At 38.0% G+C, this 144,179-nt stretch overlaps 1 protein-coding gene and 2 long non-coding RNA genes across 9 annotated transcripts; 1 reads left to right on the top strand and 2 right to left on the bottom strand.

The window, feature by feature from the left end:
- Positions 1-24,901: 24,901 nt before the first annotated feature.
- On the bottom strand, positions 24,902-27,190 carry LOC142045530 (uncharacterized). Its single transcript, XR_012654638.1, has 2 exons — positions 25,607-27,190; positions 24,902-25,328 (listed from the first exon to the last, which is right to left on the bottom strand). It is a non-coding gene; the product is annotated as an uncharacterized LOC142045530 (long non-coding RNA).
- A 1,976-nt stretch (positions 27,191-29,166) lies between these two features.
- Positions 29,167-33,167, bottom strand: LOC142045529 (uncharacterized). Its single transcript, XR_012654637.1, has 3 exons — positions 32,988-33,167; positions 30,985-31,114; positions 29,167-29,811 (listed from the first exon to the last, which is right to left on the bottom strand). It is a non-coding gene; the product is annotated as an uncharacterized LOC142045529 (long non-coding RNA).
- On the top strand, positions 32,758-116,543 carry SLC16A7 (solute carrier family 16 member 7). 7 transcript variants are annotated; one of them, XR_012654636.1, is made up of 6 exons: positions 32,758-32,973; positions 81,294-81,533; positions 103,863-104,006; positions 105,481-106,293; positions 108,899-109,424; positions 114,035-116,543. XR_012654636.1 is itself a non-coding variant. In XM_075059125.1 (5 exons), exons 2-5 carry the CDS (start codon positions 81,323-81,325, stop codon positions 109,168-109,170), a joined length of 1,440 nt encoding a protein of 479 aa, XP_074915226.1. In that variant the 5' UTR covers positions 32,758-32,973; positions 81,294-81,322; the 3' UTR covers positions 109,171-116,543. The 7 variants fall into 7 exon arrangements, 6 of the variants coding, with proteins under 6 accessions (XP_074915226.1, XP_074915227.1, XP_074915228.1 ...); XM_075059125.1 differs by having other exon boundaries at positions 108,899-116,543; XM_075059126.1 differs by lacking the exon at positions 32,758-32,973 and adding an exon at positions 33,465-33,875 and having other exon boundaries at positions 108,899-116,543.
- The last annotated feature ends 27,636 nt before the right edge of the window (positions 116,544-144,179 follow it).

Here is a 144,179-nt window from a genome sequence, read left to right as displayed (position 1 = left end):
AAAGAAAATTAACTCTCTCCCAGCCAAAACCAGGATACACAGGAGGTTTTTTAAAGTGAAATAATTAACTGTGAATTAGAAACTCTCAAGTCATAAACTTTAATAAGGTTCCCCCCCAATTTATAATGTTGGATGATTCAGCAGAGATGCCATCAAAACCTCATTATTATTAAGCTAAGTTCTACCACCGAAGATCAAGGAATGTAAGCAGTTCACTTATTCCAGTTGGACGTACCGGGTTCAAAAGATCAAAAAGTTGGTCACCTCCTACAACTCCCATGATTCCCCAAATTTTAGGCCTATAGTCTTGTTTTCTGATTTGTTCGCTTGCCTCAGGTAAGGTGGTTGACTGTAAATGTTGGTTCATGAATGACTTACAACCACACCTTGAGTTTCTTGAGGGAATTTGTCAATTAAACCCCCCCAAAATTAGGGAAAATGTTACATAAAACTATTCCTCTATGTACCCTGTTATCCTGATAATCTTGATGGCCTACTAAAGGATCATTGCATAACTCAAATGTTTCCCTATTGTGCCATTCTTCTAGATACCACCTATAAACATGCCTGTTTTTCTACACGTACTGTATCTAATGAAGTCCCTGTAGTCTTCCATACTGTCAACAGGAGACCCTCACTTCACCTCACAGCCAGCCTCGAAATTCTCAGCTGACACACAGAGAAGTGTGTGGCTGAATCTGGTTACCCGGTCTGGAATCTAAATAAGATATCAAAATATATTACACTACGGTATTTACATGGAAAGGTTTTGTGGAGCCTGTCTGAGCCCTAAGATCTTTCTTATACTTTAAAAGGATACTGCGGTAATCCAAGAAGGAAACTCAGCGTTGGACTGTATTATATACTTTTGCCTGAGGACAGAAATTAAAAAGAAAGTAAGAAGGAAAGAAAGAAAGAAAGAAAGAAAGAAAGAAAGAAAGAAAGAAAGAAAGAAAGAAAGAAAGAAAGAAAGAAAGAAAGAAAGAAAGAAAGAAAGAAAGAAAGAAGAAAGAAAGAAAAAAGAAAGAAAGAAAGAAAGAAAGAAAGAAAGAAAAGATTCATTCTATGTCAAACCCTTGATTTAATTCTTAATTTTAAATTATTATCATAAAAAATGCATAGAATACATGATGGCATAGAATGTTTTGCTACTTCAAAGATGCCCCAGTCTTAAGTTATGAGAGTCTAATAATAATAATAATAATAAAAAATTAACAGAAATTATTTCAACAACAAAATTCCCAATGTGTTTGTCCTCCATCTCTCCTATGCAGCCCAGTGATATCTCCAACAGCTGAGGTTGCTTTTATTGCAAAGAGAATTTTGGGGAAGTCTGATATGTACTGGCTGTGACTGCTGTGTAGGTTCATTTCCTACTGGGCCCTTAGGAAACTCATGATGGAAACACACACTCTGACACCTCTTTATCATCTGTTGCCTGGGTACAAATCCTGATCAACATTAAAGTTTCCCTTTTTACTGCTAAGGTATTTTTGTGAGAAAAAAAACCAAACCAAACCAAAACAAAACAAAGCAAAAGCAAATCTACAAAACAATGGCTCTTTCTTCATATTTTAAAACATGCTTCTCTGGAGCCACTTTTTTCTCTGTACTTATGCTCTTAGTACGGTATATGGAGTTCTGTCAGAGAATACAGCTTTATCAGCAATAAACTGACACTATTACAACCCATTCTACTCAGCAGAGAAAGAGAATGCAACAAATGTATGAGAAAATCCAGCCTTTGGATTTATATTTCTCAAAACTTCTCAGCTCTGACGATGCTCTGCTGTATTCCCACTTTTTGTCAGGAAATTCCATTTCAATAGAGTTTGACATTAATGGCATCTTGCAGTATTATTTCCTAGAGGGGGAAAATATAGTTCTACCATGTCCTTACCTGTGGCTCCAAAAAGCAAAGCAAAGTCTCACTGACTCCTGCTTCCCTTTAGTATTCCATTATTTATCATTTTACTTTGAATCTCCTTCTGCTCTTCTGAAAACTTCTCAGCTTTACTCACTCAAATTAAAATTCCAATCCAGGAATAAATATCCTAACCTTCACCACCAAACAACAGCTCTCCACAGTCTACCAACAGTGCAAAGAAGTTTCTAAAAGCACATTCCAAGCAACCAGTTAAAAGATCTTCCACCCTTAGTGCCAGTGAAGTTAATGATGAATAAAACTCTTTTTGTCCATGTTACCTTAGTAGTCATCTTGGCTAGAAGAGGAAATAAAAACTTTCTTTTATCACCCAAGAAAATGTTCTTAAAAGAGATTATTGTCCCTCAAATGTTTTGAGTGCTGAGGTAATGAGGAATTTCAGTGGCATAGTCATAGTGCGATTGCTCTATAAGAAATAATATACATTTGTAAAGATTTTCAAGACAGTTGAAATGCTAAAACATATATTAAGCTTTGTGGTCTTCTTCTTCATCATGTACACTCCACTAATCTAAATCACTAGTGGTTCCAAAAGGACAGCCTTGGACATCTACAGTCAGGCACAACAATAACAGGTAGGTAACTAACACAAACATTTCTATCCTTTTTTTCAGAAATGCATTTTGGAATGGCTCTCATCTAGGATTCTTCAGGATATATTTGACTTGAAGGACTGGCTATCTCACTTGGTACTGACTATGATAATTCCTTACATGGGTGCCGAGAACTAGATCTGATCCAAAATATTCGTTAAAGCAAGATTCATGGGGAAATAGGATGGCAAATGTTGATTGTAGATTTGCAGATTCCTCAAGTAGGCAGAAGCATTTAGCCAGGGACCAATTCCTTAAAAACAGGGAGAAAAGTAGGGTGGAAAACAAGATGGGTAAAATAGTTCAACAACTAGAATCACCATATTATATTAAAATTATTGTGTTATAGACCTACTTACAGAAAGAGAGGCTGAGAAAAATTTGAACAAAACCATACAAATTCTAGAAATCCTGGAATTCCAGAGTTTTTGAGGTTTCTGCATAACTTGTGATTGTTATTACTGTTCATTCACCAGGCACACTCCTTCACTGTCTACAGTGCATATTACCTTAATGTAAGATGAATTTAAAACTAGTTAGAGAAACTTGAAACAAAATAGTGCAAGTTTGTGTTCAATTCTCAAAGTCCACTGAATAATGACAAAATATGGAATGATGTTCCCCACACATTATTTGCTGCAAGTGTTTCTCTTTGAAACTCCAATTTCACCAAGTGAACAGTAATGACAAATACTCTGCATGCTCCACTTACATCTGTTCTAGTGGTCACACAGTCTTCTTAGAATAATAGAATAGTTTGGGTTGCAAGTGACCTTTAAAGGTCATCTAGTCCAACCCCCCTGCAATGAGCAGGGACAGCTTCAACTGGATCAGGTTGCTCAGAGCCCCGTTCAACCTGACCTTGAATGTTTCCAGGGATGGGGCATCTACCACCTCTCTGGGCAACCTGTGCCAGTGTTTGACCACCCTCATTGTAAAAAAGTTCTTCCTCATATCTCATCTAAATCTACCCTCTTTCAGTTTAAAACCATTACCGCTCATCCCACCACTACAGTCCCTGTTAAAGAGTCCCTCCCCAGCTTTCCTGTAGGCCCCCTTTAAGTACTAGAAGGTCGCAATAAGGTCTCTCTGGAGCCTTCTCTTCTCCAGGCTGAACAACCCCAACTCTCTCAGCCTTTCTTCATAGGAGAGGTGTACCATTCCTCTGATCATTTTTGTGGCCCTCTTCTGGACCTGCTCCAACAGGTCCATGTCTTCCCTATGCTGAGGACCCCAGATCTGGATGCAGTACTGCAGGGGGGTGTCTCACCAGAGCAGAGCAGAGGGGCAGAATGCCCTCCCTCGACCTGCTGGTCACCCTTATTTTGATGCAGCCCAGGATACGGTTGGCTTTCTGGGCTGCGAGCGCACATTGCTGTCTCATGTGCAGCTTTTCATCCACCAGTACCCCCAAGTCCGTCTTGGCAGGGCTGCTCGCAATCCCTTCATCCCCCAGCCTGTATTGATAGCAGGGGTTGCCCTGACCCAGGTGCAGAACCTTGCACTTGTCCTTGTTGAACTTCATGAGGTTCCCATGGGCCCAATTCTTGAGATTGTCCGGGTCCTTCTGGATGGCATCCCATCCCTCAGCTTGGTGTCATCTGCAAACTTGCTGAGGGTGCACTGGACCTTACTGTTATTGATGAAGATATTGAACAGTACTGGTCTCAATACAGATGCCTGAGGGACACCACTTGTCACCGATCTGCATCTGGACATTGAGCCGTTGACAACTACCCTCTGGATGCGACTATCCAACCAATTCCTCATCCACCGAACACTCCATGCACCAAACCCATCTATCTCTAATTTAGAGAGACGGATGTTGTGAGGGACCATGTCGAAGGCCTTACAGAAGTCCACATAGACGACATCCATTGCTCTTCCCTCTTCCACTGATGTAGTCACTCCATCATAGAAGGCCACTAGGTTGGTCAGGCAGGACTTGCCCTTGGTGAAGCCATGCTTGTTGTCTTGAATCACCTCCCTGTCCTCCATGTGCCTTAGCGTAGCTTCTAGGAGGATCTGTTCTGTGATCTTTCCAGGCACAGAGGTGAGGCTGACAGGTCGGTAGTTCCCAGGGTCCTCCTTTCTACCCTTCTTAAAAATGGGGCAATACTTTCCTTTTTCCAGTCACCAGGGACTTCACCTGACTGCCATGACTTTTTGAATATCATGAAGAGTGGCCCGGCAACCACATCAGCCAATTCCCTCAGGACCCTGGGATGCATCTCATCAGGTCCCACAGACTTATGTTAGCTCATGTTCCTCAGGTGGTCACGAACTTGATCTTCTCTTACGGTGGGAGGGACTTTGCTTCCCCAGTCCATATCTCATGGTCCATCCACTCGAAAGGTGTGGGAAGAGAGGTTGCCAGTGAAGACTGAGGCAAAAAAGTTGTTGAGTACCTCAGCCTTCTCCTTGTCCATTGCTACCAGTTTGCCAGTCGTGTTCATCGGGGGGTACGCTTTCTTTGAGCTTCCTCTTCTGGCTGACTTACCTGTAGAAGCCCACATAAGCAATGGCCCCAAATATATTTTTAATCTGTTATTAGGGGTTTCTTGCATACAAAGATTCAAGAAATTGTGAGTGATTCTTGCTTAGTTGGATGATTTTTTTTTTTTTTTGTGGTAAGATGGACTGTTCTCCAAATTGTCATACTTTCATACAAACTATTTCTAATCAGACATGCAGCTTGAAAGATTTGCCTGGGAACAGAGAAGATAATACCGAGGAGTTATTGTACACTAAGGTAGTAGCTTGAATAGTACAATACTAGCCAGTAATCCAAAATATTATGAAGTTATCTGTCCTTTAAAAAAATATGGAAAATGCCCATAATAGCTTTCATTTTCTATAGAAAGCACTTTAAGAAGAGATGTGAGATAATTAGCAATCACAACAAAAAGGGACTGCTTTCCAATCCAGCTGCAATTTTGTATGTACTTTGTAGGTATTCAAACTTTGGAGATGTTCTTTACTGCCAAAAAAGTATCTCTTTTATTAATGACTTCTTCTGCAATTTCCACATGGGAATGCAGTGTTTAGTCAAAATATGTTTTTTCTACTTGAACTTACCTAGTATAGTTTGACTTCTTTTAGGCAACCATTATGCTCCACAGACTTGTTTCTCTGATTTAGCGCGTTGGGAAACATGGCATGGCTCCTGGCTTGGCCACACTTCCAGATTTCCTTTTATGTTAACTAGGTCACAAATGGAAAGGAGATAATGCACTCCTGGGTTTTTTGGACACAAACATGCATTTGTGTCCAAAGACCCAGACTGGATGTTCCCAGATTATATATTTTAAGCATAGTTGCAGGCAGGCATTAATTGCTTTCTCAGACCAAAACTTGATTTCATTTTATGTACTAGAGCAAGCTAAAAAACTGCAGACATAAGATTAATTTCAGTAAAAATGTCTTCCAACTATCCCAGAATATCTCAATGGAAAACTGATTAATGTTTTCCCTGTGAAATATTTATTCAACTGTGTAAACTTGTAATGTTTATCCTGTCAAATACAATGTTTTTCTGTGGAAAAGAAGGACAAAAAAAACCCCCAACAAACCTTTTTAGCTTTGGCACCCAGTGTACATATTCCTTCATAACAGCATTATAGAGACAAAACCCAGTTGCTTTGAAATTTTGCAATTACATGTGATCTCTATGAGAGTATGGCATTCAACATCTAGAACCAGAAAACAGAAGAAGGTACTTTCATGATGGCAGAAGACTAAATATTCTATGAGGCATAGTTGATCCTCTGAGATTATACTTGCAAGTTTAAACTGGTTGACTGTCTTCTCATTTCACAGAAATTCTGCTCATCTGCAGTAACTGTTCTGAAATAACATTAAATTGTCTAATCATTGCAGCTCTATTTGCTTATTCATTCAAACACGTGCTCCCTAGAGTCTCACATCTAGAAACAACATAAGGATTTCCTCTCTCTTTAACTTCTATAGCTCTCCTTTGATCTGTTTCTGAGCTCTAAACGTAGTGATTCCAGGGTTACCTAAAAATGTACTGCATTCATTTCTTTGACAGCATTTTCACATAAAAGTGAGATTCTGGAAGATTGAAGAAGTATATAAAGACACATTGCAAAGGTGATTTTGTCACTCTAACATCATATTTGAAATGTTAATGTTTTCACTGTCATAAAATTTTATTATAATCATCATAGTTTGTATATGGAGTCTTTTTTGATACAACAAGAATTGCTTGCTCTGTTTGCAGTAGTTATATGATTTCATAATTCAAACTGGCAGATTCAAAACTGTATAAAAATATACATGAACATATGTATGTCTATATATGTATGAATGTGTAGGTGAGTATCTAACAGAAAGAAACATTGTAACAAAAAAACTAGGTAATACTTGTAAATCACATTCTGATTGAATATTTCTAGTGAAAAATGAAAAAGCATTACTTGAAATGGAAATAGATCTCTTTATAATATGAACTATTTATTCATAGAAATGTCATAATAACCATAGCAGTAATACCAGCATGCTAAGAGCAAGTTAAATTCAGGAGCAAGTCCAACCTTATTTGTCACAGACTTATCTTTCATTTTCAATTTTGCTAATCATAGTTTTTCAGAAAAACAGAAGAAAAATTGTTGAATTGATATTGTAGCTTATCAAAAGCTAGGGAACTGAATTTCTGTAAGACAGCTACTATTTCTTATTGAGACTACCTCTGTGTCCAATTTAGGAAATATGTAATAGAAGCAAAGGTTTTCAAAACAGATGTTCTTCTTTTGGAGTAGACACACACACAAAAAGTTGACAGGCAGAGCTCTGGACTTCATGTCCCTCAGCGTAAATGGTTTCTTCGAGACTAAAGCTGTAAACTCCCTTCTGAAGAGGGTCATTACAAATAATCCTTCTCCCTTCTCCTTTCCCTTGGAAGGGGAAGAGAATATCTATAAGCCAGCTTTTGTTCACAGCCACGCTTGTGAAGTGTGTATTTTGCTATGTTGCAGGGATGGAGCAATCTGTCAAGGAGGGAAAGAAATTATTAGAGTTCAATTTGTAAGGCTAATTGTCTGTTTAAGACAGGACTTGGAAGAAAACTGGTTTTTTTTAACAGGGATATTAGGCCCATTTGCATGATAGGAAGTGGAAGAATGGAGACTGTACGTAGGTCACATGAGTAGGAAAGGAAATGCTTGGAAAATATGTGGGAATGTCACATGTTCAGAGAAAACTCCTGTTATTAAAAAAATAAGTTTAGAAAAATAAACCTGTAAAGATTCCAGATAAGGTTTAAGCACCCTGAACATAAAAGGTGAGGAAACGCAACATAAGCTAGGCCACCCTTCATGTTATGGTCAGTACAACAGGGTCTCTTGTTCAATCTTGGCTGACCAAATCTTATGAAATCTTCTAAAACTGTCTTTATAAGTTGTGTGCCAACTCTCAGTTAATTTGCACTTCTAAACAGAGCTAAACTACTACCTCCTCCTCAAACAGAACTAAACTACTACCTTCTCCTCAACCATTTCCAACATTTTTTAGTATCCAGTAACATGTTGTACATTGCTATATAGGTTACCTCTCCATGCTTTCAGCATAACTTTGGCTATACCCAGCCATGTTATGGCCTCTTGACAAAGTATTGAACTTCAGGAGATCATAGATAATCAGTCTGAAAGGGATCAGATAGATTTAAGAATGAGGCCAATATTTATTTCAAGTTTAGAGAGTTTCCTGAACTCACCTGCCCTTTGTACAGGCCAGGTGATTGTCTTAAACATTAACAGATCTATGCAGTTGCTTCTTTTCATATAAATGATTAAATATTCTTGGTTGAGAGAGGGAAACTAAGAAACTATTCTGAAACTAGAATTTACTCCTTTGAAACACCATGATAAGGCTGAAATGACTCTTCAGTTAATATATATATATGTGGAAAATGAAATGCAACAGGAGACATGGAGACAGACCTTTTCTGATACGCACTAGTCTCATGTTTTGGGTATTAATTTGAGAGAAAAGGCAGTGAGGTTCAAAAAATATTAGTTAATGGAGGATGGACAGGGACAGGTCTCACTTTGGAAAGGAAAAATATTTTAATGAGGAAAAATCTGGAATTGATATTGTTTTGAATTATGATTGATTTGAACTTTGCAATAAACTGTTCCCTCGGAAGGATCCTCTCCCGTTCCACTTACTGTCCAGAAGTTTAGTTCTGAATTCGTGAAAGTTTACTAACTCCTTGGAACAGAAAAGCATTTTTGCCTTTTTTTTTTTTCTTTCTCTCCCTAACTCCAGTGTTGATGTCCCATGTATATACTGACACCATACTAATAATATCACAAAAAATTACAAAAATACCAATAGCATTCTTTAATAACCTGAACACACAGAAGACTAGAAAAGAACTATGTTAAATAGGGCAGACTTTTACTGACAAAATTTACAACTAAATTTTCTGTGGAAGGTGTTTTTTCTCATTAGCAAGTAAAAGAGCAAGGCATTTGTTAAGAGGAAAGATAATCTTTCTTACTTAATAAAAAACAAATATAATAGTTGTCATAACAAAACGGACACTCCAAGAATGAAATTACCATGTATTTAATATTTCTGATTCTAGCACAAACAAAACTTGTCTTCTTTATACTGCAAATCACTACACATTTTCCCCAGTTCTTACTGGATATAAAGAATAATAATGGCTGGGAATAAAATATCTTTTGTATTCACTGCTTAGGAACAAAAAGGATAATGTCAATTAATTCTACTGAATATTCTTCCATATCTAAATCTGTACTCACTCCTGATACTTTTATTTTCCTCTTTTAACATAACACTGTGCTTTCACTGGACCTGATGTCACTCCTGCATTTTTAAATTGGACTTTTCCTACTGAATGTAAAATGTTCAGGTTTGCAACCTTACCGTGTTGTGCATAAATGTACAAATATACAACAGAATGCATATTTATGCACCTCATTTCACATCAGCTTTGCAAATTCAGTTTAAGATACATGTTAATGCTAAGCTAAGAAAGGCAAGAAGCAAAAACATGTGATACGGGAATATGGGGAAAAAAATGCCTTTCTATCCAAATGTTGTAAGGTGATATTCATGGCTAGCAAACAGCTGACAGAGAAATACCTCACAATATTTCCATTAGGAATACGCAAATGGTTGATATAAAAAGGTTCCAGATCATTAAGCATGGTAAAGTCGACAATAATTTTATTAAATAATTTCAAAATCTGACAGGAAGGCTATGCAGGGTCTGAAGAAAAAATCTTATGTATTTACAATGGGTTAGTAGCATCATGAACAAACAATGCTGGAAACAGATTTCTCAGGTAACAATAAAAATGGAAATACTACAGACTTAAATAGATAAAACCATGCAGCAAAATCCTACCCACATATACAATGTGATATTTTGGCTATAACTGGCTCCTACTAGAACTGGCTTTGGACTTTAATTACAATCTTTGCAAGTAAGTCTTTGCACTCAGACTTTAACACTCTGATTTTTTTCAAAAGTAGGAAAAACCACCACAGTTTGCAAGGGAACTGAAAAACTATTTCATTAACCCATGACCTGTTAACCATTACTACTTCATGTCTTCATATTCCATTCAAATCATCACATTTCACTGAAAACATGTTTTCCCCTGGAATTAGTAACATCTCTTGAAACAGTAGAAGCTTCTTTGAAATAATCAGACATCGTACAGAGGTGAGCAGTAGATACAATATGCAGACTCTCCTCTCTCCATTGCTATTGCAAATGCGTGCTAGAAATAGTTTTGCATGCCCAATTGATACTTTTTTCCAGGCTTTTCTTGTATGAACTGCTGTCTAATTGATTTCTCCTCCATTAGAGGTTTGTATAGTAAAATAATGGCCAACAGTCGATGACAAGTTAGCCATCACAGAATTAAAGTGAAAACTGATCAACCTTTCATCTTTACAGAGGATTTCTGCTGGACAATGTTGGAGACTGTGCTGGTTTTGGCTGGGATAGAGTTAATTTTCTCCACAGTAGCTGGTATGGGGCTGTGTTTTGGATTTGTGCTGGAAACAGTGTCAACAACCCTGGGATGTTTCCGTCCCTGCTGAGCAGTGCTCACCCAGAGCCAAGGGCTGTTCTGCTTCTCCCCCCACCCCACCAGTGAGGAGCCTGGGGGGGCACAAGAGGTTGGGGGGGGACACAGCAGGGACAGCCGACCCCGACTGACCCAAGGGAGATCCCAGCCCGTAGGACGTTGTGCTCCCCATATAGAGCTGGGGGAAGGAGAAGGACGGGGGGACGTTGGGAGCGATGGCGTTTGTCATCCCCAGTCCCTGTTGGGCGTGATGGAGCCCTGCTGTCCTGGGGATGGCTGAACACCCGCCTGCCCGTGGGGAGGGGGGAACGGATTCCTTGGTTTGCTTTGCTTGTGTGTGTGGCTTTTGCTTTCCCTATTAAACTGTCTTCATCTCAAACCAGGAGTTTTCTCACTTTTACCCTTCCGATTCTCTCCCCCATCCCACTGGGGGGCAGTGAGTGAGCGGCTGCGTGGGGCCGAGCTGCCGACGGGGGTTAAACCACAACAGAGACCAAAGAGCTATCATCTCTATGCACACACCAAAACCAAAAACGTCCTTGAACTGTTATATTTATATATATAGATGTCATGTATATGCTATATGGATATGGGTGCTGTATATATAGTAAATAAGGAGGAGCACACATATATGGCAGAAACACCAGTAGCACATTACTGTAGCTGAGGTAGTCACTCTAAGCTGTCTTTAAAATGAATGGGTGGAAATAGACATCTCAAAGGCAATTAGTTGGAGCAATTTTGGATTGCTATGTTAAGGTGAGATTAAACTCTTCTGTAGTGTCTGTTTTCCCCTATTGATTAGATAGCATAGCTAAGGTGAATAGCTAAGAGAGGTGTCTAATTTTCAAACACTTAATTTAGAGCAAATACATACAATCTTAAAGAGCATCATGGATACTAAATTATTTCCTTTTGATAAAGAAACATGCCAAGCATGTAATCTAGAAATTATATATCTGAAGGGAAAGCAATCAGAATGGAAACCCCTATGTCTTTATTTCATTTTTCTCTTGTCCTAAGCAATTTCTTACCTCTTATCATGCCACACACCCTTCTCCATGCTCTTTACAGATTTGGAGTTTTTTACATGTTTGCATTTCCAGAAACTGATGAAATATTTACAATTTGCAAATTCCACTTCTACACATTGGTATAATTATGATTCCTGCTTTGCTTTACATTCCTTTGCTAATAAATCATGTTACTGTGATTGGTTTCTGACCATTACTGAGCATCAAGCTCAGACTGTCAAAGAACTATACCAAAAAGCTCCCAAAATCTCTTTCCAAGTGGAGTTACACTGATGCATGTCATTGTATCTATATCTAGGATTGTTTTTCTTTCCATGTGCATTTCTGTGCAATTATTGGTGTTGAATTTTGTCTGTATTTTTTAACAATCAGCCATCTAGATCATTCTGCAGCTGCTCAGAGTCAGCTTCAAAAACATTTTGGTACAATGCTTGCAAGTAGATCCACATCTTTGTCCTTTTCTTTATATGATGTTCTTCTGAGTTCTTAATGTGTGGAAATAAATCACAAACAGAATGAAAAAAATGGCTACAGAACTGTTTGTTTAAATTCAGTACTATGTAAGCAATTATTTCATAGATTTTTCTATCCAAATACCCGCCCCTTAGTTTTTATAATTGCTTTTATTACCCATCTGGCATAATGCTATTTTTACTATTACCAGACTCCATTATCATATTAGAAAATTTACTGATAAAAAGCTGTGTCCCTGCCCATGGGAGGGGGGGTTGGAACTAGATGACCTTTAAGGACCCTTCCAGCCCAAACCATTCTTTGATTCTATGATAAATTATGCTGGTGTTTAATATGAAGCTTCTCTTCACAGCTTTTACAATATACTAACATTGTGTTAATATAGCTTATAGTGATAGAAATGAAATCCTTAGCAATAGGAATTGTTAGCTTGTTAATCAGAAAAATCAGCCCTTTCTTGGGTATAAATTACTGTTTCTGTACTTTTCTCAATTTATTAAATAAATGTGGCTTCAACTGTTACTGATCCTGTACATTTTTTCCTTAAAGATGGAATTCAAATTCAAATTACAAAATAAGGAGGTTCTAGAAAATAATGGTAGATTTATTATCCAGGAGGAGAAAGGTCAAAGCTGTTTGTTGAATGTAGTTATCTTACAGAGGAAGCAAACAAAAGCTTTGCTTTACATTTCTGAAGTCAAGAGGGCCACTCCTTTGTTTACTGAGACATCCACTGAAATGCTTTCAGGTATAGCCATAACATGTAAAAAAACCTGTGATGTGTGATACTTCAGCTGATTTATTACCTAGCAAAAGAATGCTGTGGGTATACAGCCACATAAGCAGGAAAAAAGCCAGTAAGTTTACCACAACTGCTTGCAAATAAGGTATGAGACATTTATGCCATCAAGGAAAATATCTGCAGACAAATATTCATTCCCAGTTACTTGGAAATACGGCAGTTATTCAAATAAAATTCTGGGTCAAATTCAGCTACAGCATAACCAGGCTTATTTACACAATTACACATAAAAATTTCTCCTCGTCGCAGTTACTCAAAATGGTATTTCAGCTCTTGAAGGAGAATGAGACCAACATTTTAATTTCTGCTCTGAATCGCATGGAGCTGGATGCTGAATGTGGCTCTCTACCTCTCAGATAAACAACTCTGCTGTTGAGCTGTCCCTTTCCTGTTTATTAATCTGCTTTTTCTCTCTCCTCCCAAAAATGATTCACACTTGTCCTGACAAGGGATTCACAGAGTCTCCCAAACACCTTGAGTCAAGACATCTGTTGTGCGAAGTGTAGACTTTCCTTGATGAAGAGGATTAATACAAAGGCCATTTCATCACCAAGTCGCAGAGCAATCCCTCCCAGTCCTTGTGAGTGCATTTTCGCCTTCTCCCTTCACCCACAGTGAGATCTCTACACTTCATCTGAGCATGTTCCCTGCCTTTTAAGATGCAAGGACAGAGAAAGTTTTTCCCAGTTTCACTGTCAAATACCACCACCTGCGGAGAGAGCCTGATTACAGTACAAACCAGTCTCTCTCGCCGTCTGAAAATATCACATCAGCCCAGCAAAAAAGAGATTTGGCAGCAAGTTGTTCAGTTCCAAGATGGATTTTCTTTTATATAAGAACAAAAAAGATGCTTTTATAATCATGTAGGGCCAATATTTGTCTCTGTTGATTGAGGTGAAGAATGGCACATAGGTAAGGAAATTAATTCAAATTATGTTTCCTCACGTTTTAGGGTCTCCAAGGCCAGCAACTCACAAAGCAGTAGCAAGCAGAATCTGGATGCAAGCCATGCTCTTAATGAGTTACTTGACTGGGTGGCTAATGCTGATCATCATCACCTCATCTCTGCAGATCAGAGATCTTTTTAAGCAAGACAGCGTAAAAGCCTTTTAATACAGTATACACGCACTGCACTTAAGCCAAGTTTATTGAGTTTTGTGCTACTTACTCGCCATCGGAAGAAACAGTCCAGCACCTTTTCTCCTACTTACAAAGGAGACCTGGACTTCTGAGGTTCGTCAGTACGTGATTGCAGTCCTTTGGGCTACATTTCGAAAGAGAGGTCCTTATGGTACAAAGCCCTTACGAGAGATTTGTTCTCAGATCTTCGTCTTTAGATGTTAAATGCAGAACATAGAGCTGTCATTCAACGTTTTCCCCCTGTCATCTTTGTTAGTAAATAACGTACTTGAGTCAGTACCTTTGCAGCTTTATATGTCTGTCAGTGCACTAAAAAATAACAGGCTAGTGCCCCGCCAGAAGTAGATAGAGTTCTAGTGCAGGGATAATCAAAGGATTTAAATGTAGAATGTAGTTATCTTACAGAGGAAGCAAACAAAAGCTTCACTGTACATTTCTGAAGTCAAGAGGGCCACTCCTTTGTTTACTGAGAGACATCCACCGATGTCTTTACCTTCCCAACCTGGGCTCTTGATTTCTCAGCAAACATTTCTCACAGATTTGCTCATCCCCTTGAAAAATTAGAAAGAATATTTCTGAGAGTCGCACTATAAAGCCATGTCCACTCGATTTTAAAAACAGCGGGCTAATGATTTACTTTGCATTGACAAGAGGCTTGATGAGCACTTCTTCACTTCAGGCCATTATTCTGTGAAGTGCCTCTCACGCTAACTCTCAAAATTCATAACGGAACTGAAAGGTAAAAGCACTGCATGGAAAATGATCTCCCCGTTCAGTCCTTTACAGATCTGCATTTCTACTGTAGTCAATGTACCTGGTTGAGGGTGTAGTCTCAGTACTAAATTTGTCTTATTGAAGTAAATAGTATAAGCATGGAATTGATAATCACCTGTATTGTTTTTAAAAGTGATTTAATGTTCATTTAAATAAATACAGCACAAACCGAACAATGTGGAGTATTGTGAGGAAAATTACATGAAAAGAGGTTTTTTTCAAGGAGCAACAAGGATGTTCTGCATATTTAAAACACTATTAAAACTGAATTTTAATATAATTACAATTATTTTACTTTTCTTTAGGTATCACATCATACAATATTTATCATTACTTTGCTTTGTAAAGCTGCCAACTGCAAAGTCTCTTGTCATTTCTGTTGCCATTAGTGAACGGTCTACAACCATTTTCAACCAAAGATACACAAATAATAGTAAAAGTAAGAATACAAAGTAACTAAACTGCCATATTTCTTTGTTTATATTCTGAGTGGATCTGGATAGTTATTATTTTGTTTTGCTTTATGGACACATTGTCTTAAGACCTTTCAAAGAAACAGCATAAACATTATTTTCATAATTTTTAAGGCAAATAGATTTGAACACCAGGGTTGGCCAAAGATATATCAGTTAGTTTTTTAAAATCAAGACATTTTTGTGGTTTACTGTCATATCTCTAGACTCATTTATTACTTTGATCTTCTATTTAAAACACCTGAATAAAATGCAGTATCACAGTATTAACATCAATAGTCTTTCTTAAAGACCTATTGTGGGACTAGGATGAAGGTGTCATTGCAGTCTTTGTTGTATTTATGAAAGTCCTATTTAAGACTCCTCTTCACCCATTTCTGTAGTTCTGGATTTATAACACGTTCATTGTTCTTTCTTTGCACCTCTTCTCTTTTACTTTCTATTTCTGTTCTGGGATCCCTGCAGCATTCCCGTTCTAATAAAATCCACTAAACATGTATATGTAGCAGAGGGTAAAATCATAATTTACTTCAACTGTGAATAGGAAAAGCAAGTATTTTCTGCTACCCTTGTTCAGTCCTTGTTATTGAAACCAGCCTGATGTTATCTGCCTCTGTCTCCTTATCTAGTCATGTTTGAACATTTTTTTGGATTAGGAGAAAATGAGCCCAGCAGTAAAACCTTATCTCAATTGGCTATGTCTACAGTGCTGAATAAAATAGGACCAGAGAGCAAGCTCAAACCCTGAAACAAACCACTCATACTCCTTAATTATTAACATACTCTCTGGCATGGTTTTCACCTGTACCATCTAGCACTCTCCTAGAAAATGCTTGGGATTGCGTGAGCCAAGAGCCACTCCCGCACCCAGAGCTTTCTCCACCCTGCTGTCCCCTACTAACCACCCACCCATCCCTTCCACTGTCAGCAAGTCTCGTACCTTGAATACACCCCCAAGCCCTGTCGATGCCACCCCAGAACCTGTAACAGATGCCCTCAACTAACATGCTCTGAAAACGTTCTGGGTATGAACCAGTATGAACTCCATAAATTAATGAAGATGCTTGTATTACTATACTTCTTAGTGGACAGGTTGATCTAATTACATAGTGCAGTGAAGGAAAACATTTCACTCTCAAATTTACATCCTGACTTCTTTGAATGAATAAGTTTTATCCTTTCTTGAGTCAATAAGTAGCTAATAGGCCATTAATTATAGGCAGCAACCTGCAGCTTGAAAAAAAGAAAAAGAAGACATATCTTCAAAAAAGTAAGTCAGAGCTTAATTAAAAAAACCATTGTCAAAATAAGGTAAAGATAAATACGGGAATAAGGAGAAAGTGAACCTTGGATGTGGTTGATATTGTACCCCAGCTGAGCATAAAGAGAACATGACACTTATCAGAGAAGTTCTGAAATACATCCTTCTGAAGTGAGGAACTGTGGGAAGAAGATATTGAGGAACTCTGGGAAGAAAAGTCTATTTTAATATAGATGTCTAAATCTTAAAAATTATTGTAACAACATAGTCAACAATAGCAGGAGATTGAACTTGATTGCCAAAGTTATCCTTTGAAATCCAGTTTCTGAGGTCTACAAAACCCAAACCTCTGATGGTGCTCTATATGCACGCTTCCTCTCAACAAAATTTTAGGTTCTCAGTAAGACACTTTTATGACTTCCCTAGAAACCTTGAAACAGCATAATAAAGAGTTCCTTTAGTTTAAACAAATATAGTTTCCATCATTCATGTTCCTTCTTTCAAAAACAAGTTTATATAACATTATAGGTTAAAATGACCTCTTGCTTCCTCTTACTCATTTTGATTTAATCCAGGCTCTAATTCCATCTACAAAGTTTTAAACCATTGGGTTATGCAAAACCACCTATTCTTAATTTTCTGTGTGTATGTATACATGTGGGACAGAGAGAAGGAAAAGTTTTGTATTAAGTAGGTACTAATGTGGCAGGAAATAGGATCTGTTGTAATTCTTACATCCCTTTGCTCAGTCTATGAAATACACTGAGAGACGTGACAAAGAAAACAGTCTGTTAAAAACAGTCACTAAACCCCATAAGCAGAGGACTAGAGGGAGTGACTGCCGTGTTCCCAAATTGCCCTTGTTCATACAGTCATGTTCCAAATTTGCAATGCATCAGCATCTTAACAGTTTGCTGAATCTGCATTTATGCATTTCAATTCTTTACCTCAAACAATTCAATTCTGTAACACCAACATTTGGTGCATTTGAGAAACTAGAAGTAGTTCCTCTCTCCTTTTCTGTCACTGCAGTAATTTAGTAACATGATGCGAAAGGAAATCTACCCCCTATCAAACACCCCTATGTGCCAAGTGTTCCCAATGGTAGCCTTTAATTCTGCTCCATCCTAATCCATTGAAGGACTGTGGCTAAGGCTGTTGTGAGATGAGCAGAGATGAGTAGAGATGACGATGATGTTGATGATGATTTGACAAAGTATAAATTCCTCAAAAAATCCATTTTCAGTCACTTCAAAATGATGTGAGTGCAAGCCAAATGTGCTCATTACCAGAATTTTGAAAATTTCATTACACACAAATGTAGAACTATCATTACGCCTGCTTAATCTACTGCTCCTGACATTCATACAAAATTTGGCAGTCCCTGCTTAAATTCCCAGCTTTCTCCCAGACTCTAAGTTAGCATACTAACTTCAGAGGACAAAGCAGAAATAGAAGATCTTTTTTACCTTTTACTGTGCTATTTTGTATTAGTGCTTTTAAATCCAGTGGCTCTTGAAAGGTTTTCTGAACCCGATACTATCAAGCTCTCTCTGACTCAGTGATGGTGTCTTATACCAAATGAAGGACTTCCAGTATACAGATCTGTTATCCACAAATTTCCCAGCTTTCACATGCTCCACATCGCACCTGTTATGGTGCTTGTCTGAACTCAGATCTGTTCTCTTTCTGATTGAGGTTAGGAATCTGAAACAGTTTATTTCATAGGTTAAATTAATACCTTCTCCCAAGGCACTAGATATTCTGAGGGTAATGCAGAGAAGAGAGAAGATAAGACTTCTGTTACTTCTGCTAGAATTTTTCTTCTCTCTACAAAACCATTCGCAGCTCCGCAGTTAGGATTAGAGGAGTTTAGGATTTAATTCCCCTAAAGTGAACTGAAAACTAAACCTAGACTGCCCAACGCAGGTGGACGTTCTAACACTCCAACAGTAAGAAATATGTGGCTTTCTCCAGCAGCTTTGTCTGCATCTGGTCCATCTTCTCCTTTACTTTTTCTTACCTGTGGCCCAAGAAAACTGTTTGTACAAGGCCACACCATACTTCAATCTCAAACTAATTGATTTTTTTTTCTTATCAGTCTGGAACCTAAAGTAAAAAAAAAAAAGAAGAAACACAAAACACTGGCTTCTCAGAATAAAAATTATTTCTATTGCTTAATTCACAAGCTAAATTGAAAAACCAATTCTTTGCACAGCCTTAAAACATAATCAGTCTCATTGACATTAATGAGCTGAAGTACACAAGTGAATTGAAAACTATATTCCTCTATTATTGCTGAGATCTGTCACAAGTAATTTTAGAATCGCTTATTGATCTTTCATTATTAAGATTCAGAAAAGCACTCATTTGCTAATCTGGCCACTTCTGACATCATTCACAATAAAAACATCACCATACCACCACTAAAATGAAACACTCAGGCAAACATCAATAAATTACCCCAAATATTACCCCAATATAGAAAGAACTTTTCCTCATTGGAACTTTTGGTAGGTTTTTTGGGGTTGAGGGCTGTTGGGGATTTTTTTCTACTATTTTAAGCCACTCTATCTTCACCCCTTTTGTTCAGGATATTGACAGGAATGTATGACAAAGAACTAAACAAACACAGTTCTCTAAGATGCAAAATTAATTGTATAGTAATATATGCGTAACAAAACATGAGCGTTGGTTTATAAACAACACATCAGTCTCATTGTGCTTGCTGAAAACAAATGTCTATAATTTTTCCATCTTTCTCTCCTTCAAAAATTCTCACTGAGAAATAAGTGGAAATTGGATTCTTTATATATACACCCAATTTGGTCCGCTTTGAAAATCATGCCTTATTTTATTTGATAATTCTAAATGATCAGTAGCACTACAAGAAGACTGGCAGCTAGGGTTTTTTAATTAATATTGCTTCTTTTACTGCATTTTTGTAACGATGGTTAGCTAAGTATTTGATGAAGGCTATAAGAAACAGAGAATACAGTTTTCATATGCGGGAGAAAAAAACTCACCAAACACCAATATTTCCTATCAAAGCAGAAAACAGCTGAGCGTCAAATATTTCTACCTGTGCCAAGTCTGAATACACTTGGCAAAGAGATGTTGCATGCAGGAGAAAAATATCTTCTCCGTGAATATCACAGATCGGCTGCCAGCTACGGGCAGGTCTCGGGTAGGTGCATTGCTGGCCTGGGCTCATTAGCCGTAGCTTTGGGCTTGTCAATGCATAAAACCCTCCTGCTCCTGCAGAGCTTTATGGGGGTTCAAGCCATCTGTAAGTCGATTCTTTATACCTTACACAAAATACGAGTGCAGCAAAATTGTGCCGTTTTTTCGCTTCTGTTGGATATTACATCCACACTACAGGATCTATTCAAAGCACGTTTTTCAAGTAATCGTCCGTATGGAGTACATAAAAGTAGTAACATGCAGTTAAAGTGTAGTGAACTGACCGACAAAGTTTTAAGTCTTTATGTTTAGGGGCATACATTGACTGGCAGGCAGAATCAGGATGAAATTTCTCTTACTACATCTAAAGTAAAATCAGGAAAAGCAACACAATCCATGTCTTCTCCGTCCTTGTCACTGTTCAGTGCTGGAGAGTATAGGAGAAAGTCCATTACTCTGGAAATTCTTAAGTTCTCATGCATAACTTAAGGGCTTTTTGTTTTTATTTTCTTCAGCTTAGCTGATAATGTGCTTATCTAATGCAGAACTATCAGGCAAAATTGGAAGCCTGTGATAAGTCATTGTACTACAGGACACAAACAGAGTGGATATAATGAACTATTGAGCAGTCAAAAATCAGCTAAAGGCAGTATGATAAATCTGTTTTGAGCCCACTGATCAATTTTTCCCTGAAAAAGGATGGCAATATGCAAACAAGGGAAAAGTTAGAATGGAAGTCATTTCACTTCACTTTAGATTTTTAAGCTGCAGATATTTATACCTGTACTAACACCCTGGGTTGTCTTGTAGTCAGTAGAGACAAATGAGCAGTTCCAGAAACACAATTCCACTGCCTCATTTTAGACCTTTTTGATGAAATTAACTGTGTCCTTCAGGTTCCTACTTCTAACCACTGAGTGTAAGGATAGCCTAGATGCTTAGCTCTGATGTAACTGTTACATTGCAAAAGTTCCGTTTGGTCTTATAAATCTCACATAAAGTAACTGAAATTCAAAATGTACCTGGCAGACGCTCCCCTCCCCCCAGCTGAACTCTTTAAAGTGCAGTGTTTGGGACCTTGCTGACCTTTCCTACGACCTTGCTGCACACACAGAACTCTACAAGCCCTTTGGAAGGGACTGTTGTATTTCACTGTATCTGTCATCACAACTGATCCCTGTTTGAAAGATAAAGGATGAGAACAGTGGCTTGCAATCACAGATGACAGGTCATCTTACCCTTTCTTTTGCCCTCAGCCAAGATCAGGCATAGTTTCGATCAGATATATCAAAATATATTTTTACGTGAAAGTTGTTAAATGGTTTTATGAATTATTACTGAGCAAAAAATAACCATACTAGGAAACCTGATTGTGATGTTCAGCTACCTCAGATTTGTGAACTGGTAGGCTCCTGAGAAAGAATAAAAATCCTGACAAAGCGATATTCAAAGGCTTTGGCCATTCTAACTGCAGTAATTGTAAAATGTTCCTACATTCCATTTTATGGCCATGCTGATTTTATATAAAACCTATATCCATTGTTCCAGTGATTTGAATGGGACAGAAATATCTGTAGATCTATCTGGTTAATGTGCGGGCTAATGGGAGCTACAGGGTAATAGTCTGCCCTTAATTCACTGACTTCTTTCAAAGATCCAGCTCTCTGTGCAGCCTATTAATCTACTAATGAGTCAAACCATTTCTGAAGTATACAGCAAGTCTGGAGACTTGCTACAATTTGTTTGCATCTCCCTGGTTTTCGTCAATGTCAATGTGCTATTCACAGCATCAAGCTATTCTATTTTAAGGAGTACTTTGAGAAAGGATGTCCTTATCAGGAAAGATTTTAGATTTAATAGGAAAAAAAATAGACATAGTATACAGCACACATAACTTAAAACTTAATGAAAAGTAATTCTATTGACATTAAAAAGAATAGGTAAGAGGTTGCTTAATATCTGGTACCACAGCTCTGTAGCATATTTTCATAATGGAAAATGAAAAAGATTTTGAGGACTGGTTCTGACATCATCTGTAGCCATGGCTAATCCAAACTACCTGTGTACGTCCTACACAGAATAATGGGGAGGGTCACAGACAGCTACAGGTTCTCTGCAGAGATCTTTTTGTACTGCATTTCTTCTCCTTTTTGAGCTGTTTAATTGCCTGGTTTTCAATTGCCAGGATTTTGTGTCAGGGTCTGCAACTATTTTGTAAAGCATTAATATGCTTTATAAATAGGATAGCAACAGTAACCTTTTCAGCCAGTGGAGATGCTCACAATTTATAGATTATATCTGAAAAATGTACTTTCAGAGAGAAGCAGGGCTTTCATAGGTAGCTTTTGTTTGTTCAAAGAACAATTAAAGTACACAAGACACGGTATACCATCATGAAGAGTGGGCTAGTTGCGATACTAAATACAACACACCTGGGCTTACAAATCCTGATTCCCAACCTAAGAAGGGTAACTAGGATTATCTTTGTGTAAACTGAAATGTGCTTGTGAAGTCATGGCCTTTCTTTAATGACTCAGTAGATGACGTATTTGAGGGCAGATTGTTTATGATATACCTAGTGTACACAATTTTTAGAACTAAATATGTCTCAAAAGCTAATATTTTTAAAGTACTTCGGTCGTGAGAATTCCTATTTGCAAAGTTGCACAAGAAGCTTCACGGACTTTGTTTCCCACTAGCTGTTGTAATTCTTGTCGCGGTACGTAAGGTTCTTATATAGCCTGTTTGTTCTATATTAGAGCAGCTAATATCTGAGCTTTAAGTCCTCCTCCTTTTGGCCTCGTCTTCATCTGTTGAGGAACACTGGCTGGCTGCCACTGCTCTGCAGCTGTCTAGGCGCTGTCTCTGTAGCTGCCCTGGGTCAGTAGCCACCCTGTGTAACCTTAGTCCAACTCTAACTTGGATTGTGTCCTTTGCTATCGCTTTCCATTTTCATTTGACGCTTGGATTCCAACCTGCTCTCTGGTATATTGGCTGCTGATCTCCAGGTTAACCCAATGTGCTAAAAGAAAACAGGGCTTTGTGTAGCGTTCGCTACATATCAAGGTGCCACGCTTAGATCACTGGTCGGCCCGGACCACGGAAAGAGACAGATAACACACGCAGTGTGAGCGCCAACTTCTGCCTTTTATTGCGCAGTTAATTCCTTTTATACTAACAAGGGGAGGCGGGATTACAGGTACGTCACAAGGCTGCGACTAACCCTCTAACTTTCTGTCACATCGCGAGATCTTCCGAACGCTGAACCCTACAGGTTTGGTGCTATGAGAAGGAAAAATCTTTGGGTTAAGGGACAAATGACTTCCCTTCCCCCGATATGTACAATCACTACAAAGGAAACAAAAACCTGTCTTTACAGGAAAGTATTTTATTCACATGGAACAGGTAAGCAAGACACTCAGACAGCAAATTCAGAGTAACTTTCTGCAGTCTTCCATTATTACAGGCTACCGACTCAAATAATCCTCTTAATATCTTAAATATATTGAATAAGCCCGAGAGATTCAAGAACTGACATCATTACACTGATACACATTTTCAGGATAAAGGCACACAAAGATTACCCAAGATTGCTTTTACTTAGCCAAATACCTGTTACCAGTTTAGAGTATAGAAGTGCACAAGTCACAGCAAATGACAAGAGATGATTTGACAATTTCACGGTGTTTTGGGTTTGGGGGGTGGGGGTTGGTAGCAGGGGAGGGGCCGTAGGGCTGGCTCCTGTGAGAAGCTGCTCGAAGCTTCCCTGGCTCCAAGCTGGACCCACCACTGGCCCAGGCTGAGCCCATCAGTGACAGTGGTAACACCTGGGGGAGAACAGATTTCAGAAGGGGAACCTGCAGGGAGTAGGGGGATTGAAATGTGAGGGGAACCCCTCTGCAGATACCGAGGTCAGTGATGGAGGAGGAGGGGATGCCCCCGCAGCCCACGGGGAGGCGGCAGGCTGTCCCCCCCAGCCCATGGAGGGGAGCGGGGAAAGAGGAGCCCACGCTGGAGCAGGGGGATGCCCCCCAAGATGGCTGGGACTCCGTAGGAAAGCCCGCGCTGGAGCAGCCTGTGCCTGAAGGACTGCAGCCCGTGGAAGGGACTAGCGTTGGAGCAGTTCGTGAAGAACTGCAGCCTGTGGGAAGGACCCACGCCAGGGAAGCTCGTGAAGGACTGTCTCCCATGGGAGGGACCCCACGGCGGAGCAGGGGCCGAGTGAGGAGTCCTCCCCCTGAGGAGGAAGGAGCGGCAGAAACAAGGGGTGATGGACTGACCCCAACCCTCGTCCCCTGTTCCCCTGCGCCGCTGGGGGGAGGAGGGGGAGAAAATCGGGAGTGGAGTTGAGCCAGGAAGGAGGGAGGGGTGGGGGGAAGCTGTTTTAAGGTTTGGTTTTACTTCTCATTATCCTTGTTTTGATTTGATTGTTAACAAAGTAAATTGATTTTGTGTTTTTCCCCAAGTGAGTCTGTCTTTTGCCCATGAACATAAGCAGTGAGTGATCCCTCCCTGCCCTTGTCTTGACCCACGAGCGTTTCTTTGTATTTTCTCCTCCCCATCCCACCGGGGTCAGGGAGGGAGGAGTAAGCAAGCAGCCTCATGGTGCTTTGTTGCCAGCTGGGCTTAAACCATGACACATGGAATCCTAATATATCTTTCGGAGAAACTCAAGAAAGTTCTTTTTACCATTTCTGTCAGAAACCTAATGATTACAGTAGAATATTTTTCCAGTTTCTGGAAGTTGCGTCCTTTAGAGAACTGCAAGACACAGAAACTGACAGTACATTTTGCAAGATGCCATATTTTTTCTCTGTGTTCAGATGGAGGTGAGAGAACAACCCAGCTCACTCTGAAACATATCCAAAGCAGTTCATCAGCTAAGGCACTGAGTAGGCTTCACAGATTGCATTGACTCTGTTGCCTAGAACAGGAGTTTACACATACAGCTTACACTTGAGCACTTCCATATAGATGCCTAAGGCGTCTTAATCTCCACTAAAGTCTCACCCTAGACCACAATAAAGTGCTGCAGAATTCAAGCCATTTTTTCAGAAGTGGATATTTCAATACAAAACATCATACTTGTGTATCCAAAGACGTTACTGGCAATGAGGCAATGACTGCCAATAAAAGAGAAATGAAGAAAGAAATTTTTATTTTGTGGAATAAACAAAAGAGAACAGTGTGATCCCAAGGCACCAGCAGAAGCTCCAGCAGGCCTAATTGTTACAGAATAAGAGTCACCAAAAAGAAGTAAGAGCACATATGTGAACACCTGCAAACACATGGCTGCCATGCCACGTATCTGTTGGGGAAAACAGGGTTAGGATTAGCAGTCTGAGGCCTTCCCCGAAAGAATATTGACTTCTGCTTCCTCGTACTCTGCTGTAGAACTGCATACATAAGTATCGTGTGGTTTCTTCTTTAAAAGTCTCCTGGTGTTGATTTGTGTGTTGGGAGAAGGACCTGTTGGGTATGTAGCCCCCAAAACTTAAACGTATCACTACATCTGAAATCTTCTGTAGTACCTTTATCTTGCAAAACTACATTTTTGACCTAATCAGAAAGAAAGTAAATATATGATATACTGAGGATTTTTACAGTTTTGAGGCATGCAAAGCACTAGTAATCCAAACACACTTCCATTTCTTAGGTTTTACCCACTTTGGAAAAATGTGACTATCCTAGAGGAGAGTTGCAATGATTTTAATAAGTCATAAAGACATGAAGTAAAAGCTCTTCATGTATGATTTTGATCATGTAGTCCAGTGCTTTCAACACAATGAATAACAAATGAAAGTACTGAATATTAATTGCATATTCAATATACTCACAGTATTCAAGATGTTCATGATATTCTGTAAACCAAGTCAGGAGTTGCGTTTTCACGTTACTTTGAGTGCAGAATGTGATCCCATCAGAGTGTGCTCATTGACGCTTAATGTTTCTGCAAACAAATCTACTCTTAAGGGCCTTATTCAGACTATTATAGCTGCAGGATGATTCAGATGTAGTTCTTTAGGCATCCCAACTCTCACACAATCAGTGAGTGGGTTAAGTGCCTCCATGAGGAAGTTAAAAACCCTTAAGGAGGAAGCCTTTTCCTTTCCACTGATGGTACAGCAACTGTCTTCGGGAACACTCAACCATGATGTTTGTCTGAACAGTTATCTGACTCAGGTACCTACATAAAACAGACATCTTCATCCCCTGAGACTCAGAGCACTGAATTAATTTTTGAGCACAACCAGGTAATGAAGAATGCCTCCTTTTATGTACAATTATGGAACTTGACCAGATAAGATTTCCTTCTGTTTAGACCTCCTATAGCAGTACCTGAATCTTAGAGAGTTATGGAGCCTGAGACTGAGCTGAACTATTTATTCTCAATTTTTCCTGTTGAATCTGGATTATAGCATAGAAAAAGTCTGCAATATTCAAAGGATTCATGAGAGAGAAGTAAGAAGACCCATTTCTAACCTAATTATAAGGATGCTTCCCTGGGAGTGATGCTCTCTTACATCTTGCTCCTTATATTACCCTAAGTATTATTTGCACTGTTTAGGACAACATGTTGTCAACATCTTCTTAGCTGATAATTACTGATATACTGGAACATTATATAATGAATATTTAGGCACATTCTAGAATTTTATTTAATAAGCAATTTTTTAGCTATTTCTTTTTTATCTTCTTTTAAAAACAAATAAAAATACACAAATCAGAAAATCCTCCTGCTACCTAAAAAGTTTTGTTAATCTAATGAAGTTAGGCGTATCTTATAACACAATGCTAGTAATTTACAGTTGTATAACATCTAAACTGAGAAATTGATATGAAAAATAGATCTAGACTGGCCCAGAGTCTATCACTAGAATTATACTGGCACAATGGAAAAACAAATCAGGCCTCAAAATAGCAAATTGTCATTTTAAACTTTTGATGTATGTAAGCTTTAAAACTTTGACCTTTTCTTATTTCAGCAGTCATAGAATGAGATATGAAAGGAAAAACACCCTCAGCAATGACTACTTACAGGCAGAATTTACAGAGGCACACAAGTGATTCATGTCCAGTGGCATAATAAAACAAATATTAAAACAACACGTAAAAAATAAAAACATGTACATCAGTTACTTTTTAAGAATTACAGAGACTGTTCAAAGGACACAATTATTTATGCAACCAGCAACATGGACACACCTAAATTTTGTTAATGGGTTTTGTGAATATAATACATTGCTTTCCTGTTTAGGACTTTCTTTAACAGTGTTGACCAATACTCTAAAAATATTTGATGCATGTGTCTTGGTTTATGCGCTTTCAATATAATGCACAGAATGATTTATAACTCTTGTGGTACAGACAGATTTTTTTTAAGGCATCTTCCAAAGCAAATTGAGCAGCAGAAGTCTTTCTTTCCTCTCCTTTTCTTTTTTCTTTTTTTTTTTTTTTTTTTTTTGTTTAGCTCCACAAGAATTCACATTACACTGACATCAGCTACTTCCTGTGGTATACCTGAGTGGTTCAACAAAATAAAGACAGATGTCAGTGAAGTAATTTGAGCACTTCTTTGGTGGAAAGATGCCACTGACAGACTTTTCTTCTGTGCGCACACTCACAAAAATATCTCCTGATGCTATCTCCCTACCACCAATACAGTCCTACAAGATCTCAGAAGCCAGCAAGAAGAGTTATCAAATGGTATCAGTTTCCTTGCACATTCATGCAAGATTTCACACTTTCCATAGACAGGAATTTGAGAATTATAAGAGTGACTTGAAGAGAAAGATGTTTTGTACGACTGTTTTAATATACAGCTACTAAGAACAACACATTTTTTACTCATAGGCATGGGCCTTGCCCTCTCTTCTCTGTGCTCATGGTAGGGAAAACAGAATGGTTATTTTAAGGCAAGCAGAACTTACACAAAAAAAAAAAAATCACGTGCCCCACAGAGGACCACGATCAGTATGGCAGGAGTCCTACGTAACGGTTGTGCTGGCAGTATAGACACAGCAGCATGCAGGGTAAGAAGGGGGCGTAACTAGTTTTCTATTCTGGCAACTGTAATTTAATAGAGGGTCATGGTGTTCCTGGTATTTGGTCACCTGTCTTTCAGCAGTGTGATCCTTCCTCACTCTACTGCAGTAGTGGTTTCTATGACTGAATATGTCAAACTGCGTTTCCAACAACATCTTGAATACTACTTCACAGCTGACAGGCTTGAACTGCTACTGTATTTTCAGCAGTATTAGACACAGCACTGATCTGGGAGTTGAGTTCATCAGTGACCTACCTGAGTTGTTACCTCCCCTCTAGAAGAGAGGTTTATTATCTCTCCCAGGTTTCCAGATTGCTTTCCTATTATCTATTTATCTTCTACACTTCTACTGACTACCTGCTTCGGCTGATAACTGCCAACTGCCTCAAATTCTCTGTGATGCCTGATAGAGATCTTTTGCAGTCAAGTCTATCCCTGTAGTTACAATGTGCTGTGTTCTGTGTCCCCAGGAGCTGTAAAAGAAAAGGATTTTATTGGGTCTGGAATAGACATGGTCGATGCTTATAGAGAAAACTCACCTCCATAGAAAGACATGCTTTGGCTATATTTCATCATTAGAATTCTACAGTCTCATCATATTTATATGAATTTTATCACAAAAATGGAAGTATACGTATCTCTTTCACTATACAGAACTAGGATTAAAGTTTTATGCTAGCGACAGAGCTATCTGTGTGTATGAATGAGGGTGGAGCGAGACACAGGCTGACAATGATTAGTTGTTGATATAAAGCTTACAGAAGGTAGCTTAGGTGATTTACCAATATAATTTTAATGATAATATCCTGTGTATTTGTTGGAGATGAGGAGCATGCACACCACACCAGCCTGCATATGGACATGAGAGAAGTTTGAGTTGCATATTTGTGGAACAGAAATCCATCCAGAAGAAAAAAACATAATCAGAATGCAATCTTATGTAGGCCAGAATGACACACAATCATAAAGATGCACCCTTTAGATCCAGGCTCTGCGACTAGAAGACATAACCTGTGATGTAGCAGAAGAATCTAAGCTTAGCAGAGGACTTGTAAAATTTTGGGTTCAAATGAAACTCTGTGACAAGTGGGGGAAATGGAATCCTATTCCAGTAGGAGACTTACCCAAACAGTTAGTGGATAGGTTCACAGAAAATACCACCAGGTATTCAACATTTGCAGCATTTTCTTTTTCTCTGGTGAAAAATTATGCTTAAAACCTTTTCCAGTTAATATCACTAGAAAGACCTCAAGCTGTTACCAACTGAAACAGGAGAGTACGTAACATGCAACCTCCCAGAAGTCAATCTCACTATTGAATGGACACAGAATGAATAACCAGATGTGTGACTTCTTTTCACACACACGCTAGATAAGTTTGTTTAATTTCTTCTTTACAATTAGATCACTGAAAAATACAGAATGCCAGAACCCCATATATAGACACATGTACACACAGCTCTGAACCTTTCCTAGCTTCTTGAAATTCACATGGAAATTATTAGTTGCTACCACTAATACATTTTTAATTCTTACCCTTAGAGGGTAGCTATGAATATTTTTACTCCTAATAATGGGCTTCCTACATGGAAGGTGCTCCGAGACTGGAAAGATGTAGAATGACAACAGGTTTTTTTTTTTTTAATCTGCAACAGGAAACTGAATCACTTCAGAGCCTTCGTTCTGCAGCACTCACAAGGGAGTGCATTCACTTCACAAACCTGACGTCACTGCAGTCGAGGTCAGCATAAAAAAATAAAATCATACATCGACTTTTACTCTGAGGGCTCATCGAAATTTCTGTGACTTTAAGCAGGATGCAGACATTAAGCTGTATCTGAAATTGTGCAGACTAAAGGCCAGAATCGCACACTGTTATAACTGCAGCTAGCTCATGTTTAGACTCTGCCTTGAGAGTAGAAAACGCAAAATACGATGAAGCACACAGCAACAGTAAGTCAATTAAGATGCATACAGCTTTCCAAGAGATGGTGTTCTGAAAAGAGGTAGAGAAAGAAACTGCATGAGGCACATATGTATATACAGAAAATGTATATGTCTATGTAATGGTTAACATATGTTAATATAATCTACTATTTCTAGATAGATATGTTAATGTATGCAGTAGTAATATAAATACAAATTTATTATATATAAACACAGAATATATCCATTTGTGCTGTATGTAGCACTGTGCTATACACAGCATGCAGTATGTACTATGCAGTACAGCAAATACTGTGTATGTGATATACCTTATCACATCTATCACTGTGTAAAATTTATTGCCTATAGTATACAGCATACATTTATAAATAAAAAGTGTCTATATTTATATCTATATAAATACATATTTATTCTTGTTAATGTGCATCAGTGGAGGAAACAGAACTATGCAATGAAAAACAGTTACCGTTTCTGTCTTCATGTATTTATTTTTCAGCTCCCTTTGAAAATCACTTTCCTAACGTTCTACAAACCAGTAGGTAAACCGTAGTATTTCACTGTAAAAGACAATGTAGCCATGCTCGGCATTTTACAGGAACCATATGAGGTCCCATACAGCCTATGATTTTCTTCAGGGCATGCAAAGCGTTTGAATGTGGAAGAGAGCTTAACACCGCTGTAATGCCAAGTCTACAACTTTGATTTCGGCACTAGCAGCTTCTCTATGAAGGATCTTACATCAGATTTCATCCTAATTGGCACATTTTTAATCCCGTAATTGTGTGTGGGCCTGCCTGGAAGTGACAGTGAGTTTGCCCATGGTTGTCTGTACCCAAGGCTCCTGTGCTTGTATGCCCAAGAGTCGCTGCTTAGTGTTTGCTCGTCCCTCCGCTTGGCTCGGTGGGTCCCTCCTGGGTCTCCCAAAGCCCGTGGTCCAACCCTCTGCCGGGACAGACACCGTCACCGCGGGGATGCTGGGCACAGGCTCCTCTCACGCGCTTGCACAAGAGAGGGCTGGCACCGCTGCCCGAATTAACGCAACTGCGACTTCCACGAGCAGCCCTGGCAGTCGCCATGGATGTCTGCTCCTAAAAATGTCCCTGGACTCAGGTACCTAACTCAAGTGTTACTTGGGTTATGGGATGTCCCAAAATGACTCCAAACTGTTCCTTCCTACTCCAGGAATAAAAGCATTTGCTGTCTCTGCCAGTGAACTACTCACCGCTCCTTACGACTACTGTCCCAGAATCTGCCCAGAGACTGTAGTGACCTGGCTGCTTTACAAACAGGTGAAGCGAATCTGAAGAACTTGCAGTGGAAGCAGATGATACATAAATTGTAACAATAATATCCTCAAGAAAGAAGGAATGATAAAATGTTACATTACTGAGATTTCTGGGTCTGCATCTTCCCCTTTAATGATTGCAGTTTAAAACACAGAAGAATTCCTCACATAAAAGCAAACAGATTTATAAGCAATGGAGCCAAAGAAAATCTAATTTATATGAATTTGTGCATCAAGATGGCAGTCCTCTGTGAATGGATTCTTTGACATGTAAAAGGTATTGCCACTTATGCTGCAGCTTTTTTAAGGGGTGCCATGCTCCTCTCCAGATTATTTTTCAAAAATCTTTGTTCATTGTGGCTGATGCTAGCTAAGGGATTCAAATGTTATTGATGGAAAATAAACAGACAACCCTATTGAGTCCTCCCCTCCTTCGCTAGCAGCTTGGGAAATGGGAACGTCCCCAACCACAACGCAAGTTCTCTCTTCTCCTGTCCACACGCAAGCAGTCCCAGTTCCTAACACGTCTGTAGAGATCCGATTCATAAAGCTCTCACTAAACAAAGTACATGCAATAAAGTTAAAAAAAAAAATAAATCAGGATAACCACATTTACTTTTGTACATGTTTTGCAACATAATGTCAAAACTGTAATTACTCCGGCCTCCTCCCACTACTTTAAATGTTGCACATAATGTGCAACCTTTACCCATGAGAATAGGCATTGTGGTAAAGGCTTTAATTAGGCAACTGTATGATTATGTCCTATCTGTTTCCCTACAGGATTTTAGCCTTAAGGACAGAATTTGTGGATAATTTAGTGGCCGCTTTCATAAATATGGTCATGATATATACAAAACAGTTCTTGTGACTTTTTTTTTTTTTTTTTAAGGGAGAGAAAAAAGGGAGACTTTTGTTTTAAGGGAGAGGAAAAAGAGGGACTTTTTTTTTAAGGGAGAGGAAAAAGGGAGACTTTTTTTTTAAGGGAGAGGAAAAAGAGGGACCTTTTTTTTAAGGGAGAGGAAAAAGGGAGACTTTTTTTTTAAGGAGAGGAAAAAGGGGGACTTTTTTTTTTAAGGGAGAGGAAAAAGGGGGACTTTTTTTTTAAGGAGAGGAAAAAGGGAGACTTTTTTTTTTTTTTTTTAAGGGAGAGAAAAAAGGGGGCAAAGAAAGAGGCGACCAAGGTTTTAACCAACAACTCATCGCTGACTGGCCAAATTTCAGTTCCTGCTTCAGAGGACGAAGTTCCCGCGTTTAGCACAAAAAAGATCTCTGTTAATTCTTTTTTTTTTTCCCCTGACACGAGCAAACCGCCGCGCCTTTCCTTAACCTTTCCTTGAGAACAGAGAGCGCAAACAGCCTTATAACGTGAAGTACTTGGCGCCCTCGGTCCTGAGGAGGAGGAGGAGGAAGGGGGGGGCTCCGCGCTCGGCGGCAGGTAGGCGGGCAGGCGGGGGGGGCTGACAGGCGGGGTGGGGGGCCGGGGGAGGGCGAGAGGGGCCGGGACGCCCCCGGTGCTGCCGGCCGCCCCTCCCCGCCGCGTCTGGCCGCGTCCCACCTCCCTCTCGCCGGGCCGGTCGCCGCGCCCCCGCCGCGCCGGGTTGGGCAGCCCCGGGAGGCGGCTCCGCCGCAGCCCCCGCCCCCCCGCGCCGGTGCCGAAGACGCCTCGGCCGCTTTTCCCCGGCAGCTTCTCCCCCCCCCCCCGGGAGAGCGGAGCCCCTTCGGCTCCCAGCCCGCGGGCTTCCCCTTTTTCCCATCCGTCCCCCCCGCCGCCCGGCCCGGGCTCTCCATCCGCTGCTGAGGACACCTCATGGGGAAATAAATAAATTAATTACCACACTCATCCCCACCACCCCCTCCCCACCCCCCCCCCCGCGGCAGGGACCGGGAGCCGCGGGATTAGATCCGACCCGAGCTAGAGACCAGGTAACGTAACCTACCCGCCAGGAGGGAGGAGGAGGAGGAGGAGGAAGAGCAGCGAGGCCGCTGAGGTCGCCCCCGCCGGGGAGGGCTCCCGGGGGACGGAGGACGGGGCTGCCGCGGCCGTACCCCCCCCCCCCGCCCTGCTCTGCCTGAGGGAGCGCGGCCGTGGCCGCCGCGCTGTCAGTCACACACACCCCCACCAGCCGCACGCCCCCGCCGTGCCCCCCCCGGTTCTGACAGGGCGGCGGGGCCGAGGCCGCCGTTTCGGGGTCTGGGGGGGGGGCACGATCCCGCCTCCGCGCTTCTTACGCGCATCCCCGCGGGGCCGGCGGAGGGGAGAGAGGTTGGGAGGGGGAGCCGGGGGGGGGGGGGCGGCTGTGGAGGGGAGAGAAAAAGCGCGGTGCCGTCATCGGAAAGGGGCCTGCGAGAAGCGCCGATGTCATGGCGCTGGGGCCGGGGGTGACCTTGGGGGAGGTGGGTCTGGATGGAGGCTCTGGGGCACCGTGGGTTACCCCGCTGGCGTCGCCGTCTCCAAATATTGGTGGCTGTAGGTGGTGGCCGTGTGCTGGGGCTCCCGGCGTAACCGGTACCAGAGCCGGGGGGGACGCTCCTTCCCCATCGTTCTCTTTACTTGACCTCCGGTGGCACGCAGCCACCGGTCGGAAGAGCCTCCCTGGCGAGGGGCAGCCGTCCCAAGGGAAAAAAGGAGCTGCCGGTGCCCGCGGAGACCTCCGTGTCCCGGGCTGCTGAGGTGGCCGCTGCGAGGCGCCGCAGCGACCGTAGCAGAGGGCGAGGAGTCGCCCCGCTCACGTCTCGGGGACCGGAGCGCGCCCCGCTGCTCCCGGGAGGGCGCGTTAACCGCGGTCCCAGAACCGAGGCGGGCTCTCCGCTGCCTTCCCGGCCAGGTGGGTAGGAAAACAAAAAGGAATAACATTTAGAGAGAGCCGGCCTTTCAGATGCCAGCCTGAGCTTTCGGTAAAGGAGTCTTACCGAAAATACTGTTGAAAGCTGTTTTGGGAGAAAGAAAGAAACTGAAGGAAGCCGGTGCCTCGTGGACGTCCGTTCTCGTTTCATTGGTCTGTATGATAATAATTCGTGTTTCCATAGTGACATCCATCTGTGGCTCTCAAGTTACTTATCAAATAGTAATGAAATAGGTGCTTGCAGCTTCCGTTGCAGGAATGGGGCCATAAACTTAACAGCACACCAATCGAGCCAACAAAATACTGCCTCAGCTCTGCCTAGATGAATCATGATACGAAAGTTAGTCTTCAAGACAGAGGGATGTGGACTGATATTTAAAGGAAGCAGAAAACTGACAAATAGTTCAATAAAAGTGGTAAATGCTTTTATGTACAAGTATTAAATCTGGGAATAACGTGTAAGCGATTCCCTTCTTATTTTTAGACAACTCTCTCCTCTCTCCTTCCATTATTGTCTGCTAGCTTTGAATATCATACTTGAGAGTGAGTGGTGAATATCTACTCCTTCCACATGGTGGAATCAATTCAGAGAGGAAATTGTCCTCCAGATGTTTCTATTATTTGTGCAATTTGTTCTAAAACTGTAACTCCAGGTATCAGTAAGGGCCCAGCTAGCCTAGTTTGCAACATAGTGTTTGCAACGTAAGTGGCTTCAGAGCAAAGCAGCTGATCATTTTGAATAGGCAAAGGGTGGCTGGAGGTTACGGATTTTCTTTCTACAGCAGCAGTAAGTCATTTCGGTTAATGAAGTCGGCCTTATTTTATTTAGACGACGGAGATGTAGAGTAGCCTAAATATCAAGTGTGGTCTTCAGGGAAGGTCTTAATGGATGGCAGAAAACGAAATTCACACGCTTTATGGATAGGAAAACTCTTTGGATTTGTGTAGTGATACCACTGATCTGAGCAGGTATTTTACATGTAAAGGGGGAAACTTTGAAGTATTACAAAGGGAAATATCAAAGAATCAGTGTAGTTAAACATTGCGGCTTTGCAGTTGCAGTGGAGAGGTGGAATTCTGTTTCAGCAATTTTCAGTGTAAATGAATGCATCATTAACAGTATTATTAAAAAAGTCTCCTTCCAGCTCTTTAACCTAATTCCCTCTGTCACTCCTCTGGAGTATATACTGGATTTAAGCTCACTCAGCTCTTGCTATGGCAAAATCCTCATTCTAGAATCTGAGTTTTACGGACGAAGGCGATCCTTTGGGCAGCCTTAAAGGAGATACTGTCATTTACAGATAGGCAAGATAAGGGAGAGAAAAGAGCACTTCTCCTTGAATCAGAAGCTGATCTTTTTTAAAACGTTTTTCTTTCATTACTCTTCTTTCTTGGATTTGGTTCACTATGTTCTTGTTTATTTCTTTACATATATATATATATATATATTTCTGGCACCCATTGTTTTTCTTTTTTTTTTTTTTTTAGAAAAAGGTCCTCTCTGGTATCCTTTGTTTCTTAAGTAAATTATCTTGTCCTCTTTTTACAATGAGCAGGTGGTTTTGCTTCCAGTAACTCAGGTTATTACTGGACCCCTTCCAGTTCAAGAAAAGAGACTACAGCCTACCTGATTTTTTCTCCTATTGCAACATCACAGGATGCTCTTGAAGAGTTGCATTTTTCTTGAGAAGGTGTTTGCTTTAGCAAAGATGGTGTCTGGATATAATTCTCCATGAATTGTATCCCTTACGCCATTTGCCAGAGTTAAAGCTGTCCATTTTCTTATGCGAGGATCAAGAAAAGAAGAATGTTCTTGGGCTATGCTAATAATTTGCGCTGCTAAATGAATTTTATGTTTCGAGGTCGGTATGATTATGAAAATGTAATTCTCTTTTGATTTTTATTAAAAAAGAGTTAGGTCCATAGCTGTTAATCATTGTTAGAGAACATTACCAGTTTCTGTGTCTGTTCGTGTAATACATATGGCCTAATGTTTGCATAGCACCAAGGAGGAGGTTGGCTAGGAAAATAGGACCTCATTGACCAACTGTTTATGGGTCAAATGAAAGTGGGAAACGGGCTGTGTCCCACATAGGCATCTCAGTCCAAACCTGCATTCCTTGGCTTGCATGTATTTGTGAGCTCTAGTGCCAACTTTCATAATTTTATTGTGAATCTTGGAACATTTGAAGAAAAGTTTGTGGTATTCAGACAAAAGTAATTGGGATATAGGCGTAAGGAGATAATATTCCATGACTTGAGGAATAAGGATATCGGACAAACTGACTGGGGAACTGTATTTGGCTTTACAATCTATCACATATTTCCGATATTTCTTATAGCTCTTGGTGCTATAGTCAAGCAATCAAAATAATGTTAAGCTTTTATTGAAGAGCAAATGTCTGGCCAGGTCACGGTGGCTGACAAACTAGAAACAGACCCAGTTTGTTGGTTTTGGTTTTTTTTTTTCCTTGCAGTCTCAAGATTTTTATTTCATAATATTTGTGTCTGGGGGAGGAAGAATCATCATCATCAGCTTGTTCTTTTGTTGATTATATTTTTAATTTTAGTTTATGCAGTGTCTTTAAGTAGTTCCTTTATTTGTTATCTTCAAGGTCAGGCCCCCAGTTACATGCTAACATATTTTATTTTCAGGACCTGCTGCTTTCCTGTCTCATGACACTTGCAGTATTATGTAATCAGAGGTGTGCATTAAGAGCATTTGCTGATAAAAATTGAGTAAGCATTTCCAAAAGGATATTAACGTAACTAGGGCAATTAAAAAAGTTCCCCAAAAGGAAGGAGGAAAATTAATGGAAAAGAATGGAGTCTTTTCCTTTGTGGTTGTAAGACTTAAGATCTTAAGAAATAGAATTAATGTTAATTCACAAAATCAGGAAGCACTAGAAAACAAACTTAAGCCTGTTTTTTCTTTTTTAATTTAGCTGTTGATGGATTTTCTTTTAACTTGGTGTCATGGTTATTGAATGTGAGGTGTTGAATGTATTTCAGTTCCACCCAACAAAAAAGCAATGCTCTGAATAATAGTGTAAATAGTATAGAATTGGCTAATCACTTTAGACTGTAGGAAACTTGTACTTTTAAGTCAGCTATTGAAAAACTGATGAAAGCCCAAACAATGCAGAAGTTGGAATATTTCAGAATAGGTGGATTTGACATTCTTTTCATATGGTTACTCTGAAGGATAATGACAGCATCTGATTTTAATGGTCAAAGCATAAATCTCTGCAGACTGGAGTTGCCAGGATTGTTTAAACAGTGTTTGCTTTCTTCCTGCCTGAACATTTGTACCCCCCAAAAGAATATTTTCCAGTTGTTTTGACAGCAAGCTTCATAGTTATTTCACTTTTATCTCTCTTTAAGGTTTTCCAATGGAGGACTCAGCTGTAGGTGATGATTAAGGTGCTATGGGAACATTCAGAAAGCATGTTGTACAGAAGACAGCTCAGAACACCTCTTATATTTCATGGCTTTTCTTATCTTTATATATTTTTAAAAGTTCTGGTCCTTTAGAATAGCTCATCTTCCCACACCTGCTAGCAGTCTCCTGGTGCAGCTTCAGGCATGACCATTGTGTAGTGCCCTCCCATCATACGGCCTCAGTGACAGCAAACTGTTGGCAGCACTCCCAACTTGGGCGCTTCAGGACAGCACACATGACAAAGCGTAATGGTGTTCAAAATGTGAAAGAACACAAAAGAACACATCAAAGAACTTTAGCCGTTTGCTGTCACTACAGTGGTGGTAACGACAGTGCAATGGTGTACGTTGCCTTTTGCATGTGTTCCGTGCAATAGAAATTAGTAAAATCAGTCGCAAACCAATACACTACATCATCCCAAAAGGTAGAAATCATTTTTTTTCACAGAAATAGATTAATTAGGATTTTAGTATTCATGCTTGCCACTCATCACTTAGACACTCTTGCAGTCTATGGTAGAAGCAAAAAGGAGACAAAAAAAGGATGAAATCTCAGTTTCTCTTGTATTACTTTCAAACTCATAGTGTCAACTTCAGCCTTGTACTTCTCAGGGCTTGTTTTCTGAAATCAAGAAATACTGAGAACAGATATGAATTTTACAGTACTAAGAACATGTGAAGAAACAAACCAAAAAGAACAGCATTTCTGTGCTGACAAAAATGGCAAAAGCATACATGCAGAATGCATATTTGATTTTTTTTAAACAAAATCAGTTCCTACTGTAATATATTTGATTAGTTTTGCAGATAGAGAAATGCGCTCACTTTCAGCATGTGCTTTTGAAATCAGTTGTATTAGAGTGGGTTTTTTAACCTTAGAAATCAAGTGCTTTGTGCCATTTTTTTCAAATCTCTGGGATAATGACATAAATATTTGTCAGTGAAGGCTAGAATTTTTGAAGTGATGCAGGACTATGTTCAAAACACCATCTATAACAACTTGGCTTCTGAGAGACATAGCTGCTTTGTTGACCTTTGTGAGAAATTGGAAACCTTAAAATGTAGGACATCTCAACAGTTTGCCATGCTATTGAATTAAAATGCCATAACAGTTGGGATTACTATACTGAGCTCCTTTAGTTTGCATTTTTAATATGGCCCTCAGACAAGGTTCAAAAAAGAAAGGAAAAAGAACAACTTAATGATGCAAATAAGCTCCCCATGGGAATGTAGGTGTCTGATTTCTTAACAATTGGAATTTTAAGTGTTAAATTCCTTGAGAATTGTGCCTTTGCTTAGTACGCTCTCCACTGAACAAATCTTTTCTAGAAGTTAACTGGTTTTGCATGCTATGCCAGGGATGGATTTAAGTCTGAAACGGGGTACCGGACCCTGTGGTCTCAGCAATGCCTCCTGCTGATGTTACAAATGGGAATTGGTAAGCTATAAACTGCAAACTGGAACTGAAGACTGGTTTCAGAAGCAGCAAAAAATGTGCTTAGGACAGAGACTCAAGCTGGCTGACCAAGGGGGGTTGCATCTAGGAGGAGGTGGAGAGAACAGAATAGACTGTGGAGGGAAATCGGTGCTGCAAGCTGAAGAAGGCAATGGGCCTATCATCCCATTACCAAACCCTTTTAAAGACATACGTCTTTATAATGATTTGTACGTAGTGTTAAACTAAAGGCTTCCCTTCTGCCCTGAGGAATTTGTAAGATCTCTGCTCATTGTATCACGCAGGGGTCCTCACTCCCTGTCTTCCATTAGGCAGCCTCTTCCCTTCTCCTCACCAACACTACAAAAAGCACATCAGGAGACTCAATAGCCCATGATTAGAAGCCACAACACCAGATTTTAGCAAGGAGTGAAAAAAAACTTGTGTATTTTGAGACCTCTGGGTTGTATATTTAAGGAAAATAGGTAGAAAAGAATATGCCGTAATAGCGTGTACTTACAATGCATGAAGTATGCATTGTACTTGTGAAGAATAGGAAAAAAGGAGATCCTTTTTTCTTGTTCTTGTGCCGATATAATTATGTCGGCTAGAGGCATAAGGTAGGTTTTTTCCCTCATGTTTTTCTGATGTAGTTCTCAAAAAAAGAGATGTTTTGATGTAGTTATGCTGGATATGAGGGTGCTTTATTTCAATTTAGCTTATTTCCTCATTCATACATAACAGCACTAGAGCATTATAAGAGCTGTGCATGGCCTGCCTCAGTTTTAGCTGTATTATAATAGTGAACGAGGTTTATAAGCAAAGCTAATGAATGTAAGGGCCAAACTCACGAGGCATAGAAATCCAAGAAGGGCATTTAAAGCGGACCTAAACCCATTGTGGTATTTTCTCTCAGTCAAGGAATATGTCAGCGTTGCTTGATTGGCATTTCCTCTGCTCCTGTGACTCCAGGTCCGAACTTGATCTCCCTTCCTCTTGTGCAGTGCCACTGGGTTAAAAGGGGTTACTCATGGTTTACACCCAGTAACGGCTGACGAGACTCTTTTGACAGCTGCTCAAGGCTCTGTTAGTTAGTCTTTTGGATCACTTGCTTTGACTTGCCCAATTAGTTTAAATGGAAATTATTTCTCATAATGATTATCAAAATGATTTCTCTGTTTCCAAACAAATACTTTCGTGTGTCCATCTTCTCGGTCCTTCTCTTCCCCTCCTTCTTTCTGTGAGAGCATTTTCCTTCTCACCATTTATTAGAATAAAAAAACTCAAGGTAGAAGATCAAGTTACTATTCTGCTCTGCTCGTCCTACTGGCATACTGGGTTTTCCACACTAAAACTTGAAACTGTCTGAGACGTGCTTACTTTTAGGACAGCTTTTATATGGCACAGATGATGCTCCTCCATAGCAACCAGTATTTATGGTTTCTATAATGCTATTTTTACCTTCACAGTTACGAATGTTTACATTCTTTACCCTTCTGTTTTTTAATTCTGCCTTTCAGGTGTTATGATTAGGGTGAAGAAAAAATGTAGCCTTAGAAAAATTACAGATGTAGAAGGTGAAAACAGAGTAGAAGGGAAAGAGTCATTAACCTGAGGAAATACTATTATTTTGAGGAATTTCACAGAGGCAAGTATCATCAAGATAGCAGAAGTGGAGTAATGTGTCATATTTTCAGTCAGAGGGTTTTTTAGTTATCTTCAGATTTTTGTTTGTTTGTTTTTGAGAAAGGAGTAGAGAGAATGTTGACCTTTGCTTTATTATTTCTGTGTGCTAATTGTAGGCCATAGCAAGCTTTTTGTTGTTGATGAATAGTTGTGTTGTCTAATCACCAAATGGGTGTGCACTCTTGGCAGTGCTGTTGTGTATACCAGTATATTCATCAAACAATAAAGACATGAATATGTTAATAAAGGATTGAATATGAAATATGGTAAGAGGAAAAATTAACAAACAATTGAGCAACACAGTTCTCAAATATTAATACTGCAGCCTTGAAAAGAAAAGGTGAGTGTTGAGTTTTAGCCTGGTGGTTGAGAATATCTTGTCTTCCAGAAGTACTTTGCAAATACTGTAAAATACATTCAAAACCATTACACGTAACACTGTAAAATTAAATAAAGGGTAGAAATATCATTTAGATTTACTTGAGTAGGGGTGGCCTGTAACCTCAGTGGGAGCCGACGTGGACTCCGCAGTATGGATTTGTTCAGGTGCTTTAGTGGTGGGTGGGCAAAAAGGGGATTGTTCCTGACTTACGGCTTGTAGAGCACCGGGAAGCCCCGTGCCAGGCTGCAGTTTGCTAACGCATCCCACCGGGCCTGTTTGTGAAGTTGAGCTGCACGGGTGCCGGCGACTCCCTCTCACGTGTGCCGTGAAAAAGGAGCTCTGAAGTACGAAACGTGATGTGCCACGTGTACGTGGCTGCGTCCACTAGCACACACCTGCATAAGGGAGTGTTGAGCCAGTTGACGGTTTCTAGCTCAGAATTATTTTTGCGATTAAAAAAAATAATAGTGGCTTCCACTGTTATGCTTAATACTAAAGCCGATGGTTTCATGCAACCTGGAAAATACAGTCGTATTGTGTTCATAATGTAATAGGATACAAAAGCCTGTCCTTCCCACGATGAAAATAAGTTCTTCTGAATGTGATAGCATAGAAAGGTGTTAATGAAACAAGATGTTCTTGCTTAACTAGGTAATCAGCTTGCACTTCTGGATATACTTTAGCATTGCTGAAACATTATACACCTAAAATGGTGGCTTAAATCGTATTGTTCTCAATGCAAATATATTGCAGCTATGAGGCAATGATATATTTTTTTTCTTGTAGCTATTTCCTGAAAAATTAGCAAAGCTATTGTAGTTGCCATGTCCAAGCTTACTTTTAAATTATTATACTTAAATTGCTAGTCTAATAGAATAGGATTCTTACAGAATATTGAATGATATGTTTTACTGAGGATTCAGAATATGTTTTTAACCTTAATAAGGTAGTTACGATTTTTTTCTTTTTTTTTTCTTTTTGTTCTTTTCCTCCATTTACCAGTTTTATCCCAAGTGTATAAATACAACAGTTTTTGTATGCAGCACAACAATCTTGTGAAACCTAAATTAGCCACCTAAATTAGGATCTTTAATTTCAGTGTTACTAGATCCTTGGTAAGTAGGTTGTTATCTCTTAATAACTGAAGCTTAAATCCTACTTTTAAATCAATCCTCTCTTCTAACTAACACTCGTACAGGATGAAATCAGAAGTTATAACTGTATAGGCTGAACAGTTTATTTTATAAGTACTTTGAGCAGCAGATATAGTTGTTTTATAAAGCAGAGAATCTTGCATTCTGGTATAGTCTCAAAGAAGCATCTACTTGCTTCTCATTATGGCAACTAAATATAGGTAAGTGAGGAGATAGTTCTTCTAGCAGAAATAATTGTATGTATATATACAAGCACAGAAAGTGACACAAAAATAGGAAGAAATACACAAAATGCTGCATACTAGGAGCTGAAGGGGGGGAAAGAAGAAAGCACTGGAAAAAGAAGTGTGGGTAAATTGGTTTGGTGTTTCAGGGAGTTCTAGTCCTGCAGTATGGTATTTACAGCCCATATTGATCTGCCACGGGTACCATAGGTACATGTAGGTCTATTTTCCATACGAGCCTTTTGACTCCTTTGGAACACTTCTATGACGAGGTGCATAGAAGGAGTAGTGGATACTGATGGGTAAAAAAAGGAGATTGTTTTGTACAAGGGGAACAGTGTGAAAGCAAGCATGGGACGGAAGGAGGGGAACGTGCATGTTGGCAGTACAGGAGTGTGAAGAGTTGTAGAATCTGGACCCAGTAAGAAAACAAAGGGATCGAGTGCTTGGAGGAGGCATTTCGCTGCCATTGCTTTGACTTGGCACAGGAACTGTCCGAACCGAACAGATGACTCTTCAGTCAGCATTTAATAGTAAATTTAACCCTCTGAAGAATGAAGGACTCCTGTAATCAAGGAAGGTTTTACTCATCCAACCAAAGCAGAGCAGGTTCTGTTTTCCAGTGCCAAGTGGCTAAGGTTGTTTGCTTCATAGCTGTTCTCGCTGCTCCAAAGGGGAGTTTGAACTGTTTGGTCAATCCCTGCTGGGTTCATTAACTTTGTGTGTTTGTTTCTGTTACCCCATTGAGAAGGGAATGGTTTGTATTTGTGTTCCTAAAAGATTGGACCTGAATTATTTAACCAAACCCCACTGAGCACGGAACCTTTTGTATTTGGTTGAACTCGTGCTCCCAGGGTCATTTTCATCTGCTTCTCTGACCTTGCCAGAGGGAATCCCTGTTTATTTCTTCATTTGGTAGAACTGTTTATCTGGGCCCTGCTGAGGACAGAAATGGGCTGCCTACTTTCTGCTGCAAACGGGAACCATGAGAGACTATTGCTTGTTGTAAAGACAGAAGAGCTTATGTAAGACGGTTTTTGATTTCTTTTTTTTTTTTTTTTTTCCTTCGGAGATTAGGTAATTTCTTGTCTTGGAGGGTGTTGCAGTGATTCTTCAAGCAGGAGTGGGAAGGCTGGTGACAGCAGTGAGAAGATGCAAGGTCTTGAAGGTAGAGGAAGAAGGGAAGGTACATGATATAAGCTGTCAGGCTGCTGGGCTTTAATTCTCAGGTAGTCCAGCAATGCACCGACTCCTTTTCTGCCCTGCTTTTGAGGAAAACCATGGTAGCATGAGCTAACTAAAAAAACCTCTGTGCCTCAAAGTGGAGGGAATGCACAGTGCTGTCAGAGTGCTGGCTTTGATTTCAATCCTAAAATGGAGCAGCCTAAGTATTAGAGCAGATTGAGCAGTTCTGTTGTGGACCATGGGCTGAGTTTTGGGAGGTGGTTTGTGTTACTGCTAGGGATACTGCCTGTAAAAACACCACACATGTACAAAATAGCTGCTGCAGAGCTACAGTGAACTCGTACATTGATCTGAATCTTTTACCTGTGGTAGCTGAAAGTGTTGTATTTATCTCAAATAGACATACTGAGGGTGGCTTGAAAGAAGTTGATTAGTCCAGAGAGCGAAAAAGAAAAGTGAGCTGTAAGGGAAAGGTGCTGCTGTTGCAGTATTCAGGCCAGCTGGGAGTTGCATAAAAATTTATCTGTCTCCTGAGGAGCCTCAGTTGGCAGGATTTGTGTGGATTTCTGCCCATAAAAATAAACCTGCTTTACCCTGGTAGAAGCTACAGCCAAGAGTTGATCCCTCAGGGGTGAAAGCTTCTGCCAGCACAGCTGCCCCTCTAGGCAAAGTAGAAAGACATTATACTGCACCCTTTAATCACTGTGGGTTACATCTCCTTCTTGTCTTTAAACAAAATTACTTCATCAGTTCTGAATACTTCTATCACTATGCTTATATGTTAAAGTAATATATACCCAAGTACAACTGTCATGTTCTCACTATAGTGTACACCTACATTTATTGCTTACTTGTTTTAAATGCCTTCTTTAATCATGGCCCAAATCTGGCTGAAAAGCTGAGTTACAAATATAACATATATTTAGCAATTTATATATCTGTATGTAAATCATAAACTTTCAAGCTGGAGACCATCTTGCATTTTCTTACAGGCTGGAAACAAATATTTTTTGCTTAACATAATAATTATGCAGCTACAAAGATTTGCTACATTAAAGCTAAGAGTTATAGGCTTTCACAAGACGTATACCATTAAAAATTAAGATGCCAGTAAAGGCAGTAGTACCACTCCATTCAGGCTCATTTTCCTTTTCACTTATATTTTGCAATGTCCTCATAGCATCCTCTCCTCTGTGAAGAACACATTTTATAGTACTCAGTAAGTCTCATGTACACACTCAGTTGCACTGAATTAGGCTCACATACATTATCTGATTCGACTAGAAAAAGATATTTTTCTACTCTAAAAAATACACTTGCCCACAAATAATTCATGAAAGACAAAGGAAGGGATTTGGTATGATAATCTAAAGTGATCTGAGTAAAACAGAAAAATAGCAAACATATATTAGTGAGTTGAACATATTTTGTCTTCATGAGCTACTGCAATGTTTTAAAAAAGTAAGAGTGTTAGTGGCCAAGTTCATACTTCTTTAAGTCATTAGGAGATACTCAAATAATCGTAGCTTAACTGTTCCCTGATGGAGTAGCCTTAAAAATTATTTTGAAGCTATTGTGTTCTTTTCTTTTGTGTACAATTATCTGTATATTCATATAAATACATTTAAATACAAGATAGTGAGGATGACTGAGGGGAAATTGAGGCACCAGAGGAAACATGAAATATCAGTCTTGTGGTGAACAAGCCTTAAGTCAGTTACGGGGTGGTTTTTCCTTACCTTGGACTTTGTATGCTGGTATGTTTTTTCTGTTACTAGAGCTGTTAGAGCAAGGGGGGGTGGGAGCAGCAGCCTTTGGGGGATTAGGGAGGGAGGGCGGTGAGCGTCCCACGGAGCAGGCTGAAGCGGCGATCGCCGCTGGGGAGGGCTGGCAGACTAAGGGGCTGGTGGGGGAGCATGTGTTTTTGCCACAGTGCCATTGCAGTGAGCGCTGAAGTACAGGTGGTGAGAAGGAAACTACCGATACGTCCGTTTAGCGACTCATGCACAGGCAGTTTTTAACACACCGGTGTTTCTGGCTCATTCTGAAAGGTGGTGTACAAGAGGGGAGAGTTACTGCCATTTTGAGACAGGTGAGAAAATCTCTGTGTTTCACTGACCAGGTACATCAAGTCTGGTCCTGCTGTTGTCCATTCCTGGCTCTTTATGGTCTTCTCCATTCATTCCTTACTGTGCCTTGAGGCTAACCGCTGCAGAAGAGTGCTTGCAGGAGAATCAGGCAAGAACCACCCCAAAAGGCTGTGTGCTGGGCAATGTGATGTGCAACATACCTTTCAGATTTGCATTTTCTTCATACCTAACGCACTCAGACTTGTGCAGTGTCACACCCTATGGCATATCTTATTACTCAAGCTCTTGTGTATCTGCAGTTATCTAAGCCAACAAAACTACTTCAGGCCTGAACCACAATACTTTATAAATAATTCACAGGGAATAGTTTTAAATTAATATCCCCCTTTTTTTTCTGCAAACGGAGCTACTATGGAATTCTTGAGCTTATTCAAAAAGACTTGGCAGTATCTCTGGCAAACTGTTACTGTTTTTCTGGTCAGTTGTGAGCAGTCCCACATGCTATCTGCATCATCAGAGACAGCCCTAGCTATTTTGTGCCTTGAGTAAAATATATTCAGCTGCCTCTACTCCAACATTTGCAAGAAATTATATTTAATACCAGGATTTTTATAGAATTTCAGAATGCCACATATTCAGCTATTATGAAATACAGTCTCACAAAGTTCCAGAACGATATGAGACAAAGTATTTATGCATTATAAAAATTAATGTCTTATTAGCAATTTAATCAGTGCAGTCACAAATTGGCTCTAAAATTGCTGCCTCTCCAACTCTGCAGCTCTGGGCAACTGTCCAGTCTTTACATAAGGTAAGCTGGCCTCTACGTTGTTCTGTAAGGCATTGAACATTGTTTCAAGTTTTAATTGGATGGTTTATGCAGTGACTTAGTTGAGTAAATTGTGAATTAAAATTACACATACAAAATTTGTCACTCTTTTTTGTCTAACAAGGCAGAGGTTTGCTTTTGCTATGTAAGACTTGATGATTTACTTTCAAAAAGGATACCATCAGTTGTCTATGGTATGTACATAAAGCATGAGATAGTTTATCTGCACCTTCCATAAATTTTCTTCTATGCAGCCATGATAGCCACGAAAAAGTTCATAATGCAACATTCCCGAGTTGCACATTTTACAAACACAGCAACAAAATATGGCTATTGCAGCACGTGCTTTTCGGAGACTCATTACTCGGCCAAACTGAACGTATTTTTCTCAGCAATACAGAAAAGATTGCAAAATTTCAGATTTCAACACTTTACTGTTAAGCTGTGGATCTATTTCAAAGAAGATAGAAAGAACATTTTTAGAACCCAGAACATATATTTTTCACTTTCTTATTTTATAAGAGTTAAATAAACAAACAAGAAAACCCTCCTCCTACCTACCCCAAAACACCTAAGATTTAAAAACATTGGACTGGAAGAAGGAACTGCGTGATTATTGTCAGTCCCCTGCAATACCAAGAAAAGGTATTATGAACACAGAGGGCTGTGTCCATCCAAATGCAGAGTTCAGTAGCATAGGTATCTATAATTGAACAACTTATCTAGACTCACTTTATATAATGGAGAGATACAGGCACTTGTAGGCCACGTATCATTTCATTACAGCTTAGATGTCTAAAACAGGTCAGAGATATGTCCCAGAAGTTCATTTCTGCCCATCGACTGTAAGTGGAACCTAGGTATCCAGATCACATGCAGATGTCGGCACTGTCAGTGTCTAAATATGGCTGCGATGAACCCCTCCCTTAAATCAGAAAAAGTCACAAATCATGTGTAAGCCAAAAGATATCTTGCAGAGCTTTATTAAAGCTTAAATCTTCCCTAAAATCTGAAAAGATAAAAGTATATACTAGTAGGAGAAACAGGAGAAGTGGAGATTGTCACCTCCTATCTGAGGTCTTGCAGGGGATTAGACCAAAAAAAAAATAAAATCACAGCAACAGAAAACAGTTTGTGACCAAACCTCCATTATTAGAACAAACCGCTATATAGCTTTAAGTACTATTGCCAGTGCTAATGTAAAGCATTCTTTCCAGAAAACCAACATCCTTGGATTGTGACTGAAGGAAAAAATGTGCTATAATATTAATGATATCACTTGGCTGTGTGCAAAAGAGATTTTTTTTTTTTTTTAAGTGTCTATTAATAAACAGACGTTGTACTGAAACAGATGTTTAGTGAGTAGCAAACCTGAGCTGAAGTTCAAATTGGCATCCAGACTGAATGGTTATGGTGAACATCCTTCCGTTTTAATAGTTGAAGCTCACGATCCCAGAAGAAAATCTCAGCCTTTTTCTGGTGCCTGTCTCTCTTCCAGGAAGGAGTGGTTAAATTTAATACGCATGTGGCTCCGTGTGAGTGGGCAGCAAGATGCAGTAAAGCAACGGCACCTGGGCACCCATCTCGGAGGGAGCTCTCGAGTAGCTGCCTTCCTGTTATATTTAAAACCCCGCTGCCATTATTATTGACAAAATACACTGCCAGATTAGTCTCATATGGTGAGTTGACTAATAGCACTCACGGTACCTACACGTTTTTATAGACAACGGTCCAAGACAGTATTAACTTTTCTGTCTGGCTCTGTCACGCTGAAGCGCGTTTGAGGGCTGACCTTCGGGGACACCGCGGTGGTACCTGCTCTTAACCCCTCTTTCCACGGCTGCTTTCCGCAGAAATCTGGAAGGCAGAGGTGGTTTTCCCTTCGATCCTGCGGAAGGAAGGGCCTGCCACCCAAGGGCGCAGTGGGGGGGAGCCTCCGGGCTGACAGAAGCGAGAGGCCATACGCTTGCCGAAACGCAAGCGGTCGAAACGGAGCAGAGGGCGTCCAGCGCGAACAATGCCTCGCTTCCTATTTCTCTGCAAGAATAGGAAACGTGGCGGTGTTGGCACCACAGGGTCTCCGTCAGAGTTCAGCAACCTGTGTTCTCCTTTTTTGTCCTCTTCTCATGTGCTTGTGTCAGCAAACACGTTCCCTTCCTGCCGTTGTCCTCCGTGCCGAGGCGGAGACCTCTTGCAAACAGTCCTCCCCGCAGTTTGGCGTTAGAGGCTTGCCTATCGCCGCCACGTCTTATCTCCCATAGATTTCATCCTTCCCGAAGGAACCGTTTCAGATTCAAATTAAAGTTTTAGACAGCACAGAGATCAATTAAATGATAATATTTTCTCATGATTAGGCCAGTCTTTTTCTTTAAGCAACCGTCATATTGGGTGTGCATCCAGTAGTTTTAGAACTCGTCTCACTTTTCATGCCAAATTGCCGCAGGTATTAGAAATGCAGATCGTTGTTAGCATCGTTATTTTCAGATAAATTAAGAAGTTCATTGAGAGAATTGCTTCTTTCCCCGTGAATATTGAGTGGTAGGCAGTGAAAGTAACAGCAGTTTGCTCATAAAATCTGTCCCAGAGACTGTCTAGAATTCCCAAACAAAGCACTTCTGAGAGCTCTGAGGCTTTAATATCAGTTGCACAGTGAATATCTAGGATGAGAAAGAGTTTCTTTTTTTTCTTTTTTGACCTGAGTCCGCAGAATGTTTTTCCATTTCATTTGGCCATGCGGTTTCATCCCTTCCAGCATTTATTTGGTCAAGGCAAGTATGGTGTGTGAGACTGGTGAAAAATAACAATTGTAAGGACACGTACACTTTTTTGTTTGCTTCTCCGACAAAATAGTTAAGGTCATTTTTGCAATTAAAAAGGAAAGGCTTTTGATGTGAACTTGTAAAAGCATTTTGCTCAGAATTCTTGAGTGAAGTTATGATCTGGTCTAAGGTACAACTTGCCTTTTATGTATGCATTTATTTTATCATCAGTATTACAGATGATTTGATTTTTTTTTAATAAAAAAATGGTGAGTTTTTGTAAAATTTAAGATATAACGGAAAATAGTTTTTGGAGCTCTGAAGCAAATTCTGCATTATCTCCAGCAAAATACAGCTTTTTAAATAATGTAGTGGCTAGCATTGCTTATTAATACAAAGAAGTTTCTCATTACTCTATAAAGCCTAATGTGGTATTTTACTATGGCTGTTAATGGAGCAGTCTAAAAAAGTCTAAGTTAATTGCATATTTACTGTTAATTGCTGGACAATTTTGTTCAAATGAGAAAAAAATTAGACTTTTGCAACACTGAGTGCCTCCAATTTTGCTTTTAAGCTTCTGCTGATGATCTTTAGAGCATTTTTATTATGTTTTTAATTTGTTGAACAAAGTCATATTAATGCTGATCTTAACTTACTATACGTTTTAAAAGGCAGGTTCACACTCAGCATCTCAGTACGTACTCCTGTAGCATTAGCCACAATTTACATTCAGGTGTCCCCAGATATTAGCACTCATTTTAAAGGCTATAGCATCTAAATAGACTTTTGAATGTACACAGAGGATGATAAGGAAAAATCCTGCATGTCAGACAAAGAAACTGTGAAAGAAACCCTAAGCGGACGACGTAATGTTAATAAACCAAGGATGCCCTTCTGTGGGATCGTGTTCTGAATGTTGAGCTTCACAATTACCCCTTCCACCTCAGTAATTTGAGATGCTTGTTGGTTTGGCAATTGGTCACACAAAATAAACTGTCCAAACATCATGTGTGATAATCAGCCAATCAGGTCTCCAAAGAGTCTTTAAATGTTCAAACTGAACAAAGGCTCTGTACCTATCAAGTTCAGATTATTGTCTTGGACAGCAGCTCTCTGCCAGGTAATGTGCTGTTTTTCTATTTCCTTTTAGCTTTACTTAGTAGCAATAGGTAGTTTCAGATTCCTGTGGTAATCCATGCAAAACTAATTGACTAATTAAATGCAAGACAAGTCAATGCGCCAGCTCACGTTGCACAATATTTGCTATTGGCTTTTTAATGATTATCTAGCATATATTGAGGAAAGAGTGTGAAGAACTTCAAAGAAATATTCTTACACTCTGTCTACTCCTAAGAAGTTATAACAAGTATTAATGACTGAATGGTGACACTCCCCAGTCTTGTCAGGCTTTATAGATTTGATTGACACTTATTGTTCATATATTTTGCCAACATTTCTGAGAAAACAAAGAGTTCAAAGATAAGTCTTCTAAAGAGAAACTTTAAAGAAAGGGAAGCATCAGTGTAGTTCAGGTTGGATTTCAGGGCTGATTGACATGAAATGTAAATCAGGGTTAAAGTGAAGGGTGTGCTGGAAGTGGTTCTCTGACTATGTGGCTTGGATTGAATTAGAGGAATGACAGGACAGTGATAAAGAGTGCAAGCAAAGTGTTTGGCAGAACACAGCTTTGAAGAAGCTCAAGAAGCTCCCAGCTAATATGGAAAAAAACCCATGAATGAGGGCAGGAGAAGATTTGAAGACAAGTTGGACATAGCTGAGGCAACAGGCAAGGTAGATGATTGCTGTGGCAGCACGTGTGGGAGTGAAGGCTAGAGCCTGGGCTGACAGGGAGAATTAATCCCATGTGTTCTGAAGTAACTCATAAATGCAATATCAATTTTACTTACAAGACAAGTCTTCATGATAAACATCTTATTTTCATAAAGATTTGGGAGGGCAGCCATAACATAATCCCCCTGCATGAAACCCAGCGATGGAATGAAGGCTGTTCAGCCTCACTGGGCACTTGCGCAGTTGGTTCTTCTGCAGTGCCAGAGATTTTTGTGATGAAGAATGAGGGGTTGCTTTAAAGCAAGCAATGCGGGTGTATATTTCACTGACACAAGTAACTCTCAGTCTTTTACAACCTCAGAATTCAGTGCCCTATGCCTCGTTTTAGCGTAGGCACTTAAAAATTACTGGATTCCTTTGACTGAAGCAAGAGACAAAAGTAGTTTCCAATTCTGTTTTTCATATATAACAACCCCTCTAAAATCTCCAACCAACCTAATCAGTTTTGCCAATAGTATTTTGGAGAAAAGTTTACTGAGTTTATTTCATGGGGATAACCTGGTGATTTTTGGTGCTGTTTTTGTCATCCCTGTTATCAAAGTTTAAAGCCTCAAGGTCTAATTCTTTGCTTACTGAGCTCAAAACAGAGTGTAAAGTTGTCTTTGATTTCACTAGAGCAGGCTGATGGCTTAGGGGCCAGAATTTTGGCTGTCATCTTCACAACTCTTCTGACATCAGAAGAATTGTAATGGCTTACCACGTAGTAAGACTGTGGACTTAAATGGGTCAAACTGCAAAACAAAACCTGACAAAACTGGTCAATGGTGGTAGTTTTCATGCTTACTTCCAATGGGCATTGTTATGCCTTTCTTTATATTTTTTCCATTTGTGTTTGCTCATTATATGATAAATCTACATGAAAGATTAGTCATAAATTATTTATGAAAAAAGAAAATATTGGAGTGATCAAAAAATAAGTAATATTTCGTTTTTCACCAGTGACCAGGACCCCAGCATATATGCACATAGTCCCATCCTCATGTAGAACTGATGTATTGTAACTCTCCAATAGTAAAAAGAGTCACTTGCCTGTTAGTAAAAATAGGAGATAACAGAAAGGTATTCCTACAGCGTAATGGTAGAGGTCCCCAAATCATTGCATAAAGGAGTCAGTTTGAACAAGTGATTTTTCGTGATGCTGCACACAACCGTAGTGAAGTTTCAATATGAGGAAAATTCCTTTTGCTTTAATTTACCTCCTAAAGAACTGTTTTTCAGATTGTAACACAAAATTGATTTACCAGTAGAACTCCCTAACCCCTTAAACAGTTATAAGATAGAAAGAAATTGAGGGGAAAAAAAACCCAAATCAGCCTGTCTCTTCTCCGCAAAGTCACAGCAAAAGGAAACGTTGTGCTTGACCCACATAAAAGAAGAAAGCAGAAGAGTGAAAGGTGTGTGTGCAATGCAGTTACAGACATAAAACAATCACTGCATGATGTTTAAACATTGCTTTATGGTGTTTCCACTGAGATATTCCGTTAGTATGTGATGATAATGAATCATGATTATACTTCACTGAGAGCTCTTGCCATGACTGCATACTTTTCTGATTTTTTTCCTTCCTGTGGATTGCACATGGAAACAAGGGAGAGAAAATACTTGAAGAACATAGCCAGAATAAAAGCAGCAAAATTATACTAGTACTTGGAAGTGGACAAACTTTTCAACACAGTTTTATTTCATTTTGTCAATATTATTTTATTCAAGTTAGAAATGCAGCTTTAAATATAGTCTTGTGGGGAATGTGAAAGAATGCCTGGGCAGCGCATATGTGTTGACAGAAGTGGGGGTTTTTTAATTCTTTTTTTCCACTTCTGTAGACATAGCTTGTCTATAGCAACTAATTTGAGAAAGAATATTTTCAGCTAAAGAGAAAGATCGAAACAAGACAAGTGCTTCTTTACTGGTAAAACTCTCAACATCTATACAGCATCTCAGTTCAGCTGGCAACGTTTCTCCCAGATCTAACTCCTACACGCTCAGATGGGAAGTCTTTAGAGCAGGGAAAGGTGCCATCTGGTGATTCAAAACAGCACAAAACTGATGGAATCAACTTCTTGTAGATGACAAATGGAACTGGTCATCAACCTCAAATAAAATTGCCATATGTGACGTTTGGTCCTGAAGATCCTGAAAACTGACAAAACACTCAACTGTCTCCATTATCAGATTTCTATTTAAAATTTTATTCTTTCATGATACTGCAGCAAATGAATATTGTATGTTTAGCCGCATAATTCATGCATTTCTGTAATCACAAAAATGTCAGTGTATATGTGTGCTCATACAAAAGCTATATACCATATATGCCAATTATCTAAATTATGAAAATTATAAATGTACACTTATATTTGTCCTTTTACATTAGATTTTGAACTCTGATACATGCATGGATTGTGATTTACATGGATATTATATGGCACATATTGTACAGTAACAATAATGTCTCTTGTATGAAGAAACTAGAGAAACAATAATAGGTTAGAATAATAAATCTAACTATTTTCATAATAAGTGAAACAAAATATTTGATAGTTGATAAGCTGATGATGTGCCTTTAACTGGAGGCCTCAAATTTAAGAACAGAAAGACCATGAAAAAGGAAAAGGGTAGGCTGTGACTTTGCAGAGAAAGAGAAGACATAAAAATGGCAATATTTTATTCAGCGAGGTCAACTCCTTATTCTGGGTAGAACTGTATCTGGTTTATGTTCTGGTTTGTGGTGAGGGTGAATTAGTAGCTAAGAGAGTAAGGTAAACAGTACTAGCTCACTGCGTTTGTTTAAAGGCTCACATCTGTAAACATTTAGTCTGAATATTAATTTTATTTGCATGAGTACTCTGAGTATCCTGTTGTTTTTTATAGACCACATTATGCAAAGTTGTTGGGTTTTTCATCAAGACTCCCTTTAAGAGGCTTATCAGAGTGAAACATAATGCTGTAGGGTCTAGTAAAAATATGCACAAGTGCAAAAATGCTGTGTGTAAGCATTCATAAGAATAGCTCCTTTAGTTCAGATACAGAAATATTTGTTGATAATGAGGAAGAAGCTGTAAAACATCCATTCATGTTTTCAGACAGATTTTCCTTGAAGTCAGTAGGCATTTCAAAAGGGTCAGACTGTATATATATTTCTGTAAACTGATCCTTCAGTTTAAAAAAAAAAGGAAATACGTAATACCAAAATAGCATTTAATGAATATTAGCCCATATCCTTTTTTCTAATTACTAATTTAGAACGTGTTCAAGAAGGATTTACTACAGACTTGTGTTTATACATCACTGTTAATATATATCTTTTTTACTTGAAAGCCATTTTAAAAGAGAAAAAAGGCATGAAGAAAAAAAATGTCCCATTGAACACTTACAGCTCAATGTAAGTAAGATTACGTACAGACATCTTTGGCATAAAATTTCTAATAAACTGCCAAGTATAAGCTCAAGGTGTCTTGTCATACCCTGTGAAGTTAAAACACTTTTTGTACGCAGTGCCACGGACAGTAATGCAAAGAAGCAGTATTTCTCAGCCAAATCCAATTTTGTAATCCCCATTAACTTGCTTGTTACATTTTGTATATTCAGGTATTAGTTCAGCTTTTCCATTAGTTTATATTAGTGCCTTGTGATGTAAACCCTGATGTGAAGCTAGCACTACAAATGAATACTGTCCTCTGATTTTCTGTGTATGACATGGTACAGATAACTTTATCCATAATAGACAGTATCTCTATTTTAAGGAGATAAGACCAGATGATAATTCTTTATATTGACACACAATGACTAGTTGGGTCAGGGTGAGTTTGCATAGTGGAATGAGCTCTCTACAATTGCGTCCAGTCACCTTCATAATGAGAAATGGCATAAATGTTTAATTCATTCATTTCTTTCCGCTCAGAAGGTCAAAATGAACTGGTATCTTCATTTCTGTTTCTATAAGTTTTCAAATGAGTTTTACTTTTTCGTTTTCAAGTAATATTTAATTTGAAATATCAAAGGAACAAAATTAAACTCTAAGTGTCTATACAAAGTTAAGAGAATGAATAAAAGATAAATTCAGTTCATTGTAAATTTCAATAACAACAGTCTTAATTTTAATGAAGCTTAACTATTTTAGAAGTCAGTTGATGGTCAAAGCCAATGTTACTGTAAAGCAGAATGAGTGAAAGCAATCATCCTTGTGGTGACTGGGACTGATGATGACCTTTCTGCATTTATCACGTGATTAGAAAAGCAAAGAATTTTCTCCTTCCAAGGACAAGAAATCAGGTATATCAAGTTCTGTTCACAAAACGGGTGAAGGTTACAGCATGCTTTCACCTTATCTTAAACAAAAAAGAATGTAAAGAACTGGCTAATTAGTTTCCAGTGCAAACAGCTGATCTGAACTATAAATGACTGGGCTGTTTAAGGAGTAGGTAGACAATTTAAGAAGTTCTTTGAATTCTAGGACTTGACTGTGGCTTAAAGCCAGGCCTCCTTTGGAAGACCGGTGCTGCATTAGAGTTAGAATTCCTTCTGGACAGCATGTGCTGCAACAGGAGCTCTACCAACCTGCGAGATGGAACAGCATATCCCCATCTGTTGCTGGCCAGCTGTCCTGTACATCCCCCTGCTTTTCACGAGATCAGCCTGACAGCAGTAGTTACGCTCTCGAGCCATCGTGCAGCAGAGCCGCAAACGTGAAACAAAAGGGGAAGGTGCACGTCTTTGCAGTCGTTTGCCTGTCTGGAATTCAGTCCCTGGGTGTGTTGGGGTGTCTAGCTCCGGTCCAGAAAAAATACTTAGCGTGTGTTTGTGCCACTGAATCGCTGAGGAGTCTTTTCCTAGAGAGAAGCATACAGGAGAGATAGTGAGATTGTTTACTGAGGTTTGTTATAGGGAATATCGTTGGAAGAATTGGGTGCTTTCCTGGTAACTATTGGTTTACAATGCTTAGTAGTTAGCAGACTACTTTATATTTCATTAAATTTACCGTTGCCTTGTGTCAAGAGACTCTAAGGTCTAACTCCCACATTTGGGAATAGCAATTATTCTCCCTTTTTCAAAATGGTTAATTTTGCAATATGTTCAGGAAATACTCTGACAGTGACAGCAAAATGTGGCAGTCCACACAGTGTCTTCTGAAATCTAGACCTGTGAGAGAAGGATAAAATACCGAGAAAACACCTCTTTAATGTTTGTTCTGAGAGAAAGGGATGGTGACATGGCTGTTAGGATTATTTGAGGAGTAGGATTTCTAAGGGAAAGGTAGTGTTTTTTTGTTTTTTGGGTTTTTTTACCCCTAGGTTTCAGGCATGGTTCAAAGTTTATTTAGGGAAGTAGAATGGTATACCATTCACTCTTTGTAGATTTGCCTTAAAAATATGCATCTTTAAAGAACTTACCTGATCATTTCTTTGAGTAGCTCCTCATCCTTGTATTGTGAGAAATAGCAAGTAGTTGTTACCTACTAACCTTCTCTACGTCATTGAGTTTTTACAGTGTCACAGATGTAGAGCAGCAAGAATATGTGATTGATGTCATTACATCATCTTTAGATTGACTGGGAAGAGCCTATTTCACTTTATTCTGGGCGGATATCCGTGGTGGCTGTATGAAGCGTTAATTCATTTTTCCGTTCTCCCTCCCTGCTATCAGATTCATTAAAGCTGAAGCGCTTGCCCTGGTTGACAATAAACCTCAGGTATTTGTGAAAGAAGAGCGTGATAGAAATGGATATTGCAAAAAAGGGCCTGTTATCATTAGATAACATAGTGTGAACGTTTTTGGCTTGGTCTTTGTGTTTGTTTTGCAGCCTGCACTTCTTTGGGAATGCAGACATGGAGCCATGCCGGTGCAGCCTGGGTGCCCAGGTTGCTGGCGGAGGGGCAGCCCCTGGCAGGCTGTACGCAGCAGCCAGCGCTCCCAGAAGAAGTTAGGAGGTAACTCGCGCACACGCCTACGCTGCTGGCTAGCCCTTGCCTGAAGACTTCGGAATTAGGGCCCCAGGAGAAGAAAAACTTAATCTACGTTGTAAATGGCAGGTTGATGTAACTTCAGCCTGAGGTCATTGTAACTTCAGCTGATGGGCTGATGGTGGTGTGCAACTCCAGCGATCTGCGCTGGTAGTGCGCTAGGTCGAGAGAAGGAGGTAGGAAAGCAAAACTACAACAGCTGATCTGTGGGAAAGTGTGTCTTTTTGAGCCCCTTAGGTTTTGTCCCTTTGCATAAAGGGGATGATGGCAGGCATGAAGTGAGGTGAGATCTTGAAACATGCAGTAGAAAGGCAAAAGGACTGAGGAGGTTTGTGGGATGAAGAGAGTATGATGTACATGACCATACAACATGAAGAAGACTCCATAAGAGGCGGCCAAAACCCCCTTCTTTTTGGTGTTCCCTGGATTAGGACAATTGAGATGGGGCTACAAGAAGGAGAATCAGCTCTTCTGGGGCATGGTTATCTGAGCTGAGCTGCTCAAGCTGTGAGAGGGAAAACCATCCCCCTTCTCCCCACATATTTTTATAACAACCACTCGTTTTAAGAGTAGAAGTCAACATTTGAAAAGATCTGTTTGAATGAGGGTGAAATTACACCTGCAAATCAGAAGACTAAGCATAGTGTGAGGAGGAAGCGATTTTTCATTTTGTGCACCTTCATCCCCACAAAACAGGCACTTAAAAGAAAGATATTTAATAGTGAAATAAAGAAAAATGGAAAAAGCAGAAGAAATCCCACCTAATGACAAATCAGGGATCTTTAAAAAGTATTTTAACCAAATCTGGCATTACAGACACTTTAAATCACTAGTCATAAGTAGACCATCACTGTACTAAAATACTGGTATAATGAAACAACCATTTAAGTGCTTTTGGATGTCTTTTTCTGTATCTTAACTGCCTTGAATTCATTATTTATTTTTTTTGTGAGACTTTTCGGAGAGTATGAATTGAGTTTTAGTATCACCGTGATACATCAAATTACTGATATGTCCTCAATTTTTAATACCAAATGAGTAATTTTTAACTTGGAAATAAGAAAAGAGGTGAACAGGAATGTAACTCTATAGAGTAGGAATTTTTGCTTTAGTAATGAACTTTATTCACATATTATTAGGAAACTAATTTGTATCAATCAGTAAGAAATACACCATTGGAACAAACTTTAGCATTTTTTGCTTACTAATTCATCTCTGACTCATGAGGAAGACTTCCTATAATGTATGAAAATATTAAAGAGTTAATTACAGTCTATAAAAAAAGCCTTGTGGGATGCATTGCATCGTTCACACAAGACACATTGTTTTCTGTCCCTCAGTAAGTGCTTTATTTGTTCAAAATGATCCCATGATATTAATTTCTGACTTGGCAAGAATGATATAGATCAACAGTATGTACTAACATCTGGCTGCACAGTGCAGCTGATAGCAGTAAGAGAAGAAAATGGCATGCAAATATACATAATTTTAGGCTCAAGGGCCCAGTATTCTTGTGCAATGCTGGTTAAACAGACTGACAAAGCAGAGACAGTTTGAGACGTGTTAATATGGGAAAATGTAATTAGTTCCAAAATAAAAGTTACTGTAATTCAAGCAGTAGATAAAAACTGAGGAAAATAGTGCTAGCCCTGTGTGCAATCAAATCATACTGTAAGGCTGTTGATTTGATGGGTATTATAAAGTGGAAACAGAAGACATGAAGAGAAATTACAGAAGCAAATCCTTCACAGATAGAAGTATTATACATATCACAACGAAATATATCAATGACAGAAATGCAGCTTTGCTAGTTACTGCAACTGTCCTATCAGCTGAGTCACCAAGTTGCTTCTAAAGACTGGGGTAACATTTGATATCTATTCTTGAGGAGCATTTCATTTCTACCAGAAAGGTGTCTGAAGGGCAATTTAACCTTAAGTTAATAGAAAAGTAGGTACGCATTAATTTCCTTATGACACTAGGGAAATGTAGTTCTTTGGCTAAATATAAATTCCTCATCTCTCCTTCCCTGCTAACCATAATAAGGAAGAAGTTGAAACTGTTTTTCCTTGTCTGCCAATACTCAATGAAGAACAATTAATTTTATTCTCTCTCAGTTATCACTTCATCCACCTTTCCTTCTCTCCTTCACTCCTTCTTGCACGTTCTGTTTCTCTCTCCCCTCTCTTTCTCTTCATCTAAATACACATTCATGTTGTCCTCATCCAACCAAGATACTCCTAAATCTGTTTTTCCAGATGCCACACAGCCCAGTGGGTGGGTGCCTGGCAATAGAAGCCAGTGTCATGAAGGGATGGATGTATTTATTGGCTTTTTATATGAGACATGAACTGTCCACATAAAGTGCACACTATCCTGATGTCTGTATCCTGATGGCCACGTGTATGGAACATCAGACAAAAAACATTGCTGATGAGTCTGGGGCTGATTTTAAACTGGTGAGCAGATCTTGACCTCTGAGGTATCTCAGCATGGTATCTTAAAATGGCAGGTAAGAGAGAGGTGTACTTTCACACGAAGGCTTACTTCCACTGTGTCCTCATTGCTTATGAGGACGGCATCTGAACTTGCTTTCAGAACATTGCTTGTTCATTTATTCATGGTGAGTATTACAATTGCTGAAATATGTTGACTCTGTAATGCACTGGAAAGAGGGTTTTTCTGAGCCTGTAGCATGAGTCAGAAGTGCCTAGCTACTGACATTTAGTCACTTCTTAATCTTTTTCTTTTGTTGCACAGTATGAACAGTACAAACATGATTCTGGCTGCTCAGAACTGGAAAGGTTTATCCAATGTAGAAGTGCTAGATTTCCAGAAGATTCTCCTATCTTCATAGACAGTATTTCTGGAAGGAGATGTCAGGGAAAAAGTCTAACAGCATTACAAGTTACAAAAATTACTTTGCATTACTTTAATATTGCCCCAAAGTAACCTGTTGTTGTATCAGCATATTTCCTCTAAATATTTTATGCTGAATTTCATCTTCTAAACTCCTGTTCTTTTTTTTTATTTTATTTTTATCTTGATTTCTCTTTCTTCCATCAAATTCAGGCATCTATATATTAATAGCCAGAAGGGCCTTACTTATTTAAACAGATATGGGGATAAAATGCAATTTTGTTTCATGGAAGTCCCAAAGACGCATCTACCTTTTCGTGGTTTTGATCATCCTAACATCTTTATGAATAGAGAACCAACTTTCTTTCTCTCCTATACCCTGTATATGAGGATGAAGTCCATTAAAGATAATAGATTGATGCTATCATGATATAATAATCAAATATCAATACATTCTTCTAGCCTAAAGCCTGCTTTACAAAATTCTCATTTCAGCATCTGATATCATGTGCATACCTGTAATACTAATAAAAATTATTTTATTGCGGAATCAATGTAAGGTACAGACTAACAAACAGTCCTGGAAATACTTGAAAGAATAGCAGTAGGCCCAGCTTCAGGGAAGCAATTATTTACTGTGACTTTCCTTTCAACTTTTGTCACGTGTGATTTTCACAAGGTTTCTTTTATTACCCTGTGCAGTTGCCATAATAACAGCATGTCTGTTGTTGGAAACCTCAGGCTGTATTTGTCTCAGGCATGCCATGCAAGTAGGAAAATTGTATTTAAGCCTTGACATAGTATGGCATGACTTGGTTCATTTATCTGGATTCAGCCAGCTGAGGGTGGTTCAGCTTGTTACTCTGTTAGTATAAAATGTACTTCCTTGTCATTTTTGATGGATCATTAATTACCCCTGTCAGGTAGTAGCAAAAGGTTTTGTGGTTTCAGACCTGCAACAAGTTTTGTAAAATGCAGGGTTATCTCTGAGGTGTGGTGCATGGAATAAAAGTAAAATAAGGCTGGTTTTGGTTTGGTTTGGTTTGGTTTTGTTCCTTTTGGCAACATTTCCAATGTTTGTCACTGTGTTTTAGTTGCCCTGTTGCTCACGTTTCATAAAATACTACCTATCATATGTGACATGCTTAAATTGGGTTTGCTACATATAAATCAATGTCTCGGATATGAAATACTCTGATCCTGTTCTTCGTTTGCATTATCAAGGTGACGTTTCATATATTTCCTTAGAAAGAAAATTTTAGCTTTGAAATTGGAAAGTGAAGTGGACAGCATTGCTGCTTGATGAGTTCTGAATTAATAGATAATTTCTAAATAAGATTCTTTTGCCTCTTCGTAAAAGGAAACCATAAGGAATTAAAACAGAAAAAAGTGCAAAAATAATTCTTTCTAAATGCTATTTATTTCTTATATGACAAAGTGATGAAGAAAGGATGAATGATGGGAAATGACATTGCCAGAAGCAAATTAAAACACAGATGATAACATGAAGTGTATAAATATTATCCAAACTATTAGAATAGATAGAGGAAGTGTTCATCTATGTATTTCACTGCAATTGGGTTATGTCTTAGTTCAGTACATCTAGAAGATATTTGTACCCTGATGTGCAGATCCTTGTTTCTCATCTGGAAATCTTTTCAAGTCAGAATTTTAGGACTTTTGGCAATTATGCAGAAATCTCAGAGATGTCTGTTGTGGATGCACAGTGGTCTCCTGCAGCTCGGTACCTGAGACTCACGGCTTCTTTGTCATACAAAGCAGATGCTCGTATTTCTGCCCAGAAAATCTCAGGCAGAAATAAGCCAGGCCTAGGCAGCATTAATCTGAAATCTGGATATTCAACCCATATAGAGTCAAAAGTCTTCTTTAAGCCTAAAGCTCCTATAATGTTTGAGATTAGAGGATGGTGGGACCTATACAGATGCAGATGTGTTTGCTTTCAAAATACATAGAATTTTATTACTTTCTGTTTGAGAAATTTGGTCAGTGCCTTGCATACACAGAACCAGGTTCCTGTTGCCTTATGCCCTAACTGTACTGTGTTACTTTGCACAGTGTAAGTTTTCTGCAGTTTCTGAAAATGAATCTTTTTTTTTGTCATGGTATGAGTTGATTACTCAGAAATTGAGATTCATTAAATAACTGGTAAATTTTAAAAATCATCCTGAGTCCTTATTTAAAGTTTAACTGTTGAGAGCAATTCTTTTTTCTAGAGCAGCTTTTTTTTTATTTGCATGCACAGGTGAGACAGACATGCTTCAAATAGAGCATGAGTCTGGAGAATTTATTCCTAGGGTTTTAGAATCATATTGATTTTGTTTGTTTACTTATTTAAATCAATATCTTTTTCTTCAACTACTTTGGCATCATATTAACATTTCATATGACTTTTGTCTCAGAGAAACATTGGAGGAAAAACAAATCCAAAGCCCCAGTTTCATATAGATTTAATTCTTAGAAACTGCTATTAAAGGAATCTGTGAAAAGTTTTACATAATTTTGTTCCAATAATAAAGACTGGTAGGGTTGGTTTCCCCCTTCTCCCCGCTTTTTCCCCCCTCTGGTGTATAAGACCTCTGAAATTGAAGGAAGAAAAAACTTTTATGGTAGATTTTCCTATCCTCTGAGCCTAGTTATAAACTCCTCTGTCCTTCCTCTCTAATTTGATTCAGGATCTGATTGTTCTAAGATAAAAACCAATTTTGTTGCTGTGTTTTCTTCATTGTAGTTGATCTTTGCTGTGCTCATACTACTCTGTTGGCCAGCAATATATTGGAAAAGAGGATCAAGCCCATGCACCTGTATTTTTTGCAGGAAATAATGAATCTGATCATTGCAAAGAAACAACTGGGGGCATGCTGGATGCCAGGGAACAAGCTAAAGAGTAAGAAAACAGTTACAGAGAATAGAATTTTTTTATATTTGCTCCTAAAACTAGTGTTTAATCAGACCACTTGATGAAGAGAGTATAAACTGTTGAATTTCCATGAAATTCTGTGTTGATAAATTCTATCAAATAAAACCCAGCAGTTTAGCCCCAATCTACATTTTTTCCGAAATCTGTTGAATGATTTCACAGTTAAAAGCTGTTGGGCGTGGCAGTTTTTCTCCAGAAATGCTGTGGCATTCTGTGCTGGTCAGCTGAGGCGAGAACAGCTATCGGAAAAAGTGCTGCAGGGTGATAGCAAGCCACAGATAGTTTTTTAAAATACCTGTGACTGTGCTATTCAGCACAAAAGAAAGATGCCTTATTTATTTGTGTGAAAGCACAGAATTTTTCTCTGGCTTGACTAGGAAAGAACAGAAAGGAAGAGGCAGCTGAAAGACCACAGAGAGAAGCAAACCCTACTGAGAGGGGAGAGCCGAGTCCTTCTTTTCTAAGAGGTGCATATGGTTATACACGTTACCGAGCCTGCCCACATTTTCTTGCGTAATCCTTCCCACCTCCTTGCATGACTTAACTCAGAATATAGTACAGGCAGGCTCAGTGAGGGTGAACCAAAACCTCCTGTCATGAGGCTAAAAGGTGACCTTGTTCTGCTGTGATGCCAAACATTTCACCTGAAATTTCAGCTGAGTCCTCCTGCAGCATCCTTCAGTGTGAGCACAGGTATTAAAATATTGGAGAAATAAAAGACAGTTTAAATAAGATAAATGTGATGATACAGAAGGCAGAATGGATGACAAATACAATCGAGGCTTCAAAAAACACTATGCATGCCATGCTAATCCCCCAGAATGCTTTCCTGGTTTGTTTATGGCAACTTTTTCTTTTTTATGAGTAAATTCTACTTTGGCACAGAAAGTATGCTAATCTGCTCCTCTTTCCATGTCTTTTAACAAGCACTTGCTCATGCTGCAAAATACAAACAGACAATAGGTTGGCTAGTGCTGAATGTGTGGACTTTGCATATATGATTTCAGCTTAGTGGCATGTAACAGCAAAACCAGCACTGATTTTAATTTTTCCACTAAATCCTTACATTTCAGGATGACTACTGGGTTTCTTATGGATTGCTTCTTTCATTTGCAACAAATAAAAGGAAGAGGTTGTTGCTACATTATGATTTCAAATTTTCAAAATCAAGATGTAATATTTTTCCAGTAGAAGAACTTGGACATTGGAATCTGTTGAATTCAGAATAATCAAAAAGATACGTTTCTTTGCCTACAAGAGAGAAATAATCTGAGATGAACTGTAGAGAGGCTGTTTCTATCATATAATCAGCAAATTAACACTGCTACTGGGCTTCACTCACTCTCAATTAAAAATGTGATTGGCATTGAAATTGCCAAGTTTATAGTGAAGACAAAGGGGAATATTTTTGCAAAGTCTGAAACATTAGCTTTAATCTTTTATGGTTTCTCATATCACTAAAAATTCTCCTCATCTGAAATGTTGACTTTAATGCTTTTCATCTCTTTTTCAGCTAAAAAAAGACTTGCTATTGTTTGCCCTGCAAAATATATCCATCTATAAATCTTGAATGAGTGTGCTGGACCAAATAAGAAAGTTGCATTTAAAAATCTTTCTTTGGTATGTTTTTTTTTTTTCTTTTTGAAAGAGAGAGTGGGAACAAATGTTTCTGAAATACCCTTTTTCCCACTGAGTTCAGATTATTTGCATAAATAAACCTTTGATGCTTTTCCGTGAATATGGGAAAATAAATAAATAAAAATAAATATAAAAAATTGTTTTGAAATTTGGGATGCCCCACTACCACTCTCATTTTGGAAAGTTTTTTGCAGACCCTAATTTTTTTCTGTCTCCCCTGATTGTTCCAGAGAAACTTCATGGTATCACAGCACTCAGAACACATAGATTCCACTGCCTACCTGCAGGTAGCCTGCCTGTTGTTTTGTAATCTTTGTACGGCACTCTGGGGGCAGTGCCACAGCGATAAATGCTTTAAAAATGCAGGTAGGTTAAATAGGTTTTGACAGGGGCTTGTGCAAAAGGCAGTTCTAAAGGGCAAAAATAATACAGCGTTTAAAACCTTGCCATTGAGAAGCATATATATTCTCTCACGCTGAAGACTGAAAGAGGAAAGAAGAAACTGATAGACAATATATTCTACAACAGTCCCACTGATTGCTGAATTCCCTTAATGGACAAAATAAACATGATAAAACTGATCGTATATAGGCACTTAGATGGAGAGCTTTTCATGGCTGTAGAAAATGGTCTTGATTGCTGTTTTCATCAGAGACATGTATTTGGCCAGTTCTCATCATCCCTCAATTCACTACAGTAAAGTTTGATACGGAAAGGAGTATAAGCTTCATATGTAAGCTTGATATACAAGCTTCATATATCCATGATAATAAATATAAGCTTATGTATAAACTTCATTAATCAAAACCTCAAAGAGCTGCTGCAAGGTAGTGAAGCCCCTTAAATTTCTTTTCCTAGTTGAATCAAAGTGTTAACATTCTGTTTCTTGGCGTGGTCAGGAGTGCCCCAGCCTTGATTGTGTGGGATGCCTTACTCCCATCAGGGTCTGTTAAGTAAATAACATGAGGTCATTTGATAGGTCTGGACTGTTCTACAGTTTTAGAGATTTACCTGGTCAATAGGGTGTCACACTGTTGGTTGTGTTAGGTGACACTGGCACTTCCTTTTCAAGCACTTGCTCAATAAACAGAACATTACCTAACGTTCAAGTTAATTTTCTATCCAAGAAAATTCTAGCCAACATATTTTCCATTTCAGGGGAGTACTTCACTTGTGAGACTATTCAGGAGGACATTGTTAGTCTTGATAAAACTGTTCTATTTGGGAGGCAATGATCTCGTATTCCTTGGCTCCTGAAGATTTGGCTAACAAAATTTAGCCTGAGCAGGAGAAATTGCTGCTTTGGAGGTAGATATGTAGACGTTAGGTTTTCCTGAATTGATTGTCTTTCCACTGCAGACACATTAGACAGCTGTAACCAACAACCAGTTTGCCAAGCTCTTGAGCCTAAATGTTTTGTTTGAAATAAAAATGGGTATATGCGTGTTCTTAAGCTCTTTGTTGAACTGAGGCATGAAAGGCTTGCCTAAAATTACAAGAAAAGTTTGATGCAGAATGAGAGAATGGGTCCATGTCACCTGAAACCTAAGTCATTGCCTTGACTGGAAGACTATGATTCCATGTCAGGCATGGAGTTAAAAATAGTCAGATGTATACTTAATATTATTGGTGCAATCATACCATAAATATACATCATGAAAAATTCATCATTAAGAGGAAAGGATAAATTCTGTTCAATCCACTAAAAGCAAGAAATTGCAAAAAAGGAGGGATTAAATGTATCACTCAACCTGACATATACCAATCAACCCATACAGGAGTGGAAGTATGCTCCAGGGTGGAATAGCTCATGTACACCTTGAAAGACTTAATACATCTCTCTGTTTCATGTTTCCTGTCCTGGGTACATCCTCCTATTTGTAAAATAAACATCATACTTCAGAATAGCTGTGTATGTTTCACATTCATCTACTCAGCATTGATATCCAGAAGAAACAAAAATCTACCACCAGTTATTATATTCAAATTTATCTGTATGTCGCATTCTTCTGTGAACTGTAATATCCTGGAATGCACATAATAATACTATTTTGGATAGCGATTTGTTGATAAAATACATCTTTCTTTGTAATTGATAAGGATAAAGACTCCATTTTGGATTGTATAGTAGCCATTTTATGCCAGTCCCATGGTGCAAATATGCCCTAGAGCCATCTTTGCTTTGCTTAAATAAGCACTTTATTTCAAGTGCTTTATTGGCAATTAACAATGATTTTGTAGTTACTTGGCAGCAAACGGTAGAGTAATATTACATTATTTCACATCAGAGCAGGTATGTATGATATATTAGAGCAAATAAACCAGGGCTTTGCTCTGTTAACAGACAACAGTAATCATTTTCAAGTAAGGCGTAGCTATGCATATCTTCATCATAAAGACTTGTAGATATGTAGTGTATGTGAAATATGTAACTGTAATTTATTTTTTCCTTATGTAATTATGGAGGAGGCACAAGTGCAACCTTATTGTCTAGCTCATGTCAACATTATTACTATTTCTAAGCCATTTTCACAATTTTGAATGATTTTTGGCATTATATAATCATTATTCATAAAGGATATTGTCCTATTTCACTTTCTTAAGTTTTTAGAGAAAGATACTCTTTGTAAAGTTTTTCTTTCAAACTGTGTTAAGTTGTAAATAATTATGCTTTTATTATAATTTTTTTGAAAAACCTAAATGATTCTAGAGTAGTTGTATTGAAGTATTTGTCTAATGGACCTTGGAGGTGTTCCTCATGCAGAAGCCAAAATACAGTGAATTTCAGTGAGTGACATAAAAGCTCTGAAGAGGGTGAACGTGGGTGATTCAAGGCTCAGGTAATGGTCAGAGTAGCCTTTTACAACACTTACTTAGGAGCAGCCCATAGCAATGAAATATGCAGATAGATAAAACATATTCTTCAAGAGGGTTTTTTCTTGATCTTTTAAGAAATCAGGATACACAGGAGTGTTTATAAAAGCACAATTTATATTAGGTGATCCAGCCACTGGTCTGAAATAGATGTGCTATGCATTAAGTAATGACTAATCACTCAGTCTTACCCTTGAGTCTACCAAAGTATTGCTTTAGTATCTGTTTTACATGTAATTTTATCCTATGTGCCTCAAAGGACTTGAGTACTTTGTTTTATATGTTTTCTTATGGATCATAGAGGGCATGCAACTTTATAGGGCAGGAGTGCCGGTTTGTTTATTTACACTTTCTTTTCTTACAGTGCTTCTGGTCACAATTTTGGTCAAATTGTCTTATTAAGAACTATATTGTACCTCTCTGGCTGCTCTAATAGTACAAATTCAGTGTAACTGAAGAAGTATTCTGAGTGCAGAGCTTCAATCTGTTTCTTTTATACCTAAGGACAATTCAAGAATTACAGTACCTGTTCTATTTAAAAGAGGTTTAATCTTTTCTTTTTGTGGGACGATTTTTTGTGCCAGCTTTCCAGTTCAGAATTAATTGTCAAATCCAAATGAAGTTTGAGGGAGTTTTTTTTGTGGGAGATAGATTCATAACAATCCATTTGTTAGAAACCACCACCTGCATGTGCAAATGTGGGGTGTGAGAAGTGTCAGAAGTACATAAAAGTTTGCTGTCATTCAAAACCAGACTTTTGCATTCCGTTCTGTTGCATTTCTGCTGGTTTACTGAATTGGCAGATTGTAATGTACAGAATCCCCACTCTGTCTCTTCCAGAAATACGACTGAAGGAGTGTACAGTAGAAAATATTTTATTCAGTTATGTACAGAATTTGTACATCATCATTGCATTGCTATGTTGTTTTCATGTAAATAATTGTAAAAAATCTATGAACTGGCATATGAAAAAATCCTACAATAGTTTTATTTAGGGAAGGTGCTAGAAAAGATTAAGATTCTCCTTTGATTGATGGAAAATTAAGCAGTACTTTGTGTTAATTTGCCATTTGAAATATGCACAGCTATCATAATAATAGCTATTTTGTAATGTATATGTACTGGAAATGTATGCATGACTTTATAGATTGCAGCTAACCCTACAAGGTGGGTTTAGGTCTGATGCATAACAGATAGGTGTGAGAGCCAATTGAAAAACTCATAAATAGCCAGAGCTAGATGACATCTCATGCACTCCTCCTCAAAGTCCTATTTTGTTTTGCCAAGAAGATGAGTCATAGCTTTATTCACATTTTAGGGATGAAAACAACACTATTTGCTTCATCCTTTTGCACACTGATATCTGCTCAGGAAACCTGAACAGGTACATTCTGTTACTGTCCTTTTTCACTTTCTAAACATTCAAGGTTTATCAGTGCTCTTTTAAAAGTCAGCTTTACTCTGCAGAGGCCAATCACACATTTCCCCACAAAGGGCAAATGACAAATTCTGTGCATTCAAATTTCATTTCATAGGTACTACCACTTACATGCATTGTACCATCATCCGAGATGCACAGGCACAAAACCGCAACTTAGGTATGTTTTTCCATCATATGCTTCTTTTATCATGTAAACAGTGCAATAAATGTATGCAGCATTTTACAGACATGTTTTTGAATCAGTAAATTATACGAGGGAGAAAAAGAAACAACCCATGCTTTTTCTATACATGAAAGCCATACAGATTTTTTTGGAGTTAGGGCAGAGTTCATTTTACTCAACCTTTTGTCTCTTAGTATAAACATTTTGTTGACTGAAGAGATGAATCTCACCCTACATAACTTACAGGGGAAAAAAAAAACAAAACAAAACCCAAATTCCATGTTTAATATACAAGATGAAAATATCGTGAAAAGGGAATAATAATACTAAGGTTGAACAGAACACAGATTTTGTACTTGAATAAAACAGCTTAAAACAAGTACAACATCCCATTGGGATCACCTGGCAGTACATCCAGTAATACTTTGAGCCATACGTGGAATATTGAAAAGTGTGTTTGGAGAAACTGTAAAGAAAAAAAAAAAGCCTACTTAAATCCAGTCATCCCAGAAGGTGGTTGTTGTTTCATCTGCAACTATTGACTGAGAAAGGATCTAGCTAAATGACAATTAGAAATACAGATTTGTAGTTCAAATCCATCTAAGCCCCTTTGAAGTCAGTTGGGCTGTGTGTAAAAGTAAAAGTCTATGTATAGGAAGTCTATGCATGGCCTATGCATACCTATGCATAGGTAGGATAATAGGATAATAGACTTCAGTAGAAATGACTAAAAGACATGACTTTAAAGGTTTTAGAAAAACATATAAACTTGAGAGTTGGGTGTTTTGTACACAAAGAAAAGTATTATTGTCTTGAAGACTGAAAGAGTAATCTTCAGTGGACTACAAGGCTCGTAGGCCATGAATCCCAGCATTGTATTGCTTTCTCAAGGAAAACCTTGAGATTTACAAAACTCCGCTGCTGCTTCCTTGTCTTGTTACCAAGACAAAATGAATAGATATGTGGAGTGTGCTGTACATGTTTTTACACATTATGAACAATTTTACATGTAGAAAGTTGGGCTAAACTGGTTTTATGTGTAAGTGGGCCTTCAGTATAAATCATAAGATAAAAAGCAAATGTATGTATCTGCTTTTCACAAGGAAAAATACGACTCAATTTTTTGCCTCTGAGCTGATTAAACTTCTGTCCTGAGAGGGACAACAGAGTCATTGCTTAGATTGATGCGCTCATTGCCCTACATTCAATATGGCTTGCTCTTGATTTATTAAGCTTCCAGGTAAATATGATTTAACTAGTCTCTTCTGTGAATATTTTTACTGTGCCCTTTTGTTAATTGGAAGCATGCAAATACCACAGAGATCTTTATATTTCTTGTCTCATTTGCTATGTATTTATGTAAACTGTACTGCTGTTTCTATTGCAGCTACTATAGTGAAATTTTGAGGATTTGAAATATTTTGATCTAGATTCTCAATAACGAGAATAATGAGTGTTATGTTATCTCCGTTCACAGGAGAATAAGCTGAAGTGTAAAGCTTTTCTTGTGATGATACAGAAATGTAAAAGCTAATGCTTGCGAGTCTGTTTACTTTGGTGTAGTTTTGGCAAAGAAGGGTTTTGTAAAGCAAAGCACTTTGGTATGTGGGAGAAGTTTTACAGTTAGTCCAGCATATATCAGAAGTGCAACTTGTGAATTTATGAGGTTACTTTTGAGCAATGAAGCAATGCTACTCCATGTTCTCTGTCAAAAATGAGTAATTTACCAGTTAAACCAGAACTATTGCAATAGCAAGCTCATATTGCGTAATTAGCAGGCTGCTGCAGTTCAGGACTTCGGTTTTCAGGTTTACTTTTTGGGTCTGCAATGCAGAAAGTGGCCTATTTGGGTCATCCATTTGTAGTAAGAAAAGGAATTCCTCTTGTCTTAATGTTTGAAAGGAGCACTTTCGTAACAGGCTAAGATAGCTGGTAAGTTCTGGTCAAAAGGCTTGTGTTCCAGAAGGCTTGTGTTCCATACTGTAAATTGGGGAAATGGATGTTGTATAAGGTAAATGCATAGTGCTGGGATTAAATGGAAAATCTATAATGGGAGATTCAAATATGGTAAATGTGAAAAAAATATGGAAAAAAAAATTGTATTTCTAGATTCTTCAGAAATTCCTGATGTCAACATGAGAGGGGAGGAGTTTCAGAATGATGTAGCACTTCTCTTGCATCCTTCAGTGGTTGGTCATCTCTTCATCTCTTTGAGTGTATTGATAAGCACTAAACAACTTTTCAGTGCTGCTGTGCCAGAGCAGAACCACAGGCTTCATGTGTGTATTCTGGATGTTCGGTGGGGATTTAATAAAAAAGTTTGCAAATGATACATGTATAAACAATATGATTTATATTAAACTCTTGATGAATTCTAAAGCCTGTTGCAAATTAGTTGAAGATTGTTTTAGCTGTAGCATTGCTGAGAGGTACAGCAGTATGTTGTACTCTTTGGGTTTTGTGCACTGTGTTAGGAAAAAGTGTCCTCCATAATAGGCAAGAGAGGTTTTTTGATCTCCCCATGTCCAATTTCTCACAATGGGTGGAGGAGTACACATCAGAATTTGATTAAACCATCTTGGTCTTTAAAGTTGTTTTGTATACAGATCGGCAGGTCACCTTATTAACACTTGGACAAAGTACATAGTAAGTTTGTAATTAAACATCCTCTTCCTTCCCATGGAAATCAAATACAATCATAACTTCTTCCTTCCCTGTATTTGTTTATGCTAAAACATTGCCATTGCCTAAATTATATTAGTTTTGGTACATACTTCAAATGAATCTTTGATCATCATGTTCCAGACTGGACAAATAATCATCATACATGTACTTATTTTATGTAGCACAATGCCATCATACCTGAGTAGATCTAAGTTGCCTCGATGGGATACTGAGCTAACACAGCTATTCAACTCCTACTAGCCACGTTTAGCCGTCAAGAGATAGCATGAATATCTGCATAGTACGACACTGTCCCGTGTAAATATATACCTGCCCATTTGTTTAGCTGTCTGCTCAAATTTACAGACTATCAAACAAGAACAGAAATTTGTTTACAATCTTTTACCAGCATAAATATCAGCATAAGAAAGGCTGAAAGTTGAGTGTGCTGGACATACTGTCTACTTCAATGCTAAGTGGTTAGAGATGTTACCTTCCCCTGCACAGTCCTCAAGGTGCTATTAAAATCTGATTTGTGTACTTAAGAAATGGCAAGTGCATCTTCAAGGATGGCCCCTGCATGGCCCCAAACACGAGCACTGTGTTAGCATATCTGCGTGACGATCTATCTGTCTGGAACTGGAGACAGTTGGAGTGAGGAACATACCTTGCTGTCATGTTTGGCTTTTTCAGAGCCATGGGTATCACTGGTCATAAGATTAATAAAATGAAAATTAATGTCTCTGACTTGAGAAAACTCTCAGGTAGACTATGTCTGTGAGAAAAATGTTGACATTTTTAGAATTCTTCCACTTTGTTTTATGAAGCCACACTGATTCAGTTCTAAAAACATTTTCTGTAAAAGTATAAAAAGCTTTCACCTCTACTAAATTCTGTTAAGGCAGATGAAGTTCATTTGTTCATTCTTTCTTCTTTCTTTCTTTCTTTCTACTGACCTAATATGTTTCAGTAATTCTGGAAGGACCTCTGGATTAATTATCTTTTGGCTATATTGTGCTTGGAATCAGTGGCTTACATTTTAACTTTCACTGGCAGAAAGAGCTAACATCAAGCCTTTACAGGCACAGCTGTATTGACTGGATTTTGCAGTTTGACTTAGCTGTATGTTTTTAATTTTATTTCATACAAATAGATGGCTTACTTGCTCTACTCTCACACAGCTTTTAAAATCTACATTAACCGAATAGCTTCTTACTTATGACCTAAATCCTGGGGAGTTTTTTAGACTGGATACCTACAACTGCAGAAACTCTTCTGGCTTTTCTAAGATACAATGGCTCCCAAGTAATTTCTTTTAAAAGCTATTTTCCTCACTGAAAGTTGTGGTTGTTCTGCCCATTTCCTTTTTCCCTTATTTATGTAATTTTCTATATAATACATAAGTTAACTGTAGCTTTGCTAACAGATAATTCATAATTCATTAGATTTCCCAGTTCAAACTTCTAGAAGTCTCTATGTCATCAGAAGTGTTCCTAACTTTTTCCATTTTACTAACAATACAGAAAATATTTCTTAAACTAGGAACAATTTCCAGAGTGGCAGGAATAGATGAAATGTGAACCCCGTATGAGCTTTTGCTGTCTGGAGTTATTTTCCAGCCTTGGCTTGTTTTGTGTTTCCAGTCATATGCTCTTAGGAACAGAATCCAGATCAGTTTACTTCCTATTACATAATCTAAGTAGTTGTCACTGAGACTTAAGCATTCGTAACTATTTCCACCCATGGGAGTCATGTGCTTCACGAAAATAGAAGAAAAATATTTTCCCAGTATGTGTGAGATGGCGCTTCCAGGCCAGGATTTAGGCGAGTGGTGGGACATAAACAGAAAGTACACTGGGCCGTAATAGTGAAGTAGAGAAGACAGCCAGGGGTTGGATTCTAATCTCAAGAGCACAGAGTAACTGATAAAGTTTACAGAAATTAATGTCAGCAGAATTTGAATTGGAATCTATTGCGTCTTCATAACGTCAAATATTAAGCTGGTAAATGGATGTGAATATTATCTTCAGCAATAAATGAATTAAACATTGCCACTTCCAAATTATATGTTTATGTAAAAAGACATTAATTTTGATTTTGAGAACCTTAACTAATAGCACAGCCTAAGAATAGACTAGCTTTTCCCATCATTGATATTTTTTTTCTGCAGCTTAGTATTGAGAGAATGATATTAAAATGAATATCTGTTATTATTGATAATGGAAAATCTGCTGCTTTGGAAAGATTATGCTATTTATTTTTCAAGCAATGTGCAGCAGCTGTGCAGACAACTCTATTAACACTGACTTGAAACCTTAGTTCTTCCATTTATAAAATACTACAAATAAGTGAAAATATAACTCCCCATCTTCCAAACATCAGAACTCTTAAAAATATGTATCAAGCATATGGCTCCAGATTTACATGACTTTCGTTATTCCAGGTATTCTTCTTTTTTTATAATATTCACTCAATGTGAATTTCAAAGAAGATGAGTGTGCTGATGTACTGAAAAGGCTTACATTAACAAATATGGTTCAAAATTGGTCTACACAGAGTTAAAACAATAAGCTTATACAACAGGTTGTAAAGCTGGTAACTACCATAGTTAAATATGAGGGAGCACTTCTAGAATTTAAAGGGTGGTACGAGTGGTTAAAAATGAATAAGTAGATCAATATTCTTGCAGTGTGGGGAGCCAACGCTTTGAGTTATGAAGGACAGGTTTAGCTGAGCTTATTAAAACTAGTTCTTTAATGGCACAACAAAGTTTTGGTTTGGGTTTTTTTGAAAGGTTGATTAGTATGATGGGGTTTTTTTTTTCCAGGTATGCAGAATTTTTCATCAACCTCAATCAACTTATTGTTAAAACTGGTTAATTCTTCAGACTGGATCACTGGCATTTTCAATTTAGCCATCAACATTTCATTTCAGTGCACTTCAATTTGGGTGGAGTGCCAGCCTCTTCAGGCTAGATTTTCTATTGACTGCTATTTTGAAGTAATTAAAACAGAATTGCAGTCACTTTGGTTGGAATTCATTTCACTTCACTTCACGTCTAGGCATTTAGTCATCCAGAGTAAGCCAGTCATTTAGGTTTCCCTTAAAATCAGTGGAAAAAAGTAATAACAGAAGACATGATGAATGGAAGTCCAACCCATGACTGTCATTGTGAATACAGATTATGGTTTCCCAGGAGAATGTGGCAGCACAACATGGGAGGTTAAAAAAAAAATAACTCCCCCCCAAAAAAACCCAAAACCCTCCAGTGAATTATAAATGCTGCATTGATATTAGTTTTGACAAATAATATTAGCCATCTCACTAGTGACTCAGCAGTGCTCAGAATCTGATTTCAATGATGTAACTATTCCGGTATAGTTTCAATGTAATATTTTCAGATGGGGGTTCCAGTTCTGTAAAAACCTGACTTCAGTGACTGGCTTAGTAATAGCTTTTGGCCTCAGCCTCTGTTTAAATGGTGATGAAATAGGGCCTTAGTGCAAATGGGATTTTAATTACACTCTCACAGCATAATTTATACATTTTTGCTTTTTATAGGGCAATATCTTACAGGGCTCACTTCTGTCTCAGTAATCCTATTTGAGTCCTCAAACAGGAAGAAGGAATTACAAGACATGTGCTTTTATTCCAGTCTTCTTGGTAAAAGTGAATTAGACCTCTCATTATTCCCGCAGCCATCAGGAACTCACATCTCTAATCGTCCTTGTTTAACTCCGTAAACAGGTTTTGCTTTTACATCCAATTATCTGCTCAGCTGATGCTGTTACTACGGATCAGCCCGCTACAATGCCAGACCCTAAGAAGAAAGAAAGTTATTGGGATTGTTCATTTATTTTTGTCTTGCAACATGTGCCTTTGCCTCCTTTCTGCTTGCCTCCACAGAGCCTGCCTCTGCCAGCCTCCTAGGTATTTGGAAGAATGATATTAATATACCTGCTTTGGATGTGTGAGGGGCTATTAGTTTCCCACACCATCTTGTTACTGCCTCAGTGGGATGACAAGCATACTACAATATTGCTTCTTAACTGTAAAGTATGGATGGGCTGAACAACTCCGTGTTTGTTTCATACATGAGAATATTTAGAACTAGTTCCTTCATCTCCTCTTCAAGCAAAAAAAAGTTTGTTTTTTTCTCAATAAGCTATAGCTTTATACTTAAAATACCTGTAGTAATATGTTTTAATATTGTTGGATATTGTGCTATTAAAGACTGAAGTGAAATGGACTTTAAAATTAAGTAAGGCTAGTGATTTTGGTTTTTTTTCTTTTTTAAAGATTTGCTTAGACTTCTAGCAAAAATCCTTAGTAAATGTTAGTAAATCCTAACATATGCCCCATAAATACAATTTAATCTAACAAACTATATATATAATTAATTTTATTGTCACATAAATGTCTGGAAAGCATTCACAGACATGGCTCTTTGATTCAAGCCTGTTGGAGAAACTTTACAAAAACCAGCAGCTCTCCGAAATGCTAAATAGCCTGGGCCCATTTTGGCAGTTTTGGTCTCACATAGGGTGTATTTGTGCTGCAGGTTCGACCCTAGTGGAAAAAAGGCAGTAAAGTCAGATTCTGAGTGTATCTTTCATCTACCTGGGCTTCATTTCTCGCATACCCCGCAGTCACTGGATACAGACATTCAGGCAAAATGGAGAGTATTTTCCTCGTTCAGGATGATTAGCCAGTTCTTTTAGGTACCAGAGCTCATTAGGAGATACCTTGCCTCCAGAACTGAGTGGTTAGAGCTAAAAGCAAAGAACAAGCTCTCTTGATCCCTTCAGTCAGAGCCTTTCCGCGTCTTCCTGTTCTCCACAAAAGAAAATCCCAAGTCAGAGCAAAACCTTGTCGCAAAACTAAGAAGATCTTTTTTTCTTCCGGTACTGAATATTGCTCACAAGATAATGACAATAGCTTGTAGAGGTTAGTGAGGCAATTCCATCTGATGGCATGATACCTATCCTGCCATCCTGCTTGGAACTTGTGAAAGAGCTGTTAATAAAAATAAGAAAATTGAAAGTTTTGCAGCTTTTAAGCAAGGATCTTTTGTAAGAGTGTAACTCCTCCATAGCTCATTATTTTACTAATGCTACCACAAAGTCATTTATTTCAAATACCACAATGTAATTGACATTCGTTAGGGGTAAGTTAGAGCAGCAGACTATTCAAAGCTATAAAACAAACATTGTACCCCACCTGTGCTCCTAACTCAAGTATTAAGCGGTGCAATTAATCTGCATTTGCTACTTAATGAGTTTCTAAAACGCAGATGTACTTAAAAATCTCAGTCATAACTCACAGCTTACTTGGACGTTAGTCCACATCCCAGCTCTGCCACTGATTTGGGACAAGACTTAGGTTATTTAGCCTGTTAGTGTATTTGTTTCCCGTGCCTGAAAGTGGATGATACTTCTCAGTCACCCCACAGGGATGTTCTAAGACTGAATTTGCTCAAGTTTGCAAAGGGTTTTCAGGTCCTTGGCTTACTGTGTGGAACTGGAATGCAGCACACATGTGCCAAATATTCCTACTATCCTATGGCAACTGGGGACAGATTTTTCCCATACCAGCTCTTTTATTCTGGGACAAATGGCTGCTGAGTCAAGTGGTGATGGGGCACGTTGGGGACAAGGCAGACAAAATGCAAGCAGAAAAGCAGTTACTCTAATGTTGCAGGAAAACAAAACTAAAACTCCCAGTAAAATCAGAGTCTCTGTAAACAAGAGAACGACATAACCCCTTCTCAGAAGAGTCTTTGACAAGCTGTTGTATTGATAGCTGATTCTGGCAGCTGGCAACTGCAGAATATTAATGAAGCATTGGTACAAGAGCAGTCTGAACGGGTTGATCATCACTGGCTGAAGTCTCCGGTGCATGGTATCAAGATACATTATTTGTCTGTAGCATTTGCTCTTAGTTTGACCTTGTTGCTTGCTTGCTGCTTTCTCTCTTCCTTTTTTCCCCTTTTAAAATCTCCTTTCCCTTCCTTCCTCCGCCCCTTCCTCCTTCTCTCCCTTTCTCTCTTTCTCATTTGCCTAAGTAAGTTCAAATGTGCTGAGACCTATATAATAATGTTGCATATCAGATGTTTTAGAAGTGTCCTCTCGCCCTGTTTCTCTCCTATTATTTGTTAGTAGACACACGCAGCTCTTACTACAGTAAGCTATGTTCTCGTTCACTGCTTACATAAATGGGATTTATACAGGGGAGCTGGAAGGAGCTTAGGAGAAAATCCTTGTGCACGGTCTGACTCAGGGTACGGAAAGGCTGAGCAGCCTCTCTTTGTCTGAGAGAGACGGGAGATGGATGGCTTCGCTCAGGACACGCTTCAGTCGCTATTTCCCTGCTGCTGCCCTGGGCGGAGGGCAGGCAGCGTTCCTCACCCGCTGCTTGCCTATAAAAGCAAAGGTATGAGCAGTGCTCGCTCGCTGGCTTTAAGCACATGATGAAATTCATATGACTGACAAAAAACACTGGTGGTGACCTTTATTTACTCAAGTGCTGCTTTTTTTTTTTTCCTGGTACCATGTCCTTCACATGAACATCATCACACATGCCTGTTTTTTTGCTTTCTACCGTGTTTCTTTTTATTTTTCACAGCTCATAATAAGCTGTGAAAGGACTGAAAAGGCATTTTGCTTGTCGCTGCTTCATTCCTCCCTCTTCTGCCTCTTCCCTTGTCAACATTTACACCCACTGATCTAAAATGCTGTTTTGTTTTGGTTGCTAATGGATTTTGCACTTGTCCGTATACTACCTGTACTACTCAAATCTTACTAGTTAGGCTTAGATTAGAGCTAGGTATGTTAATGTGCTAGACTGTTTAGGAGGATTTCAGTTTCAGGGATATTAAGTGCAGATTTTACAGAAGAAAGTTGCTTTAGCTCCTGAGCAGGTATAGGATGTTTGAGATGTTGGATTTAATGTTCCTGACAAAATGAATACTTTTTTCCTCTCGGTGCAAACATGTTTTTTTTTTTCCTTTTCACCTTTTATTAACTGGAGCTAAAATTAGCTATCACCATCGTAAAGGAACATCGGGGAAGCTATTATTAACTCTAGTCTGTGGAATAAACAGAAGGTGTGAGACACAATGATCCAGGCTCTTCTTTGTGACGGTGTAATGTCTCGTATAGGTTAGCAGCCAGCCTTTTACTGCTGCAGCGTTACAAGTTGGCCATGCAATGGACTTTGCAGGAGTTTGCCTCTAGGCTGAGGCTTAGGAGCAGCCAATGCCCCTTTGCTCCTCTCCTTAATGCCCCCTTAGTTTACTGTGAAGCTTTTGAAAGGAGGAAAGCACCGAGCTGGATAGAATGAGATCTTTCCAAAGCACCGATGCCTTAGTGACATTCGGGAACCTTCAGCATTCTTCTGACTAATGTGGTGTCAGTGATTTTTCAAAGTGGTTGTGTATTATTTTTAGGAAACGGAGTGCTTCCTCAATAAATTGATAATCCCTTTCCATTTTTATGGAGAGAGATGCCTTGATGTTGTGTGGCATTACTAAAATTTATAATAGAGCTAGAAGTGTTGTCATATGAATATGAAATAGGAAAACAAATATGCTCAAACCTTTGAAGTGTAAGAAAACAATAGTTAACCTTTTTTTAGGAAATAACCAAAAGTTTTCTCAGATGAGCAGAACAACAGCTTTCTGGGACAGATAGCAAACTTCGTTGTTTACTGTCACTCAGTTCGCCGAAATAGAGTTCTGCTTTTCATGTCAATTTGAGGTTTTGTGCTTTTGAAGGCAATTGTTCATCACTATGTGTGTTCTAAGTTACAACAGGCTTTCTGAGATACTCTTTGTTCTAATGGGTCCTGATGCAGCAAAACAAACTGGTATTTAAATGCTTTGCCAAAGTTAAGTCTCAGCCACCAGAAATGTCTCTGCTTGTCCAACTTCTTCTCATGGCAGGCCCAGGTTTTCCTCACTGATGTATGTCAGTGGACTAAAGTTAAGCTCAGACTAGGATAAGCAGAAACAAAGTACATGCCAGAGGTTCTTTCTGGACATGCGTATAAAATGATTTATATGCTCTGTGTACAGAGCAATAGATATCTATTGCTGCCAGCGGCAAATCTGTGTGATATGATGCAGAAACCAAACTACCTGGGCTTTTGCAACCTTGCATATACGTCAGATGTTTTACTGGTTGATTTAGCTTTCCCCCAGAGGTCTGCCAATATCAGGGCGATGGCTACAATCAGCTTCAAGAAAGTGGAGATGCAGAAGTCCAGTGGGTTTCTATCCCAGGGCTAGCCTAGCGATAGATAAACTTAAAAGCAACATTTTGCTCGTTTTGTGGCATATATTGCACGCAGTGCTACGTGGCATTTACCCAGAAAGTACTCCAGGCACTATCCCAAGAGATTAATATAAGCTGACACAGTTTGGTTTTTAGATTTTGTTAAGGTAATCATATCACTCCCACTGTTAATGCAGTTTGCTGCCAGAAATTGGAATATGCCGTTAAGCGGCACGGAAGAAATCACATAGAGACTTGCTGGTAATCATAAGCATAGCAGCAACCTACACACTGTTATCATCCACAGCTTTCGATACTGGTATGGCAGGAGACCAGTCGAGAGCAATAAGTTGCCTAAAAGCCCAAGAAAGAAACAGAGAGGAAGGAGGAATTTTCAGTTCTTGCTGTTTGTGTAGGCTGGATTACACAGAAGAAAACACAGGACTCCAGCTCTGTGTTTAATAATAAAGGGATTTGATAGTGGAAAAATCTTAGAATTACCAAATGGATTCTCACTATTGCATATTTCCTAAAAAGGTTGTGAAGAATGTAGAAAGCTTAAGTTTTTAGGTATCAGGATGATAATAACAGTATGAAATTTATTTCAGGCCTAGGAGTTTTAAGTGAATTACCTATGATTTCTTGAGCTGCCTGAATGTGTTGGTTGCACCTCTCAGAACCTCTGTAAGATATCACTCTGGTGGCATCTTTGATGTTAAATTCTGAATTAGAGAATAGCTGTGGAAAGTTTGTGAGGTTATTAGTGAAAGACTTCCTGATGTCTTCTGACATGTGGAAGCGGAGCAAAAATAGTACTATCAAGCTCCACCTTGTTCCTACAAAGTCATACTGACATCAACTAAGATGAAGATGAAAATGTTAAAAATAAGAGTACAATATGGAATTGTAACATTTTGTATTTATTTACGGATACACGGGAAATTTTATATCTCTGCTTAGAACCCGCTTTTTAGATGTTCTCATGAGATAAGTAAGAGATACCAACAATCGTCAAAAACTGGATAATGACAGCATATGGTAAAAAACTGTGTAATGAATTTATTCCTTGCTGTCATTGCAGATGATTTTGCCCAGGTACTGCTAAATCTTGCTAACACAATGGCATTTAGTGATAATTTACTGTAACTTTTTCCCATTGTTTCCTGTAAATCCAATTTCCAGGTTTTTTTTCTGTTTCATTCCTGTGCTGAATCCACACTGTAAATAGTAGAGCTACATAAATTAACCCCCACAAACACATCGCTTTCCAATAAGTGACTAATTGCAAATGCAAGTTCAGTGACTGAGATCAATGATTTGTAACAGTTGCCACATACTGAATAGGATATCGCAAATATTCTTGCCACGAGTTTTTTTTGCAGAACAGATTTTGCTTCTGAAAACAGGTGCTCGTGTTCTGTGGTCCCATGAAAGCTGGAAATTGGTCTCTGCTCTGAGGTTTCTTTATAATCCCTGCAGATGATGATTGAATACTGCAGCTTGATACAGAAAAAAAGGAAAACTGTTTGAAACCTTGCTTCTTCTCTTCTTTTTCAGCCTAGTTGGAGAAGAGACAAAGGCCAAAAATGCCACCAGCAGCAGCGCCACAGTACCCACCTCCAGATGGAGGTTGGGGATGGGTTGTGGTCTTTGGGGCTTTTATCTCCATTGGATTTTCCTATGCATTCCCCAAAGCCATCACGGTATTCTTCAAAGAAATACAAGAAATCTTCCACACATCATATAGTGAGATAGCTTGGATATCGTCGATAATGTTGGCTGTCATGTATGCAGGAGGTAAGATACTTGTGAAATTTGCAAATACCATCGTTTGGGTTTGTTTTTTTCCTACGGTCTTAAAGCATTTAAAGTTAATTCCTACCTGATTTTATCATTATTACCTAAAGAATTTAGCAAAATACATGCTTCTTTTTGTATCATACTTTATCAGAGTCCTGGTAGCCTCATCATCATTAAAACACTGTTTACTTTCACATTTAAAACATTTTATATTCTCTTCCTTTTTGTTTTCCCCTTAGGGCCTTTTGTTTGTTCCTTTACCTAATTCTATTTTGCAATTTTGCCCTAAATTCACAGTTTCTGAAAGCCACATTTTCCAACAAAGCAGTGCCCAAGTAACTTCTCCTGGGACTGGGGGTACAGTTGCCTGGTTTCCACTGCCTCGGTGAGATCTCTCAGTAGATCAGATGATGGAGCTTAAACACAAAAAATTATTATGACAACGAGGGTTCCTTAGTCAGGCACAGGTATTCCTCTGTAGACAGGGGGTTTATATCTCATCCCTGTTTGTTCTAAAATAAAATCCTACTTTCCATTTAGGCCAAGAGCCATGTTTCACACATGCCATCTGTATAAGAGCTAAGATACAGACAATCTTATTCTTGGGACTGAAATAAACAGTGAACATAAAGTCTCTAATATCTTTTTTCTTGTGAGCAAGGAAGTAAAGAACAAGTAAAGAATTTTAAAATATAAAGCCATGTTTAAGTACTAAGTGTCAAACCTGCTTTGGCAGGTTTTGTGTCTATCAACCTCAAAGACTAACTGTTAAATTCAGCTTGATTTCTTCATTCTTTCAGAATATTTTTTTAAGTATTGGTGGGAGCTAGCTGCTACTTAGGCAAAACACTTTCTTGGGCAGTACAGAGGTCTGAATAAGAGGTTATTTCAGGCAATAGAACTGGCATTGCCCTTTCTTTGGATGGCATGAGGTAACCACTTGGAACATCTCAGACTGTTTGCAATGATGGATCAATTAAATGCATACCTTTATATTTATGTGTGTGTGTATGTGTATGTACATATGTATAAACGTATATAGGTAGAAATGGAAAACATTGTGCCAATAGCACATTGAGATTCAATATCTTTAATCACTGAAAAGCATCACTCCAATGTTTTTCAGAAGTGGTATCTGTGTAATAATAAAGTACAGTATTATCAGGTCCAGTAAACAACCTACTGAAGGGAGCATAAAGTCTCATTTTTAGCATGGTAGTTTTTTATCTCTGATTTCAACCTACTTATGTTTTGACACCTGAATGACCCTAGCTCCTTTAGCAGTCAGGGAGAAGAGATAGGTGCCTGTAGAGAGAAATTCAGGCTACCTGAGTTGTTCTCTCTAAGTATCTGTTTTTCCCCTCTGACTATAAAAATGAACCTGAAGCCAGCATAGCATTAGCTTAAGTACCTCTGGTAAATATTTTTCAGTTAATGGGGTGGAAAAGTGGATCCTTTTTTCAAATGCTGGCAGAGACAGAGACCTTATAAAGACGTCTTGACCAGTGGGGTCAATATCAACAAAAGCTTGCTGTTCAGATATTTTGATCCCATTTTTATTCATATGCTAATAAAGAATCATAAATTATTCATACACTAGTGGAGAATCATGAAGGATTTTATAGGACCAGCAACAATAACCAAGTGATTCACCAAAATTCACCAGGTGAAGAAATAACTTGAACTAATGCAACCCAGAGTGGAGTAAAAGAGCAGGTATGTCCCATCACATTCGGGTCCCCTCTAATGTAGTTGCTTCTTAAGGATGCATCAGCATTTGCACTCGGGAGTGTATGTGTGTGCATGTGTACATGTGTACATGTAACTGTGGAGGCCCCTGGACAAGTGCTGGACCCACCTGGAACAAGGGAAGAGCACAGATGTTGAAAAGCTGGAGTTTGTTTCTGCTTTCCCTGTGCTGTGACTTTTGACCTGGACCATTTTTCACCACTTTTTCTGATCAGAGCTCGATTTTCTAAGGGCGGATTTGCTTTATAGTGCAGGTGCTGTTCTTCTGTTTTAATCTTTGAATAACGTTTAATTTATGCCGTTTTTGTCATCTCAAAGTTCACCCAAGTTTTGTTAACAGTACAGATGCAAACCACAGGATGTTTAGCTGTGGTCATTTTTATCTCCAAGGCTCAATGTGCACAACTTTTCCTGTAAAATGCAAAGCATTCAGTACTTCTGCCTTTTCTCTAATACCTCTTTTACTGTTCTGAGTCCCAGCATACTAACTTCACCTGTACATTGACATTAAAAATTACAAAATTGTTTACTATTCATTCTGCTAACACCTACCCCAGTCACTATGAAGATTATCCGCACAGGAATAGTAGGCAAAGTTGTTTGGATATCTTGTTAGAGACTCGTGGTTTTAAAATGCTGAGAATAATGACCCTGCCTGATATAAACACTCTTTGAAGCCATAGCTTCTCTAGAAGCACTTCCTAAAAAATAGGCCATTTAGACAATCACTGGCAGAATATGAAATAGCAATCAGGAAAAACATTTCTGAAGGAAATCACTCCTTTGTTTTTACTGTCTGAAGGTGGTTTGATTCCTCAGCATTTGATGTGCTCTAATATGAAATACACGTTCAGACCATGAGTACAAGGTGTATTGTTTACTATGAAGTGCGATACGTACGTCTGCAATGAACACTCTGTTCATCATACTACTAATTAAGGTAACCTGAAAACATCTAAGATCTGTCATCCTCATTAGAGCTTAGCATTCAACTTATTAATCATCACAGTGGGGTCAGTGAGTAAGTTAGAGTCTGTGCAGACACTCTTTGCTTTGGAGGCTGCAGCCTCTTGCAGTAATTAGCTGGCATCTGTGTTTCAGTAACAAGGTATTAACTTACCTTTCAATGCCTAAAAAAAAAAAAAAAAAAAGAAACTAATAAAAGGCATCCAGTAAGGAGCTAAAAAATGTTAATTATGTTTATCACTTACTTCATACTTAGAATAAATGGCATTAAATTATAGCAGACCATCTGGCAATCCATATGGTCTCCTGCAGTCGTGGTTAATTCCAGCAAATAGGTCAAGCACAGCATTCACCCCGTTAGGAAAGCACTAAGCAGAGGTGACAAATCTGATAAATCAATATGAAACTCTTTTCCCCTCTCAATCTGGCATAATATGCGTTTTCATACTGTTTTTTGTTGGGTTTGGGGGCTTTTTTTGTTTGTTTTGTTTGTTTTCTTAAGCTCTGTTCTTCCCCCCCCCCCCCCCCCCCCAGTCTCCTGGATGTTTGTTAGTGTTTACTAAAAAGCCATCCCAAAAAGCAAGATCCTGTGATGTGATCAAGGTTACAGGTATTGCACAGCCTCTACTGTTCAGCCTGTGCTTGAAAAAAAGCATCCTCTGGAGAAGAGCAATAGTTCAGTCTCCATGGCAACTCCTTCTTCTGCCTCTCCTGAGCAGAGACTGTCAATTGTATTAAATTAAGGGTGATGGTTTTGTGATGGGCTGCTACACCCAAGGGACTGTGGCTGAGCCCACCAAACTTGTGTTACTGGAGGACAGAAGCTGGGATAAAATGGAATTAATTGAGTTATCCTGACAGGGCAACCTGTGTTTCTGTATATGCATGAACACATATGTATATAAAATACGTGTGCGTGTATGTATTCTTACATACATAAGCTATATATGTATTAATACATTTATAGAGCCGTATTTATGCTCTAACACCCACAAGCATTAAGGAATTCAAGAAAAAGATCAAATACATTTGACCTCAAGTTCTGTCAGTTCATTCTTCTCTTTTTCAAAACTTCACCTCTCACATTGCGCAGCAGTAACAGCCAAAGGTGATTAGAGAACTTCTTATCGGAGCTCGATCTGTTTCCAGTAAAAATGTTTTCATTGCTTTCAGTGTAGATTTGATAGGAGCCTTAGTGGCAGCTATGAAAAAGCCATGTGACAGGTCCGGTGATTTCAGACACATCTGACCTTGAGTTTTAGATTTCCTTGGGGAAAAAGCAGTTGGTTTACTCGTCTTTAACTTGTTTTCTGTCATTTTTCCAAGGACAATTTCAGTTTGGGGTTTTCGTTTCTTTGTTTTGTTTGTGCTTTGTTTTTTTTTGTTTTTGTTTTTTTTTTTCAAAATAACTTTTTGGGTGTGACACTGCGTTATAGAGATTAGCCTGAGAGCTGCTAAATCCTTCAAGCCATACTCAGCTGTGAAATGTGGGGTAGTTTTGCTGGTCTGAAGTTCAAAAAAGAAAGGTCCATTTAAATTCTAGATGATATTTCTAAGTAAATAATTTAAAAAGCACCTTTGGACCCCTTTTGAAGAAAAATGCTATATAAGTGTAAGTAGTGGCCATTACCATTTTTCAGAACATGCTTATAATTAAAAAATGCAGCATTAAATAGCTTCCTCTCTCTTCTTCTGTATTTCTTAAGTTATTCAAGTTTGAGGTTAAATATTTCCAAACAGTAGCAAACTCTTAAAGGATTTTTCAGGTGACAACACAAAGGTAACCTATAGACAAATCCTCATTTTGACTTTGTCAAATACTAATTTGGAAAATAACATATCATATGGTATGTTCAAAATATTTGTGATTTTATCTCAGTGGGTGTTTTGGTGATATTGCTGTGAAGATGAAATGGCGTGCACAGTGGAGATGACAGTTGCAAAATCCATGTAACACAAACAACAGATGGTTATGGATTTTTACTTTTGGACAGGACCTGGGCTCCTACACTTCTTTCTCCCTGGTAACATTTTCTTATGTTGGTTTTACAAATACTGGCACAAGGAATTCAGTGGCCATGTATAAGGAGATGGAAAAGCTTTCTTAAATTGACCTATGTCCTTTGTTGTCAGGGACAAGCGTTTTTCTCCATCAGAATATGCAAAGTGTTGAATTTTAATAACCTCATTTAGAGTGTCCTTGAAAGCAGAACTTATCAACTTTCCAAATGCCTCATGGGCATGAGGGAATACTTCACATTTAGCCTAAAATATATGTAAAACAACTACGTCAAGTTAATTTGAGACTCGCAGATAAAGGAAAAGCAGTCATAATGGGGTGACACAAGAACAGAGCATTTTGACTCTTACTAGCAAGGGGAGATAAGCACAAAAAAGAGGTATCAAGAATAACAAAAATATTATAAATTTACAGTAGCTCAGTTTTTAAAAAAGAAGACCTGAATGCTAAGGCAGCCTGGTAAAGCCTCTGAAAGATAATACAGCCACTTCTTTTGTTTCTTGGAAGACTCTGAGTTTTAGTAAAACTGTACTTTCTAGGGCAGTGTTCTGCAGGAGCAATGGCTGTTTTAAACAGAGACCTTCTGGAATGTTTACAAAACACTCTTTAAAGTGGTCATGGGAAGAGAGATGAAAAAAAGCAGATCTGTTGTAGGTGGTTTTGTACATTGTTTTCAAACAGGTTTGTCGTCCTATCTACAGGAGCAAGCTGGTTTTTGACTCTGCAACTTGTTATGTTTGGCTGAACAGATAAAATCTAATTGTTAAATATTCAGTGCCGTTTGGGGATCTAATTTTGTCAAGTTTTCATGAAACATAGTTTTTACTGGGATTTACTGAGACACCCTCAGGAAGCCAGTCTCAAAGTTAAGGACATGCTGCCACTGAGATAAATAAGGGGGTTTTGTCTGTTATTGTACACTTACATTAATTTTGAATAATTGTCAGAAAGACATTACGTGATGAAGAGTTGCCACTGTGCCTCTGCCAAGCTCTTTCTATATCCAAACCATAGGTTATTAGTAATGATTTGATGCATATCAAAGAAATATATAGAAATAAATTTAATTAACTCGAGCCCTTTACTAAAACAGTTTTCATTTACATACAAGTAGGCAACATGGATTACCTAATGAACGTCAGTTAAGCACTCTTTTCCTATTTAAGGCTTTATATTTGTCTTGATCTCCATTTGGTTTTATAGCCAGGGATTTCTATAAGTAAAGTAATGAATATAGATAGCTTTTTTATCTGCAAAGAAGATTTCTTTTTTCTCTCCCACTTAGTTTCAAGTAATGGGTCAAAGTCAAACAATAATAAATAACATGCATCATAAAATACATTTTCGAAGGGGCTAAAACTTTGGGTTTGTTTAAGAAAGATATCAAGGGACAAACTTAGGCCTTTGATATGTTCACTGAGCTTGTAAAACTTTGACAAAAGAATGCTTATTTTGTGTGTACTAATAACGTTGGATTAGTTCCCATATAGTTTTTCATATCACTGGATCATACAATGGTTGTATTTGTGATGTGTGCCGGGTAATTCAAAGGTAATGAAACAATGGTCTAGCACAACTGGGTATCACAAGATATTTAAGCAGATACCAGAGAAGAACTGTGGGGAAGGAAAAATCTGTGTATACCATTGTAGTCACACCAGCACTTCAAATGAAAAAATAAACCCAGCACTTTACAAAGAACTTATTATAGAATTTTACTGGTCCATTGTTTTGGAATGTGTAAGAACTATTCCCTTGTTTATTTTGAAGGGAAACAGAGTTGTACTGATACGTTTAGAAGATATTCCAAGCCAGCATCAAATAGCAACAGCTGAGACTTTTACTGTGATTCATAAAGAGATGTAGACCTATAGTCATCAACAGAAGTAAGTGGACCAGGGACTTAGTGACAGGCTTATGCTAGTGCCAGGGGAACTACAGAGATCAAAGAATGAGGTGGTTTTCAATTGTCTTTTATGATTACTTTAAACACTCTTTTAATTGATTAACTGGTTTTGAAGATTTTTGCAGAGAGCACATATGACACATGTAGATAAACATATATACCATACGAAGAGTTTTTGATCAGTCAGAACCTTTTCATCCAACAGTAGCATTCTATTAAAATTACATATGTCAAAGAGCACAAACAAACGCAGCTTTATTAAGTAATATATGTTTCATTGGTGCATACAAGCAAAATAAAAGCTTACCTTTCTTTTCCAGAAATTTTGGCAGGTTTTTTTCAATTGTCAAGAAACAGTTAAGCGTTTTCACACAGTTTTACCTGACTTTTGTTTGGGTGAATAAGTAATGTGACTAGACAACCAAATGAAAGAATGTGATTAAAATAGGAGACTGTCTTGTGAAATAAGATGTTGATTTCCTCATCTAGTTCAAACGCTTCTTGCAACACTTTCCCACTGATGATGGGAACAGGTGCCTGTTTGGTTTTCTATGTGTACTGCTTTGGAACACTTACCATTAAGTGCTTTGACTTTTAGGAAACTTTTTAACAATAATCACTCAAGATTATATGGACAGGATTCATGTGTTTAGTCTTCCTCAGCATAGGCACCTACATCTGATCCAGTTGTCTCGACATCTTCTGTTGTCATTCAGTAAAAATGGGAGTTTCTGATTCAACCCTTCCTAAATTACATGTCCAAAACACATCAAATAAATCATGTTTTAGAAAGACCTCCCTGTCTTTTGAGTGCTAAAGGAATCTAGAGGAAGGGTTCAGATGCCCATTTTGCACAAGTCTGAGGTGATGCCACCCTACATGATTGCTGCCCTATACCAATACATCATATTTCGCTCCCTAGAGACCTTGAAATCTAAGAACGTTCCTGTTAGACATATGCACCCATGTGCATCAACAGATCCATTGAAATTCATAGTAATGAATGACAGCTTTCACTGACAATGTTATGCTCTTATCAGAGACATGTAAAATAACTGCCTGGGACTCCATTCCAAGTATGGGCACCGTGGTGCTAATCCTTCAACATGTGCTTAATTTTAAATACCTTAGTGATCTCATAAAGTTCAAAGTTAAAATAAACTTTTCACCTGCTTAAAGTCAACATATAAACTTGTTTATATATTTATGCAAATGTTTATCCATAGGTGTTTGTAACATCAAGATCTCTTGACAGTGTACTTTCAATGACTTAAGTGCTCCCAGAGGCACTCATTAAAATCTCATTTTTATTTATGTCAACCTTAAAAATACATTATCCATAAATGATTCATGTCTTTTCCCCAAAATAAAATATAAATAAAATATAGAAGATTAGCTTTGAGGATTTACAGTATTTGAGCAAAACTGATAGTGTTCATTTATTAAAGTAATCATTTGATTAAACTTTTGACTTGTTTGTCAGTATGCTTATCTCTGCTTCATAAAAAAACATTTATTGTCTATTATGGACACAGTACAATTTGATCTTAAGTGTGAGTCTCCTACCTTCAATTTTAATTTATTGGATTCCACAGCGTTCCAGTGCTGCAAAGTGCACTGAGGAGTGGAGAATCAGGCACGGTGACTGTAAGGATTGTTCTGATTATTCACTGAAGCAACAAACTGTGTAACAAAACACTTTCAAATAGTGACCTGAAATTGTATGATCCTCATGTGAGGAGAGAATGTAGTCAACATTAGAGGTGCTTATAAGGGGCTGATGGGCCTGAATAATCATTTTTGATTAACACATTTTTATTGTCATAGAAAGTTACAGAAAATCTAAAAATAAAAAAAAAAAGTTTGACAAAAAAAACCACAACCCCCTCCCTCCTATGGGCTGGACTTGCCAAAGGACTACACCTCCCAGAATGCGATGGGGCAATTCATCTCAGAGTGAGATCCAATGTGTGTTATGGGACTGCATATACAATAACCAGCAACAGAGCCCAGCAATTTGGCTTATACTAAATTAACAAACTGTAGAGCTGCAATTCTTTTTAAGACAATTTGGTAATGAAATTCAATATAGTACTGAATGACCTGAAACAAAATGTCTGCAATTATTTTGGAAAGCTAAGCAGAAGAATTAGATCATGAGAACGCCAGATAGTTAGTTATATTTCGGATTTGTTTATTTGTCTGACAGAAGACATTTGAGATATTTCAGAGTAACTTATTTGAAGAGTTTTAATTCGACTGAAAATTCTGAGACTTGAAATTTTTATTTCAGCTTGGGAATAAAATGGATGTTAAAGCATAAGAGTGTTTCATGCAATGCTAGTTCTAATTTTATGTATTGTTCCTTAAAAATCAAATACCGTGTCACAAAGATGGTACATGTGGGAGTGATTCACTTGTCTTTCACACAGCGCCATAGTTTATACCTGTGTGAAGAGTGTGCAAGGTTATATAAACCATTGCCATTGTGATTTAGAAGCTTTTCATATTTACTTACTCAAATGTAAACAGTAACCTGAGTGCAAAGCACTTGACCCTGTGCTCAGAGAAAGAGCTGAAGTGGCATGTGGGATTAAGGCAAGAACAAATTTGTGTCATAGAATTTCTTCTGGATCATTTCTCCCAGTGTTATAAAAAATTTACTTGACAAGGTGTTCAGATATACATATTGCCTAGATCAGTCAACTTTCTAACCAATTGCTTCTCAGTAAGATGTATTAAAACTTACTCAAGAAACACAGTTCTTCCGGTGGGAAGAAAATAATTCTTTCATTAGTAAACCTAAGTAATATTCTCCTCACAGGCACACATGTTAAATCCTTGCAGAAGCGGGTGTATTTTATTGGATTATTTTAATATATTCTGGCTGAAGAATATCAACATAACTCCTTAGATGAAAGGTGGCTCCAGGAATGCATGATATTCAGGCAGCATCTGTAATATAAATCATGAGAAGCCTGTATTTTAATGGGCACTAATTTATTTTGAATTTATGATGCATCACAATCATTAGAAGTAAGTTGCTTGACATTACTTGGTGGAGAATAAGGTTTCTGTCAGTGGTGGGTTGTTTTACTTCTTCACACTGAGTAAGAAAACACGCCTGGTTCAAAAGCCACACAAATATTATCTTCAAGTGCAATAAGATGGCACTAGGTCACCAAACCACTTCATGTTGCTTTGTGCAGCAGAGCTCAAATATTCCTCATTCATGCAAGCAGACCCAGTCTAGCCTTCCCCTACCCATCCACCCCCCCATTTTCAGAAGACCTTGTCTGTGGAGATGTGTCCTCTACTGCTACAAGGGAAAGGACAGCGTACAGAACATCGTAGGTGTTGTTTCCTCTCTAGTCCATGCAAAACACAAATGCCATAAAGGCATTTCCCCACCTCCCTCATAATATATTCCTTTTCCACTGCTTAAGTCCCAGCCTTCCTCTACTATTTTTTCATGATTCTTTCACTCTGCACTTGGTCATATTTTATGAAATACTGTTTTCATAGGGAAAGGCGTACTTTCCCCCTCATTAAAAGAAATCATCACGTCTTGGTTGATTACAGTCCATGGAAAGTGCATTTGTTGATCCAGTCCACAAAAGCAATGGCATGTGACTATACATAGGAAACATCTACAAAATTGAAAGACCCATCAGGTAAAGCTCTTTCCATTGTAGATGGAAATCTAAAAGTGTCAACCTGATGACAAATTCAACTCTGATGACAAAAAGTATGTGAGGTGGGTATGGTAATATGCAAAGATAAACTGACATCTGCTCAGATAATGTATAGATTAAAAAAATGTATCTGATTTCTCTTTCAATTTTATTGGATAGAGTGTTAGTCTCAGGCATGTGTATTTTGCTGTAAAAGGCTAGGGAGAAGCAAGGAAAAAAGAACAAGGAGAGACGAGATTAGAATTCATTCTTAAATTATTGATTAATCAGTAAATATTTTCCTGAATATTATTATTTTTAAAAAGCAGTTAAATTTGGGTTTAAAATGTCCAAAGTGTAAGGAAATTGGAAAATGTTCTGATCTGAACCTGTGGGATACTTTCCGAATTCTGGACCTGTTCACTAAGTTGTCTCCAAAGGTTCTGCTTCCTCTAGGGTGTAATAAAGGCTACTGATTCAGGCACAGTTGAAATAAAGAAATGCATTGAAAGATGGAAAACATGACATAAATCTTGTACCTATTGTTGATCAGGAGGTTAATCTGTTGGTAACTTTTGGCTTTTCATCATTCTAGTTTGGATTTTTTTCTTCATGTTTCTAGCCACTTAACACTTTATATTGCTTTTAGTCTTTTGGACCTGGAAGACAAAATATTCAGTGTTACCTTTATATATCATTCTATAATTAAACAGATTTTCTCAATATACAAACATGGGGGATTTTTCACTTGTCTGAAAACAGGAAAAAAACCTACAAATGAATCTACCCAAAGATTCTCCTTTTAATTGACAAGTGAATGTAGTTGTGTCGTCCCTCACCCCCACCCCAGTTTCTCAGTCTCCTCTTTTGCAAAATACTGGGAAAAATGCAAATTCTGTACCTGGTATGATCCCGTTAATATACTATCATTGTCTGCACTTACACTCTAAATACTTCAGGTGCCAAAACCTAATGACAATGCTCAGTTCCCAGTTTGTATGATAACTTTGAAACGCAAATAAGTTCCTTCCCCCTCCTCTTTCCTTTTCCCTTTTCCCTCCCCTCCCTATTTCCTCTTCCCCTTTCCCTCCCTCTTCCCATTCCCCCAGTATGTTGTGAACTAAATATTATTCACATATATTTACATTACACAGTTCTTCAGACAGGATCTAATTTACGGGCTGTAAAGGAGTTTGGGAAATTCCCACTCTTTTCTTCTAATTGTTACCACTTAAAGTCACCATATGCATTTTATTAGATATTATTAAAAATACAATTATAATGAAAATAATGATAAAATAATGTTTTAGAAAGATTTTTCTATAAAGTACATTTTAAGCTTAATGATACGTATGTGTCAAATAGCAAATGGATTTGGAAATAATCTTACAATGTTATTGGCAATGACCTAAATATGATGATTTCTCAGGACACTTCCAAGTTATAAATACATCCAGATTTATACTTTGTGTAACATATATTCTGAATATGTAGATGAGATTTAATGATCCACTCATGATCCATAATTCACAGTAGGTGGTCCACAGAAACATCATAGGTAGTAGACTGAGTATTTTCAATTTGAAGTTTAATTATACAGTGCAAAATTGAGACCAGAAAGGAATATGATAAAGGAGGAACTAGGAAGAAACATGTATCTTGTGCCTTCTGAAATTACATATTATTGCCTGTAACAATATATAAGGAATCATTTCCAAGTTGAGTTAGTTATGATATTATTCTGGAAGAAAACAAACTGTAGGATGATGTGCAGCGTAAAAATGGGATATTGTGTGAACATTAATATGATGGCCAATTTGTAGAAGACAGAGAAATCCAAATGACAATATTAATCTTAACTGCAGTTGGCTGAATTTTTCACAGTGAATGTGTTATCTGAAAAATGCAATGGTTTGAGTTACAGAGAATATACCCTACATTCATAAGAATTACTAAATAGCCTGTGTGAGGTCCTCTGGAATTATTTGCTATGACTTTTTCCTCTCTGTGATGTCTGCTAGCCTTCCAAATGACGAAGTATTGTTCTGCTTCCAGGAAAAGTAGCCAGAGTTTTTTACAAAGGTGTATAAAAATCATGAATGATAATAAGGAATAAAAAATAGGAAGTAGTGAGTAATTAATGTTTATGAATATTGTGTTCATATGTGCATACACAGATTTGTAGAAAAGACAGTCATTACTCAAAGAGGAAGAAAATAAAAAGGGAAATATTTGTAACTAGCTAATAACATGGTTTAGGAAAATGTCTATAAAGAATTAAAACAAATGTTTGCAAGCACTGTTTGTTCTGTGGGGTTTTTTTCTTCCCAACAATTAGCTCTGAGATTAACAACATATCTCGTATTTTCAAGTTGCTATAATTGTGACAATGGTATGCTGTAACCTCTTGTCTTTCTCTTCAGTTTTATGATCTGCAACAATACAGAAAATCATCCTCCCTTTGTAACAGCAGAATATGCAGAACTTGTTTGGCAATCTGGTGCACACAGTTAGCAAGCTGTAAAGACAATTTTTATAGCTAAAACTGTAATCTGCTTTGGCAAGACACAAAGTACTAAACACGAAGTCTTCTTCCATTACAAATTTTCAAGTTCTTTGAACTTGGAAGAATGAGTTCAGAAATTTCCAGGTGAAAAATACTTACAAATGGGATGAGTACTTTCTATTATCTTGGGAACAAACAACTCATTCATATCATTAGGAGTCCAGAAATCAGATGAGAAAAACTGGTAGGGTTTGGGGGCTTTTTGTGTGTGTGTGTGTGTGTTTGTGTGAATATGTAGTCTCTGTGTCTGGGCATAGCAGTTTTTTAGTGAGATTACTTTTGAGATAGATAGAAAAACCAGAAAAACTAGAAAAACTAAAAACTCAGTTTAGTATTAATTTTCCTTCGTTCCCTGAAAACAGACACATTGGACAGGATTTATTTTAATCTTTTCAGAAATGTGATGCTTTTTTCAGTACAAGGACTCAAACTCGGATATTGCCAAATGGAACAAAGTCTTTCACTTGCAACCATCCACAGAGAAAGAAGGAACAGCCACTGAGAATAATGGATAATATTTCAAGGATGAGACTTCTGGAAGAAAATCACTAAATATTTTCATTGGAGCATAGTTAGAGTTATGCCTCCTGAAGTTCCTGGTGAACCCTGAATAGGATGTAAATTTAGTGAAGTTTATTATTAATTCCTTCATATTAACTACTGCTATAAAGGATTACATTTACTAGTGTGTGTGTGTATATATATATATATCAGTATTATTATCTTTACTGTATTTCTGGTGAGGAAAAATGAGTAAGACCTTGTTTGGTTTTTCATTTAAAGAAGTAACCTTTAATGGCACAGGTTCATTCTGCTTGTCAACAGCATTATTAGTTAAGTGAAATCCTCAACACATTTTTGGGGTCTGAAAAGCTGTTTTAAATTTAGATACATGCAAGCCTGTGAAGCCTATGAGTACTAAGTTTTAAAAATTCATTGTCTTTTCTTCTGCAGGAAACTTTCATTAATTCTTCCCAGTACCTCATATTTGCCACTGAATTTTCTAATGTTCATGTTGATACACTACGTGACATTTACTGCTTAAGTTACAAGATGGTTGCATCGGTTTTCTGAGAAGAAAAGACCATTTATCTGAGAAGACCATTTGTGATGCACATATTGTGCTGATGCTATTTCCAGCTATCCCCATTACAGAGGCATGCAGGCCACTTTGTGAAAAATACGTGCCTGGTGTTACAATGTCTCTATTTATATACATCTCTCTTATAGGTGCTTTGGTTCCATCTCCTCATTAGCTTGTTCCCTCCTTTCTTCTTGTTTCTTGCCTTTTTCCAAGTTGGCAGACTAGTTTTTGCAAATGTCTATGCATGGGCTTCACTTTATTTAGTGATACTGAAGGTAACAGGAATACAAATATAAGGAAAGTTTAAAAAAGCGCTGAAATATTTTGCTGCATCTGACTTAATTTCACAATAAATGTGTCAATGTGAAATCTGGGCAAGCAATTTTGGGACAGAAATTTTTTTTGTCGTCAGTGACTATAAAGGCTTCTGAAAACTGCTGAGACACTCATTTCCTATTAAATATTATGAAGTTTCATATTGCTAATTTCAAAAGAAATGTCATAAATCATCTTAAAGTCCTCTGCTTTGTGATCAAGTGTTTTAGCCTTTCATGAAAAAAAATTCTGTAGCAGAGCATGCAAAAGATAATTAATATAAAGCATCGATATGTATCAATGTAAATAGTAATGAGCATGGCTCCTCCTTGATTAAAAACTGGGCAGTTTTCCAACTTTTTTAAATTCATAGATATAGAGTAATTTTCTAAATTGTAGATGTTTTCTAAATTACATGGTCCATAACTCCATACACATTGGCACCCTAGAAAACAAGAAAAGAACCAGTAAGCCAGTCAACAGCTTTAATCAAAATACGTAATGCCCTCAGTTCCTGTCTCTGATGTATCACTGGGAAAAAAAAACCAAATACCAAAACAGATCAAGGATCTCTCATTTCTACAGAAAAGCAATTTATTTAGAGCAAGCACCAGCACCACTGATCACTTATTTTGTTTCTTCTGAACATTTCAGGACAAAGGCAGCTCATATTTGCAGCCAGACGTACATGTTCCTGAGTTGAGCACATCAGTTCAAAATTAGCAGATCTAACCTTTTGGAAGGAGAAACCATGAAGCAGCAGCCCGTGTGTTGAGGCACTCTACCACCAGCCAGGCTGTATTTCTTATAAAAGTCCTAAGGAATAGCTGAAGGTCAAATTAATCCTCATTAGTAATCAAAAGATAGAAACTTAATAGGATTCAAGGATCCTTCAGGACACAAGTGAGAATGTGTGCATGACACTGAGGAAATATAGTCAGAGGAGGGGAAGTGGTGAGCAAAGTGTGATGGATGGTCGGACGACCGACTGCTTCTCGCCCGGCATGCCGGGCTTTCAGCTGCCGAGCTATCTTAACTCATGGTTTAGCAACCCTAACTCAGTGTTAGCCATTTCTTTTCAGTGATATTTATTGCAAAAGCATTTTGGTTTTTTCTTTGCTTTCTGTCAAGGTTACTATATTATCTAGGTTTATGGAATCAGTGCAGCCAGTTGTAAATGTTACATGAAATAATAGAAAAAAAATACTGCCAAATGCACAGAGGAAGCTTTCCAACGACTGTTGAACTATGTTACCTTCATTGCTGTTACACAAACACACAGGATATGTCTGAAATGCAGGTTACCATTCCCAGAAATGGGATAAAGAATCTAACACAAAAATTGCATGACATTTTAATACACTCAAATTCATCAATACTTTTTTGGATTTTTTTCTGTCTGCCTTCTCTAGATGCCTATCCAAGAGTACTAAAATTATTTAGCTGAAGGTTTTTGAACTAGAGATAAGACTGTCATAGAATACTCAGTATTTTGACTTAGTCCTTCTTGAGAAAAGCAGCATATTTTTAAAGCATTTTCCAACTTAATGAACAGGTTTTAAACATGATCAGAATCAATTTTGAGTTGCTTTTCCTCTGGGTGCCAGATATGACATTCCAACAGCAGTACTAAGTACTTGCTTAAAGTGTTTGTGGTTGAAGGAGCTGTTTTAAAGTGAAAGGTAAGGCTCTACTTTAGCAAAATATTGGGGATTCTTTGCCAAACAAAGCAAATCAGCCACTGCAAGTGGATTTTATGTTTTGTAAAAAAAAATGGAAAAGGAAAAGAAAAAGGGAAAACAAAAAGAAAAAAAGAAAAGCAAAAAGAAAGAAAAAAAGAAAAAAGAGAAGAAAAGAAGAAAAAAGAAAAAAGAAAAGAAGAAGAAAAAGGAAAAAAGAAAGAAAAAGAAAAAAGAAGAAAGGAAAAACAGAAGAAAGAAAAAGAAGAAAGAAAAAAAAAGAAGAAAGAAAAAAAAAGTCTGACTGATATAAACAAGTAGCTTATCCTAATGTTAATTCTTGGAGCTCCTCGGGCTTTTCCAGCCTTGTAGGAAACAGAAATAAAAAGTAAAGCCGGACTGGAAAGATAGCTGCGTTGTCTCTGCAGAGCAGATGGCTAAACATGTACTTGTATTTAAATCACTTGACAGGATGCAATCTACAATATTGCATTAGTGCAACTTGAGATATTATTATTGCATTTATTTTCAACTTTTTTCAGCAATTCCCTTTATTTAAATAAATGTCGTATTGTTTAGACTGAGTCATTTCAGGTTGCTTTGTATCAATGACACTATGAACACTGTGTGACATTGTCAATGAATGTTTAAAAAATTACCTCTATATCAGGAAGGTTCACCTCTAGTTCCATACTAAAAATAGTGCAGGTAGCAAAATAAAAAGCATAAATGCACTGGCTGTATGTGAAACAAATTACAGATGTGGATGGTCTTTAATTACATCATTGTACTATAGCAGTGAAAAATCAAACCAGAACAAATAAATTAAATACTAAACCCTAGGTTATATACTTTTTAAAGAAACTTTCATTCCTACAGTGAATATAAATATAGAATAGACCCAAAGATGATATCTTTATGGACATAAAAGACAATTATGGCAGCTTGATACTGCTACAAACCAATCTCTACTATTGCAACCATTCTGGCTAGTTATTACACATTTAAGTTGCAGAACATTTTGTCATCCCTCACAGAAAGTGGTGTCTATTTACGGGAGAACTGTCTAAAGTAAATATATTCTTTTTCATTTTGGTAAGAGAAAAACTGATGGAAAAGAGAAAAGGCAGCAAGAATTCTAGTGTCCTAGATTCTCTTCCTGTTATAAATTAATGGAGTGTACCTAATACGTTTGGACTTATAAATGTTATTCTACCTGAGAGCTGAGCAAGATACAGATTTTGTGTCAAATAAATCTTTGTTTATTCTATATCATGGCCTTAAAACTGATCTGCCTCTACTATTACCTCAACGTATTATGAAATGGAAATATTGTTATCTGGTTTGCATCCTTTAAGCTTTTAGAGACACTACATATAAAGTTGTTGCACTGTCTCCAGAGTCAGATCATTTTTTGAAGTGTATATTTTCTTAGTACTGAAAAAAAGCAAATAAATGGATAGATGTGTGTACATAAGTGTGTGTATCTCTGAGAGTGTAACTATATGAGAAAGATTATTAAATGTATAGTGCATAGTCTGAGCCCTCTATTCATTTCTACAAAAATACCAAGCAGTACATTTCTTTAAAAAGAAACTTTAATGTTTGACCTATGTTTAAACTGTATTAGAACAATAAGCATCTTTTAAGGGGAAAAAAGGTGATTATTTCTTCAAACATCTGCTTTTTAAATCTACTTATTATTCAGTTATGTAATCTTTTTTATAGCTTTTCATTTACAACAGTATGGCTTAGCAGAAGAATGAAGATTTAAACGGTGATTGAAAAGTTAAACTTGAAAGTGAGAGGCAAATATGGATAATTGATACGTTTGTTATTATACGAAATAATTAATCTCCTTTGTAAGCAATATATTTCTTCTGAGAGGTCTTGGTATTCACTGAAGACCAGCGAGAGCAGCTTTGTCCTCACATTTTGCACAATACAGATGTGCAAGTGAACGTTCTGCTGAGCCCTCAAAACAGAGCGTGGGCGTCACATTATTATAGGCTTTGTATCAAATATCACAAACAGCTCCCAAATGCATGAGCCAGTCTCTGCTCACATAGCTGAAATGGCTTTTGCCATCTTGCCCTTGACGTATGACAAAGAATGTGAAAAGCTGCTGCTTTTTCTTGTCTTCTAAAGCATTTGTGTCCTGCACAGCCCTTCCTGAAGGGGTTCTTCAGTGGCACCGCTGACAGTCGCTCTCTTATTCCTGCTCACACTCTGGTCATTTGCCTCAAACAGAAAGATATAATCCAAAAATACAGTCAGGAGATTGTTAGCATATTATGATAATGGTCTTAAATTTGGTTTAGGGAATGTATAGTCTTTTGTGGCTGATGGTTTGTAGGTGCTAAGGGAGAGATCGGAGTAAATATTCTTGTGGGCTTCCTGACTTAACATCTGTTACGTAGTTACTTCAGGAAAGTAGACTCAGGGATCCAGCAGTCCTTCAGTGCATTAATGTGCATTAATGTATAGCATGATTTTGGCTGGGTTACAGTACTTAAGCAGCTTAATCTTCCTTCTGCTAAAAAGAAAAAAATATGCAAGGAATATAGGTACCTGCTGGCATGTAAGCATTGCTTAAATAATTACAGAAGCTGTTAGACGTGAAAAGACATTTGTGCGTGGCTAAAAAATGTATGATGGCAGGCAAACAGCTGGAATTTATGTAGATTCCTATATGTTAAGGTATGAATATGCATTATTTTATGAGACTCCAAAACCAAGTATATACGCAGATGTCACAAGAAAATATTTAACTGGCTGATGAGATTGGAAGGGTTCCTAGGTAACTTAGGGAGTAAGCTTTAACTAACTATATGGCTTATAGTACAAGTAATATTTCCCACATGCACAAATTTTAAATCAAAATACTGGAATATACTAAAAGAAAACCCCAAATTAAATGGAGCTGTGGTGGTAAATAAACATCATTAACTTAAGGAAACCATCTCAAAGAGAAAATTATGTTTAAAGGAATTTTAAATTCATACTACATTCCAGATTGAGGTCATTCAAAAGTACAGAGCTCAGACCTGTCAGACAGCTTTGTCTTTCCTCTGATGTCTTCATCCACTGCCTACCTAAATTAATCCATCCATATTTGACCTCAGCTAACAGGTCTCTTAGGGGAGGCTAACACTGCATGCTTTGATCTGCAAAGCTGTAACTTGGCTTAAGTGCCACCGCTAAGACCTGCAGAGATGCAGTTTTCTTGGTCCTGGTAAGGAACTGTCTGCAAAATGAGTTCCCTCAAAGGAGAGGGAAACTTGCCATTTCTGGACAACCCCCAGAAAACGTGACCAACCACCCACTAAAAAGAAACCTCTTCCCCACACCCCTAAACAAGGAAGAATCTGGCTCATTTTCCTGTCCTATGGGAGAAGGAAGGAAGGATTGATGGAACAGTATTAAAGAATATTGTAGTCAGTACTCCTTGGGAGTGAATATTAGCAGCAGAGCTCATCTTTGTCCTTGATTATGGTTGGAAAACCTTGTCAGTGCTGTGCAATGCAGTCTTTTTGATCTATAATTTTATTAAAAATGCTAACAATATAGCAATATTGCACAACAATCTTTTTGAATGCCATTCCTCCCTTTCCAACACTTGATAGTCTGCTATGTGGGGATTTACCGCATCTTTTTCATTTGGTCTCACACCTATCCTTCTGGCTTTTCACGCTGTCTTTGTTTAATGAGAAAAGAAACATTGCTAACAGGTCTATCTCCATCATAACTGAAGTATTTATCTAAGAGTAAAATTCAAGGTGCTGCCTGTAGTGAATAAATCTGTAAAGAGTGTGGTCAAATATTGCTCTGCTATGATGCCTCTTTCCTACATTTTTTTCTAAGGATCAGCAAAGGAATATTTTCAGTAAGGCTACGGCAAGGCAATGTTTATTACAGCAGTAATTTGGGGGGAGGTCAGAATGTTGACAAATACTAACCAAATTTTTCATTTACAGTTTTGTAAATACTTCCATTTCATCACAGGAAAAAGAACTTGAAAATAATTTTAAATATCATTATTTTGATATCTTTATATATTGAAATACTGGTATTGCGTTTAGCAATGGTAACTTTTTTTTTTTTTCAGAAAATTGCCTTAGATTTAATTTATTTTCAAAAGTATAAATATTATTTGATATTGAGATGAAACTTTTTGCTTTGAGTTAAACAAAGAGTTCCAGTTCAAAGGGATTTTTTTGACCCAGAGAAAATATTTGTATTGTTCACATATTTCAAAAGGGCTTTCTTTCTAATTCAAACACGAGCCAAACTACTGATTGTCCAAACATAGCTCTATAAATAAAAAAAATCATGATTGAAGTTATGCTTCAGCATAGTTATGAGAACACAAGTTTATTAAGACAGGAGAAGTAAGCATGATATATTTGGAAAGCGCTTGGAGTGTGATTTGTCCATCCTTCATGTTTCACTGCTTGCTCCATACGGCCTCAAAGGACAAAGCCCACCACGCCACTGGTCTGCTCAGTGGTCCCCCCAAATGGAAATAAAGAAGCATTAGCTATCTCATAATACAAGCTGTCGGTGAAACGTCTTAGTGCTTCATAGGTGATTTAAAGTCTTTTAATGAATCTCTGGGCTATTGTATATTTGGTGGGCCATTCTGTGCTGGGGATGTTGGTTTCAATATCCAGTTACGCTCAAGCTGCAGCTCAGTGAGCAGCTGAGCTTGATCTCCCGTGCTTGTGAGTGCGTGAGATGAGCCCCAATGCCTTCACTCTGAGCATCCTTCACCTTCGCAGTAAAATTGCCACCCTCTTTCTCCTCTATACCCCCACATACGTGAAACAGTACAGCTGCCTCGGTGAGAAGATAGATTGTTTTTACTGGTGAAAAACGGAGTGTAATGGTCAGTGTCCGTGCTGCCCGGACAAGGAGCCTTCTAGGAGCTTCCCCGGGCTCCTTGGGACCCAAGGTGTTTAATGAATGCACAAACCGTAAGATCTAAACATCACTCAAATCTTTGCCCTTCAGTCAAATTATTTTCAAACTGACCTCTGGATTCACAAGCTATTAGAAAAGGCGAGCGGGCACAGGACAACGCTGTTGTAGAAGCTTATTTCCATAAGGAGCTAAGCTCAAAATTGATCGTTTGGCATATGCTTAAGGCTTTTGTTGATATGCAAGTAGTAATTAACATTTACAATACATCCCTAATAATACTTTAAACATTCAAGGTAATTCAAACCGTGGAGTCTAAAATAACACTGTACCTATGAAAATACACTTTTAAATTTGGTTATATTTGGCTTTTTCATGGAGTTTCTGGCATTTATTCCTTTAGATATTTATAAAAAGAGACTTAAAACTGTCACCAGTAAAGTGAATGATTTGCAGTGAAATCAGACACAGAGCCTGGCATCCCACTTTATGCCAGGTGCCGGCTTTATCTTGGGTTTGAAATATATTGCTTTTTATTATGTTTTTTTTTATTTTATTTTTGAATTGGATAAGTTTAGTTATTGCAAAAGCAAGACTATTCGTAATGGTTTGGGCCAAATATAGTGCAGTCAGATGGTATGCAGGTTTACCTAAAGAGCTTTGACAACCTCTTAATCTTGATATGTAGCACACCGTCTATTCTAGTCACGGTCATTTAAAAAACATATAATGCATGTCATGCTAAATTGCACACTAGCTGTTTGTTTAGTATGGACGTAATTACACCATAAATTGAATTGCGGTTGGAACTGAAAAACAGACCTGTAGCAATATTTTCAAAGTTTATAGGTCTTTTTGCTAAACCGCATCTAGATTTTCCCAGACACCCTATAGTCATCTTACTGCCCATTAACACTCCTTTCTGCATGAGGTAAGGGAAAACAAGCCTCAGGGGCCAGCGATTTACATTCTGATTTGACAATATTTCTAAGTCTATGTGTAGTTTTAAGTAGGAGTCCAGGACATGCTACGGTACTAAGGTCAGTTATTAGTTTGCTTGTCTGGAGATTCCTCCTGCTCTGTGGAGTTTTGATATCTGCCTCATACTTGAAATTCTTCGGTCCTTGCACTTTCAAAACTTCCATTGACTGATCTCAGTATTGATTGCTTGTGAACTGTAACAATCCCTCTTGCTTGTCTGATGTCTTTAATCTTTTTATCCGTCTCCATGACTAATCAATATTTATATTGTCGTGGAGGCAATATATCCACATCCAGGCTCATGTGTCTGCAAACTCAGAGAGTGTGTTTGTAAGACAAATTGGTGTAGAAACAGCTAAACGATTTCTGGGATGGAAGAGGAAGGCATTCCAACATATCCTAAATACAAAGACATGTGTGATGGAGTTACCTGTTACCTGTTAATGCGTTTTCTTTCTACCAACAGGTCCCATAAGCAGCATTTTGGTGAATAAGTATGGTAGCCGGCCTGTGATGATAGCAGGAGGTATCCTGTGTTCTTTTGGAATGATTGCTTCTTCTTTCTGCAATAGCGTCCTGGAACTTTATCTATGTATTGGTGTCGTTGGAGGTAAGAGTCCTGTTTAAAAGGTATTATTGTATTATATTATATTACATTATTTTATGGTATATTATATTATATTATTCTATATTATATTATTTCTAATACTGTTCTACCAATGAGCCTTACTGATCAAGAACCCACTGTGCAAGGCATTGTACAAACGTAAACCAAGAAGGTAGCAAGATCAGTTCATTTCAGCTACCTGAACTATCTAATCATTTAAATTAGCTGGTATGATGTTAAATTATTTCTTAGGATAATTCAGGAACAACTGATGATTTTATTCGATAAATGCTGTATGTATGTAGTGTTCCACACTGCACTGTAATTATGGTATAAAAATTGATTGGCTTGTGACAGCACTTATTACAGTCATTTGTGTAGAATTTCATATTCATTCTTTTAGCTTTCAATCATGTTGCACTTCAAACGGGGTGGCAGAGGCTAGCAGAACTCTAGTAAAAATGCGAAAGCTAGTACCAGCTTTCTGTAGGTTTGTAGATACATATACTCTCACAGAAAAGTATAACAACTCCCAGCTCAATAGCTTTCTGTTTAAAATCCCCCAGGGTCAATCCCCAAAGAAAATTATTCATATATCATCAAAGGCAGGGATATTGCCTAAGGCAATGAACAACAATGATCATAAAGCCAGTAAATTAAATAACCTGCTTATCAAAAGTTGTGAGGTGTTTTTTAAACTACCTCCTCAGAATAAGGAAGGCGAGATGAAATATTTGTAGGTAATAAATGAATGGGGTAATACTTGTTCCTCCATTCAAGCTCGTCTTGTTTTATGTTGGGACTAAAGGAGTCCTTCTTTGTTCAGTGATTATTTCTTAAAGCTCTTATTTTTTACACCCTAAACGTGGGGCCCACTGAAAGGGTGGGTGGTCTGCTCTGATGCATGCCCTCTACAACACTTCCACCTTTAGTTGTGACTTCCATACCTGGGGGAGTGGAGCTGAATGTGCTCCAAAATAATTAGCCATCTTAAGCTCCACTTTTGTATACAAGTCTGATCTTAAATAGAGCTGGAAATAAGAAATGAGGAGATTTATGCATTTAAATACACCCTGCATTCATTGTAGCTGAGGTGACATTTAATAACTTTTGTGAAATGAGCCAAGAGAGAATCGCATTATAGCTTAGTAAATATAAAAATGGTGAGTCAAGGCCCTGATACTGTCATTGCTCTGTGGATTCCCCTGTCTCTATCATTGCTGAAACACAACAAAGAGTTTTGGGTTTTATTGCAGTGTTACGGGGGGAAATGGCAGAATGCCACCACAACACAGTCTTGTGTTAACACACGTAGACAGCAATGAAGCTGTATTTCATTCCCTGATGCTAGTTGGTTTCTGTCTTTGTTGGAAACCACTGGATTAGATCTCGGTCATTTTAGAAATAACTTGAAAGAGGTGTGATATGTTTTCCAGTGCATGACCTGCAATAATACTGTCTTTTATGTGTTGTTTAGGTCTGGGTTTAGCTTTCAACTTACAGCCTGCCTTGACCATGATTGGCAAGTATTTCTATAAGAAGCGTCCCATTGCCAATGGATTGGCCATGGCTGGAAGTCCAGTGTTTCTGAGCACATTGGCACCTCTCAATCAATTCCTCTTTAATGCGTTTGGCTGGAAAGGAAGCTTTCTCATTCTGGGAGGACTTCTTTTGAACTGCTGTGTGGCTGGGTCACTTATGAGACCTGTTGGACCGAAAACAGTCCCTCCTGTGAAAAAAGATGTTGAAAAAGGCACAGGAGATTCTACCTTGCACAAAAACAACAAGAAGTCTTTTTGGCAAACTATGAATAAATATCTAGATCTGTCCCTCTTCAAACACAGAGGGTTTCTGATCTATTTGTCAGGAAATGTCATTATGTTTATCGGTTTCTTCGCTCCAATAGTATTCTTGGCTCCTTATGCCAAGCACAAGGGAATTGATGAATATTCTGCTGCTTTTTTGCTGTCTATCTTAGCTTTTGTAGACATGTTTGCTAGGCCTTCAATGGGACTTGTAGCAAACTCCAAGTTTATCCGGCCAAAGATTCAGTACTTTTTTAGTTTTGCTGTCTTGTACAATGGCGTCTGTCATATCTTGTGCCCTCTGGCAACAAATTACACTGGCTTGGTGATATACGCTGTATTTTTTGGGTTTGCATTTGGAATGGTTAGCAGCGTTCTTTTTGAGACATTGATGGACCTCGTTGGGGCTGCCAGATTTTCCAGTGCGGTTGGACTTGTCACCATCGTGGAATGTTGCCCTGTGCTCATAGGCCCTCCTCTAGGAGGTAAGAGTCTCTTTTATTCCATTTTTTCAGACATTACAGCATAATCATGCGATTTAGCATTGAATTAATATAAACACTGTTCTTAATGTTTAATGTTTTCGCTGTGACTGTAGCATCAGTTATCTTTGGGCTTTACAGCTGCAGATCCACACGAGAACCTAAAGGTGTGCTTGTGCAATAGATAGATTAAGAGCATTCTCTACTGGCCCATCAATCCAGGTGATAAATGTGTGTTTTCCTGATAGCACATAGTGCTAACTTTGCAACCTTGATTTACATGTATTCAGCTCCAATTTGCTCTTTGCCAACACAGTTCTTACTCTCTTGAATGGGTCAAATCCACCGGTCAGTTGTTGTGAAGATCTCACAGAGCGGCTTATAGTTTCTCTAACCTAGTGGCAGCAGGAGGAGCACTTGCTTAAAATTAAAATAGCAACTTTAGTTTGTCTAAACGGAGAGGACTGGCATTTCTAGAAAGAAGAAAGTGGCAGGGAGGTGCCAGACAGGACAGGGACGTGTTCAGCAGCCTCTGCAGGATGCACGCACGGTGGAATTCCAGCTCGGTGCTGCGGAGCGTTGCGCCCTGGCGCGGGTTCACACCACCGCAGCCGGTCCTTTAGCCTCTTCCTAGAGCCAACCCATACATGTAAGGCAATTCAGAGTGTGAACTGACTGCAAGATGGCAATGTTGCCAGCTTCACTCTTTTGAGTGTAATGGGAGCTTAAAGGGAGCCTGGGGGTATAGCTTGGACTATTTTCATAACTTTTGGGCCTCCAGCACCCAAAACGATGAAGACTCTTGTCTAAAGTTTTTCTGTTTGCTTGCTTTTTAGTCAGTACTTAGTAATGCTGTTAGTAAGTTTTATAATCTTAAGGTTTCTGATTATATAAGAGACTAAAGAAATAGATGCTCAAATCTTATTGAAAAGTATTGGTTACTTGTGTATGTGTCTATTGCAGTGTAAGCCCAACAGTATGAAAATAAAGATACTGAGATTACCGGCCTTGTGAACATATGCTATACCCACATAGACAGTGCCACAAAAGGCAGCAAGATTACATGTGTCCAAAAGCATTTATACATATCAAAGTATTTTGAGGGTTAGTCAGCATTTCTATGAAAATAGCAATGTCGAGTGAAATTTTAAATATGCAAAACCAAATCCACTCACTTCACTGCAATAATATTTGTCCAAGTGCATATTTAGAAGTCCTCAAGATATTCCATATTTCCCTCAACTTGTAACATACAAATTGAATTTGGTAATGGCAGAACAGCATCTATTCTTCTGACACAGACTCTTCCTATGCCATCTAGTGGGGGGAGGGAGCCTGGCACCACCAGAGTCCAGCCTGTTCTGTTAGGTTCTGAAATCAGTATTAATATTAACTCTAAAGATAGTAAATCTAATATTTATGGAGCAATAGCAAATGCAACACTTTATTTTTCAGTATATTTGCTTTGCGGAAGTTTTGAAAAGCATGTGTTTGTGCTATAAAAGCATGAATAATTGATTTATCATGTCAAATAGAGACAGCAAAGGGGATGAACATGTGGAAAAGCTGAATTCCAGTTTTGACTAGTTTATATCCTTTAAAATATTATTTTGAAGTAATGTTAATGAGGAATTTCATTTTTAATCATGAGTTTTATGAGACCGCTCACTGATAAAAACCAGTAAATTGTAATGTTTACACTAATATGTGAATTATGCACTTGCAGTGCTATTTGAGTTTTTCCTAATACGAGGCTGGAGAAATAAAGAAAAGACTAAAACAATTTAATGGCTTGTAAATGTGTATTAGCTGAATAGGCTGGCATTATGGCTTCAACCCAGTAAAAGCATCTAAATCCATACTAAATTGAAGCGCGCAGGTTATCCTGTGAAATTCAATGACAGTGTAGCAGAGTTCAGAGCTAAATACTTGGATACATATGAATGTTGATTTGGGAGTTGGGAAAATTTAGAAAGAATGGCTCATAAAGTGGAAGGACAGTTATATTTTATTTTCCTTGTCATGACCAAATTAATCTCAGAGGTGTGGATGAAATTTTAGGGGCAGGCTTCATAGTTTAAAACTCAGCAGTTAAGTATGAGAGCTGAAGGGACAAGCCTTTCTATCGCTTTCACCAGTCACAGGAAAGTAAAAGTGAAAAGCAGGCAGTTGATGCACAGTGACAGCAGCCTAAAAAGGCACGTACCTCTTCATCCTATTGTCTGTATGCAGCCTCTGTGAGTGTCAGACAGTCACTCCAAAACAATAGGAAACAAAATTAGGAGGTGAATAAAATAATAAGGCTATGTAGGAATGAAAATGAAAGAACTAAAAAACTGTCTGTCATTATTCGTTAAGCTTTACTTACTTTGTTCTTCAATATTTTATCATTGTCAGTGATTCCAATAACAACTGCTACCTTGACTAATCCAGATTTCGTTAGAGCTCGTCTATATATGTTAGACAATTACAACACATTGAAAATGCTTTTCTGCTCCAGCTTCAAAACCAAGCAATATATAGCTCTTTCTCCGAGGGAAAGATCTAGATTGTATTGGGTATCCTATTCTAAAGATTCAGTTTCTCTCTTCTCGTCTTTGTATTTCAGGCTGGTTAGTGGATGTTACCAGAGAATACCAGTACATGTATTTTGTCTGTGGAGTGATTGTGATTGTGGCCAGTATCTGGCTGTTCATTGGCAATGCCATTAACTACAGGCTTTTGGCAAAAGAAAAGAAGTTAGAAGATGAGAAGCAGAAAGCACAGAAGAACGCTGACTCAAAGGAAGCGGAACCATTAACAAACAATGAGAATGAAGATGCTGCCAGCAGAGTAGATAAAGGTCTTGAAGATCCTTCAGAAAGAGAAACCAATATTTAATCTGCAATATAGCTCAGAAGGCAACATTTATGACTTCCATTAGAAATATGTCTTCAAGACAGAGTCCAGGTTTTGTGGTAATAATGATCAGTCACAATATTGGATGGGAACAGATTTTTGCCCCGTGGCAAGACTCTAAGTTAAATTACTATCTACCTTTTATTTATTTCAGTGATACAAAATTGAGATTACAGAGGTAGTGACTCCATGCAAATGAGTCCATCAAAGTATGAGTCTGGACAATCAAGAGTCAGGTAAACCAGACTATAAAGCCTTCCAATGAAAAACAGTTTTGTGTCAAAAGTATATCTAATGCAAAAGTATCTCCTAGTCTTATTTGGGAAGATACTTTGTGTTCATCTTTAGAGAATTGTTAAAGTCTGTTGAAATAATCTGCCCAAACTGTACTTACCACTAATATTAAAAAGAATATAAGCTCAAACATTTGTTTCGAAAGAGACAGAGTACCTGAGTGAAGCACACTGAAACATTTTCTCTTTTGTATGCCCACTAGATCAAAAAGATACATTATGTCTGTATAAACAATTATAATATGGATGTAAAAGTTAAGGCTAGAAGATGAACAATTGGTGGGCACCATCTCTAAAATACAATAAACAGCTGAATTACAATATATTCCAGAAGTTGTTTCCTCCTGTGATAGCTGACTACATTGTACTTCAACATATACATTTGAACACAAAGTACGTTCAGACCTCACTAATTCAAACTACGCTAAAATCTGCCTGTACATAAGAAGATTTTAAACCAAGATTTACATCGCTAACAAGAGTGGCAAATAGTTTGTTTGATTAGGTAATCCTGTATGGCTGAAGGATCTGGGCTGTGAAGCCTTCTTCCTAAAGGGACTAGATTCAGAACCTGTTACGAAGTCAAAAAGATACTCACCCTTGGCTTTTGTGACCTGAATCAGTCTCATGGCAATGACTTCAAAGTAGATGCTTGGGTTTATTGGCAAGTCATTAGTTGGTCCGCTGAGAGGAGATTTAGGGTCTAACTTCAGGTCTTTGCAGACAGGTAGCATCATACCAGTTCTCACCCCCCCTTTCCAAAGTATTTGGTGAAAAGCTACTTCTTTTTTGTAATGCCAGTTCAAGCAAAAATGCTGCAAGGCACATTGACAGTGCCAGTCTGGAACCTTTGTACTGACGTATCATTTTTTTGCAGGATATTTGGTCTTGTGTCTATAATTTCACACAGACACTCATATAAATCAAAATGTACATTATTGTTCCTCTTCCTTTAAGCAAAAGAAAGCATAAATCTACAATTTTACTTTACAGAAATGATTTAGCATTGCACTTGAAAGGTAAAAGTGCAAGCTTCTGAAGGTATTCAGTGAAAATATTTCTGTTCTATTTGTAGGTGAGGAAAGGTGCTATTCGTTTTGGAGAGTTGCATATAAATGCCTCAGAAGTTGTGAAAATTAAGGGTCTGATTCATAAAACATTTATGCACTGTTTATGCAGGATACACATACCCTCAGTTCCAGGAAAAGAATATCATTCATTTTAGCCCTCTTTTAAATCTCAAAAAGTTGCAAATATATTGGACAGACAGCTAACTGTGCTAAACACACTTTGAAGCACCAATAACAAAAGAGAAAAAAAAAAAGCAAAATCTAGCAGGTTTTAAGAAAGCCATTTCTTAAGAGTAGTGTTCAATATTATTATTTTCAATCTTCTTCTAAAAATTTTCGAAGTACTTGCTTCTATTTTGCTGGGTTATCGTCTTATATACTATGAAGTTCCACAGTAATGCTGAACTTTTTCATTATCTCAGCATTGTTTTGGGGGAGAAGCATCACGGCTCTGCTCACAGCATGATACAGAAATGAATACCTACTTTTTACCTAATTATATGCAGGAAAACCAAACATCTTCTACAAGTCCTGTAATTTTATAGGCACATCAGCAACAAAATATGTGCATTTCAGAGTTTGGGGAGAAAATACGGGTTAAATGCTCAGATTTGAGTGGTGTACTGTGTAAAGGAGAGTGATTTTGTCCCAGTAAAATTAAAGTTCCTCTCCTAGCCCCCAGCTTCAGAGAAGAAATAAATACACCGCTCCTTCTTCCGAACCATAGCCCTGCCAACAGCCCACGAGGTAAAAGCATTACTCTGTTTCTGGCTAAACAAACGTACGGGGTGATTCCAGGATCTGTGAAGGCCCTACGTGCCCAGAGCCAGAAAGTGATTAGGAATTTCATAGACACTAAGCTTTCATACAGTGATTAATATCAGTTATAAACACTGGATTGTAAAAGATGAACTGAAATTTTAGCTAAAGAGTAGTCATCAGGAACATCACTCGGCTCTTGACAGCAAGTGGTAGAAAGGCAGAGGTTATTTGAAAAGACATTAATATAGAGGCTGAACCAAAATGTCTGAGGCAAAATTCTAGGTTCTTTATTATCTCTTTGCAAAAAAACAGTGTCATTAAGAATACAAGGTAGAAGACAACAAGTGTCAACTTTTGACTCAAGTCTGCTGAAAGTTGCTGTTGAGTAAATGAAGGACTCAGGAAAAAGATGATAAAAAAAGGGCTTACAGGTAAAATGAAAGCAACTTACCTGTTTTATGCAGGATTGGAGAATATGATGCAACATGGCATAGGAAACAAGGGAAAAACAAGGTTCCTCGAGCCATAGACACACCTGACCACCAGGAACAAAAATTATGTTGCTATCTCAGCAGAAATAAAAATTTGAATAAACACAACCTTCTGCAGAGATACTACTTTTTCATCTCTGGTCAGTTATGTGAAAAAATAATGGGAATAAAAGAGCTGCTTTATCACCACTCACAAAGTGCAATTTTTAATCCCAGATGGTAAAATGATGTAGCAGGCAACTGGAGCAATATAAAGTAGGAACTGAGGCAAGTGAAACATTTCCTTACACCTCCTTCATTACTTTCCTCTTATTCCTAGCAGCAAAATAAAATCCATTAGAATACTCTTGATATTACTGAATGTTAAAGAAGTTAAAATCCAGAGATGAATGAAGAAAATTGGAACCATATCTATGCAAAAACTGCCTGGAATTAAAAAACTGTGTCTTCCAAATAACAGGTCCTAAAAGGGCAATTGCCTTGTATAGGTAGCTCTTATTTCTAAAAGTAGTAATAATAAAAAATTGCCTTGAATCACCTCTATACTGAGCAGTAAAGTAGCAAAAGGAGTATAACTTGCCTTCAAACCCCTGAATATCACTCTTACTGAGTTGTAATTTATACTGCAAATCATTTCATCATTTCGTTTCTGCTTTCAGGATAAGACCTGGGTATATACCATCCCTCTAAATTCCCCTGGTTTCTTTTAATTACCTCGTCCCCAGTCCGGACCAGTGCACGGTCAGGACTAGGAGATGCCCCAGCCCTACGATAAAGAACTGTGCTCTCAAACTTCATGACATGCCACATGCATCTGTTACACACTATGAAGTCTGTAGTCTCCGTCAGTCAACTCAAGGAAATCCTTAATTGGTCTTAATCTCACTTATACTCATGTATACTTCATCCTTTTCATTTCTCTGCCACAATATCACTGAGCCTAATTACCATCTTGCTTTTATTTGAGCAATGAAGAAAAATAATGCCAAAATTTTTAAATTAGTAGGAAAGGGGATAACATCAATAATATTTTTCCTATTTAACATCAAGGTTAAATTTCAAGTAGTTTCAGAGTACACATCCAGATACTTTTATCTCTTTAGGGGTTTTTGACATCATACTCTCTAGTAGCTGGAGAGTTCTTCTGTATTGTCCTTTCTAACTCCAGAGAAAGACTTCTCACTGATAATTCTCAGTGAGAATTATCATACTTTTTCAAGAACATATCAAAATTCCACTCCTCCCACCTCTCCCTATTGAACTGTGGTTGCAACTGTTGCCAGTTCTGTATTTCCATTAAGTTCACAAAAGCATCTTTTTATATGAAATCCTGTAGCATAAGTAGTCAGACTACAATCCTTTTATTTCAGGAGTGTGATTTGTGAACTGTTTTGACAGAGTTAGGGAAAGTCTTATTTTATCTTCAAAGAGATTTTTTTTTTTTTTTTTAAATTGTGCTGTCCTTATGAGAGGGAGTTCAACTTCTTGCTGAAGTGAATGGCAGCAGTTTCACTGACATCATGATTCAAAATTCACATGAATTTTAATGGTCTTCTCGCAAATCAGCATCCAGCATGCTTAGAAAACATTTGGCAGTGTGTACCTAATTGTTACTCCCAGAGAACTCTCATTCCTCTTGAAGGTTCCCCACTCCCACCCCCAACCATTTTGATGTACCACAAAGAATTTGGACCTGGAATGTAGTGACTTTTTTCTTAAATGCTTTCTTGTCATTCTCTTTCCTCAAATTCCTAAGCAACATTTTTTCACATGCTATTTTCAGGTCTGGATGGTTGTGAGTGTTAGTGGGGAGATATTATTCAGATGGATGATAAGCTACAGATGCCACATACAGCCAGATTTGGGGCAGCCATCAGGATTTCACTAAACAAAGCCAGTGACCAGTTTTATAGATGAACATGCTGTAAATGATAGCGACAATTTTGCCTAGAACAAAATTGAATCAAGGCGACTTTTGTTAGTTTCTCTATAGATGACTATTTTTCTACTCACAGAGAGGAATATAAAGGAAATTTTTAAATAATTATTTTCAGAGATGACATATCAATTTTAACAAGGCTCTCTGGATTTTTTTTGGGGGAGGGTGCTTTTCTGATATTTGTGCATATATATATTGAAAGTGTTTGCATGTATTATCACATTTTTGATCACAATTTGCATAAGCATTGCTATGTAATTTCAACATAATTTGCATGTTGTTGTTTTGCAGTTCAAATTTTTCTCTTCATCTACCTCTCAATTGAAGTTTGGAGACTTGCACGACCCTGGAAGAATACAGTTAACAAAAAGTATAATGATAAAACCTTTTTAAACTATTAGAAAGTCTCCCAAATATTTGAAGCTACCTACAGTTCTATTTTTAAGGCAGTGCATATTTATGACCAAATTCTTTGTATCAATTGGCATAGCTTTATTAAGTCTAAAGACTTAACCCATACTGGTGTAGTTTTGACTTCACTGAACTGGTATAAAAACTCAACATGTCATTTAGATACCCAAAGTCTACTGCCCTTTCTGTGAGATACTGGCCTTCCTTTTTTTTTTTTTTTTTTTTTTTTTTTGTTGTTGTTTGTTTGTTTTGGTTGGTTGGTTGGTTGGTTTTTTTCCATTTCTGAGTTAGTGGAATTAAATGGAAACACTACTTAGTTGATACATCAAAGCAGTTTTAAAAAGTATTACAGAACACTTTGCAATTTGCATCCCTGAAAAAAATGTTTCTTTGGTTTAGAAATAACACAGAGTTCTAGCTTGCTTTCCCTTTTGCGGGGCATTTGAGGGAGATGGTCACAAGATATTGGATCAGGGACAAGGTATAATGATTGTTCTTCATATGCTCTATACAAAACCAGAGATGATGATTGTTTATTCAAAGATATTCTTCTTTTTAGTCTGCAAACCATTCCTGCCTTCTAGGACCTAGTACAAAGTCTACCGAAGCCAACATTAAAAAAAAACCCAACTATCATCAGAGTCAAAGAGCTTTATCAGACATTGGAGGTGATGTGCCTTCAGTGGAGACTTCAGCCTTATTTTCTCCATATCAGATCTCAGGAGTATCAGATATAACACAGCAAATGCAGGATTTGTTGCAACTGGCAAATTTAGCTACACCTGCATAATATTCCTAATGAATCAGTCCCTAAATTAACGCACAATATGTATTATTTTTATAGTCTATGTAAATAAAAAAACCAAACACCATAAACTCTGAATGTAGATTATAAAATATAGAGGATATATTTAAATAAATATCTGAACAAATCTGTTTAACCCCAAAGGAAATTATCTATTTCCTTTCAAGCCTTCCTTCAGCAGTTTATATTCTTCATTTTTCTTATTTCCAGAGAAAATGGTTTATGTCTTTTGGGAATGTATATATAGACATATATATAAGGGAATATATATTCATATGTCTGTATGTGTGTATATATGTATTCCCCTATATAAAAAGCTCTAATTTATATATATTATATATATTTATGTATATATAAAATATATATAATGTTTTAGAGTAAGTTTCATACTGTGCCTGATAAATGAAAGATATTTGTAAGCAAATAAAAGACTTCAGCAAATGACAGAAAAATTTAAAGGTTTTCTGTAAGAGTGTATTTTATTATTTTTCAGTTTCTGCTGGCTTTATTTATAGTAGAAATTCATTCAGAAAACTGCAATATTATATAACACTGTTATTTCAACCATGACTCAGTTCAAAGTGGCCTAAGATCACTGAGAATTCTCCTTGTTGTTAGACTGTAAAACCTACGTTGTTGCTGAGGGGGTTGGTTGGGTGTTTTTGCTGGGGAAATACCAACTAGATGATCTCTGAACAGACTGCAACACACAGGCTGAGTTTTCATCTGTTGCAGTATGTATGACAAGATCATACGAAGTATTGATGGACATGATATTCTTGTAAAAAGTATGGAAAATGAGAATACTCAAGGCCCTGCAAACAATATTCCTGTTAAATTATTAGGGGCAACTCTCTAGAACATGAGACTCTAAAAACACTGACAATTTTTCATACCTTTTCCAGGTTTGGTTATTTTATTTTGGGTAGGCAACCCCATGAAAAGTCTACATTTGCCTCTGACTCTTTAAAAGTTCTACCTTAAAGTTATTGAGAGATTTTTCAGAGTGGTACATAAAGCACATGTATAAATACCCTTCCTGAAGTGTGACATAGGTGCATTTTCCACTTTATAGCCTACTTGGAAAGTTGACCATATCTGCAGTCTACCAACAGAACTTGGTATTGCTATGCAATAATTAAACATGCAGTAGCCATTGTTGTTGACTAACAATTTTTTTTTTCCTTTTTGTATTTTGCAATACTGTACGGTTTTTACTTGAATATATTGGCTAGATTTTTTTTTTTTTTTGACAATCATTTATTAGCTAGAGGTGCTATTTATGTTCCAAAGAGATCTGGGTGAATGATAACATTCTCATTCTAGATGCCAAATCCTTTTTTTGGCCTGACAAAATTCATTGTTCATAATGTATATTAATCCTGTAAAATGCTTATGCACTGCATTACATTGTATTTAAATGCAATTTTGCTCATTAACTTCTATTCCAGGCTTGTACTAGTGTCTAATATGTCAAGTTTGTCCATATATATTTATGGAAAATTACAATGAGAAATGTGTATGATAAGCAATTGAAAAAAAAAAGAAAAATGAAAATAAAATTTCCATGTAAAGTTTCTGAAAGGATGTAAATGGTGGTTTTTTTAGACTCTTTAATAGTAACCTATTTACACTTTTGAAGTGTGCAAATATTAATAGATATATTAATTGATTCACTATTCAAATGTAGGTAAGATCTCAAAATCACTTCTCCTTGCATACAGAAACAGAACTGGAAGATTTCCTATGTAGGAAAGATATACTAGCAGCAGAATGGGCTACCAGTCCCTTGCAATTCCTAATTCTACCCTAATTATGATTTAATCTCATATGTTACTCAAATACCATCTGGACACCCAGGATTTTTCCCCATTACTCTAATTGGGATGTTTTTCTATGTTCCATGTACATGCTATATCATTCATTTGTCACTAATAGTTGTTTCATACAGAAGAGGAATTTATCCATATGGCTTGAAGTAGTGGATGGTGATAACTATTTCATCTCATCTTTCTAAGCATTCCCAGATCCTATGTATTTGCCGGTTGACTTAAGGTTATGATTTCTTGCCCTGGTTAAATTGGTGTTTATTTATAGGATGTGATTGGATAATTAAAATTAGACATATTAAGGAGATATTAGAGATAATATTAATATTAGAGATACTAACGTCCTTGGCATGCTGTCTACACACCTTTTACACAGAAGCACAATAAGCTACTAGGAAACAAAGGTGTAAAAGATGAACTATTAAATAAGAAAGAAATAACTTTGTCTATGAAAGCAAATAGTCTCTATTTTTTTATTTCTAATACCTCTTAAACAAAGAATGTTATCTATGTTATCTATAATCTTCTTGATATGGAAGTGTTGATTCATCTACCAGAGTATGTTTAGATTTTCTTTAGATTCTCGCCCTTTTGTAATATTTCCATATTTGAGTATTTGTAATATTCATAAATAATACATTTTCAGGCATTGACCAAACAAAAAATAAAAATAAAGTTAAAAATACATAGTGGTAAAGCTGTCCCTTTGGCACGATGAACGAGATATGATGTTCAAAGACATTGTTGATATCACTTGCATGCCTAAAGATATGTTGCCTCACAGAATTGATTGTATGACTAAAATACATTGCTGAGTAATAACCTCTGAATTCAGAAAAATCATACCTATTCCTGAGGTTTTGTATTTTGATAGTTCAGTGGCAAGATAGATGGACACCTCAATCTGTATGTTGTCTCTAAGGTCAGCTGTTACTCTTTTCCCACAAATGGTATTTTATTCTAGTAATGAGGCTTTTTAGCTCCAGTGATTATCCCAAACTGAGTTAATAGGTTACATTTACCACTGCAGCTCAGCAGTAATCACTTCCACGGTTTTATTCCACTGATCCTTTACTGATTGCCATTCAGTGAAGTTCCTAATCCATAAGATGCATATACTTTAATACATACAATATAATTATATCCCTAATAGTATGTATGTGAACATTCATTTTTCCTCATGCCTCCTCTTTACAGACCCTGGTATGCATGCATTTGCCATAGCACGTTATGCTTCAGTTCATCTTAAATTGAGATAAGACAATCCTCTAGAGACCAGGGATACCAAGTTTATTGTTTAAATATAAAATCAGAATGTAAGCCAAAGAAAAATGAGTGATATATATATAGTACATTAACAAAAGACATAACTGGTGATTGACATTCACTGGTTGAATAAGTAGTTCAATGTTCATTAAGTGACTTCTAATTTCCAGTGCCTGATGACACTAAACTGTAAGTATATTCCATGAGATAACAAATATTTGGTTAGAATATATCCACCACTTTGAACAACTGTTTTTCTCATAGAAAAGTCCTGCAGCATCCTATTGTATAATATAATGATGTTTTCACCTCAAAATGGAGATGTAAAAACATGATTCTGTTGTTTCTTTGACTAGCATGAACCCTCAGTCTTGTAGTCTTTTCTGTGCAAAGGAACTCTTGACCTAATCCACAGTTACACTGTTTTTCTCATGAGATATAAAAAAAAAGATGATTTACCTGGAGAAAATCTGGAAACATTCAGGCAGAATGATATTTTAAGGACACTTAACACACTTTTAGTCCATTAGCACATATGGATCTTATAACACCTGGAACTGTACTTTCTTCAATTCAGTTTAAAATTTTGGAGTTGCAGATTCCAAGTATTATTTGCAAATTACCTCAAATCAATATTTCAAATTAGCATATCTCAAAGAAAAGTAAGTTGTCAAAACTAACATTCATCTTAAATTATTTTCTTCTTAGCATTTTGTCAAAATTTAGAGTAAATAGGCCTGGAAGCTAATCAAATTACTTCCCCTCTTTCCTGTGCTCTTCTCATCCTAACTTTTTCACTCATACTGACCATGCTGAAAAAATATCCATCAAGTACAGTAATACATTTTAGCTGGTAGACATGGATCTTCTTTTAAACAAATTATACCTGAACAACAGCAACAACGGTAAGTAAAAAAAAAAAAAAAAAAAAAAAAAAAAAAAAATTGAAAAAAAAAGATATTTTCCAACTGTTTCGAAAAGCAAAAACTCTCAGATGTTATATGATAAAAAGCATCTCTGAGAAATTTTTTTGAAATGGCCAACTCTCCATAAAGAAAAAAGTGAATTAAAATGCATGACTGGAGGAAATACTGTTCAGCATTTGTAGTTATCATCCTAAAATCTTGCACCTATTATTTCAATTAAAGATAGAATTAGATGTTAAAGTCTGGAAATTGACAATTTTGAGTGCTTTTAAGCATTAATATCTATGCAAGGATTTCTTTTGTTTTGTTACAAATGCTATGATTTTTTTTTCTTTTGATATGTCTATTTTTTTTCTGAATTTAATTATATTTTTCCCCCTGGAAATTGTGTAACTGTAGTTAATCAACCAATATGTATTTTCTGTATAAAACTTGCAGATTTATTGTGATAGCAGAAGGGTTTTAGTGCCTTCTATACCAAACTGTATACAGTTCCTGTCAGTCTCATGGCTGTTCCCCTTCCTACTTCCCCTTCATATCATTCCTCATAAGCTGGAAATGTGCACAATCTATTTGAACTCTTTAATGTCTATGAAATTGGAATGGGAAATTTGCTAATGTCATTTTCCTTGTTTCTTAATTTAAGAAGTTCATTGGCACAATCTATTTGGTTTTATTGTCCTCATGAAAGTTCATGGAGACCTACAAAACCCACAAGCATTTAATAAAGCTCTTTATATGGTATTTGAATTCTGAGCACAAAAGCCATATGAAATATTTAGGAAAACGTGTTATTCAAACATCTTAAAACTCTCAAAAGTTTCTGTTAAAATAAGTTTAAACTGAATACTAATAGAAAAGATTTGTCTTACATAATCTGGTTCTGATATCCATAACTTGTATGTGCTTGTATTTTCCACAAAATAAATATTTTCAGAAATGGTCCTGTAGAACCCTAAAGCTGTAGCTATGCACCAAAAGAAATGGCAAAGTATTCTGGAATATCACACATGTGTCAGTATTCACTGATGAAGAGTTTATTTTGGAGGAACAGTGATTCATTTTGCCAACCATCATAACATACTTTGATTAATAACTGCAATTCCAGTTTGGCCTGAATGATAGATGAGTAGCAGTTAGGCATGATAATTATTCAGTTCAATCACTGAACTGAATAATTGGGGAAAAATAGTTGAGGTTGAACTGAAGGATTTTTTTCCTCTCACAAAAAAAAAGTGTTTCTTTGCTTAATTACAAAACAAAGCTTTTCGATTCCATTTTGGGCCTTCTGAGTGGAAATAAAGGCAGAGTTGGAGACCATTTACGAAACAAAAGGATTTGGCAATGATCACATTATTCATCAGACATACAGAGAGACAGATTCAGTTCTTTCTTCTGCCTGACATGAATGAAGCCATGATTCCCTCTTCTAAAGCTGCCGGGGATTCAGGAGCGCATTGCTGTCCTGCTGATAATTTTTACTGCTGCAGAGACTGGCAATCTTTTGTTCCATTTCACATGGCAGCACTCTAGCACCTGGACTATATGTCATCCAACAGCAAATATTTTATGCAAAGGGAAGGAGCACCAATAAAAGAAATTGCTCCTACCTGCACAGCAGTAAAATCCTATGGAATTGTGTTTGGGGATTATCATAGGAAATGCATCGGTTTGAAAAGATACATAGCTTTTGAAAGACTGAAATAAAGTAGATTGGCATTGATAATCTCCTCTTTCTTTTTACTCAGCTGATGTCCACTGCAAATAAAAGGTTTTCTTCTTGAGTATTAATGAAACCCACAGTCAGCCGTGTTGTGTTTACATGGACATGGATCTGTTGTATCAGAGGTACAGTCTGACTTGATTGAAAATGACTGCCTCACAGAATTAGGTATTTGTCTTCCCATCCTCAAACCCGGAGGCACGGAAGTTCAGTCTGGATACAAAAAGTAACTGAAAATGGGAAATAATGCCCCAAAGTAGCAGTTATTTTCCAAGAGAGTCAATCTTTCTAGCAATATTTTTCCCACAAGTAACAGTGTCACTAAATGGTCCTAATTCTGGGTTCCACTCAGGTTTATTACAGCAAGATTTTGTCTTAAAATTAATCAAGTGAAAAGATATTAAAAACTCAGTCTTAAATTCTGCCTTAGGGACCACAACAGCAGCGACCCGGAGGTTCTGTGCAGCTGGCAGAGGGTGGCAAGTGGCTGTTAACAGAAGGGTATAGTCCCAGGAGCTCAAAAGTGTGACATCCTTAGTTGCCCTCAAGAATTTGAGATTTAACAGGAGTTTGCAGCCAGAGGACTGCTTTAAGTTCTGCAGTTGGTGCAGGGCATCAACAACAACCACGAAACACCCCGGAACCGTTTCCAACTCCATTTTGCGTATCTGTTAATAACTTATTCCCCCACCCGTGTCCTCAGAGTTGGCGATGTGTTTGCTGGTTACCGAAGGGACAGTCACCGAGGGGTCTCCACCATAGTCTTTCTCTCACCTTCCTCCAAGTACGGGATGGAAATTGCTTACCTCACACTTTTCTGTACGTTTTCCAGATTACAGTTAAGCATCCACAACACACACTGCCTGAGCGATGCCCTTGCTTCAGAGCTGCAAGGTGCTCGGTCCTGGGGCTCATCTCACTGGCTTACAGCAAGAAGGATCTGTTCAGAACGCAGCCCAGATTCTTCCTCGCGCTGCCCCAAACCATGCCAAGGGGTGATCACAAAACATTTAGGCTGAACAGTTTGTGTGGTTCTTTCTCTGGTATTTGTAAGCTTCAGCGTGCATGGGTATAATCCACAGGGAAAATGTAAAGTTTTTAATTTGGGGACTTCTCTTTCTGATGGATTTTGCCAAAAACCTGAAGAACCTCACATGGAACCAATCAAAAAGCTTTGTGAGTAGATTTTTCCACTTCAGGATGCCTGTCCTTAGAAGGGTTTCTCTGCCAAGCAATTTTCAGTCACTTTATGGAAAAAATACATTCTGGAATAATTTTTTTGACCAGCACATGTGACTGTGAAAATTCTAAGCAGTCACATTCTGGAATTACCTTTGGGTGGGTGAAAGGAGCACAAAAACCCTTAAAATATGAGGAGACTCAGGAATAACACATTCAGGAGTCTTTCTTCCACTCCAGAAAAGCTATTCTCTTTTGGTACAGACTTTATGGGAAAGCCCATATATTTAGAAAGGTGTCCCTTTAAAATAGGGTCACAGTATAAATAAAAAGAAATTAAAATGCAAGATAACTGGAATTTGTTTCACATCTGTCCTATGGATTATTTTAGGATATTTCCAAGCAACTTTCTGGACTTGATTTGTCTCTATTTTCCTACATTTCTAAGCATACAAGAAATCATGTCTAGAAAGCTTTGCAAACAAAGGTGAAACCTATGAAGTCGAGGTGTAATATCAATGACTACTAATATTTTTATGTTCTCAGAACACATACGGTTTTCCTTGTCACCTTTGTAGCAGCTGAAGAACCACTTCCCCTGTTACAGAATTGCAGGCAATAAGTTCTCAGCATGAGGTTGCTAGCATCCCTGAAGAAAGACCTCCACGCAGCTACTCACTTTCTAACACCTCTGGCCTAGAAATAACTTCATAGTTCAGCAAAACTCAAAGCCGCATATTGAATTAAAGGCAACTGTTTCTCTCCTCAGCTGCTTATTTCTAAGCAGGGTTTATTACGATAGGAAAGAATAGATATGGACATTTGTAACAGTGCTAATGCATTAGATGCTGAAGAACGTATAATGGTCTGTGGAGGTAAAAACATAAATCAAGCACCAGAGTTTCAGGAACAGTATCTAATCTGTCTGAAAAGTCATCTTGCTCAGTCAGCAAACTACAAAAATTGTGGTTTTTTACTATTTTTTACTACTATTATTATTATTTATTTATTTAGTATTATTATTATTTACTATTTTTTACTATTTTACTATTTCTTTTACTTTTTTTTTTTTTTTTTACTTTTTTTTTTACTACAAAACCAAGTATCTGTAAGTCAGACTGGGTAGCCCTACGCTGCATTGACTGGTTAACATCCTACAGCTCTGTGGACCTGCAGAAGATGTGGAGCGAAGGGAAGGTCCATACGGCCTCCTGCTCTCCTGCACGTTCCTAGCTGCTGTGTTGAAAGCCAGACAGCTCCTTTTTGTCACCAGTGGTTGAAGAGAAGGTTGTATGCTGCCAAGCTGGTGTAATGTGTTCTTTTCCCGCTACATCTTTTCCTCCATGTCACAAAATAAGGCATGCTCTCATAGCTCCCAGTCTTGAGACAGGATGCAACAAAGGGGAAAGGCTCTGCTTTCCCCAAAACTTGGAGCGGTGCCTGCCCTCAAAGCTCATGAGAGGGGTCTAGGAGCTGGTCCTTACCTGCCCAGCTCTTCTCTCACTTTTTCCTTTCACACAGGCTTTCCAAATGCACTGTTGTTTCTCCCAAAATGCTCTCTAACTGAAAATATACATGATTGCTGCTGAGTAAATAGAATCTTGCCGCAATATGGTTCTGCTGCTGCGTGACAGGTTGTGACATATTATGTTGTAGTGGTTCAGTGAAACATTTATGTCACAGTAGCCACTTGCTTCAAGATGGAGAAGTAGATTACTTACGTCTCTGCTACAATATCATCCGCATCATCTCCGTTCTGCTGTCCTTAAGCCTGTCTGATCCACATCACCACACAAACAGCTCTCTACACCACATCATATTTTGCTGTTTCCATCTCCCTGAAAGCCACAACTCCCCGTACAAAGCTGAGCAACTTAGAGTGTGTGTGAGGAGTCCTCCCCGGCAGCGTACAGACTGATTGATGAGGAGCACTTCAAACCAGCCTCTTACTCTTCATTAGTAAGGCTACAAGGTGAAGGGAGAGAGTGGGGTGGTCTGCGAGTGCCACACGCTGTAATTGCTTCAGCTTTTCCAACCCACGTATGCCTGTACGTGTAGCTGTGAGACAATCGTGAGTTGCCTGTTGGGACACTACAATGAAAAAGACGGTGTCTTCTCAGGACCAGGACATAAGCTGTTCTCCAAAGCCTTCATCTCAGCACAAAGACAAGGAGAAGGGAGGAAGGAAACGATGAGTGCAATCCGCAAAGGACATGGTCGGCTCTGTTTGTTTCTAAGTTATTGTCTGACTTATGAGGTTCGAAGTGTAGCAGTCCCTTCACTTGAGGTAACGATAGTGTTTCTGAAACTTTTTGTGAACTGATGAAAATCACAATTAGCCTCCTGGCTTCAGTTGCATTACATGACAGTGACTCATGGGTGCAATGCAGTGTTTCTGCCTTCTGTGCTGCAATTCTGAAGGGCACTTTTATTTAAAACATGATTTCCGTTACATTATAGAAGAGTTAAAACAAACAAACCTCTAAGAAGCTAGTTTATGGCCCTCTACAGTTAACCTTCTAATACAGAGCAAGAATGAACATGCCTGTTCCGATGTGCAATCCAAACCTAGCATTGGATTTACAACTGAATTTCTGAATACATATGAGAACGTAGGGTCTTCATGGGGTTCTGCAAATTTCAGTCTTGTCCAACAGCCTGCTTGATTGCAACCTGTTTTAAATGAGTTGGTGATTCTCAGCCAGAGATGTCAGGAGCAGCTTTGAAAATATGTTTCATTGGGTAAATCCTCCCATTAAAATCTACCAGTTGGGTAGGCAGGTAGCAGTTCTGGAAACTGTGACTTCAGTGAGTTGCAATTTTAAATTAATCCCCAGGAATTTATCAATCTATCTATCTATTTATATTATAAATAGAAAAAATATGAATACATTTGTAAAAGTTGTTTCATCACATTTGTATACACATAGTATTTAATGTTCAATATACTGTAAATGTCCCTAAAGACAAAAGAAAGAAAATAATTTGCTTCAGAAAGCAGATACTTCTACAGCTGTTTACTTGGTCTCTTTTACATCTAATGAAAATAGGGTTATAAAAAAAGGTCACACAAGTTTTCACTCAGCACTAAAACAATTTTCTTATCCCAATCAAGTAATTTAAAATCCCAGTACTGAATACAGCTTTTATATCTCTTCACTTTCATTTTCCCTAGTATGTATGTGTGAAGGTCCATAGGAATCTGCTGTACTGAATATACACTTTCTGTGGAGCTCTCCAGGTAACTTTCAGCTGAATTTCCACTTGATTCATTTCCATTTCAGAATATTAATTATTAAAAAAATGTTTCATATTTCAACTTTTAAAGCTTTCCTGCTCATAGGGAACAATCTTCATTTAATTCAGGCAGTTTCTCTATATTCATAATTAACTGTCTATTTTATATTTCATCTCCTTAAGCTCCTCTGTTAGGAAGATTATTAAAAAAAGAGTATATAGGAAAGTGTCAGAAACCTCGTCTGCTTGCACTGATCAGTAAATGAGATCTATCCTTATAATCTGAGTCATCAAGAGAATCTTCTCAGAAGATTAAAGGAATGGCCCTGAAATGTTCTGGTAATCGAAGTCACGTAAAGTCAAAAAGCATACTCACTGCTCTGTTCATGAAATCCATACTTTAACAAAAGAAATGAAAGGCATCCTCGGCCTTCTCAAACTTCAAGACTGCAGCTTACAATTGAGCTGAGGAGAATAAAAGGTTTAGCTTAAGCCTTTAAAGAGTGATGCAAGTAAGAAATCCAGTTGGGGCTCCACATCTTTTAAAATAGTTTTAAAAGGCACAGTCAAGTACAACAAATTGTACACACTGCAAAAAAAAAATCATATTTAAAGCTCATCGAAGGCCAGGTTAATGTGCTAAAGAAGATCTTTCTGCAATGATCTGAGAATTTTCAATTTTATTGCCATCTACAGCTTTCTGACCCTTCAGCATGTCTCTGTTAACCTGATCTTCCAGTGCGCTGCCCATTGCACTGCAGTAAATACCTGTGCAAAGTCAGTAATCCTCCAGTTCCGATTCTTTTATTTCCATGGCATTATGGAAAACGTCACCATCATGACTGTCACCTAGCAATAGCTTCCTTGCAACCCACTAGCATATGCTTTTCCATGAAATTACTTGGCTTATTTCTACTAGATATTTGTATTCAGCACTGTGAGGGAAAAATAAATTGTTGACAGAATGCAAGAAATAGTCTAAAAAATAAGATTACTCTCCCAGAATTAAATGAGATTTGACTGGTATATAAAACAGCTATGTCACCTGATATTTGACCATTTGAGGAGCTCACCATATAAGTCATACATCACCTAGAGCATTCCAGGTCTGGTGCTAAGAGATGTGAATTTGTTACAAATAATTTGGGGAAAGATGAGAGGATTTGATGTGTCACATGTCTAAACTGTGAAACTGATTGAATATATACAGAAAAGTGAAAGCATGTGTTAAGCAAAAGTAGATCCAAGTAAAACTGTATCCATAACACTTGATTAAATAATATTTTTTGAGAACCTAGATCCTCATCTGATGTAAATCAGCTCTATTACTATAATTTTGCGCAGCACATGGATAACATTTCTTTTTTTAAATTAGTTTTTCCTACGTAATAACTACACTCAACTAAAAAGAAAAAGAGCAAAGGTTACACCACAGGTTTTATGAAGTTTGAAGAATTCATAGTAGAAAGCATCCCAAGAAAATAAATGGAGCTCTTGGTGTCCATGAGCTCAATAACTAAATCCAACATTTTCACTAGAAATGCATTTGCTACATGATAGATCCAATTTTGTACCCCTGCTCACAATAAACCTAATGGTTATTTATGCATGTATTGTGCTATTGAACCAGTTTTACACTATTTAAAAATAACTCTCTACTAGTATACTGCTTGTATTTGACACCTCAGCCATTTGACACATCAAGTTACTTTTCCCTTTCTTGTCATTAATTCTAGAGGGGGATTTCTGCTGTCCTCAGATCTCTAAGTAAGGTGAGATTAAGTACTTTTTAGAGATGCCTGTCTCTTCCTTCATGCGACTCCATGTGACTACGGAATACCTCTCCCTCTCCCTCTCCCTTTCTCTCTCCCTCTCCCTCACTTCTTTTCTCCCTGTAAAATTTAATTTTTCTTCATAGTGTTCAGGTTTCACTGAAAAAATACAAAAAAATTGTTTTCATCCATCATTAACAACAAAACAACAAAACCCCTACCAAAGTGAAAAATCCTATAAAAACTATTTTTTTAGCAAGCAGTAAAATCCAGTATTATCATAAACCCAGTTTACCCCTGGGAAAGAACTGCATCAGGCTGAGGTTCATAAATTTATTTTTCACAGAACCCTGATCCTCATGGTGTTTTGCACAGACCAGTCTTCCTGAACTGTTTTTACTCTCATCAGGAATAGTCTAATGGATTTTGGAGTACAGTGATCACCAGCACTAATGTGATAGCAGAAGTCTGGTCTAGGAGTCTTTTTCCCTATAACATTAGGGGTAAGCAGAGGAAATGATGTAATAACCTTCACATTGCTTCTGTATCTTTTGAAGATCATCATGTTTCAACCCTTAGTTTTTTCTTGGCCTTAACTAGATGCAATATTAATATTCACCAGGCTGAGAGGAAGTTCTGATATGATATGTTGAATTATTCCTGTTGAAATATTAAACTGAAGTTCTACTATTTTTTTGCAAATTTACTATTCCCCATAACTTTAAAAGGGAAAGGGATGGCTGTAGATTCCTTACCTTATTACAAATAATTTTAAAATTCAAGACAAGACATAAATAGGACTACTGAGAAATAATGACTACTGCACTTGCTTCTGTATTTTCACATTAATTAAAGTACATAGCTTTATACATAACAAAATATTGAAAGTCAAACCACAGAAATTAAAAACTTTCTGAAAAATAAATCAAGCTAGAATTCATTCATCGCTCTTCTGTAGTAAGAGAAAAATATGTACATTTTCTGACAGTGTTGCTGGCCACACCTTAAATAAACAATACACAGTTTACAGAGAAAATTTCTGTTCATAAAACCAATTAAAGCCATCACAATTAGGAACATTTAGACCTGCACTTTGAGCTGATGCTCCACTGACTATGTCTTTGTCCTCTTTATGTTCTTTAAACTCAGCAACAGAAGTTACAGCTGGACAGTCAGCCCACATATTCCAGCTATGCTGGGAATGCTAATCAGATTCCTCACATTTTTAAAAACTAAAGTAGCTGTAATTGAGCTAATGCGTTGATAATCTAGAGACAAAGCCATTAGCACAGCTGTCCAAGGGTCAACAAATGAGAACTGCTGCATCCTGTGTGTTTTGAGACTAATCTGCCTAATTGGCTCATGGAGTCTCACTTCAAAGACGTACTTTTTAGTGATAAAAGACACATAATTACTAAGTGTGAGATTGGGTCAGCCTTGGTGAGGAACAGAAAGAAAACCAAAACTGCTTGGCACCGTATCTAGTCTCTTTGTCACTAAAGAAATGACTGAAATCTCTATGACGCTTTCAATCTTTTCCAATTTGTAAATATTCTTCCTTCTCTCTCAGTCATGTTGCTGTGCTTGCCTATCTCTTTTTTTTTTTCCTTTATTTTTGGACCTCACCTCCCCAAATCCACAACGTGTGCTGTTCTTTACAATAATATCTCAGAGATGAAAGGTAAACAATGGTTTCCTCCTAATCATCAGTAAGAATAAGATTCTGCTGAACCAAGTATAAGTCAGTAATCAAAAAAATCTAAAATAATACAGGAATCAACTCATATAGATGCCTTCAAATCAGAATCAGACTTAAGATCTTTAATTTTCTAGTAACTAATTTTCTTCTCAGTTTATTCTTATGCATCTTCTACTACAGAGTTCTTTCCAGATCTCCTATCCCACTGAAATTATTTTCTCAGCGGTCAGTGATGTTCTATAGGGTGTGGAGGTACTGGGTTTCTTTTCTGTTTGTTTGTTCTTCTTTTCCTTGACCTAGGAAAATAAAATGGATAAAAGGTAACTGTATCAGAATTTTGGTGGAAACACAGTATCCTACCATGAAGCAAAATGGCATGTTTCTCTCCCTCAGAGATACAGGCTGTGCCTTGTGGCAGCACCATTCCTGGGCAGTAGGGCATGGGTACAGGGTGAGCTCATGCTCACAGCAGGAAGACTGAAGTGCTGGCTGATTTGTGGAACTTACATTTATTTAATAACAGGTGCTTAAATTCGTCCATTATTTCATTTGACAAGAATAACATACCTAGGCCGGTTTAAAACATCACTTTCAATGGGACACCATAAGAGCCAAATCACAGAATTCACTTAAGCCATTTTTACATATTCAAAGGGGAAAAAAAAGCTTTTCTTTTCACTTGTTCCTAATTCTTTCTCACTTGTCACTTACAGATGTAAATGACTGCAGATTGGGCAAGAGTTGAGGGTTTGGGGAAGACAGTGCAAGGATAACTCCCGTCTGTGTACTGTGCTCGTATCCCTACATTAATAGCTGAAAATCTCTTTCCCATCACTGGCCTTAGAGTCACCCCTCATAATTTATCTATTTCAGCCCCCCAAATAAGTCATAAATTAATCCTTACACCTCTTAAGGGAATATGTGCTTACAAAATACAATTTACTGTCCTTTTGTAATAATCGGAAAGAAGTATATCTGAAATTATTGCAGAATAGCACGTGAATGTACTATACTGCTTATTTAAAAAGAGGTAAGTCTTCCTAAATAACTCCTTTGGAGATGACCTTTGTTTTTGATTGGTATGAATAATGGAACACTATCTTGGATGTGGTTCTCAACAAAATCCTAAGGAACATCCGCTACACAAAAATACTTTTAGGAGAAAATCCCTTTTATTAGCTAATTAATGAATAAGGGAACAACCAATTCAGATGTGATGAGGTTACTTCTTTAATTTTATTGAACTACACATAAACAAAAATGCCTATTGCTTTGTGCTTCACCTTCTCTCACCTGTTTGCTTAATTTTAAGTCTATAATTTTATTTGAAGATATTTTTCTTTTTTCCTCTTTTGTTGAGTTTTCCACTGTTCTTTTTTTTTTAATTATTAGTATTATTGACTCTAATCAGCCTCTGATAAAATGGAATCTGAAAGTTTTTGCCTTTAATTGTTAGTAAGAGAAGAATACACTTACAGGATAAATCATGGCATACAGGTAAATATATAAGCCAGAAGTGAAAAGTTTATTATCAAAATTTCTATAAACTAAAAAAAAAAAGCAAATACTGAAAAAAAATAAGTCCTAGCTAGAAAAGCTATAGAGAATGTATGTTCTTATCTGACACTTCAAGCAATAGGCAAACGTAAATAGAGGAAAAAAAGAATGTTAATATTTCTTGGAGCATTCTTTTATGTCCCGGGGGGGTTCCATGCAGACTGTCAAATATAAGATCTTGATTTACTTTGGGAAATGCAGTATCACCAGTTGCATTTGATGGGGTTGAGAAAATCACTCTCAAGACAGGACAAGAATATTACATTTGCAAACTGTATTTCTTCTTTTAACCAATCTAAGAAAACTGCATGTAAAGGGTAAAGCGCAGATACTCCTGTATTTGTTAGCCAACTTAATTTGTCGAATGCTAAAGAGATCTCCAATCTGTTTAAAAAGAGGGTCCTGTATGAGCCACCTTTACAGGCTCACATGTACTTGGAATTTTCTCAGTTTGGAAGAGTGGAAGAAGAACGGAGGTTTCATGCCACCATTCTCCAGGTGCTCCTGCAGCCCCTGCCTGTGTGACCCACCATCTGAGCACGGAGGTGTGATGGCAGGGGGGACCCCAACGCCCCCGTCAGAGATCGGAGACCCCACTCCAGCCCCAGGGCTGTCCCAGGGCAGCCCCAGCCCCACGGACCAGGGGACCCCCAGCCCCAGGAGTCAGTGCGGAGGCTCTCTGGGTCTCCCCGCAGACGGGGGCATTGCCGGGGCGCAGGGTTCCCCGTGGGCCGCAGGGAAGAGCGCTTGGGGACCGCGCAGGACTTGCTGGGGGATGTTCGGGGGAGGCAACGAAGCGGGGGAAGGGACGGGACACACCGGTTTGGGGAGGAGCAAACGTGGGAAAACAGCGGGAGAGGGGGAGAAAAGGAGCCAGTCCTGTGCAAACAGGCGCTGAGATGGACGTCCGTCTGTCCGCGCCTGCACCTGAGCAGCTCGGTCTGTCCCAGCTTCTCACTAGACCCCGTGTCGAGCGATTTTCCTGGGTGGGGGGGGTCCCTGGGATGTGTCCCTTGTCAGGGGTGGGCTGCTAGTGGGATGCCCATGGTGCCAGCACCTGGAGAGACGGGGGGGGGGGGTGTGTTGTGTGAGGGTACATGTGTCAGGGTGTGTATGGCAACTGGAAATCAGAGTGACCACCAGTCTAGGCTGGATACTGGAAAGACGAGGGGTCTGTGCCATGGCTACTGGACCAGCCGTGAGGTCCCAACCAGCTCCTGGAGAGTCCGTGGGGTCTGGGGTTTCAGTGAGAGACTGAATTCTTATCCTGAACCATTTGCCTCAAAGATTGTCAGGTGTGGGGGACTGGACCATCATCTCAAGGAACTGTGAACTGCTTACCTTGAGCCCTTGGTCTCTAAGATGGCCTGTTTAAGCAGGACACTCCTCTGTCAATAAGGACAATTACCAGGACATTGAGACATCCAGAGGAGGAAACGGGGCTGGAGCTGATAAGATACTGGTTTCGGGTGTTGATCACGCGAAGGGCGTGTGATGGACAAAACCTGCAGCACATGACATCATTGAAATATACCCTATAAAAAACTCATAGAGACAAGCTGTGGTGGGGCCTTCTTCACCAGCAAAGAATTGAAGACTGAGGACCAACGGGATGCCGCTGGATCCATGGTGGTGACTATCCTAGCAATCCTATCCCGACTGCTTGCTTAATTTCTACCTTTTCTTCCATTCTATCCTATCGCTACCATTTTGATACTTTTGGTAATAAAACCTATTTTGACTGTATGGCATTTGACCTTGTTTGTGTCTTAATCTCGCTCTTGGGATCGTATCGAAACCTTCCCTGACATTGGATCGGGACAGGTTTGAGTGAAAGACCTGTGTGTGTGTGTGCACGCACATGTGCCAGAGGCAGTGCAGGAGGCAACCGGGGAGAGTGAGGATGCAGGCCCAGCTACTGGACAAACTGGTCATCTGAGCCCATTTCTGGAGGATGCACGAGGGGTGTGTGTGTGCGTGCGTGTGTCTGCACCAGCAGCTGTAGTAGGACTGTGGCCCTGGGAGCTCATCTGTCCCCAGCATCTGGGCAGATTGGGTGTCTGAGCCCAGAGGCTGGAGGGGTCCATTTTGTATAACATCAATGTATTGCACACTGATGGACCTTAATCTTGATCAGCCAGAGAGGGGAACAGGGTGAGGCCATTGGTGCTGTCTGTGTTCACATGAAGGCTGAGCGTGTCTATGCTGATCTATGTGGTTGGCCACTTGTGTATGTAGGCATGTTGTATACGTGTGTTTGTGTGCATGTGCCTCTTGAGAGTACACACTTATCTTTGCTGCCTGTTGGATGTGCAGGCATGGAGCTGTGGTCACCTCTTCTCTGTCAGGCTACTGGATTTGGCAGCCCCCTAACATTGCACGCTTCCAGTCTGCTCCAACACTGCTCCCAGTCTGACTGATCAGTGACTTGCACGCTCTTGGCTTCAGCAAAATATCTTTTAATCAGTGATGGAAATTAGGAGTCTCTTTTAAGGGGTATATTCTTAGATATAGATATATATTCGTAGATATTCTTATGGATATTCTTATCTTAGATATTAGATATATATTCTTCTTCTGTTTCTGAGAATCTTTTATGACAATTTTTCAGTTACTCCTTAGGAATGAATTCACCATTAATAAAAACAATAGCTGTGTACAAGCTTTCCCCATGCAAAGCACGTGTGTCCCACCTTCACCTCACTAGATGCTCCATGTAGATGAAAATGCAATTTCAGTAAATGTCACAGAAGGAAAGTCAAGATCATATCCTCTTACATCCCTCATATACAGAAGAAAGAGATTATTGATAATGTAACAATAAATGAAACTGGTCATAAGCAGGTTATTAGTCTAGAAAAAATAAGTTATGTAGGCATACTGGGTATCTGTAGTTTTGTGATATACATGAATTCATCATCTCTCCACCCTTGATATTTAGGAAACATAGAGAAAAGTATAAATTAACCTGATCATGCAATAGTGAGAATCTCAGAGACATTCCAGAGTACAGGTGCAGTTTGTCCTGACAGTAGTAAGAGCTGTTAGCACTGGGGATGGTGTTACTCGGACAGTTTCTAAAGACATGTTTGCTTGTTTTTCCACTTGGAGAGAATATTAGTAGGTTCCATCATGTGAATGGAACCTCATTTAGTGCTATGGAGCATCTGCAGATTCTTCTGACTTGCATTTGTAAAATTCAGTGTTATTACAAAAGAAATATCTTTCCTTTAGTAGATGCTAAATATTTATTTACGTGCCCTTTGGACATATTACTCTGGACTGTGATCCTGTCAGATCTTACAAATGATGTGTGGAAGAAAGGAAAGGTGAAGGCAATCAATCCGGATTGGAGACCCTCAAGGAAAATATCCATGAGGCAGGAATTAGTAGTGGCGGTTATTAAATAACAGTTTTCCTTTGCATCAGGACATGAAATAATGTCTACTTGGTGCTGGATTAAATGGAAAAGAAAAATCTTTTTCTTGAAATAGTAAGGGATAATAACTTGAGTAACCTATTAGTTAAGGTAGTACCAATTTTTTTGTTCTGCATTGTTTGTCCCTTACATTTAAGCAGAGCTGGTTCCATATTAGAAGATAGTCCTGCAAATATCTTCTTAGTCTAGATTGAGGTAAATGCTTAGGTGCCTTTAGGTTAAACAGGGCAGCTATTATGCCTTTAAACTACTTCTCCTTTTCAGAGTTTATCATCAGACTCGAGGTACTGAGCAGTACTCAGTACTGTACCTCAAGTATAAAATCTACTGCTTAGAAACTGGAGCCTGAAATTCATTCTGAGGATTGTTAATCAGAATTTAGCTGAATTAATTGTTTTTCTGATGGCAGTGGTACAAGAAGCTTGCCTTTTTTTTATATTGTTTTCTAAAGGACTGTATAAGAAGAGCAATATCTTGGCTCAGTGTTCCAGGGGAAACTGGGATTCAAAGCTATGCTTCCTAGGAAAGCTCCTTAACTTCCAGCAGAAGGACTGTCTGGGGACTGAGAATGTTTTATCTCTCTCCTGTGTAATTCTTGTGATGCTGAATCCTTGTCCTGTAGACAGAAGATGAGAAAGGAAGAATGTGATTCCATAGTTCTATATTAAGCATTCCCTACCAAAGAGAGTCTTGGATTTTGGTCAGCCAGTATTTTTGTTGTTGTTGTTGTTGCTGTTGTTTCATTCAATAGCAATGTAATGCAAATTACAGGTGTGCTTGAGGGGCTTATGCCTAGTAGCACTGAAGACAGTTAGTAGCCTATGCATCAAACTGCAGTTTTTCACACTGTTTCCAGAGGAGGAAGCTACCCAGCTTACTAAAGATTTTGTAGGAAATGAGAGGGAGAAATACAATTTAGAACTCTCTATTTCAAGTAGGGAAGTAAATACATACTTACTACTTTGAGGCTTTAATCACTAGGCTGTGTAGGGTAGGTAGTAGTGAGAACCTGTGCCCTCCATTCACGAATGCTTCAGTGTTATTAGACACGTGGACAAGTTGTCTGTAGATCAACTTAAGTGACCTTTGAGTTATTCCTGTAGTCTTTAGAATTCAGTGAAGCTTAGGCAAAAGTCAAGTCCAAACCTGTGGGTGCAAGCACCGTAGCCAGATGTGCAGAAGTCAGGGGAACTCCCAGATCAAAAAGCATCCACAAAACCACTTTTACATGTAAGCAGCTACTGTACACAGTTTCATTTCAGTGGTAATTTTGGACTTTGGTAAGTCATCTACCTAACCTTGTTGTTCCTTTCCTATAAATATTAATATTATGTACGTGTCAGGTAGACACCCTGCTATAACCACAGGATCATCCTTTCTTTTTTCTTTTCTTTTTTTTTAGATAAAGACCTGGGATTGCATGCATGAATTGCAATTCACCTGCTTGAAAGTTACACTTTAAAGCTGAAAGCAAAACAAAAAAAAATCCTTGAATTTTCATTTAGTAATTATGATTTTCAATAATTCAGAAAATTGTGGTAAATATTCCTTTACTACTGTTTGTAGACTGCAGGTTATTGTTAATGCCATCTAACAGTTGTTTTCTTTTATTTTGAAAGATTTATATAGGATTCATCCTGCATTTTTTCATCAACTTAATTTGACAACACAAATTGTAAGGTGTAGATAGTCAAGATCAGTGCTGAAAATTAAATCTGTCATTTTTTTGTTAATTTGACAGGCTTCTGAAACAGTGTGGGTATTCAAAATTATTATTAGGCCAAAGCATATAATTTCTTTTTGTGAGCAGATTTATTTTCATTGGACCTTAGACCCTAGCACTTTTAAGCAGAATATATTTCAAGATACAGCTTTGTAGATTACTAAGCAGAAAAAAAAAAGGTTTCTAACTGGCAAAAAATAGCTCCTCATAAAAGCAACAGCAGCACAACAGACCTTAAACTGAATTAAATTATTAAGCAGTTACCTTCTCAATTTTTGTCATTGCTGATAGAAATCTAATCTGATTTTTTTATCAAAGTAATCCATAATTTGAATAAAGCCTGGAAAAGACATCTAATTGTTTTTACTAACTACATAAATTTTAAATATTAAACCTTCATCAACAGATTCAAATATTATAAATTGATGTAGAATATACAGTTGGAGTGGGTGGAAATCAATATAGAATGCAGATAAATTCAGGAAAGAACTGATAACTACTGTACATGCTATGCTGATAAAAACAATTAATCAATTGTAAATTGATATGCAATTATTGTAGAAATTGAATGTAATAGGAAAAGAAAAAGTCCCACCTATATTTTTACATTCATATAGAGAAATGCAAGAACTCACCACCTATGTCCCTCCCTGTCCAGTAGACCACATAGCCATGTATAAATATTTGTAGGGCCAGCACAACCAACAGGGCTTTTGAAAGAAGCTTTGTTTAATGGAAGACTAAAAAATATAAAAAAGTGTTATATGCACTTCTTGCATATAAAGTCAAAAAGTCATTCTTAAGAAAAGTGGATATTAGTCACAAACATTCCGTGTTGGTAAGCACCTCAAGGAAAAACAGAAATACTTGGAGCAAGCAAAAACTGTTAGAGAAAGTAAATACATCTCCTGTCAGTTAGACTCACGGACTTCCTTGTAAAATTGACTCCAAGTGTACGACATGTAAATCAACAACTTGGTAATGCAGTTAACAGCCATTCAGCCTCTAGCAAGTTACGCTGCAGTCACCACTGATTTCCCACTTCTTCCTGAAAAAGCTTCCATTTTCACACCTGCCACCACCACGTTCTTCCCTGGAAAATGAAGTAATATTTTGCTTTCAAAGCATCCCCACGGTCCTGACTGAAATCATGGGAGCACCTAAAATCACCGGCTGAAACAACAGATGTTTCTGCATGTAATCTTGCTAAACAATTTTTGTGAACATATCTGAACTTTGTTCAAGTACCTTAAGACAGAGATTACACAGAAAAAAAGAGAAAAATAAAATGTCTCAAATATTAGCAAATAACAGAGACTTAATTTCCTCTCCTCCAGTGACATGAGGACACCGCAATGTCTAAACCATACATCTAAAGCCTATAGCTGATACAAAAAAACCCAAAATAAATTACTGTATTTTCTTTTTACAAAAGGTTGTTATTCTGGCTTTCTTTCCTCTCATCATAGCATCAGGCAGATAATGCAATACAAATTTGTATGCAAAATGATCCAATCACTTTCCCAATACAGTTCCTATATCTGCCAGTGTAAATCCAAGGTACATTAAATGACTGAAGTTTCTCTGTGTTTCAACCAGTCAAAAGGGATCAGTTACAATAGGTTGGCTGGGTTTTAATGATTCGGAATGCATTAACATCTTTTATATTGCTGATTTTCTTATGTTTCTCTGTGAAACTGAATGGTATTACGGGTAATTTTGCAGGAGAAACATACAGAAACACAAGAACAGCTGCCATAGTCGGACCACATGTCCATATTTCCCAATATTCTTTCTGACCATTGTCAAATGTATATTTTCAGCTAGCTTTTCCAGTATATGAGTCAGATTTATTGAACTATAATTTCTGAGAAGCCCCCTGAATGCTTTTATAATTAACATGACTTTTTATTGACTGCCATTCTTTCATACTGAAGCCAACTTAATGAACTGAGTATACACACGACTAGCTACAAAATGACTGTTAGTAGTTTGACAATGAATTCTTTTGGCTTTTTGTGGCAAAAAATCTGGTTGTAGTGATTGCTACTATTAATGCTACTGATTTCTTTTAAAACATATTACATTTTGAAACAGATCCCCCACTCACCATATAAAAATATATTCCATGAAGGCTTTATTCTTATTTTTCCTGAACAGTCTTTGTTTTCCTGAGTACTATATCTTGATCATCTATTGGCTCTTCAGTCTCTGTTGTAAGACTCTTTTAATGTCTTTCAAAAAATTTTTACTTGCTTTCGATGTTGTTACTAAATTGTTCATAAATAGCCTTTTAGATTCATTTATTATGTTTTTTCATTTAACTTTTTATAACCTGTGTACTTTTGTAGTTCTAGACAGAATTTCCAGTCTTTGTGGGCAGTCATTTTAGTTTTAGGATCCTCATTTACACTTCTTTTTACACACGCTGCCTTTACTTGTGGACTTGTTAAAGATGGTTTAGATTATTTTTGGAGGGTTTGGTGTCATTAAACAGTCCCAGTGTTGCATGCAAACACTTTACTTGTTTTGATGCTCCTTTAAAACTCTTCCTCATTTTCCCATAATTAATTTCTTAGGAGTTAATCAATAATAGAGTAGATATTTTTGTTTGCTTTTCATTTTTATGCAGCCAACTGAATTTTGTAAACTGTGTTCACTAAATGGTTATAAACCAGTTTTCAACCAGTTTCAGTGTATAGATTCGGGCTTTGTGATCAATTGTTTCAAGCAACAGTCTAAAATTTTATTGTTGAACTAAATTTTATGTTATTTATCCATATGAATAACTAGATCTTCCAATTATTATGAGGAATTTTGTACTTTAAGCTTGCCGGATGCACATTCACTTGGCTAATACTTAATATTACATTTCCTACTTATCTTTGGAAATGTACTCCATGCTAGGTTTTAATACAAATATAATGCGCTCATTATATTTGATTAGGCTCTCTAAGCGGCAGCATTGCCTCTCCACTACTAGGTCTGTTCTGTTATTCCTACGCATTTTGTGCAGTGGCAGTATCGTATTTTGCCATTTGTGTTACCGCCATTCAAACAGGTTATGGTAGATATACCCTGCTTAAAGTGACCTCATTGGCTGAGCCTGTTCTTTGATTATTAAAAGTTACAAAGTTCAGTCTTTAAATATTTTTTTTCTTTTCTGTTTGCTTGCATTTCTTTTAGGAAAAAGAGATTTTATGCTGCCATTCCCCAGGTTGCAGGGTCATATAGTAATTCAGACTGAAAAGTCAGTAGTCCAATCTTGGGCTCAAAGCAGGGTCGATGTCCAGACCCTGAGGGCACCCACAGCCCTGACCCCCCCTGCCCAGTCCCTGGGGCTCCTTCCCACCCTGCCCATGTCCCACTCAGGTTGTGAAAACTTCAAAGGCTGGAGACCTCACCGCCCGTTCGGACCACCGGCTCTACTGCCTACCTGTCCTCACGGTGAGAAATGTTTTCCTGGATCCAGTCCCAAGCTCTCTTGGTTCAACTTGCGCTCATTGGCCATCATTCTCCTGCCATGCACCACCGCGAAGACCTCAGCTCTGTCGTCTTCATCATCTCCTTATAGGCTGTAAGGGACAGAGGGTCCCGTCTCTGATGGGGGCATTGGGTTCCCCCAACTGTGGTGTTCCACTGCGCTCCCTTGTGTGCGTCTTGGGGGGCGAGGGGGGCGGCTTTTGGCACGTTACCTGATGGGGAGCGCTTGGTGGTAAGGATGGGCAGCATTAGACGCACACACTTCTCAGGACAGAACTGTGGGTGTGAGAGTATTGTCACAAATCTGTGACAGGAAAAATCCCATCGAGGTCAAGAACACTTTCCCGTTCTCACATAGAGCTATGGAAGTCAAACTTTCTTAGTTAATTTGCCAGCAGTTGACAGATGCAACAGTACTCTAATTCCATTGATTTCCATATTTTTACTATAAAACTCTGCATTTTTCCAAGCAGAAATATATCCTTCAAATGCAGACATGTGCAATGCCAAGGACTAATGACCCTGTCAGTCAATACATCTTATTTAATCTCCGAAAGCCTTTGTTCACATGCTGTCTTAGTTTACAAATGAAAATGAGAGAGATTAGTGTTTCCAACTTAATCATTCCTCACAGCTACATCAAAAGACCCTGAGAAGACATTTGAGACTGTTGGCCTTTCACTGCATGTCCCAAAGATGAATGACACCCCAGTTCCCGTGGCGGACTCCTGTGGTTTCCTTCAGCAGTGCTTGCACTCTGTCGCAATGTGCATTGCCAAACTTGTTGAAATTCAATTTTATTTCCAGGAATATTCAATCCACTGACATTATAAGTTATAATAGTAAAATGGTACGACTTTTTTTTTTTTTTCTGCAGCCTCACTTCATTAAAAACTAATAGTTTCTTGATTCAATGTGATGAAATGTGGCTTAACGCCTTGTTGTGGATTTTTAAGAGACACAGACTACACCAAAGGTAAAAGTTCCTGAGACTCATGGTACTGAGGTCGAATAAGCAAAGTTATTTTATTGAGAAATGGTAGCTTGACATGTCTGTAAAATTTATAGGAATGGAAACCTCCGAGGAGTTGGAGAAGGAAATTGCATTTGATATAATGGGAAACACTTGCAATTTTTTAATGCAAGGCAATGTATTCTACATGCTTGCTATCAAGAAACTTTTTCAATCTCCTCCTGCCTTTGGGATGACTCTTCTGATGACTTTTAAAATGAGAGAAGAAAGCTTCTATTGGGGACACTGGAAATACTTGTATGCTTGTGATGGAAATCTGCTGTCTGTTATGAAGTTTTACTGGGAAGTTCATTAGAAAGTTTCCTTATGTATAATGTTTTACACAATTACAGAAAACAATTTGATTTTGATCAAATCACATTTATATGTGATTGTGTCACCAATAGGTAAGTATGAAAAAATAAGAATGAAAATTATGTGTTTGTAACAGATTTTTCCCTCCCAAGGATTTTGTGGGTTTATTTATTTATTTATTTAATACACTGTACCTTGGAGTGGAATGAAATGAGTACATTTTGCTACGGAGTCCTTTTGCATGTAGATCAAATGTTTTGTGGGCCCATAGAGATATAACCTTTGACTGCCATATTTATGACTTTAAATTGCTCCTGAAAATGAGTTATGAATGCAAAACTCAGATTTACCTTTGGGTGTTGATAATATTTTTTTTTTTTAAAAGATGTACATGTTTGCATAATAAATGCATTTTATTTTTTTCTCTATATTTGAAATGTTTCTTTACTATGAAATAATGAAACCTATATATGATTCTGCTAACCTTTGTAAAAGGCTCACTGAATCTGAACATAAAAATGCAGATAATACTCCATTTAGATTATATCTGAGTGTTGATAGTTATGGTCATTTTTTCTAAGCACTTCCAGATGAAAATGTAGAAGAGAAAAAGAAAGATAAAAGAAGACGGGGTCATAAAGTTTCCTTGTTCATTTCCATAGGAAGTTGTAATACTGGTATCTATCCATGAGTTGAGGCAGAGTAAGGCTAAAATTCATCATTAATCACACGTTCAATTGCTAATGAATCTCTCTGGAAACTTGGCATCCAGAGAACATCTACTACACCGAAGAACGGTTTCCAAAGGTAAAAATGACAGGTCCTGCTCATGCAATATACTGTACTGAAGTTGGTTTCTCATTTTAAATCTTACGCAGAGGTAGAGCTAGTGCAACTAAGAGACCTGTCCTGAAAATTGTGTTAACAAGAATAAAGCACAAACTCTGTTTTATTTATCAACTTTTTGTTGTTGTTGGGGTTTTTTTGTTTGTTTGTTTGTTTGTGGACACCCTCACAGTTTTAACACCACAGAAATAATTAAGGTATCATAACGTATTAACATTTTACTGTTCATTTTTTCTTCCCTCCTGAAAAGCTTCTGAAATTTCATAGCTGTTAATTTCATTAGTGTTTCATTCCATAACAAAACTTAGGTTAAAGACCTAGAAAAAAATTAGGATACTCTTTTCCATTTAGCACCAAAGGGAGGGGAAAAATCATCTCCTGAGCTGATCTCACAGATTTAAACATTTGAAAACAATCACCTTCTTTTCTTAAATTTTTAATGCCTACAGATCCAAGCCTGACTAATATTTAGAGACAGAGTTATGAGATGAGTTCCCATCATTAACATTTAATAAATACAATATAAATCATACTAAATAAAAATAATACCACAATAAACTGGTGGATGAGGGAGCTTACCCTACCATATTCAGGTACTAAAAGGGCTATAAATAAAAAGCAATTTATTTTTATCACCTTCTCTATTAATTCACCTTTAAATTCTTTTTCTCTGATAAAATTTAGTCTATCCTAAAATACAAGGAATGTTTTTTGTTAACTTAAAAAGAAAAAAAAAGGATAAAAATCTGTGAAAAGGATATTGGAATAAGACTTTGTTTTCTCTCATGAAATAAATCAGGGCCAGGGCTAAGAGCCAGGTCTGCTCATGGCAGGGTCTGAGAGTTTTCTTTTAGAGAGAGAGAGGCTCCCTGTATCATATAGGGATGAAAAGAAAAGATTCAGAACTTCATTTGTCACCATGTGAGCAACTCATGAGGGTTGCTTCTGGTGAACTACTAGGAAATGGCGTGAACTACCAGTGTATGAAAATATTTGGATTCATGCCCCTTTCCATGGCACAGGCAGCATGGGAAAGGCCTTCACTGACTTCTTGCCAAACTCTCTGTGAACTTACCCTTTGAGGGGCAGATTTTAGACTTTATTCTCCCCAACCCTTCTTGACATTTGCTGCTTATTTAGCTGATGCTTCTGATTTTTCCGTTTTGGCTCCTTTGAGCACTGCAGACGGGACCAGGTCCATGTGGGCCAGCAGGTAAGAGAAAAGCAGATACTAAAAATTCTTGGAAATACTAAATTTAATTTTCCATTGGGTTATTGCACTATCAGTCCACTTCCACCTGCGAACAACTTAATATACCTGCACAGACTTCTGGAATATTCCATTTCTTTCCACTCTTGGGCTGTTTAATTACCTCAGTTATGAAAAGAACACCATCTGCAGCTTTTTGGGCCACTTCTTCGTCCCTATGCCAAGGCTGTTCACTTCTGATGTTAAGGCAGGAATGCCAGCTGTCGCAGCTACGGCATCAGCATGAACTCCTCGCACATCTGCTGTTTGCCTTGGACTTGCCCTCATCCAGGCACCGAGCCTCGATGGAGATCATGGCTCCAACTACAGTCTACAGCTACTTGGCTACTGGCTGCTCTTTTAGAAGAGTGGGTAATGACAGTAAGATCTAATATGTATTTTTCTTTGCCCCTATGCAAGGGATCAGCCATGGTAGATTTTACACAGTAAGGAGGTTTGACTGGTGCACTTCAGCACAAAATTGCATCCAAAGCAAGAAATGAATGAAATGAAATAATATAGTAAATTTGTCTGGGTTTGTTGGGGTGGTGTGGGTTTGGTTTTTTTTGTGTGTGTGTGGTTGCTTTTTTAGGGTTTTTTGTGTGTGTGCGCTAATGCTGCTACAAATCCAACAAGGGTTCTGAGCACAAATGCCTGCACTCCTACTGATTTTATTTCATTTGATAATGGCAGGATTTTGAAGCTTTCTTTACCTAAAAGTGGCATCTTTCAAACAGAGAATCGAGACACCAGACAGAAGCACTCGTTAATGTTTACTATTCATTTTTCATAGCAAGAAAAAAGAGCACAGAGGAGTTTTAACACTATCATCTGTACAAGAAGATACATTATTGGAAAATGCAACTTGCTGTTATTGCTGGTATTATCATGAACAATGTATCCATTATCACTTTGTAGAGGGCTTCTTATCCTGTTATCTTGCTTTGAGTCTTGCAAAGTGTACTCATTGTGGAGGGCTTGCTTATTACTCAACTTGTAGTATACTCCTGCTTTTTTTTCGGTCTTTCTTTCATCTGAAGGAAACAACAAAAATGCTTTTTTTGGTTGAGGGGCAAAGGGGTTGTGTTATTCTTTATTTCTTTTCTCAAGTAGTTTATTATTGCAATGAGTTCAAAGATGAAAAAATACATCTGATGTGAGGTAAAAAAAGGTGTTTTAAGGGGATCTTATCTCATGCCCACCTTGCTGCAGAATTCAGGGGTTTTTTTTGTCATGGAAAGGATCAGAAGCTTGTTTTAGCTGTCAGCACTGCTCTACCTATTTTACTCTGTTGCCCTGCTCTCCAAATGTATTTATTCTCACAGAGAAGCCATTAACTCTATTTCACAGTTGACCAGCTAAGGAACAGCATACTTTGGAACAAACTTAGACAAGTAAGTGTTAGTGTAAATGGTTTTATGCAGGCTTCCTAATGATCAAGTCCTTGATCATAGAATCATAGAACTGTTTGGGTCGGAAAGGACCTTCAAGATTATCTAGTCCAACCATACTGCCATGGGCAGGGACATCTTCACTGGGTCAGGTTGCTCAAAGTATTGAACACTTTCAAATTTGCCCATTTGCATTGCACAGACTGATGATGAAGTCCTTCTTATCAGTGTATAACCTGTCTTCTACACATACACAACAATCCTCTCCTCAGTTAGTCACTGCTGTTTACCTTATTATTCATGGAAAGAGAACAAATGTTGTTGGGAGAGGATGTACAGCTGAAGCAAAGCAGGGTTCAAGCTTTCACAAGTCTTGCTGTCAATAAGCTTCTGCTTCTACAAAGCATGCTTGGTTTATTTTATTTAGTTAATTACATGAGTTACCAGAGGTGGAGCTCAGATGCTGTACCAGCAAACCCATTACATATGGACATTATACTAATTGCTGAGGTATGCCAGATATAAGGGTTCAGTGTATCAGGTTGCTAGAAAGTAGGCTGGAATCATCATGCTC

Source organism: Buteo buteo, chromosome 28 (genome assembly GCF_964188355.1).
Source record: "Buteo buteo chromosome 28, bButBut1.hap1.1, whole genome shotgun sequence".
Taxonomy (NCBI): Eukaryota; Metazoa; Chordata; class Aves; order Accipitriformes; family Accipitridae; genus Buteo; species Buteo buteo.
Note: the sequence above shows the minus strand (reverse complement) of the source record. Positions and strands in the feature narration are given on the sequence as shown.

Excerpts from the sequence above, each read along its gene's own strand:
- SLC16A7 (XM_075059125.1), top strand. The coding sequence starts at position 81,323 with ATGCCACCAGCAGCAGCGCCACAGTACCCACCTCCAGATGGAGGTTGG. Across the intron at positions 81,534-103,862 it reads GGCTGTCATGTATGCAGGAG|GTCCCATAAGCAGCATTTTG; the intron begins GTAAGATACTTG and ends TTCTACCAACAG. Across the intron at positions 104,007-105,480 it reads ATGTATTGGTGTCGTTGGAG|GTCTGGGTTTAGCTTTCAAC; the intron begins GTAAGAGTCCTG and ends TGTGTTGTTTAG.